The sequence below is a fragment of the Homo sapiens genome, chromosome 6 (assembly GCF_000001405.40).
Source record: "Homo sapiens chromosome 6, GRCh38.p14 Primary Assembly".
Taxonomy (NCBI): domain Eukaryota; kingdom Metazoa; phylum Chordata; class Mammalia; order Primates; family Hominidae; genus Homo; species Homo sapiens.
The window spans coordinates 116,855,387-116,999,565 of NC_000006.12; the positions used below are offsets into that span (position 1 = coordinate 116,855,387).

The following is a 144,179-nucleotide window of genomic DNA, read 5'->3' on the forward strand; positions in this document are numbered from 1 at the left end:
GGAATGAGATCATGTTCTTTGCAGGGATGCAGATGAAGCTGGAAGCCATCACCCTCAGCAAACTCACGCAGGAACAGAAAACCAAATACCACATGTTCTCACTTATAAGTGGGAGCTGAATGATTAGAACGCATGGACACACGGCATGAAACAACACACTGGGGCCTGTCAGAGGGTACGGGGAAGGAGGAGAGCACCAGGAAGAATAGCTAATGGATGCTGGGCTTAATCCATAGGTGATGGGATGATCTGTGCAGCAAACCACCATGGCACATGTTTACGTATGTAACAAACCTGCACATTCTACACATGGACCCCTGAACTTAAAATAAAAGTTGGGGCCGTGTGGTGGCTCATGCCTGTAATCCCAGCACTTTGGGAGGCCGAGGCAGGTGGATCACGACGTCAGGATATCGAGACCATCATGGCTAACATGTTGAAACCCCGTCTCTACTAAAAACACAAAAAAGTAGCCGGGTGTGGTGGCGGGCACCTGTAGTCTCAGCTACTCCGGAGGCTGAGGCAGGAGAGTGGCAGGAACCCGGAGGCGGAGCTTGCAGTGAGCCGAGATCGCGCCACTGCACTCCAGCCTGGGATACCCCGCAAGACTCTGTCTCAAAAAAAAAAAAAAAAAGTTGGAAAAAAAAAAGACGTGCTTGCTTCCCCTTTACCTTATGCCATGATTGTTAAGTTTCCTGAGGCCTCCCAGTCATGCTTCCTGTTAAGCCTGTAGAACTGTGAGTCAATTAAGGCTCTTCATAAATTACCCAGTCTCAGGTAGTTCTTTATAACAGTATGACAACAGACTAACATAGAACGTATTCCCATGTCCTTTTTCTGAAAATCTGTGTAAGAATGGTATTATTTCTTTCTGAAATATTTAATAGAAGTAACTAATGAAACCATTCAGACCTGATGTTTTCTTCATAGAAAAGTTTTGATTGTGATTTTAATTTTTAAATATAAAATAAGGCTATTTTTATTTTTGATTTTGTATCAAATCAGTGTTAATAAGTTATGTTTTGATGAAATTATTCATTTCATCCAGGTTTTTAAATTTATTAGGCAAAAGTTCTTCATAAATTGTCCTCATTCACCATTTCTTATATCTGGAATCTATAATGATATCCTCCTTTTATACTTGATATTAATGATTTATGTTTTAGCTTACTCATTAAAATAATTCTTGCCTTGCTAGAAGTTTATAAATTTTACTCTTTTCAGAGAACCACCATTTTGACTATTCTTTAATTTTTTATTGAAATGATTTTTTCTCTTCTCTTTGTTATGTTTTTCCTTTCACTTGCTTGGCTTTAATCTGCTTTTCTTTTGCTAATTTTTTTTTTATTATTATACTTTAAGTTCTGGGGTACATGTGCAGAACGTGCAGGTTTGTAACATAGGTATACACGTCCCATGGTGGTTTGCTGCACCCATCAACCTGTCATCTACATTAGGTATTTCTCCTAATTCTATCCCTCCCCTAGCCCCCAACCCACCGACAGGCCAGGGTGTGTAATGTTCCCCTTCCTGTGTCCATATGTTCTCATTGTTCAACTCCCACTTATGAGTGAGAACATGTGGTGTTTGGTTTTCTGTTCCAGTGTTTGTGAGAATGATGGTTTCCAGCTCCATCCAAGTCCCTGCAAAGGACATGAGCTCATCCTTTTTTACGGCTGCATAGTATTCCATGGTGTATATGTGTCACATTTTCTTTATCCAGTCTATCATTGATGGGCATTTTGATTGGTTCCAAGTCTTTGCTATTATGAACAGTGCTGCAATAAACCATATGTGTACATGTGTCTTTAGAGTAGAATAATTTATAATCCTTCGGGTGTATATCCAGTAATGGGATTGCTGGGTGAAATGGTATTTCTAGTTCTAGATCCTTGAGGAATCACCACACTGTCTTCCACAATGGTTGAACTAATTTACACTCCCACCAACAGTGTAAAAGCGTTCCTATTTCTCCACATCCTCCCCAGCATCTGTTGTTTCCTGACTTTTTAATGATCGCCATTCTAACTGGTGTGAGATGGTATCTCACTGTGGTTTTGATTTGCATTTCTTTAATGATCAGTGATGATGAGCTTTCTTTCATACGTTTGTTGGCTGTTTAAATGTTTTCTTTTGAGAAGTGTCTGTTCACTTCCTTCACCCACTTTTTGATGGGATTGTTTGTTTTTTCTTGTAAATTAGTTTAAATTCTTTGTAGATTCTGGATATAGGCCCTTTGTCAGACGGATAGATTGCAAAAATTTTCTCCCTTTCTGTAGGTTGCCTATTCACTCTGATGATAGTTTCTTTTGCTGTGCAGAAGCTCTTTAGTTTAATTAGATCCCACTTGTCAATTTTGGCTTATGTTGCCATTGCTTTTTGTGTTTTAGTCATGAAGTCTTTGCCCATGCCTATGTCCCAAATGGTTTTTCTGGTTTTAGGGTTTTTATGGTTTTTCTTATAGGGTTTTTATAGTTTTAGGTCTTACATTTAAGTCTTTAATCCATCTTGAGTTAATTTTTGCTAACTTCTTAAGATGGTAATTTAGAGCCCTGATTTTAAACTTTTTTTTCTTCACTAGTTTAATTACTTAAAGCTACAAATCTGCTTTTAAGTACTGCTTTAACTGAATACCTCTAATTTGGATCAAAATCAAATTTTAATAGAGTATGTTTTTATCATCATTCAGTTCAAAATATTTTTTCTTGCAATTATTTTCCTTTGACCCACATTAGAAGTATATTGTTTAATTATCAAATACATGATAATTTTCAAGATAACTTGCTGTTTTCAAATTTAAATTTAATTTCATTGAGAGAACATAATCTGTATGATTTCAGCCTTTTAAAATATACTGAGATTTGTTTCTTACTAGCTCAGCATATTTGATAAATATTCCATATGCACTTGAAAAGAGTGTGTTTGTAGTTGTTGGGTGTAGTGTTTGTAAACATCAATTAGGTCAAGTTGCCTAATAGTTTTGTTCAGACCATCTATATCTGTAATAACTTTTTGTCTTCTTATTCTTCCAACCATAAAGACATGAATGTCAAAATCTCTAACTCTGATGATTGATTTTCAGTTTTTTCCTTTAATTTTTAAAGTTTTTGCTTCATAAATTTTAAAGCTTTGTATTAGATGCATACATATTAAATCTTAAACAATTGACCTTTTGATCAATATAAAATGTCTCTCTTTATCTCTGATAATATTCCATCCTAAAGTCTCCTTTGTTTTAATCTAAAGCTCTTCACCTGCCTTATGATTTGTGTTTGCATGATATATATTTTAGTTTTCTTATTTATCCTGAGTTTTATAGCACTTCTTGAATTTGTGGTTTTATATCTTTTGTCACTGTTAGAAAGTACTCAAGCCATTATATTTTTAAGTATTACTTTTGATTTTTTTTCTCTTTCTTCCTCTTGGATAATAATATTTTTAACTATGTTCCCTAGATCTCTGTGATTGTCAATTTTATATGTCAACTTCACTGGGAGATACATGCTTAGATATTTGGTCAAACATTATTTTGGGTGTGTCTGAGAGGGTGTTTATAGATGAGACTAACATTTGAATTGGTAGACAGAGTAAAGTAGATTGCCCTCCCTAATGTGAGTAGCCCTTATCTATTCAGTTGAGGACCTGAGTAAAACAAAAAAGCTTAGCTTTTGAAAATAAGAGGGAACTCTTCCTGTTTGGCTTCCTTGAGCTGGAACATTGTGTTTTTTTCTTCCTATCTCAGATTCAAACTGAAACACTGGCTCTTTCTGAGTCTCAAGATTGCTAGCATTCGGTCCATAACTATACGCTTGGCTTTCCTGGTTCTCAGGCCTTTGGTCTTGGACTGGAATTACAATATAATCTTTCCTGGTTTACCAGCTTGTTGACTGCAGATCTTGAGACTTGTCAGCCTCCATAATTGTGTGAGCCCAGTCAATTTCTTTCTATATTTTTATATATCCCATTTGTCCTATCTTTCTGGAGAACACTAAGTCAATCTCAGCTTAATTCTTGTATTTTTGCCTTTCTTTTTGTCTCTCATTCAGTCTGGATATTTTTCTGACTTACCTTCCAGTTTACTAATTCTATCTTCAGCTGTGTCTCTTGTGGTTTACCTTCTAGTTCACTAATTCTATCTTCAGCTGTATTAAATTCTTAATTTCACTGATTGCATTTTTTATTTCTAGAATTTTTGCTTATTTCTTTTTTATAGAATAAATGTTACCAATCTTGCATTTTACTTATTAAGTATATTAAACATGGTAATTTTAAGTGTCTGGTAACTCTCTTTCTGCATCTTCTGTGAATTGTTTCAGTTGCCTTTGTTCTTGCGGTTTTTAAAATTATACTTTCTTATTTCCTTGTGGTATCCAGATTTATTTTGGTGGAATGCCAGTTATTGTATAAGAAAATTTTATTTTAGAAATAATTGAGGCCTAGGGTAATGTGTTCTTCCCCCAGAAGGGATTTAACTTTCTCTTTGGTAGTTGGATAGGAATAAATAGCAGCCATTCAAATAATTCAAATTTATGATCTGAGAGTATCTGAAATTGACCTTCAGTTTCTTCTGGGGCCAGTCAATTTTCAGTTTACCATTTCTTTAGGGGAAATGGGTCTTCTACTGTACCACAACAAGCCTCTTTCTCAGGAACTTCTTTCTTCAGTAGGATCTGAACTTTAGTTTGTGTTCACTGAGTTTTGTGATACTGTCAGTACATTATCCAGCTTCTCAGACTGTCAGGCATCTCTTCTTCAACCATTAGACATTCCTGGGGAAGAAGAAGCTCTGAAAGTTGAGCTTTCTTCTCTGGGTTGCTTCTTCCCTTGAATCTTATTCAAATTATCTTCACTATATTGTAAGGTCTCCAGTGTATTTAAAGAGATTTTTCTAAAGCTTTAAAAATTTTGTTTTGTCTTATTTTAGCTTTTCTACTTGTTCTCAGTGGAAAAAATGACCCAATTCATCATCCCTGGAATAAGTTCTTCCCATTTGATTTTTTAGTTTTTGGTGTAATTCTGTATTTCTTCACTTTAGTCTATTGTTATTCCTTTCACGAAGAGAATAGTTGGAAAATTTGATACTCAAAGAAGAATTATAGGACCCTCCCTCCCATTGCCTTACTCCCTGAATTAAGACATTTTCTTGGTGTGTACATTCTTATGCAAAAAAAGAAGAAAGAGAACTGTGGCTGTTCTTCGACTTTCATCCCCCATTTTTCTTATGTTCCTTTCTTCCTTGACAATACATAGTAAACTGAATAATTAATCCCAAGTAAGATAAACAGCTGATCTACCTAGTAAAGTATTAACAAAATACCTAAACTGTAGTCATAAATTTGTTTAACCATAAGGATTATGCAAAAGTGTATCAGAACCTTAATATAGTTGAAGAGTTATTCTCCTGAAAGGCTTTCAATCTAAAAGCCTGATATCCTGCAGGCCAGATTTATTTTTCTTGCCCTTTCTAAATAAGGAGAATATGCAACTGTTTGTAATGTTAAACCTCTATTAATTATCTCATTAAGGGCTTAGCAGCACCTTTTCTTAAAGCCTACTTTTCTAAATTTAAATTTCCTTACTTTACTGATATTTTTTTCCATAAGACCTTACAGCCAAGCACTATGGGGGATGCTATACATATTTTATATAATTTATTGTTCAAATCAGATATTATTATCATGATCCCTATTTTGTAGAAGAGAAAAATGAGGCTTAGAGAGGTTAAAACACGTCAACAAAGTCACATGAGTACTCAGTGGTAGATTGTGGATTATCATCCAGGTCTACCTGAAAACAAAAACCTTACCCTTAACTTTTATACTATATTGCTTTCACTTCATGGCTTAGTAGAGTGTATACTTCATTTGAGCAGGGCTGAGTAAATTAATTCTGTTGTAATAATAGCAAATGCACCTTAGTAGGTATATAGTATTTGGTAAAAACATACTGGTAGCTTTACTGACTAATATTTATTTTACGATTTTTGTTAAGATACTGGACTAATTTTTCTTGCTATCAAGAACCTGTCTATCAGAGACTAGTCAGAAAAATGAACCAATGCTAGGTAGGTTCAAAGAGGAAATTTAATATAGGGAATGAATTATAAAGATATTGGAAGAGTTAAAAAGCCAAATAGAATGGTAAATTAATTTAGAGATCAGCAACAGCAGGAAGCTGCTATTGTCTCCAGGGGTGGAAGAACTAAGGGGGGAGATGATGTTACACAGCCTAGAGCCATGCCATTCAGTGGAAGCTGGGCCCATGGAGAGGGGGCTGCCTGCCAGGAGCTGAATCCTGGGAGGAAATGCAGAAATGGCAGACACACTCCCTGAGGAAGAAAGGGTGTATACTCTGGCTTCTCTTTTCTCCGCTTGTGTTAGTTTCCCCTTGGTTAATTCTAGACAAGGTTTATCCTGTATTTACGTGCCCCTTTTCCTGTTGGTTTTTACATTTTCCATATGAGTATTTTACTCCTGGTTAGTTTCATTATCTTAATCCAAATATTCCCCAGTTCCTGAAATTGCCACACGCCCTAGTTTAAATGTTTAAATTTTGCATGCATTTAATGTGTGTAGTTGAATTAGTATATTATTTTTGTTTATATTAGTGAATCCTATTTAAAGGTTTGAATGAATGGTTTCCATTGGGAGCAATTTGTGTCACGATCAGTGGTACTTTTGGTTTTCATTATGATTGGGAGGAGAGATGCTATCAGTATTTAGTGGGTGGGACCAAGATGCTTAACATCCTATAAAGATATTCCACAAATGAATTTTGCATGACTTTTAAATACCCCACTATACATCAGGTAGGTGAAATAGCTGTGTATAATTCTATAAGCCTAGAAGCTATTTTACATATAAACACAAAGAAATTTTTGGTATGGTTATAATAACTTTTTTTTTTTTTTTGTATTTTTTAGTAGAGATGGGGTTTCACCATATTAGCCAGGAAGGTCTCAATCTCCTGACCTCGTGATCTGCCTGCCTCGGCCTCCCAAAGTGCTGGGATTACAGGCATGAACCACCGTCCCCAGCCCAATATATAATAACCTTTTTAGGAATGTGATACAGTTTGGATATTTGTCCCCGCCCAAACCTCATGTTGAATTGTAATTCCCAGTGCTGGAGGTGGGGGCCTGATGGGAGGTGTTTAGGTCATGAGGGTGGATCTCTCATAGCTTGGTGCTGTCTTTGCGATAGTAAATGAGTTCTCATGAGATCTGGCTGTTTAAAAGTCTGTGGTCATTCATTCCCTACTCTCTCTTGTTCCTGTTCTCACCATGTGATGAGCCTGCTCCTCCTTTACCTTCCACCATGATTGGAAGCTTCCTGAGACCTCCCCAGAAGCAGATGCTGCCATGCTTCCTATACGACCTGCAGAACCACGAGCCAATTAAATCTCTTTTCTTATAAATTACTCAATCTTAGGTATTTCTTCATAGCAGTGCAATAACAGATTAATACAGAATGCAACTACTATTTAAATTGAGGAAAGATTATATTTTATTTTAAATGTAACTTTACAAAGATTTGTTTACCATTTCAAGAAAATCATATTACCAATGGCAATACTTCTCATGCTTGAGTCTCAAAAAAACCCCAAAAACTTTACCAATATTAATATGCTTGTATAATGTATACATGCCTAAGCATGTATCCATTGAAATACATATTATTTATTATTAATTTTGTTGCTTATTACAGTCAGTGCATCACATTGATTAAAAACATATGTATGTCATCTATAAATTTCATTTTGGTGTAGTAAAGAGAGTATACGAAATTTGTTATAAAAAGGGGTATGTGGATATGAGTTGATAGGGATGAGAACCACTGGTCCAAGCAAGTAGGAGACAGAGACTTGGCCCATATATTGAGTGGGAAGTCTAACAAGGTTGGCATTATACTGGATAAGAACAGGAAACTTTAAATCAAGCAAGACTTGGTTTGGTTTTGTCTCTATTTCCTAACCATGGAAAATTGGGCAAGTTACTTAAATTTTTGGAGTATCAGTTTCTCCATCAGTAAAAAGGTCATATCCACGTCTACCTCATAGAATCAGTGAGAACAAAAAAATTGTAATATATAAAATACTTAACATAGTACCTAGCACATAATAAATGTTTCCTAGATGATATATTATTATTAAAACCTAATAGAGTCATTAATTCCTATATTGAATATTGAGCACCAGTTATGAGCAAAGTGTTACATACTATTAATGACATAGAAATTGATAAATGCTTTGCATTTATCCTTTCATTTCTGAAGAACTTACACCTCCATTCTAGCTGTTATAAGATTCAATGTGCTTTTATTCCACCATGTGTTTTTTCCAATTGTGATAAATTAGCCTTTTTTCAGTTTGTCTTGGTTATATCCTCTGGGTCTTGAATTTGCATTCAAATATATCAGATGCTTAGTTTTTGTTTATTCTATTTACTTTTCTCTCATTCTCCATATTCTCTTCAGCATTTCTTGTTTTCCTGCTGGAACACAGGACTACACACAGGTAAATACGAGTTTCCAGGTGTCTTTGGACATCATGAAGCCACTGTACAGAAGAGATTGCTTGTCTGGGTGAGATGAGTCAGCCTGCTTCCTCAGCAAGTCTGCATGTGTCCTTTCACTGCAAGTGTTAAAGTGTATCCCTGACAGGGAGAAAGAGCTTTACTTCCTCTGGGGTTTTCTACAAAGCTACCCACCCAGTGAGCATATCATGCCTGGGGTTTACTGAATGAAGCAATGAAGATATCATATCCTTCCATTCCCTGATCGAGTGATCTTGATAAAATATGGGAAAGTCATGAGTTTGAAAAGGGCATTTTACAATCATAACTCTAAAACTCAGAATTTTATTATATATGACATGGATTCATATTTCCACAAGCTTTCATGATCAGTAATTACTCTAGTTTAAACCATTTGGATTCATTCACATCAAGGTGGATGAGGAAATTATTGGAATTCTAACATACTCTTATTGTTGGCAGTACAGACTTACTTTTTATCTTCATAGGCTTGTAATTATCAATACACTGGAACAGGGTCAAAACAGAAATTATCCTTACCGTGATCATGACCCTACTAAAATCCTCATTTTTACCTTAATCACTTGCTGCATCAACCATTACAATTTCCTTATTTTGTATGATTTTCCTGAGTCCTTTTACATCTAGTAGTAAGTGAATGTTGAAGGCAGCTGGCAATTCATAGAGTATTTAATGGAAACTCATCATAGGAGAATTTTCAATTAGTTTAATTTTCCTTATGTGATCAACCAGTAAGTTATATAACCCTGATAATTTACATATTATCTCTAGAGGGACCAATTGACATATATCTCTCTCATGTGTTCCTTCAAAATTAACTCATGGTTATAAACAAATAATCAGCCACATATTTTATGTGATTTAAGTAATAAATCAGTAGTGATAACAGGTAAGCTTTAAGGATGAAGTGTTTCACCTCATAAAATTGAAGCTTAGTTTACATTTACTGCAAGTTTGTGAATAGACTTAATATGTACTTTGGTTTTACTTTTGATTTTATGTTTTCCTACTTGTCAGTGATTGAAGTTTCTGGAAATGTGAGTAAATAGAAATTACAAATAGATAAACCCCAAATGTGTAATCAAATGTAATTATTTGCTTCCCATGTTAGTGTAAATGTTATTACAGTTTACTTTTAGCTCTGCGTGCCATTTAATTTTTTTTAAAGTTGACATATGATTTTCAAAGTTATATATTTTCTGATTTATTTTGTAATAATTTGATGCATCCAATTAATACTGAAAGATATATTTCTAAAATTCATCATACTTTGAGTTATATATGGAAGCCCACATTTTTAGTTCTTCAGAATTTGGGATAATAATCAAGAAGCCTTTTTATTTGAAATATTAATTACTTGGTGATACGGTTTGGCTGTGTCCTCACCCAAATCTCATGTGGAATTGTTGTTCCCATAATCCCCACATGTCATGGGAGGGACCAGTGGGAGATGATTGAATCATGGGCAGTTACCCCCATGCTGTTCAGGTGACAGTGAATGAGTTCTCATGAGATCTGATGGTTTTATAAGGGGCTTTTCCCCCTTTGCTTGGCACTTCTGCTTCCTGCTGCCACATGAAGAAAGATGTGTTTGTTTCCCCTTCCACCATGACCATAAGTTTCCTGAGGCTTCTCCAGCTATGCTGAACTGTGAGTCAATTAAACCTCTTTTCTTAATAAATTATCCAGTCTTGGGTATGTCTTTATTAGCAGCGTGAAAACGGACTAATACACTTGGTACTTTTAGCGGTTTTGATTTTGTAAAATTTAGTGTCAAAGCCATCTTTTGACTTCTCTGTTTCTAATTGCCATCATCTTTATTTTATTTTATTTTACCTGGAATGCATGTTTGCTTATTTTTCTTCTTTCTTTCTTTCTTTCTTTTTCTTTCTTTCTTTTGACTTCTCTGTTTCTAATTGCCATCATCTTTATTTTATTTTATTTTATTTTACCTGGAATGCATGTTTGCTTTTCTTTCTTTCTTTCTTTCTTTCTTTCTTTCTTTCTTTCTTTCTTTCTTTCTTTCTTTCTTTCTTCTTTCTTTCTCTTTCTTTCTCTCTCTCTCTTTCTTTCTTTCTCTTTCTCTCTCTCTCTCTTTGTTTCTTTTGAGTCAGAGTCTTGCTCTGTTGCCCAGGCTGGAGTGCAGTGGCATGATTTCAGCTCACAGCTGCAACCTCCGCCTCCGGGGCCCAAGCAATTCTCCTACCTCAGTCTCCGAGCAGCTGGGATTACAGGCGCCCACCACAACACCGGGCTAATTTTTGTATTTTTAGTAGAGATAGGCTTTCACCATGTTGCCAAGGCTGGTCTTGCACTACTGAGCTCAAGTGATCTGCCTGCCTAGGCCTCCCAAAATGCTGGGATTACAGGTGTGAGCCACCGCGCCCAGCCTGCTTTTTTCTTTTTTTAATGTAAACATGATTAGCAAACAATTGTCATCTAAGGATAAATAAAAGTGGAATCTATCTATCACTGTTCTATTTATTTTGCACTTGTATTTTTTCTTATTTTATGTGGAGTCATCAAAATTGAAATTTCACTTCACAACATTGTAGATTGTTAACTGAAAAGACAATACAGGTGAATTGCATGTGCTTTCTGATACAGCAATCAAGAAAAAATTCTACATGCAATATCATATTCATTAAATCATGTTCACTAATTGACTGTGGAAATCAAAAAAACCTGTCTCATGTTCTTTAAAAGAAGCTGGAGAATGACTCAGCAACTTCCTGGTACTAGCCCCTCCACTCTACAAAGTAGAGAAAGTAAAACCAATGCCCAGGCAATTCTGAAAGCATTTAGTGATAAACACATTCACAGAGTGATGGATGTTGCCTGGTAAAATTTCCCAACAGGTGTCCCCAAGGGGATGGCGTTGATCCCCTTAGTCTCTTTCTGGCATACAAAGTATCTGGTGTACTTGCTTGTATTTGTGAACAGACTCATCTGCTTGTCCCAGTGTGCTGGATATAACATTGTCGTTTTCTACATGTTGTGAACTGAAACACCAGGGAAGTACTGATGAGACAACAGAGGAATTGTGATTACTGTCTCCTTCTTCAACCTGCTCCTCCTTACCCAACCCCCCAACTCTCTTCTTTACACTGCCCTTCTGAAGGAACCAATGCTAAATTATAATCTTGCCGAAGGCCAACTTTATTATGTCTCTTAAGATTTTAGACCATGGCTTAGGCTGGGATACATTCTCTTCCCTCACATATTCTAAAGGACAATTTTCCTTGTACAAATGTGAGAAATTTATAAAATATGATACTCTGTTGCTAATATTCATTTCACACATTTGATGAACTGCTTCTGAGGTGGGAACATGCATATTTCACAATGACTTCAGGTAATTCTGATGCAAATGGCTCAGCTTCAAAAAGCACTGCTCTAATCCTTGGGTTGGATATAGCCAACTGTCTCTTCTCTTGACCTAATGTTTACTTACTTATTGCGCTATTCTATTGTTATTTATCCTCTGCAGGCACCCAAAAGTAATGTTATGGAAAGAACAGCATTTACTCAGTTCTTCCATTGGATAAATAGTTCAGCAAAGATGATATATTGGGCTCAAAAGCTTTCAAACAGAGTGAGGAATGAGAAATAAATGCATTGTACACACAGTCTTGGAACCACAGCCTTGAGTTAATAGACATAGTTATCCATTCCACTCAGTGACACAGTACAAAACTAGTAATCTAAACAAAATTAATTTGTTTAGATTGAGGAAATTACGTGAGTTCTGAAAAGAGTTATTTATTTCAATATTGTATTTTAAAAGCAGTTTATTTCATCAAAATTGCTAATGATTATTAGACATTATTGTGGTATACTAACAAAGTGATTAAAATCAGCATATTCACATATAATTTTATAACATGCAAAAAAATTGGAAGGCTAAGAAAAAATAAAAGCTACAATCCTAAATATTAATGGAACAGGAATTCTAAGTAAAGGAGCCATTTAGAGTGTATTTTACAACTGAGCAATGACAGAGAAGTACACTGAGAAGAAAAACAGGTTTGGAGTCAGCTATTGATTACAAAAAATTAAGTACAAATTTGTGAAAAATCATGTGTGCTGCCCTAAATTTTAGATGATTTAATTGCTTTTGTGTTGCTCATGACAGTAGATAAAACATGCCTAAAAATTCACACTTATAAGACATTTAATTTTAATTATTTGCCCTGTTATAGGACTATTAGGACTGAAAAGCACTCTGATTTTGCCCATTCATCTCAAATGAGTGCTGATAAGACAATGAGCAGTTAATTTCCTTCATCTTGTAGACTACACATTACGTTTGGAAATTAAATGCTTGATAAGATGGCATATCTTGTTACATAATTTATTTTTTGAAATAATAGATACTTCAGCCCCAAAACTACTAGGAAAATGTGTGGTAAATAGAATATTTTAACTGAAAATTTCAAAAGTAAAGAAGAGTTTGCTTAGCCCTCAAACATGGTTAATTTATTAAAAGGGTTTAGGGTTCACACTTGGAATATCTGACTCTGTTTACACCTGCAGAGTGTGTCTTTTTGTAGACACTTCATTTCAAAGAAGCAGCTGCATAATTCCCTGGATTTGGGGGTAGAAGGAGAGATCTGCTTGCAAAAATTACATTCTACCTATGACCAGAAACTTTAGGAAGCTGTTTTAGAGTATAATATGGCACCCAAGTTATTTCTCCCCAAAATAGAACATGTGTATATGTCTGTATGCATGCATCCACTTGTGTGAGTTCTGTAAAAAGTAAAATAGAAAATAAAGTACATACAATTTACATATACACAGACTTATAAGGTAACGATTATTTTTCATTTGGTGTATTTGTGTATATTAGTGCATTTTATCTTTATATGATCCCTTTGAAGTAAGTTTTATTATTCAAAATCTCCCTCACCTTTGAGTTCCTCTGTTCCCTTTTAAAAAATTAAAAAGCAAACAAAAACGCCCTCAAAAGCAAAAAATAAAAAATTGCTTCACATTTACTCTTCAGCTTCTCTACTAGCTGTTACTTCATCATCTCTAAAGTTAAGTCAACTTTTTGTGACATGCAAAGCAAAAGCCAATATGTTACTGTATCAGTTAGTTTTTGCTGTGTAACAAATTGCTTCAAATTTTAGTGGCTTTAAACAATATTTATTAGGACACAATTCTATGGGTCACCAATTTAAGCCAGGTTTGGCCAAGCTGAGCTTCACCAAGGCTCACTCCTGAGGCTGTAGTCAACTAGCAGGTCAATTAGAAATTGGTTATTTAAAAATGGCTTTGCTTGCATCACATACATGTCTGGCAGTGGGGTCTTTCTGGCTAGCAGTTTTTAATAGCTAGCCAGACCAACTGGTTATCAGCTGAAATAATGGGCTTAACACATCTACAACAAGCTAGCCTGGTCTTAGCCTCCTGGTGATGGTCTCAAGGTATCCAGCATGAGCAAGAGGTGAAGCCTCAATGCATGAGTTCTTTCCAAGCCTCTGCTTGTGTGGTTGCTAATAGCCAAGTTCAGAGGCAAGATAGGTGGGTATTACCAAAAGCATGGATGGAAGATGCATGAATCATTAGGGACCAATACTATAACAATCTACAGCAATCACCCTGTGTATATCCTCAAAATGTTCTTGAATCAGTCCGTTCTTTTCTATCTTCACCGTCATAGCCTAATCCAAGTCTTCGTTTTATCACTTGGTCTTTCTAACTTTCCTCCTCCACAATCCACTTACTTTTTATTATATTTTTCTTCCTAGTACCCCTCAGTGATTTGTTATTGTCCGTTGTGATAAAGTTGTACACATTTCTTAGCTTGATCAAGCCCTCTCAAGATCTGACCTTAACTCATGGTCTTTCATGTCTCATGATGATCCTTTTCTCTAACTGGACCCAAATACCAACTCCTCCAACCAGCTGTACTCTTTATTGCCGCTGTGCCTCTGTACATTCTATTCCCTCTGTGTGGAATGTATTTTCCCCACAATTCCACCTGTGAATGCAAACAAATCCTTCAAGGCTGATTAAATGTTGCATTCTCCGTGAAGCCTTCTGCCTGCCCTTCATGGACCCTTGCTTCTGTATTCCTAGAGCATTTTGTACATACCACCATGTTGTATTCTAATATATCAGCCTCCTCCATTAGACTGAGTATTGAAAATGAAATAAAATGTCTTATTTATATTTGAATCACCAGGTCATGATAAATTATTTTTGGTTGATGAAAGTAAGGATGAAGGGTGCCACCAATTTCCATTCACTTTTGTAACAAATATTTAATAGGTATCCACTATGTCCCAGCTGCTGTTTAATATATACATTTAATATTAAATTTGAGTTGCAACTTATATTTTTGCCATTTACTATGTGTGCTTATTACAATAGTATGTAAGGAGCAGTTCTTAAATACACATAGAGCAATAAATTATTTACTTTTGTATACTGACTAATATAATCTATTTTCTTTCTTCACTATTGCAAACAAACGAGTAGTCTTACATTAATCTAAAAAAGAGCATTAGACTATCTTTTATTGGAAATGGAAAGAAATGTAAGTTGTTTGTATGTGAAGAACAAAGGTTCTTGAAGATACTGGATGTTAAGGCTTAACAAAATAACTTTCAATAAAAAATAGAGTAATTTACATTAATTTAACTAAAGAAGTGAACATTGAAATATTTTAAATGTATTTTCTCTACATTTTAACAGTAACATTATAATAAACATACATTTCCCAAGCTTTAACATATTTTATGATTATATTTGCATCCCTAGAATTATATAAATATCTTCTATTTACAAACAATCATAAGTTAACTTTTACTAACAATTAAAAAAAACTCAGCTTCAAAATTTTTATTTTGAAATAACTTTTTTAAAAAGAGAGTAATGTAACGTTCCCTTCCTGTGTCCAAGTATTCTCTGTTACCTGCATGTTGTGCACATGTACCCCAGAACTTAAAGTATAATAAAAAATATATATATATTTAAAAAAAGAGAGTAATGTAATAAGCTCCTTTACACTCTCTATCCTAACACTTTTACTTTTCAAAATCACATATCAAATAAGAAATGAGCCTATTTGAATCCGTCACTCATTAAGGTTTATTGTATGAAGAGGTACAAGGGAAGAAGAATATCTCATCACAGCCCTAAGGAAAATCGAAGGAAATGTTTACAAACCTAAACGGGTTTCAACAGCACACATTCTCATTAAAGACACTTCTGGTTCAGGGTTAAATTGCCAGCTCTGGGCCCCAATTCAAGCTGAAGTTCCTGTCTTGGGCTTAAAAGACATGTCTATCTTTAGAATGATGGAGATAGAAGAGATAGTTGTTCAGGAAATTGTCTGACAATTGTGATTGTCAGTGCTGATAGTGAGTTCTGGTATAAAGTCAAAACAACCAACTGAGAAATTAATTACATAGAAAGTACTTTTTATTTTTCTTGATACTTCCTAAAGATTGCAATCTAGGAAATAACTTTTTCTTTCCATGCAAGACCTCCCCATTTGTCGCCAGGCTATACTGATTCTTCCTTTCAATAACATTAGTACCTGTCACTCTCCCCATTTCCAACCACATACTACCTTTCTGACTCCGATCCCTGACCAACTGGGATTCCTTTCCTGGATTTTCCCCAAATTAATTTGTCTTTTACATTGGTATGCAGTTATGGAAAAAAGAATGGTTCTGCCCACACAGAAACTGGACCCATCAACTCGGTCTCCTAAATCATAACCAACTGAATATATTTTATTTACCTTTCTCTCTTTTTTAATTGACTCCCTCAATCCTCTCAGCCATTTATTGATCCTTCCTTTTCTTCATCTCTCCTCTTCATTTTCCATTTCCCCCGTTACTTCTCTATTATCCTACATGCAATAAGGAAAAACATATGGCACAACCAAGATTGAAGGAGGAGGAAATTAGACTTGAAGAAGGAATGCAGACCTAATCTGTTGATGTTTATATGATAACAGGAAAACTGATAGTTCATATTTTAAGAACAAGCCTGGAAAATTTGTCGAAATTTTATAAATTTCTTCCACAGCAAAGTTTTGGACTAAGTAGTAATTCTTACCTGGTAAGCAGATTCTTAATTTTTAAAAATAATCTGGTTGGGTGCAGTGGCCCACACCTGTAATCCCAGCACTTTGGGAGGCCGAGTGGGGGTGGATAACTTGAGGTCAGGAGGTCAAGACCAGCCTGGCCAACATGGTGAAACCCCATCTCTACTAAAAATACAAAATTAGCTGGGTGCAGTAGTGTGTGCCTGTAGTCTCAGCTACTCAGGAGGCTGAAGCAGGATAATTGCTTGAACCCGGGAAGCAGAGGTTGCAGTGAGCCGAGATCTCACCACTGCACTCCAGCTTGGGCAGCAGAGCAAGACTCCATTGCAAAAAAAATCTGGCCTTTCTTATTTAAAAAAAATTTACTTTATTGAGGCAAAATTCACACAGAAGTCATCATTATAACCGTCTTGAAGTGTACAGCTCAGTGGCTTCTAGTACAGTCATAATATTGTACAACCATCATCACTATCCAAAACATTTTTGTCATCCAAAAAAGAAACCCCATACACATTAGGGAGTCACATCTCATTTCCCCTACTTCTAACCCCTGGCAAACCCATTAATCTACTTTCTGTCTCTATGGATGTGCTTATCCTGGACATTACATGTAAATGGATCACACAATATGTAGCCTTTTATATCTGGCTTATTTCACTTGACATGATGTTTTTAAGGTTCATACATATTGAAGCATGTATCATTGCTTCACTGTTTTGTTTCGTTTTATTTTTTTGAAACAAAATCTTGCTCTGTTGCCCAGGCTAGAGTGCAGTGGCTGCGATCTCAGCTCAGCCACCTGAGTAGCTGGGATTACAGACATGCACCACCATGCCCAGCTAATTTTTGTATTTTTCAGTAGAGATGGGGTTTTGACATGTTGCCCGGGCTGGTCCCAAACTCCTGAGCTCAAGCAATCCGTCAGCCTCAGCTTCACTGTTTTTTAATGACTGCATAATATTCCCTTGTATGGATATACCACATTGCGTTTATGTATAGAACAGCTGATGAACATTTTGGTTGTGTTGACTTTTTAACTTTTATGCATAATGTTGCTATAAACATTTTTACACAAGCTTTGTGTATGAATTTATGTTTCAATTCTCTTGAGTATCTACCTAGGAACAGAATTACTGGATCATATGTTTAACTTTTTGAGGAACTGTGAAACTATTTTCCACAGTGGTGGTATCATTTTACATTCCTACCAGCAATGTATGAAGGTCCCAATTTCTCCACAACCTCATTATCATTTTTAAAAAATTATAGTGGGTGTGAAGTGATACCTTATTGTGGTTTTGATTTGCATTTTCCTAATGAAAATGATATTGAGCATTTTATGTGCTTATTAGCCATTTATATATCTTATCTGGAGAAATGTCTATTTAAATCTTTTACATGTTTTTAAATTGGGCTATTGTCTTTTGATTGTTGAGTTGTAAGAGTTCTTTATATATTCTGATGGACGATTTTAAAATATTTGTCCATTGTGTGTTGTCTTTTCATTTTCTTGATAGTGTTTTTTGATGCACGCATTTTGGTGGAGTTCAGTTTATCTACCTTTTTTCTTTTATTGCTTGTACTTTTTGTATCACATTCAATAAACCTTTGCCTAATCCCAGGTGATAAAGACTTAAGGCAAGGTTTTAGTCCAAGAGTTGTACAGTTTTAGCTCTTATATTTAGGTCTTTGAACCATTTTTATTTTTGTATATAGTGTGAAGTAGGGTTCCAAACTCATTCTTTTAGATGTGGTTATATAATTGAAAAGGCTATATATCTTTTTCCACTGAATGGTGTTAGTACCTTTATCAAAAAATGGTATTTATTGCTTCGTGTATTTTGGGGCTCTGCTGTTAGGTTCATAACCTCACTTTACTTTTATTTGAAAGAAACAAAATGAAATTCATTAACAGAAAGCAAAGTACTTGCCGTATTTATAAAATAATTTTGGTGAACAGAAAAACAAATTAGGAGAGACATGAACTTTCACAGAAGAAAATTTCATAGTATATGATCACTCCAGATAATACTATGCCCAGAAATAATCTAGGCAAGGAGATGTTCCTCAAAATTCTTCTGCAGTGAAAGAGAGAAATTTTTTTTCCTTGCTTATGTGAACTAAAAGAGATCTAAAGTTTCAGAATAAAAAGATTAGATATGTTTTATTGAAGGCTTACTCTGTTTCAGGCACTGGACTAGTTTCTTCTTTATAATGTTTCATTTGATGCTTATATCAACTCTATAATGTGATGTCTTATGTCAGCAGGACTTGAGTCAAGTATTTTTCTACAAAAGCAATTTAAAGAAAGTGTTGCCAGGAGAAACAGGAAAGGGAGTAGGGGTAGCAGGACAGAGGAGGGCAAGAAGCCAACACAGATGGGATTTTAGGAATGGTCTAGTGGGAGATGGTTTCAGTCCGATCCCATAGAGGAGCTCTGGTTGTAAGTTGTACCTCAGATTTATCCAACATGAGATCAAGGTTCTCAACCATCAGTCATTGGCTAAGTGCTACTCAGGGGCACCTAGGCTCTATCTGCCTATGGGCAATGGTGGTCTGGTAGCTAAGGGCAGTTCCTCCAAAGAAAAGTCCCAGGAGCTCTCAGGTGGTGGTCTTGGGGCTGGTATTGGAAACCAAAGGAGGCAAAAACAGGGTGAGGGGTGCTCAGAAAATGTGGAAGAAATCCAAGGGGATCTGAGCAGAACACCCACAAAATCTACTATAGATATGTACTATTTTTTTCCAATTTTGAGAGAAGGAAACAGGCACAGAAAGGTTAAATGCCCAGAAGCACAAAGAGAATGAGTGCAAATGTACCTGACTCCAAATTCCTTTTCCTTTCCCCTTTACTCTTGTGCCTCCAGTCATGAAGACCCTGTAATTTGGGAACTTCAAAGAATCTTCTTTCAGACATCATGTGTTTTTATTTTTTTCCTTAAAACAGAATAAACTTTTTCAGGTTTTTTTACTTACAGTCTGTTAAACTGTAAGCAGAAATTTTTACATTAGCGTATTCATGGGCATTTTTCCCCCTGGGAGACAGTTGATAGCTTACAAAAATTTCTTAAAGAGTATATAAAAAATAAACATCTTACAAATCACTATTTTAAAAGATCATTCTCCATTTTTACCTATTTTCCTGCCTAGAGCTGCTTTTCTAAAACACTAGTCTCATGAGCTCAGATTAGTTATAATAATTACAAATAGCAAATTTAGAATATTGACAGCTTTTCCCCTCCTCTGCTTTCACCACATACCATACGTTTGAGAAGAACTGGCATTTATTCTTCTTTAAACGTTTGGTATAAATCACTCATGAAGCTATCTCATCATGTGTTTTCTTTATGTTGGAAGTTTTTTTATTACTGATTAAATTTATTTACTTGCTATAGGCCTATTTAGACTTCCTATTTTTGAATAGAAGCACAAATAACTTTCACATTATTTTGTTAGGCAAACAGATTTACTTAAAATTAAGGCAAAAAGTTCACTTAGGGCCTTAACTGATCGTGGTTTTTGTTTCCAATGATCTGTTCAATTGGATAATTGCCAGATTTTCACGTAGTGTCTGTATGACTTACACACACACACACACACACACACACACAAACACATTATCATATGGTTAGTATTTTAAAAAAGAAATTCCAGTAATTTTCCTGAACATTTTTCTTCTTATCATTTCATATAAGTAGACACAGTTAATCACTGGGACTCCCTTTACAGAATGAATCTGAGGGTATCTCTGTAAAGAGGCAACATTCTAAACTTTAGTACTGTACATACAGCTAAGCCCTCTGGTCTGAGCAGGCTCTGAGGCTTTCGGAGGACTGGGTAGAGAAAACTGGCAAAGTTGTCCTGAAGCACTGGAGGGGTATACCCACTTTAGGAGTGTGGAGGGGTGGGTAGCCCCATCCTGGATCTAGCTGCTGGAGGTACCAGATAAGGTGAAAACCTTTGACAAAGAGTTGCTGCCTTTCCCAACAAGTGGTACTAAAAATGGGGAGATTCAAATCCACTCATAATTTTAGCTGCTTTTGCTGTATTACTTAGACTGTATCGCTCCTTCCCATAATTCACCCTTCAGCCACCCACCACCTTGGATCCCATTTTGTTTGTTCTATGTTAAATTTCAATGTAATGTAGTTTAATATTGTCAAAGTCGAAGGCTGATTTCTCTCTCTAATGCTGCAAGAGAAGATGACATGCTGTAGGTTGTGATGAGGCAATGTGATCCAAAGCAGAATCCTTGCTTTTGTTGGAGAGCACTGGACATATAAAGACACTGGGCGTATTTGTCAAAAGAACAGAAGGTGGAAGGAAAGGAAGATGATCTGGCAGTCAGGTAACACCAATCCCAAGTCTCCACTGACCGCTCCCGTCTAAAGAGAGCACAGATTATAGTTTGCCCCCATGAGATTGCCATTTTGGGTTGGAAGATGGTCGCAATTTCATTTTTCACTTAAGCAAACGTCCGTTGCCGTACTGCTAGGTATGAGATGAGTAATCGTCAGGGACGCGTTTAAATTACAAAATAATGGTAAATGGGAGAGAAAGAATCTTTTCTCGGGGTTGAGGCCAGATCCTCCAGGGCTGGGAGACCCAGGAGTGCGGGCCACTGTGCACCCTCGAGCAAAGCAGTGTGTGACGAGATGGGATCTTCCCTCAAATGCTGAGAAGAGCCCTCGCCAATCCCTCGGAAGGTTCCCAGAATAAAAAGCCCGGTCCCTGCTGTGCAAAGACTGAGCGGTACTCCGGTGTACTTTTTCCCTGTCCCAGGCGTGCAGAGTCCACGCCGCGCGGCCAGGTGCCCCAATAGTGTACCTGAAAGTAGGGATGGGGCCAGTTACAGCTGCACTTTCCCTGCAGAAGACAGTGAGCCTTCCCGGGATCTTTCTGGGAGCTCTGAGTGTGAAAACGGTCCTCCGGCCAGCGCAGGTTGAGAGAACGGGAAGGAGGGGGAAGCTGTGGGCGCCCAGGGCGTGACAGGCGCAGGTGAGAAAGTGAGTTTCGCGGGAGCATCTGCCGGGACCGCAGACAGGTGGAGAAACGCAGTCCCACCGCGGCCCACCGCGGCTCCCGGGCGGCCTGGGCTGTACCTGTGCGCGGCGTCCTTTCTGCGCTGAGCCAGGGCACCCCGGAGCCTGCGGCCTCCTTCCCCGCCCCTGCGGCCCCGGGTCCCAGCCCCGCCCCGCCCCGCCCCGGGCTGGGGCTCCGCTGGGGAACCGGCCGAGCGGCGCGCGCGGAGGTGTCCGGCGGCCAGGAGGATGGCCAAGGTCCCGGAGCTGGAAGACACCTTCCTGCAGGCGCAGCCTGCGCCCCAACTGTCCCCGGGGATCCAGGAAGACTGCTGTGTGCAGCTCCTGGGCAAGGGCTTGCTAGTCTATCCGGAAGAAACAGTGTACCTGGCGGCCGAAGGGCAGCCCGGGGGCGAGCAGGGCGGCGGGGAGAAAGGCGAAGACCCGGAGCTGCCGGGGGCAGTGAAATCAGGTGAGTGCTCTGCCGCATCCGGAGCTGGGAAGGGGACGGGGACGTATTCTAAGAAGGGCACCCAATAATAATAATGCATCCCGAACAAACATAAGGCAGATATAGAATGTTCTGTCCAAATCTTTGTATTTCCTCAGTAAAATGTCAAGTAGAGACCTGACATTTTGCATAGCCCCCCTTTCCTCCCCTCCGCCCCCACCCCAGTAGGCTACTCCTTTGAAGTTAAGGTACACTTAAAGGCGACTTAGTTGATTTTATATTCTATTTTTCTTTATCATCCCTTCAACTGGCAATCAGAAATGCACTTAAACAATGGTAACTTTTCCTCTGAAGAAGAGGACGCCGACAACCACGACAGCAAAACCAAAGCAGCGGATCAATACCTGTCTCAGAAGAAAACCATCACGCAGATTGTGAAGGATAAAAAGAAGCAGACACAGCTCACGCTGCAGTGGTGAGACTCGCCCGCAGGGTACACTGAAGCACCTGTTGACGTTTTAACAGCCAGCGTCTTCAGGATCTTTGATTTTCACAATTTACTTCTTCCTCAAACTTTTTGGGAAAGTTTAAAAAACCAATTAGAATTTAACCCAGAATTTTTTTCACTGAATTTTTAGTATAGAGACTTATACAAGTACTGGTGAAGGATTTGCAATACAAATGAAAACCACATTACGTTGTTCCTTATTGACTAAAACCATATTTTCTTCAAATGTAAGCATTAATGAACGTTTTTATGACTTACTGGCTTAATATGCAATCAGTTCAGTCCTTACATATTTGTTGTTTGATAGTTTTTGAGATTATAAAATATGATTCTTAAAAACAACTTAAAATGAGGAAGGATCTTAACACTGCCTTTATTCAAAAGAGGGCAAATTAAAAATAGTGTATACTCCATAAGATGAACTGTGTTTGAGGTAGAAGACATAGAAAAAATCGGTTAAGATATCTATACTAACTTAAATAGAAGTTCAACTATTTTTATACCATCTATCATATATGATTTATAATAATAAAATATTACAAATTGGATTTTGTGGAAAATCTTTTAAAACCAAGAATTTATCAGTAGGATTTCCACATAGAGTGAACATTTTGTAATATCTATCTAAAAGAAAGACGGCTCTAAAGTAAAAGCATTATATTAAACTTTCCTACGTAGTGGGAAGAAATAGGAGCATAAATTTCCTCACAAATTCCAAGTAAAAAACAAACTAATAAAAAGGACTATATATTTACTGATTAGTTACATAACCTAATTTTGTGTAAAGTATGATCTAAGGAGCCTTAGAAAAATACAAGATAAAGAACTAGTAAATTTTATTTTTATTATTTATTTAAATATTAAATTACAATTTACATATAGTAGTTTTTTGTGATTATATGCTTGAACCCTTTCAAAATATTTGAAATATAAGCCAAATATTCATCTAAAGTTGGAGTTTAACTATTGAAGTTGATGTCGTGGTTACTAGTTAAGAATATACTAGAGCAGTTAAGTAATTGAGTTAAATATCTGGGATATTTAGGATACAACTATTTGCAGCAGGATAACTGGGGCAAAAGTGTTTTGATTTCAGATATATTATTGAGCTGTTTCGAATGATTACTCCATTTTTTCCATTTAAATTGAGTGTGTGGAAATATATGTTTCTTTTATGAATAAATGTATACATAAATATATATAAGTTAAGATCAAAGAAAAAACTTGTACCCCAAATGAACATCATACTTATGTCTAGGATGATTTAATATTTTGAAGACAAAGACAATGCCGACTACAACAGTATCAAAATAGCAAGATGAAATGTGAACATTGTGTACATGTAATTAAAATATAATTTTTAAATAGATAAACTAGAACTGAAAATCAAAGTGAAAAAGCTGGCTGATTAATTCCAGTTTTCACTATCAACTAGTATGTCAACTGATTTTATGTACATATATTGATTTCATATTTTGAAACACTAGATCTTAGTTTTTGGTCTTTTTTTGTTCTTCATTAAAAAAATGAGTGATATTTTACCTGTTCAGGGAATACTTTCTTTAGCCTTTATCTTGTACACATTAGGATATTTTAAATCAAATCTTTGAAGGGTTTCATCCAATTTTAATCTGCAGACTCTATATTGCATCGTTTCTGCATTATAATAAATATTATCTTACTATACATAAAATTGGTATAAGTAAATTTTAGTCAAAATCACCTACTGAACTGTTAGGAAAACTGGGATTGGAATCTAAAAGTTTAATTTCTACATTGCTGTTTAGAAAGTTGTAACACAAATATGTATTTATTACATTTATATAAGTTATGCTTAGTTACAAATTAAATGGAATTACTTCAAATTTTCAAAGGTTATATAGTTATTTTTATAATATAAAGTTGAAGGTATATATGTTATGTTTGGAGATATCTATAGAGAATTACATTATCTTTTAAGTGTATAGGATGTTTTAGATAATTATAGTACTGATGACAGTAGTAAAAAGTATAGGAATAGAAATATATCAGTGTCATTTCAGACTTAAGTAAAATGAGTTTATCCTCATGTGTTTTGCAAATAAATGCATCATTGTCCTTCCCTAATTATTCAGGGCTGAGAAATAGGTTTTGAATGAAAGTGAGAGAATGTAAGCATTTGCCAACCTGAAGCTTGACAGCCCTTTAGTACTAAGAATGTTTTAAAAAATACCCATCATCTTCAATTTCACCATTCATATTTATATGTCACAGAGCAAATCATGATGAACCATGAGGTTTATATAGAAGACCTAATATTTGTGATGTGGACCAGGCATGGTTTTATGTTAGCCATGATATTTTAACTGTACTAGCAGATTTTTCACTGGGGTTTTGTACTTTTAACATTAATCCTTATAATTTGATTTTTAAAAAATATCCAGAATAAACGAAGTCTACTTATGTCTACTCATTACCTCATTTATAGAGTCCATATTCAAAATGGGTAATAAGTCAATGAGAAAGTTGAAGGAAAAGGAAATAAAATATTTGACCTAATTTTTGTTCCTTTTTCTTAGGCTTGAAGAGAATTACATTGTATGTGAAGGAGTTTGCTTACCACGGTGCATTCTTTATGCACACTACTTAGATTTCTGTAGGAAAGAGAAATTAGAGCCAGCCTGTGCGGCCACCTTTGGAAAGGTAAATGACACGTATTGGCTATAGTGACTTATAACTAAAGTCATGTCAGGCAGATAGCATGAAAATGAATTCATCTGTGCAAGTTCTCTTAGAGAATATTGAGACATTTGTTTTGCAGGCATAAATTGTCTTAAGGACTCTGTTTGGAATTGCTATATGTTTATAACTTGATTTTGAATATTAGAACCCTAACTATTAGAAGATCTAATGTGAATTTAAAGCAAGCTTTGTTTAAGCAGTAGCATTTGCCTTCAAAGAGGGATGCATTAAAGTGTATAGTATGGCCTGTGGTAAGAAGCAAAATTAAGTGGAGGTGACAAGTCTCTTGCTAATGCAATTAGTGGTTAGTGGTTATCCATACTATTTACCTAGTCCAAATATATGAGTTTTTAATAGGTTTTAAAATGTATTAAAATTTCTCCTAATTCTCCATTTCACTCTATGTTTACATTCCAAATCCCAAGATTTTATGATGGGATGGGTTAGAATTCTCTCATTTAAAAATATTTCTTTCTACCCAACCTGTGTGGTTAGGATGGGAATCTATATAACTGACATTATTATGCTTATATATAGAGAGAGAGACATCACTTTGAGAATCAATATGAATGTCTTAAGAAAGCCTTGTTCTTTAAGATTCATGTCATGCTGTGTTTGAGAACCTAGGATATCCCAGAAAAACTTTAGGAAGCTTGGGTCTCAAATATTGTATCTTACACAAATTGAAATCCAGATTCTAACCTGTAGAGGGACTCATTGTCCAGAAAATAATGAATACTACAGTCCAGCTTCTCATTTAAAAAATAATGTTATTTATTTCAAAAACCTATCTATTTACAGAGAGAGTGTGATATTATACATTGTAATCAGGTAACCTGGGTTCTAGCCTAGACTGGACTAATTTATTGTGAGACCTTCTGAAAAGCACTTAATCTCTTTAAAAATCTGTTTACTCATTCTATTAAATGAGGAGTTTGGATAAGACAACTTCTAATATCCATATTAACATTACCATTTTGTGAGTCTACCTTATGGGAATAATTCTTAACTGTTTGGCAGTCATGAAGCACCTTGAAAACCTGGTAAAACTGTAGAGCCAGCCTCCAAGAAATTAATACATACATAGTTTGCCATGGAGCTCTTTAAAGTTCATGTATGGATCTTCAAAGATTGAGGTTAAAATTGTTTTATGTAGAAGACTTTTTAAAAAATGTTTAATCAGATCCTAATTTTAGCAACTTTAGAGAAAGGAACATACAAAACAAAAAATTTATAACATTATAATGGAGATACAGTAAGGCAGAGAAAGTTTTATATGTCCTTTGGGGTTGGGAATAGATTTTTAATTGTGGGTAAATCTCTGTATGGAATTATATGAAGAGACCCAAATCTTCTCACTCCATACATAAATAAAGTAATAATTGCTTTGGTAGTACCATCAAGCAAAAGCAGATATTGGTATGATCTGCCTTAGAAATCAAGACAAGGTCAGTAGAGCACTTCAATCAAAAAAGTACCTCCCTGCCTCTGCTGATGTATTGCTTATCAATATGTGTAAGTTATTACTTTTTCCAGACTAAGTATTCACTCACAGTTCATTCAGAGTTCAACATTTACTTTCCCCAAGTAATTGGCTATGAGTGGCTTGCATTAGGACCATATACTTTCTAACGCCTAAAGTAATCATCTTTCTTTTTAGACAATTCGCCAGAAGTTTCCCCTCCTAACAACAAGGCGGCTTGGAACAAGAGGCCATTCAAAGTAAGATACCAGTGAACATATTCAGGTTCTGCTCTTGTGCATGAAGATTGACACAGATGTAAAATAAGTATTGTCTTTGTCAGTACAAAGAGAACCAGGTATTCTCTTGATGAAGCAGACTTTTATCAACTGTGAGAACTGAAAAAAAAAAAAAGATTTTAGAATAATGTTTAAAAAGCAAATTTTACATTTGAAAATAATAATGTATTATTATTTCTGCTGAAATAATTTAAATGAGTCATTTTCATAATCTTAAAGCTGTTACTGAAGGCACCAGTGTTATGAGGAGGAATGCAACGCTCCCAAAGAGCAAGGCCCAAACCAGGGGGTAAAGAGCTTTGAGTAGGAAGGAAGTGCCTTAGCATGCTTCAGGTTCTTCCTCTAGTTTTCTTTCTGAGACAATAATTTCTTGATATCTCCTTCTCTTCTCTTTAAGACAAATGACATGCACAGATGACCTGTTTGGTCATCTCTTAAGGTAAATATAAACATAAACTAAGCTGTCACACATTCCCCCTCTTTATGTCTTTAAATTTTCCTCTCTGTTGTGGCAGTCTCTGGAGAACTCCCAGGTACAGTTTCTCATTCAACAGCTATTTTCTATGCGTACTGTGTTTTCAGTTTCTCCTTTCCTTCTGCCTATGAGCATGTCCAGATCTCCTTTATGCTGAGAAAGAAAAAAGTTCCAACCTTCATGATTGCTCTAGTATTTCCCCCTTTGAGCTGTTGCTTCCCTTACCACTGATCACATCCCTCTGACCTAGTCCATTTCCTACCTGGGCAAAAATCCAATGGCTGGTTTTTACTGTTACTCATCTTCCTTGGCTCCTGCTTAGCATTTGAACCAACTGATAATGCCCTCTTAAAATAAATACAGAAAACTACCTCTATAGCTTCTCTGTCATAGTACTATCTAGGCCCTCTTCCCTCTTCTACCACTCCTTTTCTGGCTTGTCCACTGCCTCCTTCTGCCCTGACATCACATCCAGCACTGATCAATGAAAGTATAATGTGGCCACATATTTAATTCAAAAATTTCTGGAAGCCACGTTTAAAAAGTAAAAAGGAACAAGCGAAATTAATTTTAATGTTTTATGTAATCCAATTTATCCAAAACATTATTATCTCACTATGGAATCAATATAAAAATTATTAATCGGATATTTTACATTCTTCTTTTCATACTACGTTTTTGAAATCTAGTGTGTATTTTACACTTACATCACATCTCAGTTTAGACTAGCCACATTTCCTGTGCTTACCCCCACATATGGCCAGTGGCTTTATTGCTTTATTGGATAGCTCAGCTTTAGACACTTGCAAAAACATAGGTCCTACTTTTTGAATTCTTTTGAATATGACTCTCCTCATTGCTACTTTCATAGCCTGGCCTTGACTCTGTCTTTCTTGTCCATTCATGCAATTTTTCCAAACTGACCTTTTAAAGTTGAGATTCAATCATATCTCTTCCATGTTCAAAACCTCCACTGGCTCATAATTTCTACTATTAACAACAAACTTTCCTCAACTTGACATTCAAGGTCCATCATGATTTAGTCCAAGTTCATTTTACTATGTCACCTATTTCTTACTTTCTAGCATGTAGTCTATGTGCTCACCAAATAATTATCCCAGTAACCTTTGATTCACTCCAACTGCCAGTCTTCTGTTTAAGTTTATGCTGTCTTCCCCTGGAGAATGCCTTTTCCCATATATGTATGTTGAAATTTTACCCATTTGAAAGAATGTCTCTTGAACTTCTTCCTTTAGATCTTTTTTTAGTCCATTGATTTATTGTAGGTCCCTTCTCTGCACCCTGTGGCAGTTTGCTGGTACCTATCTTAATGTGAAATTAACTTATCTCCTCCTCTAAACAGATAATACATATTTTGAGGACAGAAACTTTGTCTCATTCACTTTTATATTCTTTCTGTTGGTCGATATATAATAGATTATCAATTAATACTTATTTAATTGATTGCAATTAATGTTAACATTATTGTGGCCTGGAAAGAATAAATAAAGTGCCAGATTCAAAAAGGCAAAATGGGTCCCTTCCTTCTAACCAAGTCAACTTTATTTCAAAGTTTGATCAGTTTAACTGACTGATTTCTACTGAATTTGATTCCTACTGAATTGTATTGGTTGAGGAAAGATCAGATAGTGTTTAAAGTAAATAGATAGGGGGAAAAGAGGCCGAGCAATGAAGAGAAACCCTCTTGACAGGATCTATAAGAGGGTGGGCTGGCAGGCTGCAGGGAAAGTCAATTAATCTTTGAAGGAGCCTTTAGGATTAGGGATGAATCATTAACCCTGTCCATTGTGTCACAGTGGGGCTCTAGTACTTAGGTTGATGTAACAACATGGGGTGACTTCGGGCAATTTATTTGAATCCAAGAGCCATAGATGTGCCCAACAGCAAGGCATTAACAATTTGAATTTTTTTCTGCTGTGCTGATATGCCATTTGATATTTGTGACGTGACTTTTTTGATATGTTTATATCATAGAGAAAAATTAATTTTCCATATTTAAACTACATATGGTAAAAATATAGCAAAATGTAGTTTGTATATCTTGTAAATAGTAATTTTTTTGACATAATTATTCTTAGCTAGGTATGTTTCTGCCTTTATTTCCAAGAAATATCCTTAGCTTTTATCTTGGAAGATAGAATATCAAAAGGCAGTATAGCCTAATGGTTAGGGACATAGGCTTTAAAGTTGGACAACTTTAAACATGAATCTGATGTTTCCATGTATAGCTGTGTGACACCAGCTTTCCAGCTAGTGATTTATTGTAAGGTTATTCAGCTTTTCACCAGTAAAGTGGGTATACAATATCTTATAGGATTGTTGTGAGAGTTAAATGAGATAAAGTATAGGAATGAATATAGTAGTGAATATGCTTTCAACCGCACTATCCTTAATAATAAAAAATTAATGACTCAATATAAAATATCTGCACTACAATTAGAAGTTATTTACTGAGTATTACACACACACACAGATGCATGCACTCATCTCTAATCCTTGCAATAATGATAGAAGATAGGAATTACTGTATTACAAATGAGGAAATTGCATTTCAAAGGTTATTGGCTTGCCCAAGGCCACATAGATAATACATAATAACAATGCTGGCATTTGAATCAAAGTATATCTGACTCTAAAGTTTATGTTTTATCTGCTAGTAAAAGTAGGGAAGCCTACTACTTTTTTTCCAATATCAATCGTATCAACAAATAATTATTCAATTGAATGTTTGATTTTTGACATATAAGTTTTATTAAGTTTTTTTTTAACAGATCTAACAGTTCTTAAACTTTATTAACATATTAGATTCTTCTTCAGAGAACAAACAACACTTTACCATGCCACAATTGTAAGGCATTTAATTTAGAGGTATTTGTGTTTTATATTAACAGCAAATTTGTAGCACAATTTTATTTTCTGCCTTTTAATTTTAGTCCTAAACATGTCTCTGTTATATATTATCTTTGCAAACATTTCTAATGGCTATTATTTCATAAACTTACATTTTATAAAAATATTTTTATGTTTCTATGGAAATATGAACAACTGAATGAAAGACAGAAATATAAAGTAAGTATACCTTAGAAAATCAGGGAATCATAATTTCTCCCAATTTTACTAGTAATTTTGCAAAACATTTTATTGTTATTGTAGTGTTTAATACAGTACTTTTAGCATAGTATTACTAAATATTTGTTGAATTATTTAAAAAATATAAATAAATGTGATATTTATTTTAACTTCCTTGGATTGCATACTAATACATACAAACATTGTGAAACTGTTCTGATGATGATTACTTAAAAAATGAGTTCTCAGTTTGGCCAAATTATTATAGGATAGCTAGAGTATGTCCAGTCATCTCACTGGGGACTATCAGAATTTATTTTAGATTATGATTGACTCAAAAGGTTCTCCTGTACTCTGGGCATGAGATAGCACCCTCTTTTTAAAAATTGTTCTTAGATGTCTTTGAGGTTCATGAAGCAATGTCACTCTCTAAATTTTACTGGTCCCTATATAAAACCCAAAGTTTGGAAAACACTAATCTATGTGACAAAGAGATGATTAGTAGGGCCTAAAAATCATGAATGAATGTGGTGTCTATTTTCAAGTTCTATTTTCCTAAGTTTTGAAATAACTGGCTGTTAATTACAGTAATGTCTTCACAGCTCTCACATTTGTGCATGTGCTACTTCTTTCCCTCACTGAAAAGTGAAAGATGAAAAAGTTTGACTGTATAAAATGAGCCCAAAATTTATTCAATTAAATGGAAGAGATAAAATATTTAAAACAGATATATTAAAACAAAAAAAAATAGGCTGGATGTGGTGGCTCACACCTGTAATCCCAGCACTTTGGGAGGCTGAGACAGGAGGATCAGGAGGTCAAGAGATTGAGACCATCCTGGCTAACATGGTGAAACCCTGTCTTTACTAAAAATACAAAAATTAGCTGGGCGTGGTGGTGCGCACCTGTAGTCCCAGCTACTCAGGAAGCTGAGGCAGGAGAATCACTTGAACCTGAGAGGCGGAGGTTGCAGTGAGCTGAGATCGCACCACTGCACTCCAGCCTGGCGACCGAGCGAGACTCCATCTCAAAACATAACAAAACAAAACAAAAATAAAAAAATAATAAAACAAAAAAATCTAAACAGACAGGATCACTGTGTAGGGCCAGATATCATCCACTGTCAAAATTAGGAACAATTAAAAATGGAGTAATTTGTTTTCAGTGGCAAGTTCAACATTCCACATCAAAGGCCACTGCTGCTGATGGTTATGGAAAAAAAAAATCTCTAAAGATGAACATGAGGGGTCAGGAAGCGTCACTCTAGGGCACCTAACAAGTGTGCTTTGGGGACAAAGCCAGTCAATTTGCAGGTCCATTAGCAGCTCAGCTCTCTATCCAGTTCCTTCACGCTTACCATCCCCTGCCAGCCAAGAAAACCAGCAACCCCAGCGGCAGACACTGTACATTCCCAATACCAAGATAAAAATTGACTTTACTTTCATGTTTCTTCTTTTCTTCCCTTTAGTTTTACTACCAATTCCAAAAGTATACACCTGGTTTTATTATCTGTGATATTTTTTAATTGAGGTTTTGAATAAATAAAAAATGAAACAAAGTTCTATAAGGATAATAATGAAGAATCATTCTTGCATATTTTATGGTTATGAATACATTGAGAATAATCAGTCCATTCCTACTGACATGGATGTACAAAGCGTGATGCTAAAGAGTTTTTGAGATGCAAAGAATTGTAAAACAGGGTACCTGCTGGCAAAGAACTTTCGCTACTCATCTTAATTATTTAATAAGCATTTTACTGAGGGTCCCGTTGCTAACTAGGCCCTCGGGTACAATGATAAGCAAAAACCTTGTATCCCACCCTTGCTCAGAATGGCTTGGCTAAGTAAAGGAGAACATAATTGAGCCCACAAATAGATTTTACACACATGGTAGACTGTTTGATTTTAAGTTACATTTTAATTTTTTGTAGACTTTGATCAGCCAAATCTTGGTTTTCAGACATGATGGACAAAAGCTATTATCTTATTTATTAGTAGTGATTTAGTGGGTTAATAAAACTGATACGGCAGCTGCTCTTATCATAGCAAGTTATTGCAAGTCCCTGAACAGCTTAATCCCATCATTTCCTTATCAGTTATCATTTGTGTAGTGTAAACTAACATCAGGGCTACTAGCTCAGTGGGAACATATGTTTCAGGAATTCTATATAAAGACTGAAATGGAAAAGAAGAAATATAGATGCAAGTACAAATTGTTCAGCAAATGAAGAAAAGTATTAGGCACAAAGTAAATATTTTAGTAGTAAAAAAAGAACAGCAATAATTTCATTTTTCATATTAAAAGTCTGTTATATTTTATAACATGTTCACATTAAAATGTGGTTACAAGCATTAATTATTCTTTTTTCATAAATTTTAAATCAGATCTGTCATTTGACATAAGATTGAGGAAAGTTGCTAATAAATGAACACAATTTTCTTAGATAATCATAGAAGCTGCTTTCATGACACATTTTCTTGAAGAGATTAGCTAATCATCCCCAGGATTTTCGAGCATTTATCATATATCTTCTTTAATAGAAATGGATAATAATCATATAGGGAGAAGGAACTGTGAAATGTTTGGGAATCTTTATTCAGAGTAACCTACAGGATAAGCATCAGGTAGTGTTATATAAATTTAAACAACTATTTCTTCCACAGTGAGACAAACATCACTTTTTATTTAACATACACCAGCATATCTTCTTGTTATATTACAGTATGCATGGTAAATACTCCCTAGCAAGATTTATTTTAGGGTCATCTATTAACCACAAAATAATGCTATAAAATATTGCAAGTGAGATGAAAAATTTATGTACACTTTGCATGAACTCTCTCTCCCCAGTTTTATGAGGTTTATCTTTAGTGACTAGGAGGACAGAAAGCTGCTCATTTATTATCTCTTCTCTGTTCTCAGAGACTCTAAATCACTCAGATGACAACATGTACCTAGTTAGACTAAAAGGAAGATTAAAGGGGAAAGGTTATTTTGTTGGCTCCAGAAGAAACTGGGTATGAAATGTGCTAAAGCATTACAGTGGTCATTGCAAAATACTGAGGTTTGTATTGCTAGCAACAGTCTTTCCACCAAAGTACACCAATTTCATGCCCTTTATATATATTGTTTACGTATGCAACTTTTGTTCAATCTCAGTGTTTTACTGATGACCTGGAAATGCAATGTCAGAAGGTGGTTATTGAAAACTATCAGCTTTAAGAAAATTTGTTTTATTGTTTTCTAAATTCCTAGAAGAACACATTGATTTAACCAGTAAATGTATGAGGATTTTTCTTCGTACTAATTTTTAATGAGGAATACAGTGAAGGGAAAGATAAAATTCTCATCCTCGAAATCTTAGGGTTTAGTATGGGAGGTAAGCCATGTATACAAATGCCAATGATACAAGGACAGAGCTGTATAGGGTAAATGACCAAGGGAGGAGTTCAGGGAGTTCAGGAGTTTTGCCTGAGATATCAGGCAAAGCTTCATGTGTTAAAATATGCCTTAAACTATGATTAAGAAATGAGGACCTGATGGAAGAAGGGTATTCCCAATGGAGAGTTCAAAAAACCAAAGGTACCACCGTGGCTATGGCAAGCTATTTATGAAGAGCAAGTCATCCTGATAGTAATAGTCAAGTTTCTACAGTACCTGTGATAGGGTTAAAGGAGTTAGTAGACTTCCTTACATCATGTTAGATAAGAGATTCTTTAATTTCTACCAAATTTTAAATTGTGGTGATATGTTTAAGTATATGATATTATATGAAATCTCTTAATTGGCAAATGTTTTTATGGTTTTGTGACACATTGTTATTTTTAATTTTTCAAGTTATTCATTCATTTATCTAATAAATGTTTATTAATTTCCTATTACAGGGAGCTTACATTCTGCGAGTTTATACATGAAATGTCAAATATGAAACATCCAGATCAGTGGTGTGGGTCTTAATAATTCATGTTAGTTATCTATGCTTACATTACTCCTGCCAAACAAGAATAAAGTGTGTGTGTGTGAATGCAGACATATTTGAACTGTATTTCACTAGAACTTTCTAATTGTAAATAAAATTGCAATACAAAAGAGAGATATCTTTTGCATCTTGAGTGTGGAGGCAATATGGTTTGTGGAATCATGGGTTTAAATTTTGCCTTCAAACCCATAACATTTTTAAACAAATCACATAATTTTTGAATGTCTGTTTTGGAATGGGGATAATGCTCTACTTGCCGGCTGCTGTGAAAATTTGAGATCATGTACACATACAATTCTTTGCATGTAATAGATGCTCAAAAATGGTAATTATTTCTATCATGACTCACTATCACCTGCTTCAATGGTAGCAAATATTAATTTGGTATTACAATTCTCTGTTTGCATTATTTGTTCCCTCACAAGACTGTTAACTCCTCCAGAGACTCTCCTCTACCTCTCTTTCAATCCTCAGCACATGGCACACAGTGAGCACTGAATACATGTAGGAAAAAAAAGAGTGTACTCTTTCACTGGTTCTCTATCTCCTGGCATGTATATAAGATTGTATGATAGAATATGCTCAGCTACATCAACATATCTAAAATCTAAGGCATTGCTAATAAGAAAAGTACATGCCATTTCTCTCTTGTAGAGCTGAGTGTAGCTGACCAAGTCATTTTCTTCAGGTGTCAGTTTGTGTATGGGTTTATAGTGTTATTTACATTTGACTTATACATAAAATACATACATTAATTAAAAAGCACGGTTTTTTGAGTATATATAAAATAGTTACTTTTGTATTTTGGATGTAGGTAGAGGCATTAAATATTTCTATTTGTAAAGATATTCTGTCCTAATGACTGGGGACAGGAATAAGGGGGCCAAATAATATAATCATTTATAACAATAAGAAACAAATAAATTGCATAATAAAACATTCTATCCTTAAAAGTCGTAAGAAAAAAGTTACACATCTGTATTAGTTAGGATTTATTTAGTCTTAAAATGTAGCAATTTTTTTAAAATGTGAATATCAAATGGTTTTAAAAACTGCAAGTAAAATGTACCTCAGTGCTGGTCAGTGTAGTCACTTTTCCATGACAGCAGGCATCAGAAGGCCATAGACTATGGAGGAATTTGGAAATATGGATATTCCTGATCAGATTTTCAATGTCTGTTTTGTTCATCATTGTACTGACAACTAGCACAGTGGTCAGGGCACAGTATCTGCTCTAATATTTTTTGAACTAATGGCCATCCCTTTGACTTGTCTTGTGATTTTTGTGTACCACCTGTGAAGACAGTGTAGTTTGTTCTCAATCTGCATGGCAAACCATTTTACCACGCTGAAAAGAGGATTAGAGTTGAGAAACAAGAAAATTGAAGTTATAATAAAAGAAGTTTATCAATTTTTAAGCCAACGTTTAACATGTATTTCTTTAGCAAGTGGCTAAAATGTAGTATTTAAACTATAAAGCTTATAGAACAAACAGCAAGCTTTGCAAAAAGAACATGAAATTACAACATCTTTCCATTCTAATGGATCTCTGTTTTCAAACATTATTTGATTTATTTCTTCTAATATGTAAACATTTCTTTTGGTATCTTAGTTCTAAAATCTAACAAATGAAATATTAGTAATTATTTCAGACTCTGGCTTATTAACTAATTCTACTAATATATGTGACTATCATCTAAATCTGCTAATGTTTTCACAGTTTTAAATATTTCTCTTACCTATATCTATTAATATAGCTCCTTTGGTAAAGTCTTTATGACTTAAGTAAGCTTCTTTCTTTTCGTTTCTAATTAGAGACATACTCAGTTTAGTATTTTGAAGTTTCCATTAAGTTTTCCATTTCCTTCATTTCTCCCTTTGTTCCATTATACCTTAGAGGTTCTTTTTTTAATCTACCATAGGATTTCTTTTTCTGTACTGTAAAAATGAGCAGTTATGATGGTCCTTTTTTCAGGTTAACAGACTATAATTGTACATTTACCAAAATTGAGGACTTGAAAACATCTTCCCAGTCTTCCAGAATCATAAAATATCTTCATTTACCTTGACCACCATATATTATTGTTTCCCAAATATGACAACTCTTTCTGAAAACATTAGTTATAATATTTGTTGCTGCTGTTGTTGTTTTGATGTTTAAAAATCCTTTTTCCTTCATCTCAAATGACCTTGAATCAGTAGAGGCAAGTTTGCTGCCACAGTCCTGCCCTTAGCACCTGAGAAGAGAGAAGCCATTTCTGGGCCTCCCACTTTGGGGGGCTCATTCTGGCTGTCATCCAGCTGCTGTCCTCCCATGAGGCAGGGAGTCCATAGCCTGAGTGAATGTGTCCATCCAAAAACCACATCCCACTTCTGGGTCCCTGGGGCCCTGGAATTCCCTGTTCAACTCCCCAGGCCCACTTCTTGGGCCTATATTGGGCATGTCCCAAGTCCATCCTCAGAAGGCCACATTGCTTCACTAGTGTTCATAACCCTAGACTGAGGTGTGGTCAGGGGGTAGCTGTTAGTAGGTGATGCAGATGCAGCTGGATCTTGGATGTGCAGTCCAGTTCCCTCACAGTGAACAAAGGAGCCAGAGCTGAAAAATGGGGTGAAAGTGGGTCTTTCCCCACCACCATGTTCCCATATGGAACTCCAGGAGTCTAAGAATGCTAAATTCATATTTACCTACTAGACCATTATGGAGGTAACTTGTCAATGTAAGAGGACAGGAATATTTTTGTTAGCTGTTCATTAGCTCGATTTATAGTTTTCAAATAGCTATTCATATGGTATGTAGGCTTCCATTTGTACTCCCGTCCTGGATCCTGAAAATGCTTAGGAGTGGAACTTCTTGGCCAAGTAGTTCTTTATTGCTGAGGCCAGAGATAGGGCCCTTGATGGATGAACGGAAGATTCATCCATTCAACCAGATGGATGAACTGAGGATTCAGATGGTGGCTCCTCAGTTTAAAGGATCCACTTTAAACTCAGATGGTGGTGCTCGGAAACAACGTTTTAAAATATAATTAGGCTGATGTCCACTGGAAATCCCCTCATTCTCTTTTTTACATTTCTTTCCTGATCCTAGATGAATGCAAATTGAAGGAGTTGGTAAACAGTAGGTAGTGGTGCTTTATGGGGGATGGATGGTGGAGAGTGGAGACTGACCACAGAAAGCAGATGCTAGAGGACTCTGACTATCCTCACTAAATGCCCACTATTCCACTAGCATGTGTATAATATTTGTAGTGTTTGTATATGGGTGTGTAATATGTCAAGAGTTTGTGACTTAGGAGAATAAGCCATAATTTGAGAATCAGTGAGTTGCTATACTTGTATTGTGTCTCATGATCCACTGGCATATTTAAAACAAATTATCTACAGCACTGTTACTTTCCACATGTCATTTTCATTGATTTGCAACATAGCCTTCTCCCCATTGTTGCATGAAATTTTGAAGTGAAAATAGTAGTGAATTGGACTTTTGATTCCTCGTGAGGAAAATAATGTGTAAAGGGTCACATGTTTCATACATATTCCCATGTGTGAGATTGGTCTTCCCTACACATATGGTAAAGAAAACCATAGCATTTTCTTGTCCAATTGACTAAATTCATGTTGAATCACCCAATTTGTAAATACATACAGTACATATACTTAGAGCCAAAGCCTACATTTATACATTATTGGGATTTGGAACCTAATGTTTTAGGGTATGTAAGAGGATTGTCAGTAGGTAATTCTCATTTTTCAAGCCTAGAGTCAGAAATAACAACAATAAGTAGGAGTAGTGACTATCAAAGAGGAATATAGCACATTAAGATGCTGCCTACCTGAAAAATGTCAGAAAAGAAAGGTCATCAGGGTTTGCAGTTCTTATTCATGGTTATGTCAGTTATACCTTAGTCTCTTTTTCCCCTCCAAAAATCTCCTTCACTAACACAGAGCTGGTTCCTGTCTTTGCTCTAGGTATCATTACTATGGGATTGGCATCAAAGAGAGCAGTGCATATTACCACTCCGTTTATTCTGGAAAGGGCTTGACAAGGTAGAGTTACACCATCTTCAAGACAAATTCTCTGTGTTTCTTTAAATATGCATGATACCTATTGAATAAAATGATTTCTTAATTTTGCTTATCAAGATGTTTCCATTTAAGCATCAGACCTTAATGTCCGCTTTGTATGGATGATTATATAATCTAGATTACTGGGAAAATTATATAACTTGTCATAATTAGTGAGAAATTAATTGTGAACTAGTGTTCCAGAGAGATGAAGAGGAGAAATCAAGGAAGCAGAATTGCTTTTAAATTAGTATTTACTAATAAAGCAAAGTCTATTTTCAGGTTGGATTCAATAAAACAAAGGCAGTAAATGTAAATGTAACTTTTTTCTGAGACAACCTGTTTTAAAGATCTATGTGCTTGACTAGTACCTTACCAAGATAGAAAGTTTATTGTAATAATCTCTAATCACATATACTTTGACCATCCTCTTACCTTATGAGGGTGAAATTACTGACCTGTTTGGGTTTCTATGAAAGGTAAAACATGAATGAAAATAAACAGCACATTGCTCTAAGCCACTGTTAACTATCATGGGGATATTAGTAAGTGAGGTTACATCTAATGAAACCAGTGATAACACATCATTCATTTTTTAAACTGAAACTCTGAATAATTAGATGTGTATCTGAGATTGCTTTATGGTACGATTTACCAAGAATTGCTCTTAGCTCTTAAAAGAAGAAATTATTTTTAAAAGTAAAGTATCTTGTGGAAAAAAAAAGTTTAGTCACTGAGTCATACTAAGATAAATTTAGATATTACAAGGAACATAAGGCTGCTTACTAGCCACCACCCCACTATAAAATGTAAATATAGGCTGGAACACACACAAATGTTTAATAGTGAGTGTCCTTTACTTGTCTCAAATCTCACCTGGCTTTTAAAAATATTATTCATTTACTTTTTTTCTAAAGAACTTATTTTGTTTTAGTAAGTTGAGAAAGATGCTTGATTTCTTTAAAAAAAGCAAATTTCTCCAGCTTATTTCTCTAATCATGGTATGAAATTACTGCTTCTTTAGGTTGTCTACATATCATTGAATGCTATAGCTGTAATTTTGTTTGAACTAATGGAAAATGTACTAATTTTTTAAGGTTTTCTGGAAGCAAGCTAAAGAATGAGGTAAGAATTATTTTCATCTCTATTTTACATCTGCTATAATATGTCTTACAAGCTGAGCAATACATGTTAATTATTCCCTTTGGCAAATGTAGAAATAAATGTTATTTATTAGGAATTCCTTGACGAAGGACTTCAGATACAGCTCAATTAGATTTGGGACAACAAATGAATCTTTGCATGGATCTACCAAACAACTTTCAGTTAACCTAGGAGAGATACATTTTTAGTTATCTTTACCTAATATCAGATACTTACAAGACTGTAAAAAAAACACTATCATTTATCCAAAAAGTTTCCACTTAAATATAAACAAAAAGCTTAAGCTGAGGATATGGAAAGAATTGGTCTTTGGACTGCACCCATTTAGACAAAACATTTATTAGTTATCAAGGAGCCCAAATGCTATGCTACACTATGGTTTGTTTTACTACTTTGTGTACACACACACACACACACACACACACACACACGTATACAATCTTTCTCCCTAGGCTTCCTCTCCACCCCCTCCTTCAAGAACAGACTTTATCTAAATGAGTTAGACTACCATTAGGGACTGCATGGGTAATTAGACACATGATAAGGCCTTCATTATTCTCAAGTTAACTAATCATTAAGAAGAGGTGCTGCCAAGCTAAGGGCACATGACAATGTGTTGTGTAGTAAATCTGGACCTGAGGTAAAGTGTAACTCCATTAGTTTGGTGAAATGATGCAAGCATATTTTAAGAAATAATATAAGGCCCCCAACCCACTAAATGGCCAATTTCTTTCCACCAGTGCTTTTAATACAGTTAATGGCTAATTACATAATATAAATCCTCCAGATTGCTCTTTTTATCAATGAAATAATAGCTCTTTATTAGATAAACAATTGTGAAACTGCAAAAATATTGACTTAGAGATACACTTTGGTTGAGTAAAGTTTATGTCAATAGGGAATTTACGTTATTTCTCTCAGGTGTTCTTTCTACTAGTTTGATGAGGCTGGTGGTACTAGCAAGCCCTCTGCCGATAAATGGCAAGCCTTGTTTCATGGAATAAAAGAAAAATATTTCTCAAGTCTACTTTTTCCTCCTTAGAAGAGGACACTGCAAATACTGTTGTAGATTTTGTTACTAAAATTAAAATATTCTGATTAAGCTCTATAGCCTAACCATTTTCTGTGGATACCTGAAGGCAATAATAGTGTACCATTACTTTGATGATTATAGAAATTAACACAACTAAGAGCTTTCTAAAGGCTCAGAACTACTCTAAATAAGTTTAAAATGATAATAAAATATTTTCATAACACAATTGAAATTTTTAAAAATTATTTTCTTTGGGAGGCTGAAAAATACAAAAAATTATTTGGGCATGGTGATGTATGCCTGTAATCCCAGCTACTCAAGGAGGCTGAGGCAGCAGAATCACTTGAGCCCTAGAGGCTCGGAGGTTGCAGTGAGCCATGATTGTGCCACTGTATTCTAGCCTAGGCAACAGTGTGAGACCCTATCTCAAAAAAAAAAAATTGTATTTAGGGCGACCAACCATCGTTGGTGTGCTCAGACATGACTTTCAGTGCAAATCTTCATATACGTCAGTTCATTTGAACATTCATAACTGTGAGGTATGGTGTCAGCATATTTACAGCTAAGAACAATGAGGCTGAGAGATGTATTTGCTTTTTTAAGAGGTCAGAGAAAGATTCTATTTTTTTAAAGCCATGGTCAAGATATTAATTAACAGATGTATTACATTACAGGTACTAGGAGACAAAATGGTGAATGAAGAGATTTGGTCCTGCCCTTCCAGAGCTTTACAGTATAGCAGGAAAGCATATCTTGAACAAGTAATTATAAGAAATTCTAGAGGGTGTCATGGGAGTAACTAGGTTTAGGGAGTTAAGGACATTTTACACAGGAAGTGATATTAAGGAAATAACTCAGAATATAGTGGTAGTTTGGAGGAGGAGTGGAGTAGGGGAAGAGGGAAGAAGAGTGGTTAAGACAGATGGAATAGCATAGGCCAGGGTTTCTCAGCCTCCATACTATGGAAATTGTGGTTCAGATAATAATGTTTATGGAAGATATCAAGTATATTGTAGGATGCTTAGTAGTATCACAGCATCTCTGGCCTCTACCCATTACATTCCAGTAGCAGACCCCCACCCCCTTGTCGTGACAACCAAAAACGTCTCTGACATTGCCAAATGTCAACTACTGGCATATGTGAAGGCAAGCAAGAGGTGTATCATGTTGTAGAAAAAATAAAAAAAATTCTGCTTAGCTATAGTGTAGAATGAGGTAGAGAGTAATATAATAGGTAGAGGCTGGATTGTTTGTAGTCTCATTAGGTTAAGAATTCTGTAATGGGAAGCCACTAAAGGGGAATTATGCATCAGACTTGGTGTTTTATAAAACTCATTCTGACCATGACATGGAGAATACATTAGAAGAGTGTAAGGCAGGAAGCCAGTAGATCCATTGGAGGCTATCTGGATAGTCTGTGTAAGAGAAGATCTGGACCAGAATAATAGCCCAAGGGATGGAGAGAAGTAACTGATTTTAGTTGGGAAATATTGAAGGAGAAGCAGGAAGAAAGAGTAAAAAGATAAGGGGTTTAATTTGGGACTTGTCATATTTGATGTGTTTGTGAAACATTTAACACAAATTTTAAGTGGGAAGTTGGATATATGTGATTGGAAAGGAGGACTTCAAGATTTAGTTTGATGGTGATTGAAGCCATGGTAATGGATAAAAATGCTTAGGGAAAAAATGAATGAGAAGACAAGAGGTTACCAAAAAAAAGTTGTGAAAAGTGAGAGAGGAAGAGTCGGTGAGATAACAGAGGAGAGTCTAGAGTGGTAGGAAGAGAAGGAGGAGAATACAGTGTCACAGGATTCAGGATGAAAAAATGCTCCCTACAGAAGGGAATGCTCAGATGGTGCTGAAAAGTCATCAAGATAAGGAGTGGAAAGGATCCATGGAATTAGTTAAGTGGAGATAACTAATGATTTCAGGGAGAGCCTTTCCAGTGGTGAGCTGGGGTTTGGTTTGTGAAATGAGTGGGAAGTAGCATTGAATGTAGAACATTTAGTCAAGTTCAGGGTGATAATTGGAAAGGACTTGGGATTTGGGATTTTTTGTTTTTGTTTTTGAGACAGGGTCTCACTCTGTCACCCAGGCTGGTGTGCAGTGGCACAATCTTGACTCACTGCAGCCTCAACCTCCTGGGCTCAAGTGATCCTCCCACCTCAGCTTCCCAAGTAGCTGGGACTACAGGCACACACCACCACACCCAGCTAATTTTTTGGAATTTAGTTTTGAAGGATGATTAGACTAATGTCTAATGCTAATAAAACAGGAACAGTAAAGAATGAAGACTGAAAATATTAAAGAAAGGAAAGTTGAGAGCACAAGGTCACTGAGGAGGTCAGTGTAGAGGAATTGGCCCTAGAGAGGAGGAGCAGTTCTTCCACTAAAACTGAAAAGAGAAAGGGTAAGTTCGGATGCAAGCAGATTTGTAGATTTTTGTGGCAGAAAGTTGAGGTAGCTTCTGTTTGGTAGTTTTGCATTTCTCTCAGGAATGGTAGTGTAGGTCATGTGCTGTGGCAAAAATCATGGAAAGAAAGTAGGAGTTTGAGGAACTTAAAAGAAAGTCCTAGCTATTCTCAACCAGGTTTTCTAGAGAGAATATAGCCCTAATGCCCTAAGACATCCACTGAATATAAGGAATAAACTCTGTCGTGCATGAGTGTTTAGAATGGTATTGATTAAGCACCATCCTTGAGAGAATTGAAAAATGGTTGTTCAAATCATTTTCTGTAGGACTTAATTTTCTCACAGATTTATTGAGATGGTAGCAACAGTCTTTGTGGAAGACAAGAAAGTTAGAAGATTGTAAAATTTAAATGGCATGAGCCAGAAGAAATGCAAAATATTCAGGAACAGTTATAATAAGAGAAGCATACTGCCTATTTGGAAAAAAAAAATACAGGCATAAAAGAAAACTACAAGTGAAATGACATACCATGTGCCTGGATAGGAATGCTAGATATTATAAATATTCCAATTCTTCCTAAATTAATTCAGACATTTTATATTATAATGAAAATTTGAGTGGGTAATTAATTTTTGGAGATGAATATGTTACGAGCTTAATCTAGAAGAATATACAGGAAGTAATAGTTAAGAGAAATGTAAACAAGAAGAGTAAAAAGGGGATTTGTCTGCCACATATCAAAATATTATGACATGATACTGAGTCAACTGTAGATAGAACAAATCTGCAGCAGAGTTTAGGTACCTGACAAAAGACCCTAGTATTTATAAGGTTTTAGTGTATGACCAAACAGAAATTACAACAAATGAAGGAAGAAAATATTTTTCTGTGTCCTTTTTGGAGAAAGGTGGAGTACTATATAAATAAAATTATTCAGGAGGTGTTAGAAACATTGACCATTTTGCAAAAAAATTTCTATACCTCACAACTTATGTGAATTTCATATAAACAATTAAATATAAAAATAATACTTAGGAGGAAATATATGTCTACCCCACTTCTGGAAGGAGTTATTCACTTTCTAAGCATAAAAGCAGTTTAAGACATTTCATAGGAAAAAGAAAAACACACACATTGGAAACTTCTTCATATCAAAAGCATCATATGCAAAATTTGAAGTCAAAGGAAAAACTGGGGGAAATATCTTCAGCAAACATGACAATAAAATTATATCCATAGTACATAAAAAATCCTATAAAAATATGAAGACCACAATAAGTAGTAGAAGATGCGAATAGATGATTCACAGTAGAAAGAAAAAGCTAATAAACGCATGAAGAAAGGAGTACCAAATAAACAAAAATTAAGATAACATTTTACAATATGAAACTATGAAATATTTAAAAATTATTGGGAAGTTGGTGAAGGTAGGATGAGATAAACTCTTTCATATCTTGCTGAAGGCAGAATGAATTTTTGGAAAATGTTTGGAAGATCTGCACCAAGTCTTTAAAGTATTTATATCCTTTCCTGCTAATTCTACTTTTGTATGGATTTTGTATGAATCTTTTCTTTTTTTTTGAGATGGAGTCTTGCTCTGTCACCCAGGTCGGAGTGCAGTGGCGTGATATGGCTCATTGCAACCTGCGTCTCCAGTGTTCAAGTGATTCTTCTGCCTCAGCTTCCCGAGTAGCTGGGATTACAGGCGTGCGCCGCCACACCTGGCTAATTTTTGTGTTTTTAGTAGAGTCGGGGTTTTGTCATGTTGGCCAGGTTGGTCTTGAACTCCTGACCTCAGGTGATCTGCCTACCTCAGCCTTCCAAAGTGTTGGGATGACAGGTGTGAGCCACCGTGCCCGGCCTTGAATCTATTTTTATTTCATAGTGAAATCTATTTTTATTTAAAAAAAATTTTTATTTCACTATGAAATAAAAATAGAAATAAAAATAAAATAGGTAAATTTCATAGTGAAATAAAATAGAAAATGCAGACAGAAAATTATGCACAAAATTTTTATTGATTACAGTGAGAAACTATATGTAACCTAAATGACTAATATCAAAGAAATGGTTACATAATTTATTGTACTTTTGTGTGGCTGAATATTATTTATTAAAAGGCTCTTTTAATGATATAGAGAAATGTTAATTATAAAAAAAGGACACAGAAGCAAATATATGTGAAATATGTAAAGCATAACTGGGTATTTACAAATTATATACAGTTGGTCCCTGGCTTAAAATGGTTTGACTTACAATTTTTCGACTTTGTGATGGTGTGAAAGGGATGCGCATTCAGTAGAAACTGTACTTCGAGTACCCATACAACCATTCCACTTCTCACTTTCAATACAGTATTTAATAAATTATGAGTTATTTAACACTTCATTATAAAATAAGCTTTGTGTTAGATGATTTTGCCCTACTGTAACCTAAGGTAAATGTTCCAAGCACGTTTAAGGTAGGCTAGGCTAAGTTATAATGTTCAGTAAGTTGGGTATATTAAACGCATTTTTGACTTACAATATTTTCCAATTGTAATGGTTTTATTGGGATGTAACCCCATTGTAAATTGAGAGGCACTGTATGACAGAGAATTAATATCTATTACTATGTTGTAAAATATTGTAGCTGCTAGCCACATGTGACTATTAATTAAGTAAAGTAAAAAATGCTCAGTCACGTTAGCTACATTTCAAGTGCTTACTGTATTGGACAGGAAAGATACAGAACATTTCCATAATAACAGAAAGCTCTATTGGACAGCACTGTTCTAGAATATGTATAGAATTCAAGTCAATAATGAAAAGACAACCCAACAGAATTATAGCAAAGTATATGAAGAGGCAATTAATTCAGGATAAACAAAGAATGACTAACAGTGCTAGTTGGCATTCTGGTTGACCAGTGTCCATAACGTATGTTGAATACCACCCCTTGCCAATAAAAAAGTGCTCAATCTAAATATTAATCAGGGAAATGAAAATTAAAACCCTAATGTGTGATTGTCTCACATATATTACATTAGCAATAACTAAAATGTCTAAAGACACACTGTTGACAGGAATATGGACCAAAGGAACTCTCAAATAGAGTAGAAGGGACAATATCTAGTGAAGTTGAAGATTTACACACTTTATGACTGCATTCCTAAAGAAACCTTCACATTGTGCACAAGGAGGTGTGTATGAGGATGTTCACTGCGACATGGTTTATAATTGCAGAATACTCGAAAATAATCAAAGTGTTCATTATGATATAATGGGAAATAAGTTTTTATACATTTATACAATGGAGTGCTATACTGCTTTGGGTATGAGCGAATGAATGATAGTTATAATAATCAAATTAGGGTCATCTCAAAAACCTAAAGTTGAGTGAAAAAAGCACATTGAAAATACAAGGATACATAGTGTATTATACCAGTTTTAAAGAACAGTATAATATTAAGAACATTTACATACTAGGTAAATTTTTTAATGTTTGAGTAGAAATGATCTAAACCAAGCCCAGAACACTATTTCTTGTGGGAGAAGAAGGGAATGAAATTAGGCAAGGCTGCTTTAGTATTGGAAATGTCTCATGTCTTAATCAGGATGGTAAGTGGGTATTTATTATTTTTTCTCTATATCTTTTAAAAAGTTTTAAATAGTTCAAAATATAAAAGCAAACAACAACAACAAAAAACAACAAAAACAAAATAAAAAACAGGAAAAAGATGGTAAGAGCGTTACTACTTAGTATTAATAATTGTTACTGTTTTAAAATTTTTATTCATAAATGGAGTGGTTTAAATTTCAGAAATGTCTTAGAGATTGTCTCAGAATCTGTTAATTCACAGGAATAAAACAAATGAACAAAACTTAATTATAATATTTTCTCCCCATCAAAGAAAGCTTTTCTTTTCCTGTGGGTCTTCTAATGTGGGCCAAATTTTTGTTTCAAGCAGCTAGTGAAGTTGACATTATTTCTTAGGGAATGGGTCCATTGATTTCATACATTTCTACCAGGAAGTTTCCTTGATAGCCTGAGTTTTCTTCTCCTTAACATCAACCGTTCACAGCCAGTTGAACAACTTTGTACCAAGATAAATATCAAATCCTCCCTCCTTGGTATATGCTTTTCAAATATTTGTAGACTGTTATCATACTCTCCTTTGTCATCACTTAGCCAAGCCATGCAGCTTAAGTCCTTTAATCTTTCCTCATAAATCAGACCCTCTTGCCTTCTAGTCATATTTGTTTCTTTTCTGTAGGGTCCTTCTTGTTTTCTTTTAGAAATACGATTCTTAATAGTTCACCCAAGAGTACCGAAGTTATCAATTGAGAAAGGAAAAAACAAAACAAACCCAGACCTCTGTAGCTGGCCTATGATCTGGCACCTCTTTTAGTACGATTGTAATAGCAAATATATTAGTGGAATTAGAATGAGCATATTTTACTATTTTAAAGATGATCACTCCTCTCTTTTTGTGTTACACTTACTGGATATTATTCGATTTATGCAATTTATATGATCTTTGTATCCAGTTGTTAACATCCAAAACAAAATTAATTTTAAGGTTTTTTGGGGCCCTTTTGCCCCTTCTTGATGTTGCACATATTGCTAGCTTTGATTACACAAAATTATTATTTACCAATATGAGAGTTTTTAAAAGTATTAGAATTAAAGTTACATACTTTATTTCTTAATATGTGTTTCTTTAGCATGCTAACATTTTTTATTGGGAAATGTGTTATTCACAGCACCCACCCAAACACACAAACACATGCATAGAATTTTTAAAATAATCATAATATGAAAACTCAAGCCCTTTCTCATAACTTAAAAGAGAGGAGTCCTCTGTGCACCCACTTCAATCACTTTTTCCTCCCTACTCATCAGAAGTTACCACTCTCCAGAATATGGTGTTACTGTTTGTTTTTCTGTAAAGTTTGCCACTTACAAATAGATCTCTCAACAACATATTGTTTATTATTTGCCCAGTTGTATCCTACATAAAAATAGGCTCCTTGTTTTCCCTGTGACTTTCTGTTTTCCTTCAATGCTAGGTTTTGTGATTCTTTAATGCTGATATATGAAGTTCTAATTTATTTGTACTGCTGTATAATATTCCATTGTAGGAAACTATCCCAATGCGTTTATTCATTCCATTGTGGATGGGAATTTTTTTTTTGCCTGAAAAACAATATTGACGCAAACAATTCTCCAGGTAGACATCTATAGGAGTTGAATTCCAGGTCCCAAGATATACTCATCTTTAACTTTACTAGTAAAGGTGAAATTATTTTCCAGAGTGGTTGTATCAACTTCTGTCTCTCCAGCTGTGTGTGATCATTACTTTTGTACCTTATTCTTATGCTTGGTATTAAATGACATTTTAGTTTTTGCCAGTCTTGTGGGTGTAAAATCATGTCTGTGTTTTTTATTTGGAAATTGTTTTTAACAACTGATGAGCTAGAATATATTTTTGGATTTTTATTGGTCGATTCTTTTCTGTGAAATGTTTGTTCAGATCATATCGTTTTTTATTTTGAAATTTTAATCTTAAGAGTTCTTTATATGTTCTGGATACTAATATCCTGTAAGTTATGTGTTGTAAATAACTTCTTCCTGTTAGTGGCATGACTCAATATTCTATTGTATCTTTTGATGAAGATTTTTATTTTATGGTTAGTACTTTTTATATCTTGTTTTTTAAAAATTTGTGTATATTCCAAGATTATAACAATATTCTCTATAAATTACTTTGAAAGCATAAAGTTGCTCTGAACATTTATTTCATTTGTAATTGGTTTTTGTTCATATTTTTATTGTGGTAAACTACATATAAAATATACTATCTCAGCCATTTTTGAGTGTACAGTTTTGTGGTATTAAGTACATTGGTATCATTGTGTAACCATCACCACCATCCACCTTCAGAACTCTTTCATCTTGCAAGACTGAAACTCTCTACTCATTGAACAATAACTCCCATCTTCCCTCTACCATGTCCCTGGCCACTACCATTCTACTTTCTGTCTCTATGATGTTTACTACTCTAGAATCCTCTTTAAGTAGAGCCATACAGTATTTGTCTTCTGGTGACTGACTTATTTCACTTACCATAATGTCCTCAAGGTTCATCCATGTTGTAGCATATGTCAGAACATCATTCCCTTTTAAGGATGAATGATATTTCATTGTATGTATATACAGTACCACATTTTGCTAATCCATTCATCTGTCGATGGACAAGTGGGTTGCTTCCACGTTTAAGCTACAGTGACTAATGCTGCTATGAATGTGGATGTACAAATATCTCTTTGAGATCCTGCTATAATTGTTTTGGGTATATACCCAGAAGCGGAATTACTGGGTCATATAATAATTCTATTTTTAATTTTTGGGGGAACTACCAAACTGTTTTACATAGCAGCTGTACTATTTTACATTCTCACCAACAATGCACAAGGATTCCAATTTTTTCACATCCTTGACAACACTTGTTATTTTTGCTGGCGTGTGTTTGTGTGTGTTTTTGTGTTTATAGTAGCCATCCCAGTGGGTGTGATGTGGTATCTCATTTAGGGTTTGATTTGCATTTCCCTAATGATTGTAACATTGAGCATATTTTAATGTATGTACTAGTCATTCATATATCTTCTCTAGAGAAGTGTATATCAAGTCCTTTGCCCATTATGAATCATTTTGTTTACTTTTATGTTGTTAAGTTTTAGGAGTTCTCAATATATTCTGTATATTAATCCCTTATGAAACATGATTTGCAAATATTTTCTCTCATTCCATACATTGCCTTTCTACTGTGATCATAGTGTCATGTACAGTTATATGCATAACTTTTATGAACAAAAGTGTTTCTTTTTTTTTTTTTTTGAGATGGAGTCTCACTCTGTCACCAGGCTGGAGTGCAGTGGTGCAGTCTCGGCTCACTGCAACCTCTGCCTCCCGTGTTCAAGCATTCTCCTGCCTCAGCCTCCCAAGGAGCTGGGACTGCAGGCGTGTGCCACCATGCCCAGCTAATTTTTGTATTTTTAGTAGAGACAGAGTTTCACCATGTTGGCCAGGATGTTCTCAATCTCTTGACCTCATGATCCACCCACCTCAGCCTCCCAAAGTGCTGGGATTATAAATAGTTCATGAAGAACTATTTTTTTTATGAAGTACAATTTGTGTAATTTTTGTTGTTACCTGTGTTTTAGTGTCCTATATAAAATTTTTTTTCCAAATCACATGTTTCCTTCTAAACATGTTTCCTGTTTCCTTCTAAAATTTTTATAGTTTTAGCTCCTACATTTAGATATTTGATTCATTTTTGGTTAATTTTTGTATATGATGTATGAGGTAAAGGTCTGACTTTATTCCTTTGAATGTGGACATCCAGTTTTCTGAGCACACTTTGTTGATAGAACTGTCCTTTCCCCATAGAATTGTCCTTTCCCCATAGAATGGTTTTGGCACCCCTATCAAAAATTATTTTACCATATATGTGAGGATTTGTTACTGGCCTCTCTGTTCTATTCCATTGGTTTATGTGTCTGTCTTCATGACAGTACCATATTGTTTTGATTACTGTAACTTTATAGTACGTTTGAAATCAGGAAGTCTTCTCTGACTTTGTTCTTCTTTTTCAAGATTTTTGGCTACCCAGGGTCCCTTGAGATTCCATAGATATTTTTAGGATGGATTTTTCTTTTTCTGAAAAAACTGTCACTAGGATTGCATTGAATCATTGAATCTATATCTCACTCTAGGCAGTATTGCTATCTTAAATATTAATTCTTCTAATCCATGAACATAGAATGTCTTTTTATTTATTTATGTATTCTTTAATTTCTTTCAGCTCTTTTATGTAGTTTGTATTGTACAAGTCTTTCACTTCCTTGGTTAAATTAGTTTTTAAGTATTTTATTCTTTTTGATGCTATTGTAGATGAAATTGTTTTCTTAATTTTCTTTTCAGGCTGTTCATTATTAGTGAATATAAATGCAACTAGTTTTTGCATGCTGACTTTGAATCCTGCTACTTTGTTGAATCCATTTATGAGTTGTGTGTGTGTGTGTGTGTGTGTAATTTTTAGGGGTTTCTACATATAAGATTATATCATCTGTGAACAGAGATTTTCTACTTCTTCCTTTTCAATTTGGATGCCTTGTGTTTTTTTGTTTTTTTTTTTTTGCCTAACTACTCTAGCTAAGACTTCTAGTACCATGTTGAGTAGAAGTGATGAAAGCAGACTTGCTTTGTTCCTGATCTTTGAGGAAAAGCTTTCAGTCTTTCACCATTACATATGATGTTTTCTATAGGTTTTTCATAAACAACTTTTATTATGTTGAGGTGGTTTTCCTATATGGCTGGTTTGTTGAGTATTGTTATCATGAAAGGATATGGAATTTTTTCAAATACTTTTTCTGTACCTAATGAGATTATCATTTTTTTATTCCATTAATGTGATGTAACACATTTATTGATTTTTATATATTGAACCATCCTTGCATTCCAGAAATAAATCTCACTTATTTATGGTGTGTAATCCTGTTAATATGCTGTGGAATTTGGCTTACTAATATTTTGTGGAGAGTTTTTGCATCAAAGTTCATAAGGGATATTGGTCTGCAGTTTTCTTGCCTTGCAATGTCTTTGTCAGGCTTTGGTATCAGGGCAATATTGGCCTCATAGAATAAGTTACAAAGTACTCCTTCCTCTTCAATTCCTTGGAAAACTTTGAGATGTATTGATATTAGTTCCTCTTTAAATGTTTGGTAGAATTCACTGCTGAAGCCAACTCTGGGGCTTTTCTTTGAGTGTGTTGGTTAACTACTACAAATTTGTAAATTTTCCAGTTTTCTGCTATTATTTATTTCCAAGTTCATCCCATGTTGGTTGAAGAAGGTACATTGTATGACATCTATCTTTTCGAATTCACTGAGACTTAGTTTGTGGCCTAACATATGGTCTATCCTGGAAGATGTCCCATGTGCTCTTGAAAATAATGTGTATTCTGTTGTTGTTGGGTAGATTATTCTGTATATGTTTGTTCAATATAGTTGGTTTATTATGCTGTCACATCCTCTATACTCTTACTTAACTTCTGTCTGTTTGTTCTGTCCGTTATTGAGAATGAGGTGTTAAAGTCTCCAACAATTATTGTAAAACTGTTCATTTCTCCCTTTAATTTTGTCAATTTTTCTTCATATATTTTGATTATCTGTTATTATCTGTTATCTGTACATACCTGTTATTAGGTACATGTACATAAAGGGTTATGATTATTAGATCTTTTTTGCCTAATCAAAATTTTGTTAATGTATAATATCCTTGTCTGTTACACACCTTTTAAAATTTAGAGTCTATTTTGTCTAACTTCATTCTGCCAATATCTGTCTTCCAATTGGAGAGATTGATTCATTTACATTTAAAGTAATTACCATTAATCAACTCCTCATTATCCTCCATTACCCACTACACTTTCTAGCATCTTGTAACCACTATTCTATTCTCTAAGTTCATGTGATCAAATTTTTTATCTCCCATATACGAGTGAGAACACGTGATATTTGTCTTTCTGTGCCTGGCTTATTTCACTTGCCATAATATTTTCCAGTTTCATCCATGTTGTTGCAATTGACTTTTAAATTGATCTTGTATTCAGCAACTTTGCTAAAAAAAACTTTATTGTTAACCATAATTTTTGTGTAATTTGTTTTAGTTTTTCAATGAAATCAATTACATCAGTAGCAAATAATGCTAATATTGTCTCTTCCTTTTCGGTACTTAATCTGTCATTACTTTTTCGAGTTCATTATTATTCTGGCTACAAACTCTGGTATAGTGTTGAGTAAAAAAGGTGAGAGCAGGCAAATTTACCTTGTTTGTGATTTTCAAGGGTATTTTACCACTAAGTAAGACATTTGCTGTGGGCTTCTGATAGATATTCTTTGTATAATGATTAAGTTTTCCTCTATTTCTAGCATACACACACACACACACACAGACACACACACACACACACACACACACAGAGGGATTGAGAGAGAGAGAGGCTAATGAATGGTAGTGGATTTTAAACAAACTTTTTCCTGCATCAGTTGAGATGATTATATAATATACAGCATTCTCCTCTGTTTGTTGTTAATATGATGAATTTAAACCTGAGTATGATTGTACTTATATACTACTGAATTTTGTTTAATATTTTGTTTAATACTGTCTTTAGTAATAAGTGAAATTGAAATATAATTTTTCTTTTTCTGTTCTTGTCTAGTTTTGACATATACGTTTTCAAGTGAATTGGGAAGTTATCCTTTTTTCTATTGTCAGAAAAAAATCTAGTAAGCTTAAAATTGTCTGTTTCCTGAATGCTTGATAAAAGGTCACCTGTTAAAATCTTTTGAGTCTGTTTTTTTCTTTGTAAAAGGATTTTTGATTACTAATTATATTTCTTTAGTGGAAATAAGAGTATTCCTTTATTCCTAACTGCGATTTAATATCATACTGTGTATTATCATTTTGGGAGTTTATATTTCTCTGTTTCTCTTTTCCTATATCACCAAATCACATATTGAGATGAATAAACATGACTTTCCACACAAGAGAAAAAATATATGAAAAGTGCAAACCTTTCTAAAATTAAGATTTAGGTAAATTTTTGTTATGCTTATCCAACAAATGTTAGTTTTCTGTTTTGTCATATAACTTCCTTCCTTTAAGGATTAAGTTATTTATTTTCTTGTTTCCTATATTATTTTTCCCTATTTATTGACAGTAACATTCCTTGACAGTGCAATGATAATTGGTGCTCATAAATGGAAAAGCCAAGCATTGAAAGTCTTTGAAGCATTTCTTAAATTAAGATAGATTAATAAATAGAGTGGATTGGGATTAACTATGCTATTATATCAGTTTATGATAATTATTAAATAATAGTTATTAATTAAAAAATTAAGAATATACTTGAAAAGAGATTAATAAAGTAAAAATTAAACATAATTTTTAAAAATGAATTTCTACTATATTTTAAATATAAAGCTCATTTAAATCTTTTTTTTTTTTTTTTTTTTTTTTTTTTTGAGACGGAGTCTTGCTCTGTCACCCAGGCTGGAGTGCAGTGGCACGATCTTGGCTCACTGCAAGCTCTGCCTCCAGCTTATTTAAATCTTAAATAAGTCAACAAGAAATCAGGGCTTCTAAAATATCTGGTGTTAAAGGACTCAAAAGTACTCCCAGTTCCCTTGGCTCTACCCTTATAAGTTCTAGAAAGACAGGATGGGAACCCAACCTGTCTATGACAGTAATTAAGTTTTTGTCTACTAAACATCTTCAATATGACAGAGATAAACAAAGAAGTGCAGTCTAGAAATAAATGTGAGAAAATTATGAGAAAGAACAAAATTTTGTCCTTGCCAGGGACACTTTATGTCCTTTATTATATTCATAATTTCATTATTTCCCCAAACTTTTGATTACAATCTGGTTTGTTAAAATTTTGTTTGGGGAGGAGGAACAATCAGTTATGGCCTGGGAGACTGATTTGCTGAGGCTCCAGTTCTGTCATGAATATGTGTTTGTTCTTCCTGTGTGGGTTTCCTGTAAGTATACCAGCACAGTAGCATTATAAGTTATTTGTCACTTTTCTAATTTTCTGAAAATAGCTCAAGTATGCTTTCTCCAAGAGATGTGAAAGAACAACACATGCCTGAATTTAGGGTAGAAGAAACTTACTGTGGGAGAGTCCAGTGCACTAGCTTGAGAATCAGAAGTTAGACTCCAATAAAAATTTTGCTAGTAATTACCTCTGAGACTGAATAAATTATTTTACGTTCAATCATCTCATTTACTTAATTTGTAAAAAGGAAGGTTGGATTTGACAATTCCTGATCCTCTTATAGTTAAAATAATTTCAGTAGTTTCAAAGGCAGATCTTCCTAAACTTATGCCATTAGCAAATGTGTACTTAAATTTCTAAAAGTTGTGAAAACTGACAAATATTCAAAACTAAAATTTGAAGTGATAGGAAAAATATTCTAACTATGAAACTATTGAAGGTTTGAAAACCATTTGGCTGACATGTCTCGTTTATTCAGTTACACAATCTAAACAGTCTACTCAAATCTCGTAAATTCTCATGGTTTGCAGGATGAAGAAGAATGAAATTTTATGGATTTGTATTTTACTAGAATAGTACTTTGGAAGCATATAGTTGATAATGATGTATTTGTTTTCATTTTTCTAAATTATAGGGTGGCTTCACTCGTAAATATTCGCTTAGCTCAAAAACTGGAACACTTCTTCCAGAATTCCCCAGCGCTCAACACCTTGTATACCAAGGATGCATTTCTAAGGACAAGGTATCAATTACAGATACTTCTCTATTGATTTTCTGATATGTTGGCTCCATATGTCAATTTGCTGGGAATTTCATGGTACTGCAGGAAGCAATCAGAAATCTGCATAATCAAACATAATTGACTGATTTATAGGAGAGGCAAACTTTTGTTAACATTGATTAACACTTCCAATTAATTATTTACCATCTCCATGATAGTGTGTAATCAGAAGGTGGTAAAATAAACCTTAAAAGACTAAACATTATTTTTTATTTAAAGCTCTATTGAAGAAGAAAATACTAGAATGTGGCTGTCACATACACTTTCTTCAGTTAAAAGTTTTATGTTTTCAATTATCTCCATTTTATTTCAGCAAATGGTCATCAAGCATTTCTCTAGGACAGAATCTGTCCCTAGCACTGAGGGACATGCTAGATGAATGCAAGAACTATGCTAGATGAGCATGAACTTTCCTTACTTCTAAAATTCTGTGTTCTCTTATATTTGCATTTTTTAAAGTTAAGAAAGAATCATTTTCATTGGGATTCAGTTTATAAATAATTCTCAATATGACTTTTCAATGTTTATGTAATAGCGTGTAAACTATATCTTCGATTTCTGTACTTCTAAAGTCATTTGTCGGGGATCTGTTGGCTGTTTAGTAGCAGAGACCATTATTAAATTAGAGCATAATTATTTCTACATTTTTGTTTCAACCAAAGTACATGTTTCATTAGCATTTGAAGAAGACATCTCTTACAGTATATTGAGTTAGTTCGTATTTCTGAGGTACAAAGATAGAGGAATATGATTAATGTCCAGATGCTTTACTTTAGTAATGGGCTTTTTGTAGAAATGAGGTAAAGATAGCACATTGATTTAAAAAAAATTTATTGGCATATAAGTAGAGATGCATAGTAACTTACAGGGCTCATTTTGATGACAGCCATACTCTGTTAGTTAAGAATAGGCAAAGTATTCTTTAGAAAGAATGAAAACATGTCTTTTGCAGCAACATGGATGCAGCTGGAGGCCATTAACATAAGCAAATTAATGCAGGAGAAGAAAACTAAATACTACATGTTCTCACTTATAAGTGAGAGCTAAACACTGGGTATTTCTAGTCATAAAATGGCAACAGTAGACACTGGAGACTACTGCTGGGGAAGGGGGAAGAGGGAAATGGGTTGAAAAACTAACTATTGGGTACTACGCTCAGTATCTGGGTAATTGGATCATTCGTATTCCAAACCTCAGCATCTCTTGGTATACTTACGTAACAAACATGCATATGTACCCTCTAAATCTAAAATACAAGTTGGAAAAAAAAAAGTAAAATATACCCTTAAAAAAAAGAAGAGGCAAATGAAGATAATTCTCAAATGCCAAATCCAAGGGAGTCTCTCAAACTATGTTCACTTCTGACTGTTCTCTCCCATTACATTTCTCAAGGTTATCACATAATTTTTACCTTATAGATGTAATGTGTGATATGATGACTTTATATTTGAGAATCCCCCAGTAAATGTTAACATGTGGCAGTTTGTGAGGATTCCTGTGGAAATCAGGAGGATCTCAGTCTTCTGAGGGAGGGTATTATTGGGTTACTTTTGTGGAGAGGATTGCTTCCATGCAAACTTATCATGAAGATGTTTATGGTGTAAATATACCTGGTGAGAGAGAGAGGGGGACCAAAAAGGCAAGCAACAAAGAAGAAAGGAGAGGTGAGAAACAGGCTCCAATAGTTTACCTCAATAGTTTGCTGGGAATTTCATGTTTCTCTGCTGGCCTCCAAGGAAGTTCATACCTGCCAATTTGAAAGACTGGTCTGTAGATCATTTCTCAGGTATCAAGGTGCTTTTATAACCCTTGGTTTCTAAGTTCATTCCCAGTGGACTCCATCATGAAAGCCAGGGACTGACACTCTTTTTTGAGGACAATTTAGCTCTGTCACCTTCCTTGCCATTAGCCAGGCTCCTCAGGTAACTTATCAGTTCCTAGAAAGTGCGGTGGGGCTAAAATCAAGCACTTAAGGTACCTGCTTCTTTTTCTTTTTTCTTTTGAGACAGACCCTCCCTCTGTTGCCCAGGCTGGAGTGCAGTGGCGCCATCTCGGCTCACGGCAACCTTTGCCTCCCTGGTTCAGTGATTCTCTTGCCTCAGCTTCTGTAGCTGGGATTACAAGTGCCTGCCGACATGCCTGGCTAACTTTTGTGTTTTTAGTAGAGACGGGATTTCCCTATGCTGGCCAGGCTTGTCTCGAACTCCTGACCTCAAGTAATCCACCTGCCTCAGCCTCCCAAAGCATTGAGATTACAGGCGTAAGCCACCGCGCCCAGCCAGCACTTGCTTCTTTAAGGCCGAAAGAATGGAAACTGCCCAGTGAAAAGCTGACCCCAGTGAGGGTACTGAGAAGCTGGGGGCCTGCTACTCATAGTGTCTCTCGAGGCAGTTGTCTCCCCCACCACGTGCTCACTGTCTTTAGTGGAGCTAAGCCTTGCCTCTGCTCCTGCCCACTCTAGTACAATGTCTATTCTCAGAAAATTGACTAAGATTATGTTTATAAAGAATGCAAAGTACACTGGAATTAAAATTCATTGCGCTAAGACTATGTAAGTATTAAATAAACAAATTAAGTATTATGCTAATTGTGAGTTTTAAAAATTTTGATGATTTGTATATAAAGCAATAAATTTTGTAACAAGTAGAAATACTTGTGAAGATAAAGGCTTACTTGTACTTTAATAGGTTTCAGGGCTCAAAGGATTAATTTTGAAAGAATTTATTGATATGGAATAGATGTACATATTTTGGGGGCACATGTGATAATATGCTTATATAATTTGTACGGATAAATCAGTGTAATTGGGTTACTGATCACCTTAAATATTTATCTTCTCTTTTTGCTAAAGACATTTGAATTGTTCTCTTCTAGCTACTTTGAATATGCAATAGATTATTGTAAGCTATAATCACCCTACAGATCTATCCAACACCAGATCTTATTTCTTCTATCAAATTGTGTATTTGTACCCATTAATCAACTTCTCATTATTTTCCTCTCCCCCTCCTCTTTCCGACCTCTGGTAACCACCAGTCTACTCGCTACCTTCATGAGATCCACTTGTTTAGGTCCCACATATGAGTGAGATCATGTGATATTTGTCTTTCTCTGCTTGGCTTATTCTACTTAACATAATGCCCTCCAGTTCCATCCATGTTGCTGCATATGACAGGGTTTTATTTTTTATGGATGAATAATATTCCCTTGTGTATATACCACATTTTCTTTATCCATTCATCCATTGATGAGCACTTAGGTTGATTCCATATGTTGGCTATTGTGAATAGTGCTGCCATAAACATGGGAGAGCAGATATCTCTCTTTGATATATTGATTTCCTTTTTCTGGATATATACAGAAAGGGTTAATTTTTGACAACAGTTATGACTTCCCTTCCATCTTTCGTGTGTTACTCATCCTCATTTTAAACATATGACTTGGAATAATCTGAAAATATAATAGCATTGCCTGAAATATAGAGCAATTCTCATTTGCATTGATGGTAACATATCCTGCTAGAGGTATTCTATAGTCAGCACAGCTCCTTCAGATGGATCAATAATGTTCATATCATGGTTCTACAGCTCTAAGCTAAACCACAAAGATATGTGTATTGGGTTGTGGGAATAAAGGGAAATGCAAAGGGTTAGGATAGGACACCTCCATCACCACCACCACTCTAGATGCTATTGGAATCAAAATAGCTGACATCCATCAGTTTCTTAATATGTACTATGGATTATTCCAAACACTTTATATTTGTTAATTCATTTAGTCTTCCTAGCAACCCTATTTTATAGCTACTGTTATTATCATGTCAATTTTAGATATGAGGAAATTAAAGCACATAAATATCAAGTAGTGTGCCTAATGTTACATAACTAGTAATAACTAGTAAGTGGCAAATTAGAGCTGCGATTGAAATCCAGGTAATCTGAAGGCAAAGCTCACACATTCAACCTCCAAACATTGCTTTTTTTCACGTAGAGTACATAACTGGCAACAGGTAGGGAAATTTCTAACATGTAAAATAAAAGTTTTAGTTTGAATGTTATTAAGTGGCCAGAATATTATCTAGTTCTAGCCTATTGCAAATTTTAGAATATATTTAAAACTTTTAAACTATGCTATGCAAATATCCATGGTAACTTGAAAAGAGAGACTTTTCATAATAGACATTCAATGTTTGAAACTTTTTTTTGGAAAATGCATCATTTGATATTATTACTAACTCTGGATAATGTTTAGTAAGGTCTTACTGGGTGCCAGGCACTGTTCCATATGTGTCACATCCTATTTTATTTGATTTTCTTAACACCATGTAAGTAATATGTTATTACTACCTACTTAAAAAGCTTGGGAGCTCAGAGACAAAGCCACTTTTGCAGTCATACCTGGTAAGTAGTGCAGTGAAGGTGGGCACCCAAGTTGAGCTGACTCCAGAGACAAAATTTGAAACCATTATGCCATACTGCTCCAAGCATCCACTTCATAAAACTGTGTGAAGATTTGATGTATTTTACTACTTTATGTTTATTTATCCAAATCTTTGTTACTACTTTTACTACTTTATGTTTATTTACCCAAAAATTAATTTTAAAAAATTTAAATTTAAATTAAAAATTAAATTTTAAAATTTAATATTTTAGTAGGCATAAAACTAGGATGTTACTTTGGTCCATAGTACTCTGAAAAATTACCTTTTTCATATTATACTGTAGTTGTCCATTTGTTTGCTTTTCTCCCTTCACAAGGCAGTAAGATCCTTGAAATAAGAATTTTGCCTTAATTTTTGAGTCCTCAACATTGAGCATACTGCTTGGTACGTAATAGGATCTTTTAAAAAATCTGTGTTGAACAAATTAACAAGAAAAGGCAGTGTTAAAAGGATGCTTTGGTTAAGCTTTTTCTTCCTTGAAATAGGTTGATACGCTCATAATGATGTACAAAACTCACTGCCAGTGTATCCTGGACAATGCAATTAATGGAAACTTTGAAGAGGTAAGAATGACAAAGAATGCTTTATTTGACCCTATTATATATACTTTCATGTTCTGTTCTTAATGAGTTCATGTTAAAGAAAAAAATCTTAACATACTTTTTACTCTGCAACTAGATCCAGCATTTTTTATTACACTTTTGGCAAGGAATGCCTGACCATCTCCTTCCCCTGCTCGAAAATCCTGTTATCATTGATATTTTCTGTGTTTGTGACTCAATTCTTTATAAGGTAAGCACTTTGGGATGTCTTAAACATGAGCCATTTATTTCTTTACGTAGCATTCTATCTAAATTCTTGCAATATATTTTCAGTAAATATGTTATTTATGGCTGGATATACACTGTCTTTTTTTTTGATGAGAAAGCAAGCAATTTAATAGTGCACGTTTAATAGTGTATGTGTTTTAATTGAAGTTTACATTAAGTAAAACAAACTCAATTTCTTTTTACAGCTAATAATGAGTCTATATGTGACACACTTATTAATATGTGAAAACTTAGTTAAATTTTATTAACTCTCTAAGGTGTTTTCAGATTAAAATAACACAGTGGATTTTTTTTCACAATGCCAGTGTTTTGGCAGAAAGCAGAATTAGGCACCCTTATGAGATTAATAACTTGAAAATCTCAAAAACCTCTAACTTTAATGCATTAATGTCTAATTCTCTTCTCAAACCAAATCAGAGTTCCTAAGTGTCTGCAGAAGGATCTCGAAGACATCCTAAATAAGGACAAACTGATTGTCCTTCTAGGCAAACATTTAATGGAAGACAGAAAGAGGCTAATTCTTGACAGTCTCTTCCCTGGTGGCTACAAGTTCTAAGCTGATGGATAAAACTATATTGCAATGTGGGTACTTTAAAGTGAGTTTGCCTACATTTGCTTTCTAACTTACCATAAGGAAAAACAAAAGCTTTCCTTTTAAAAAATAATCTGAGTTGGCAAGAAAACCCAAGCTGGACGCTGTTAAACATTTAGGAAATAAAATCCTTCTAAGTTAGTTGCCACTATCAGATTCTCAGCTTTGCAGAAAAGTAAAGCAAAAGCTATTTATAGATAAACTAAGTCCAGAAGCCCCTAAGCAGACCAAGAAGTAATGAGACAACTTGAATAAGAGAGTGCATATTTTTATCCTCTGTCCAGTACTTCCTCATCACAGGATAGGAGAAAGGAGGAATAAAGTACAATATATTTTCTGCCTTTAGTTCAAGTTCAAGTTGAAAAAATTTCAGAGGAGAGTAAGGATTGTCTTGTTTTTTTTTTTTTTTCTGGATTGAATATGAATGCCATTATTTAGAGAAAAACAGTTTAATTTGCATTAATTGTTTGTAATGCTTAACACTTGACAAGGCTCCCAAAAGGGGAGGGGAGGCAGCTCCGTGAGTGAGTATAAGAAAAGACCTGGGGCTCATGCACACAAATTTCCATCAGACCAAAGCTTTTTGGACTGTCATTCAGTTTGTCCAAGAAATACTTTTAAAACACACTTCTCCCTTTAAGTGATCTGTTTTTTTTAGTCTAGTATAAACATCCTGACTTTAAATATCTTTAAATGAACCTGGTTTCTCCTCCTCATGGTGGACCCAGAGAGGCACAGTGAGCTCTGTAAGTAGAACGGTGTAAGATGAGCTTCTACAAAAATCTTCCTCCCACCTCTAGAAAGTGGTCAGCTTTTCATCATAAAACGGTATATGATTACCATGGACCAATCCATTGGTAATTAACATACTGAGCATGTACATATACAGTGCTATCTCTTGTTTTTATTGTCATACACACTCACACACAACTCATACATACATTCATTTTGGAGATAAAATTATAACTTTGAGAAAGGAGTTAACATGTTATTCTCTAGGAAGCTAGGAATAAAAAGTAGTTGACCAATAATATGTCTTTCTATAGAAATACTAAGTAAAGATTTGTATTAACCTCTTTTGCTATGATTAAGGTTCTTACAGATGTACTCATTCCTGCAACAATGCAAGAAATGCCTGAAAGGTATGTTCAGTTAATAAAACATGAGCATTCCTAGTATAGGATTTAACTTTATACATTATATTAGAAGAAAACATTAGGTAGTAATTTATTCATTTATCAAGAAGACTATTTTCTACTTTTGTCCCTTTGTATTTGCTGGAAGAGATGTGTCTTATAGCTGGGCCTCAATAAACAAAATGGGTGAAACAATCCTTCAATCCCTTTAATTTGAGAGCGGCTAAAGTGAAAAATAGATTTAAGCACTGTTGATCTTCGAGAAATTTTTCAATGGAAACTAGCTGGAGTATGATAAAAAAGATAATTAATGGAAAATAACCACAAGAATAAAAACTATAGGAGAAATTATTGTATTTTATTATTAACTTTTGTCTTAATTACAAAATCAGAAAGTGGCATGATGAAATTACTGCCTTCTTTTAACAAAGGAATAAAATCTCAAATAGTTTATTGAAACAATACCAGAAGATTTTTCAAAAAAAAAAAACCTTTTCAATATAAGAACAATAGAATTCTGAAAAAAAAAAGCCAACTTTTTCTCTGAAAACAAAATCTAATGAAATGATAAAATTTATTTTAGTATTTTGGGGGTACAAATTCATATAGGACTGGACATAGTTGGTGCTCCAAAAATAGATGTTGCTTGGTAAAACAAATTTTACTTTTTATTTACCTTTTCCTCCAGATTATTTCATCTATATGATAGTTGGTATTAGCCTGATCAATAATGTCTTTTAATTATCAATTGTAGTCTTTAAATATCTATTCTGTACTCTGAATTGGGTACTTGAAGTGGAGTTTGAAGAGCTTGAGTGTTTTGACCAAGATGATAACAAAACATCTCATGTACCCCATAAATATATACACCTCCTATGCACCCACAAACATTTTAAAAATATAGCATAAGAAAAGATGATAAATGGCAGATCTAGGCTGTCTGACTTCAAAAGTACTGCTTATGAAACCATAGAATAATAGTATACCTCAATTAAAATATGATTGTTTAATGCATTTTTTAACAATGAAGCATTTAACACATAGCCTTCTTTGTAGCTTATTAGCAGACATAAGAAATTTTGCTAAAAATTGGGAACAGTGGGTTGTTTCATCCTTGGAAAACTTGCCAGAAGCTCTAACTGACAAGAAAATACCTATTGTGCGAAGATTTGTATCTTCTCTGAAACGACAAACATCTTTCTTACATCTTGCCCAGGTATGTTGGTTGCTAAGTCGAGAGCATTTGAGTCACCATATAAAAAATGAATCTTCTGAGAAGGACAGATTGAGGAACTTTCATAGATTGAAGGGAGCTAAGTAGACAACAACTAAATGCAACGTGAGACCCAGAAGTGAATGCTATGATAGAAAAAGCACATTAGTGGGAAAGCTGGTGAAATTTGAATTATGTCTGTAGTTAATAGTATTGTACCAATGTTAATTTCATAATTTGGGTAATATACAATAGTTACAGAAGATGATAAGAAGCTGGATGGAGAGTATATGGAAATATTCTGCACTATCTTTGCAACTTCTCTGTGATTGGAAATTTAAAAAACTTGAATGCAATTAAACATTTATTTGCCATGTGAATCTAATTGGTACAAATTAAGGTTGTGAGAAGTAAGCCTGTGTGATACTTAATATTGTGAAACCACAAACTCAACACATTTTAAACTGCCGACTAATCATGGCTCTTTTAAATAGAGCAAAAGTAATTCATAAGTTAAGAATGATGCATTTGTATATTGTTAAAATATATTTCTCTTTCCCCAAAATGATTATCTGCTTTATGAAGGTTTCTTGCCTTCTAAATTTTAAAAGACAAGCTTGAGATGATTTCAGATAGGAAATGTAACATTTAAAAATTCTTATTTTGTGATCATGGACAAAGAGAATCCATTTATATTTTCTTTTTCTATTTTTTATTATACTTTAAGTTTTAGGGTACATGTGCACATCGTGCAGGTTTGTTACATATGTATACATGTGCCCTGTTGGTGTGTTGCACCCATTAACTCATCATTTACATTAGGTGTATCTCCTATAATTTTCAGACTTTTAACAGAGATGATCATGAGTCTCAGCTACTGCTTTTGTCTTTAAAATAAGAAAAAAGTTATTTATGATACTTTTATCTCAAGGAACTATTTTTCTGATAGCTAAAAATTTCTTCTAGATACATTAGAAATGATATAGTGTAGTGTCTTCTTTACTTTCTCTATGCAGATTGCCAGACCAGCTCTCTTTGACCAGCATGTCGTTAATTCTATGGTGTCTGATATTGAAAGGGTTGATTTGAACAGCATTGGCTCTCAAGCCCTTCTTACCATTTCAGGCAGCACAGACACTGAATCTGGTATCTACACTGAACGTAAGTCCATTCTCTTTGTTTAGAACAAGGTTTTCTAAGCTCAGAAAATTGACATCTTGAGCTGGGTAACTCTGTTGGAGGAGCCTGTCCAGTGTGCTGTAGGATGTTTAGCAGCATCCTTGACCTTTACCCATTAGATGACAGTAGCAGCCTCCCCCAAGCTGAGACAACCAAAAATGTTTCCCCACATTGTCAAAGGTGTTCTGGGCTGAAAAATCACATCTGATTGAAAAAAAACCTGGTTTATAAAAATATTTTTAATTAAAAAAATTTATCTTCTAATAAAAAATAGTTATAATTACTCACCATGGAAAAGATAGAAAATATTGAGGAAAATAAAAGTCATCTGTAATTTCATTACCTAGAAATAAATGAAATGGAAATAATCTGAAAATAATCAAATTGTTTTGAGTTTTGTAAGTTTTCTTTCAGTTTTACATTACATGTATAGAAATTTACATGTGTTTTATAGTCTTGTCATCCTGTGGTGTGTGATAAATATCAAAATGGTATCTCAGCACAATACTGCTTTTCAAAGCAGACTCTCTACTCAGGTTTGGACCATCTGAGAGAGCTTACCAAGCCAATATGCATGGCTAGACAACTAGGCTTGAATTTCAAGGGATAACAGCCACTATTTTTTCCTCCCTCTGTCTTTGAAAAGACAAAACCTGCAGCCTCCTATACACTGGAGCACAAACTATGGACTGCTCTCTGGGGCCCAATCTCAACTCCACTTTTTATTTCCTAACATAAAATAGGATTACCTTTTGAGATTCAGTAAACCTTAAAACCTTTAATAAAAGGATAGTCTTAAACTGCCCTTTTAAATATTACATGATAAAACGTTATTCAGGTAAATGGCTCAATTCTGCTGAGAAGAAATTAACTTTTACTAAAGATAAAAGATATTTTGGAAAGCAGGAAATCACCAAGCTTAGGTTCATTCATTCACTTTTAACTAATCTGTTCCGTTTAATGAAAACACTAGACTCAAAATGAATATTTAACTACATAAACAACTTAATCTTCCCTAGTATGTGAATACACATATAAGATTTAAACCTATATTTCAATATATACCAAGATATATACACTTATTAAAATTTCGGGCACACTTCAAGAGGCTGAGGTGGGAAGATTGCTTGATCCCAGGAGTTCAAGGCCAGCCTGGGCAACACAGCAAGACCTTGCTCTATAATTTTTTTTTTTTTTTAATTTAGGCAGGCTTGTTGGTGCGTGCCTGGAGTCCCAACTGCTTGGGAGGCTGAGGCAGGAGGGTCACTTGAGCCCAGGAGTTTGAGGCTGCAGTAAGCCATGATCACGTCATTGCACTCCAGCCTGGGCAACAAAGCAAGATCCTGTCTCTCTCTCTCTCACACACACACCATTGAAGAGTACAGTACTAAGGATTTTTTTGTTACTGTTTTCAAGATATGATATTAATTCTTTTCACACATTTATCTGTCTTTCCCTTTCATGCTATCAAAGTATTGATGATTCCAAGTTTTAGGTTTTCTCTTGGATTCCAAGTAGAGTACAATATTCTGTTTTCTTTTCTTTCTTTTTTTTTTTTTTCCTGGGTAGATGACTCTATCACTGTGTTCCAAGAACTGAAGGATCTCCTTAAGAAGAATGCCACTGTGGAGGCTTTTATTGAATGGTTGGATACTGTGGTAGAACAGAGAGTTATTAAGGTACTTTTTAATGACAGATTCAGAAAATAAGTTCCTTGTAAAGAGTAAATGCTAAACTGGCTATAATTTTTTGTCTGGGGGGAGAGGGGTGGAAGGCTGTGTGTGTAAAGGCTTTGAAAAGCTTTTGATGCTCTACGAATAAGGCAGGCCAAATACTGAAATTAGGAATATGTCAAGATTTGAGAGCATTGGGCATGGATTCCATTATATTTCTCCTTTCTTGCCGAAAGACTACAAGATGCTCTGCCTTCCCTATCAGTCAATAACATTACAGCTGAGTAACATCAGTAGAGAAAGATAAACTTAGAAACTGGAATGATCTGGCCCGTTTCTAAAAAGCAAGATTTCATAAATGCTGATGGAAAACATGGTTCTAAGCATTTGCATTTCTGAATTCCAAAAGCTCAATATTTTGTGTTTTCTCTGTGGTTTCTTCACCTTCTTTGGTTAACCTAGTCACCCATTGTGAAACAAGCAATAAGAACAAATATATCCATCACTAGTTGGTGTTGGCCATTCCATATCAAGGAGACTAGTTATAGTTTGGAGACTTTTTTCCTTCTGTAAGGAAAATAGATTATCATTCAGTACCAAAGAAGTCAGAGTTAATCATTCACAAAAATATATAGCCCTTCCTTCACACCTCACCTTCTGTTCTTTTTAAAGCTCTGTCAAAGAAAAATTAAAAAATAAAAATATTTTGAAAATTATTTCATTTTGTTGTCTAATTCTATTAGGAAACAAAGCCATATTGAATAAAGACTTATTACCCTTAAAACATCAGCAAAGACAGGCTAACATTAAATTCCCTGGACAGATAGTTTTATTTGATGAAATAAATGCCATGCCATCTGTCCATTTGTTAGACAGTCTATTTACTTCTTGATCTAACACAGGATGCATGTAGTACTGAGAGGACGGATTTTATAGTTTCATTTTGTTCCTTTACTTTTAGACCAGCAAACAAAATGGAAGGTCATTAAAGAAGAGAGCTCAAGACTTTCTGTTAAAGTGGAGTTTTTTTGGTGCTCGAGTAATGCATAATCTCACCTTGAACAATGCATCCAGTTTTGGTAACATACGTGCATTATAAAACTGTTCTTACATGAATTATATAATTTGTTCCTCAGTCACAGTTCCTGTCAATTTTTAAACATGTTACATCATCACTTCTTAAACTGTATCTGAATATGGAGCTATGAGAAAATGGTATTTATGAGCCTGGGTTTTGGAGTCAGACCATAAGCAGGATTAAATCCTAACAATGATTGTCTCTGGCTATGGGCCAATCTGCTCATTGAAGAAGGGGAAGAATATTCTCTTCGAAGGGTTGTATAGGTACTTTGGTGAGATGATGTATATAAAAACAAATTGCCTAGCACTCAGGAAATGCTTAATGCATAGCAGCTATTATCATTACATTCCATCAGTGCTTGGATAAATTTTCTTTGTTAAACAAATGATAATTAAGACATTATTTTCCAAAGTTATTATTCATTGCAATACGGCAAATTTCTGCAGCTTTTCTGAGCACCCATATAACTGCACTCCAGGAATCAAAAAACAGCTTAGAAGACACACTGTCATGTTTCTGACCCATCTTTCCTGTTCTATATGACTTGGGAGACAAATAGGGTTAAGTTAGCTTTTTATAAAATTGAATGCCTTCTTTTTCCTTAGAATTCCTGAGACTCCTATTTTATAGTTATAATGTTAACTCATGAGTAGTAACTCTGCATTTGGTAGCTGCATTTCAGGAAATCTTCACATTATGAAAGAGATTACAATTAACTAAATTGTTTTTATTTAATGTTCTATAGAATTAAATAAAATCAGTGAATTTGTATTGAAGAATAAACAAAACACATTGTCTATTATTTGAAATAGACTTCCCATATTTAAAGTTTTATAAAATATACAGCATTGAAGCCTGGCCTTACTACGAAAAATACTTTTGTTGGAAAATCTATTGAATAGTTAAAAGAAGTTTTAGTTTTCCAGAACATATTTCACTTGAAAATTACTCTTTTAGTTTTTGCCAAATCTAAGAATATTTTGTTTCAGGCTAGAAAGATATCTCTTTACTTGACTTTTTTCAGACCATGTTGGCCATTGTCTAATTATTTAGTACAAAGTAAACAGAAATAGAGCAGAGTAGAGCTCATTCTCCCCAAGTTGAAGCTTATCACACTCCAATGTGTGCCCTCTTAAAGCATAAAGCATGTCTCACTTTCATCCGTATTTTCCTTTGATGTAATTAGTGGCCAAAGAGCTGGCAGGACAGTACACACAGTGAGCAGGGCAGGCAATACACAGAAAGATTAGAGATCCAAGTTAAGCATGTTGGTCTTAGCAGGTCATTTAAAGTCCAACAAGTATTTGTTTATTTCAGTTGCTCCTTGTAAAGTGTTGCGAGATGGTCACAAAGATAACTGACTTCTCTTTCCCTTTCCTTCTCTTTCTCTCCCCTTTTTACATTTCACACTGTCCTCTCCTCATTCTCCATCCATAAACAAGGTTCTTTTCATTTGATTCGAATGCTTCTCGATGAATACATTCTCCTGGCCATGGAGACCCAGTTTAATAATGACAAAGAGCAGGAGTTACAGAATTTATTGGACAAGTATATGAAGAATTCAGGTAACTTAAAATAACTGTTTTGTTTTGCATATTTCTTTGTTTTAATCTTAAGTTCAAGAATTTATAAGTTCAGATATTAAGTGGGTTTATCATAATCTCAGAGTTTTTCTCCAAACATGTCATTACTAATTCTCACCATACAGTCACACTATTGGAGCACTACTTTTCTTTCATTCATTGCTATGTAGTCAAAAGTACTTTACTGGAAACTCTGAAGTATACAAAATTGGTGATCTTAATTTCTGGGAATTAAGGTGAAGTTGGAGAAGTGACTATAATACAAAAAATAACTGTAATTCAAGACACATGTGGTATACTACATATGTAAGTGGTGTAAAAATAAGTTCTATAGGAGTTTAGAGAAGGAAGGAAACACATCTATTCAGGATAGGGCAACTTGCATTTTGAAGACTTCACTCCAAACTGGATTATTTAGTGCTCCTTATCTACATCCACATCCGCAAATATGCAGCTAAAAAAAACCTAGCATCACTGTCAAGAGCAAAGGTCTGCCAACCTCACTTCCCATGGGAAACATTGCTTAGTAGTTTCCAGATTAAATACTCAACAATGAAACATTTTCATTTTCTTTTTACTTGGGTTTATCTACGAGGAATGTGAGAAAAAATCTCAAATTTCCCATTTTAAAAACTCTTTCCAGATGCGAGTAAAGCTGCTTTCACTGCTTCTCCGAGTTCATGCTTTCTGGCCAACCGTAATAAAGGGAGCATGGTTTCCAGCGACGCTGTGAAGAATGAAAGCCACGTGGAGACAACCTATCTCCCTCTGCCATCCAGTCAACCTGGAGGCCTAGGCCCTGCTCTGCACCAGTTCCCTGCTGGGAACACAGACAACATGCCGCTCACAGGTACGCTAAAGAGAACTGCTTAGGCTCCAGCACATCTCAGAGAAGCCTGTTGCTTCATTTTTCTTAAAACTCATAACTTCCAGTCCAGGAATTCCAACAATAAAAAAGGATGATCTTAACTGAGTTTTAATAAAGATTTATAATATTTTTGTGATTTTCAGCAATGGTAATAATACTGTTATTAACACAGGTATCATGTCTTGACACACTCCATAAATTATATTAGAAGTATGAATAATTAGTTAATTTAGTGGAAGAAATAATTAGATGAGGTATACATAAAATTCTTAAGATGCTTTGAAGATCAAAAAAATGGGTTGCTTATTTCTGGATTTTGAGGAGACTTTATTTCTCCTCCCTTAAAAAGTAGTTTCGGGCTGGGTATGGTGGCTCATGCCTGTAATCTCAGCATTTTGGGAGGCCGAGGCGAGCAGAGCACCTGAGGTCAGGAGTTTGAGACCAGCCTGCCCAACATGGCAAAACCCCGTCTCTACTAAACATACAAAAAATTAGCCGGGCTTGGTGGCAGGCGCCTGTACTCTCTCTTGAACCCAGGAGGCGGACCTTGCAGTGAGCTGAGATCAGGCCATTACACTCCAGCTGGGTGACGAGAGTGAAGCTCCATATCAAAAAAGCAAACAAACAAACAAAAAAACTGGATTCGGCCATTTTAGGATAATCGTTACAATAATTCTCCCTTTTGGTCTAAGGTTCTCTTTGTGTCAACATGAATATTTGGTGGCTTGAACTAGCTACTCGGGAATATTTTAAATCTGCTTATTGCCTTGTGTCTTTTTTGAAATCTTTTTATATACATTACTTCATTTGATATACAGAATTTTAAACCTAGAAGAGCCTTATAGTTCAGGAGTCCATTTCTACCAATGGAACACTGGCGGCCCAGAGAGTTGGTGGCATTCATAAATCACATTACTTATAAGAGGTGTTTGCATGACATTTTGAATTGACTGCTTTGAAGCCATGGCCATTTTGACATTAGTGACTTTTTCTTTTTACCCTAAAAATCAAACAGTTTAACAATCAGCTAATTTTTTAATTATGGGGAAATATGAGCAGCAGACACACATGTCCTCCCCATGCTACCTGTGGAGAAACCATGAAGCCATCGCAGACTTTCCTCTGTAGTCACCAAATCCACGTCTCCACTGTTGTGATATATACATGTGTTGTGATTATATTTTTTAAATTCTGGATTTTTGGTGCTTTTCAGTTTAGTTATTTTTGGAGGGCAGGAATGAAGCAAGCTGGAAAACAATACATTAATAAATCTTTTGAATATTTTTTAAAGATGTGAGCTCATCTACTTTAATATGACACTAAAGGAATGTTCTGGTGATTTTTTCCAGGTCAAATGGAGCTTTCACAGATTGCTGGTCATCTGATGACACCACCCATTTCTCCAGCCATGGCAAGCCGAGGAAGTGTCATTAACCAAGGACCAATGGCAGGGAGGCCCCCAAGTGTGGGCCCAGTACTGTCAGCTCCATCACACTGCTCCACATACCCAGAGCCCATTTATCCCACTCTCCCTCAAGCCAATCATGACTTTTATAGCACCAGCTCTAACTACCAGACTGTGTTTAGGGCACAGCCCCACTCCACATCAGGACTCTATCCTCATCACACCGAGCATGGTCGATGCATGGCTTGGACTGAACAGCAGCTTTCAAGAGACTTCTTCAGTGGCAGCTGTGCGGGGTCTCCATATAACTCCCGGCCACCGTCTAGCTATGGCCCATCCCTGCAAGCCCAGGATTCACACAATATGCAGTTTTTAAATACAGGAAGCTTCAATTTCTTGAGCAACACAGGAGCTGCCAGCTGCCAAGGAGCAACACTGCCTCCTAATTCACCAAATGGTATTGATATTTAAAAGAATTTTTCTTGGTTTTTGAGATGGCAATGAGGCAAAATCAGACATTGCGTTCCACCTCTGCTGACTAGCATGTCCTTTCATTTAAGGCTTCCAAAGATCATGGAATCTTAGACATTTGGAGCTGATTTCTGTCACATACATATATATTTCCTAATTTTTGTGGCTTTCCTAAAGTTGCCCTTCTTCCTTTTTTTTTTTTTTTTTTTGAGACAAGGTCTTATGCTGTAGCCCAGGCTGGAGTGCTTGGCAGGATCATGATTCACTGCAGCCTCAAACCCCTAGCTCAAGCAATCCTCCTATCTCAGCTTCCCAAGTAGCTGGGACTACAGGCATGCATCACCATCCCTGTCTATATTTTAAATTTTTTCTAGAGACAAAGTCTCACTATGTTTGCCCAGGCTGGTCTCAAACTACCAACTTTAAGCAATCCTCTCTCCTTGGCTTCCCAAAATGCTGAGGTGCCTCCCAAAGGTGTGAGCCAACACCCCCGGCCTAAAGCTGTCCTCCTAAATACCGCATATGTTAAAAAAAAAAAAAAGATAGTTAAATCATATGTTTGAGACCTACCTTAATAGCCCCAAAGAAGAATGTTCTGTCTTTTGAAAACATTTTTAGTGGATAATATTTCTTCCTGATAACTAAAAGCAGATTTTAAAGATTGGGAACAAAACAGACCAATAAAAATAGGAAGTTAAGGGAATTAGAGAGACCTGTGACCTTGAGTCACCAAAATAGGCTTTGTGTGTAGGCTTCTTTGGTGTCTTTCTCCTAAGTGTAGGCCAGTCTTTGTCTTCCCTAAACATGCATCTATACATGAAAGTAGTATTTTTGTGACAGGCGATAGTGCTTTTTTTCCTTCAAAGGTAGATCTTGTTAATTTAGATAAGGGAAATCTGACAGAAGTGTAATCTGGTCTTAAAGTTAATACAATTCTTATGTCTTAAATTATGTATTATGCTATAATTATTGTATTAAATTATGTATGATGCTACAATTCTTATGTGTTAAAAAACACAAAAAACAGCACAGTAAACCTTATCCATGTACAAGCACAAATCCAGTTCTGTAGCATGTATAGATACACATGTAATACTTACAGTTTGATATCTTTAGGACGTCACCTCATTACTTTGTCACTTTTTTCCTTCCTGAAAGTTCTTTGTAGTAAGTTAACAGCAAATTCTCAACATTTTCTGTTACAGGATACTATGGAAGCAACATAAACTACCCAGAGTCTCACAGGCTCGGATCAATGGTGAATCAGCACGTTTCTGTCATCAGCAGCATTCGTTCACTGCCCCCCTACAGTGACATCCACGATCCACTTAACATTTTAGATGACAGTGGTAGAAAACAGACCAGCTCGTTTTACACAGACACATCATCTCCAGTTGCATGTCGAACTCCAGTCCTAGGTAAATTATTTTAGCAGTTCTTGAAAACATTTTAAGAAGTTGTTAACCTCAGGTATGCAACATTACTTGAGGGAGATATGCTGAGGTGAACTGAGCAAGCATGTTTCCACGGTTGATTTATTACCTTGGATCTAAAGTTATATTTTTTGTATCTGACTACACAGTTAGTAACAGTTTTTCATTTCTTATTCTGTATATCTCTATTATGCAACCTACTGCTAGATCTGTTACTTTTTACAAAAAAAATAGCTGGTATCTATTAAGTATGCAAAAGATTAATATGACCTGTCAAATGCAGTCTAAAACTGTAAGTTTTAAAAGGGCAGTAATAATATCCTTTTCTCACTCTTGATTAGTGTTGGACCCAGTTGTAGTGCCAAGAGATATCTTTAGGCCTCATGATCTCCATCAGTATCCAAAAATCACTCCAAGATTAAAAAAAACTGGTGTCCTGTGATGGGTGCTACTAGCATTTTCTCATTCTTATGTAAAATGTGATTCAACACCTCTGTAGAAAATGTTGCCATTTTTATTGCTCTCTAACATATCATGTAAGTAAAAATAAGAAAAACGTGTGCTTGCCGTGAAGCCTCCTGGAATCTTCTTCCAACCAGGTTACATTTCTTAATCCTCATCTATGAAGAAATTCTGCAATAATAATTAGTATGTTATTAGTAATAACATAGATTTAGTCACTATAGATTTAGTTTCTAAAAATACTAATAAGATTTCACAGGGCAAGTATATATTCACTAAGTATCAAAGCAGAGTGTTAATATTTATATGAGATGGTTAAAGTCTTCCAATGAGATTGATTTCAGACTAGCATAAGTAGAGGGCATTGACACGCAACCAGAGCATAAGGGAAAATGAAATCAATTTCATCTCTCCTCACTCAGTGTACCTTCCCAATAATTCAATAGGAAGTACTCCTTCTCTTCCTGTCACTGTCACACATGCTCCCTGAGCAGAATCTAGCAGCTCATCTTCTGCTATCTGCAAATGGTCATTGCTTCTAGGTTACTCTAATGAAGCAGAAAATTCCACTTCAGGAAGTTTTCTCACCATGAGACTAAAATGTACTGTGTTGCTATTGTTACTATTAGTTCTGTTTACCTGAAGAGATAGTGGAAGCTTTGACGAAACATAGGTTAAGAGTAGGGTGGAGTCTAAGCTTTAGTTTATCAGAGCTGGCTTACAAGTAGATTACAAAGTGTGCTGCAGGGTAAAATGAGGGGATAGAATAAGTGGATAAGTAGTGCAAGGAGAATTGAGTTCAACTATTTCTTAAGTATAAAGCCTGGTTCTTAGACAGAGAGCACGTCATGTCAGCAATAAGAAGGCAGCAACCATATATGAGAGAAATACAGGGCTAGTGAGCCAGTTAATGAATTTTATTGAGAACCGACTAGGAGCCAGACCCCATTCTAGATGTGAGGATATGGTGGTGATCAGGCCATAGTTCTTGCCTGTAAGAAGTTTACATTCTAGTAGAGGGACAGTAAGGCAATAAATACATGAGCAAATGCATTAAAAAGATAATGTCAAGTACTCTGAACCTGATTAAATAGAGTAAAATGACAGACAGTAAAGGAGGAGCTGCTTTCGGTAGGACAGCTGAGAAAGGAATCCTGAGGCAGAAACATTTGAGTTGAAAGCTGAGTGATGAGAAGGAGGCAAAGATGTGAAGATCTGAGGGAGGAGTTCCAGGCAGAAGAAACAGTGAATGCAGAACCGCTGAAATCAGAATAAATTTGAAAAAATCAATGGGCAGAGAGCAGGCCAGTGTGTCTTAAGCATGTTGAATGAAGGAGAGAGTAGAGCAAAATAAATAAAAAATCAGGGGCCCATCTACATAGGGTAAGATGCTTGGTTCATGTTCCAAGGGTATCGGAAGCCACTATGGCATTTGAGACGAGTGAAAGTTTGATCTACTCTTCAGCAATATCATTCTGGTTGCTCTCGGGAAGGTGAGTGGGTGAAACAAAGGTGGAGATCATGGGACCAGTCAGGAGGCTGCTGTGTTGGTCCAGGAGAGAAAAGATGGTGGTTTGAACTACAACCGTGAAAGTGCAGATGGAAAGAGGAGGTTGATTGGGGGATATATTTTGGCGGTAGCACTTAAGTTGAAATGGAGTTTTCTTTGTGAAATATGTAGAGGAAATAATTTCTGGGAGACTAGCAAGTGGGAACAAATGGAAGAAAAAATGATTGCTCTGGTAAACCATACAGACTCAAATTTAGAATAGGTATGTGTGCTAAGTGCAAAAATAAATACAGGGTATTAAAATGAGTGGCATTTGCAGAGAAAAGAAAATGTCAATCAATTTTCAATTGCTGATTATATTTTCCCTTACAGCTTCCAGTTTGCAAACCCCAATTCCTTCTTCCTCATCCCAATGTATGTATGGAACTTCCAACCAGTATCCAGCTCAAGAAACCCTGGACTCCCATGGAACAAGCAGTAGAGAAATGGTGTCCTCTTTACCACCTATCAACACTGTGTTCATGGGAACAGCAGCTGGAGGCACTTAAACCACCAATGTGGGAGGGGGTGCTAAAACTTTAAAAAAAATCTCTACTGTGCAAATATCATTATTCACTCAGACTTCCATAAGAGTAAATAAAAATGAATATGCAGTGGCTGACATTGTTTTAAAGTCACTGGTACTATGGACAACTCCATAGTGAATGGAGATACTTGCAGAGCTTGTCATGCACACTAAGAGTTTAAAATGTGAGCTCATTATTAATCATAGTTTCAAAATTATCAAATAAAACCAGTGAAGATCTGAAGATGCAAACATTTCAACTATGAAGATTTACATTTCACTTTCTAATTTATTAAACATCTGTGTGCCTTTTTATCTTTGGTTTCTTTTAAAAAGTATATTTAATGCCTTTACAATACCTTTAATTTATTAGGATCTCAGAATCATTGTTTACTATCCCTTATTTGACAAAAAGTCAAATGTGTATGTTCTACCTCCAACGGAAATGTTTACAAGGTCAAGACTTAATTCAATTCAGACAAGACCAAAGTTGCTTGACTTCAATTCCTGTGCATTAGTGTGATGATTTCTGTCACATAGCAGCATTCCGATTCTATGTAACTGAATGGAGATGATAAGTGCTTTCCCCTCTTTATTTAAAAAAGATTAAAAGGAATAAAAGAAATAATGTATGGAAATATTTTTAAAGGCTTGGTGCTCTTGGGGCTGGTACTGTTTCTGAAGAATGCTGGGGATTTACTCTTTAATCTCAGCTCCTTTGGAAATGAGATTAAGGAGTCAAGTAGTGTGGTTAAACACTATAATTTAAAAACATTTGCATATCATATCCATGCCTATACATATAAAGAAATTGTGAATTGTAGACTATTTGAACCTTTTCAGATTTAGAAGCAGTCTTTTACCAAGTACTTTCTTATACATTGAAAGTCAATGAGTGTTCAGGGATTAGCTAGATGCAAAGCCTAATTCAGAAGTGAAGGAATCATTACATATAAATTAATACAATTTGATAACACTATCTATCTTTCTACCTCTGTTTCTTTTTCTTTTCCATATGTCTTCACTGAAAGGTCTGTTGTAAAGTTCCTGGCCTGTGGTAGGAGACTTCCATAAACTTTACAGGCTTCTCCTATAGTCTTATGACAAGCCTCATATTATTTGTATTAAGGATTAGGTTACACTATAAACCCCAGGTACATCGTAAAAGGATCTATAAGACCCAGATACTCATTATACATCATGATGGAATTTGGTAAAACAAACTGTGGAATTTTTTTCAGCAAGCAATAAACAATTATCTGTGGACCTGTCAGAGTATTGCTACCATTTGCTTAGTTGTATGTTCAACAGTATGCAGTTTATAATTTAATTAATTGAACAGAAAAAGATTATAGCAGTAACAAATCACAAAGAATAGCAAATGTTCTATTCTTTGATCTAGAAATATTGTAGAAATACAGAGGAGAAAATTAATAAAGACTTGGAATTAAGTAGTAAACAAAACAGCTTTAAAAAGCGTTTGGCCATAAGTCTTGAAAGTTAACCAAAATTTTAATGTATACTAATTAAATACATGTTCAGCCTCTATGTGTCAGACACTTCATTATATAACAACATGGAAGATACAAAGATGGGAAAGACACTGTCATACCTTATACATTTTTGTGTAACAATGTAGGGGTAATGTGATAGAAAATAGAAGCTCCTAGAGGATTTTTGAGTAGAAAAGCAACGTGGGGAAAGTGATGTTTAGGGAATATCTAACACTAGTTGGAGAGAGGGGCTGAATTGGATAGCGGAGAAATTAGTCTGAAAAGGGGGCTATTTGGAGGTTGTTTCTCTCATCTAGATGTCCGGTGGATAAACACAGAGAATACTTGGAAGCAGAGGGAATGAGATCAGGGAGAGAGAAAGAAGCATCATTTCAAAAGAATGTATTTAAGGATTTTCTCTAACCCTGTTTGCAAAGGATTTCCCTACCCTATTTGTAAAGCATTGCAGTGTAAATAATTTGCCATATATTGATGCCCTTTTTGTAAACGAGAGAAAATGACCCAGAGCAGGGAGAAGCTTACAAGACATGTGAACAGCATCTCTGGGTCTCATTTGCACCTGGCTGATAACAAGGTGCTCAATCTTGACGTCAAGAGACAGATGACTAACTTGCTCTTTTTGCCAGACAGTGGGACTTGAGTTTATCTCTGTTAAATGCATAACAGTGTTTCTCCATGCAGGCACTATTGGCTTTCAGGCAGGACAGTTCTTTTATCTCACTGTTCTGCATATTGCACAAGATTTATATCCCTGGCTCTCAAACACTAAATCTCAATAGAACTCCCTTTCCCAGTCACTGTGACAACCAAAAACACCTCACATTTTTTCAAATGCCTCTGGAGAGGCAGTGCTAGTTCTCCTTGAATTAAAGGTGACAACATCTTTAATTTTACCTAGAAGGAGCATGAGACAATATAATACCTCTCTGCCCTTCAGTTACACTCATCATTTAAAAATGGTTTCCTTCATGGATCTAAGCCTGGGTGCTCAAGGCATTTTCTGATATTCTTGTTAATTTTAATAGGTTAAAGGATCTTGCCTAGCGTTTTAGTGTTTCTGTTTCCAAAAGCAAGTATATTATCCCTCAAGTAGTTTTTAGAAGTTGTGAAGTATCAATTATAAAGTGGCCTGTTTCAGCTAATGCTTATGTGAAATGCAAAATTAAGGTTAGAAATCAGAATTCAAAAAATGCTTGCTTTACAATTCAATTATTTTATTTTCTTTTTCAATTTTTAAACTTTTTGTAGAGATGGGGGTCTCTCTATGTTACCCAGATGGGTCCTGAACTTCTGGGCTCAAGTGATCCTCCTGCCTCACAAAGTGCTGGGATTACAGGCATAAGCCACCGTACCAGACCTATAACTCAGTCCTCGAGTAGTATTTTTCAAATGTTATGTTACGGTGTGGTGGCTGCTATAGATAAAAGACCTATTGACAAATGAATGCTCCAATTCACTCAGTAGATTTTTTTTTTTTTTTTAGACGGGGTCTCACTGTCTCCCAGCTCGAGTGCAGTGGGCGATCACAGCTCACTGCAGCCTAGGCTTTCTAGGCTCAAGTGATCCTCCCAAAACTCCTGAGTTCAAGTGACCCCCTGCCTCAGCCTCCTGAAGTTCTGGGATTACAGGAATGAGCCACTTCAATCCTGGCTTCAGTAAATTCTTAATAGAATTTAGAGACCAAGAACCTGTTTTACAACAACTTAAAACCCAGCTATGTCATTAACATAGAATCACATATCACAATGGACCTGGTTTATTTTCCTCTCTGCAGGTAGTGTTGCACTAAGAAAAATTAGAACTCTCATCAGTTATATGTTCCCAAGCATGCTTTCAGGTCAGAATATTTAAACAAAAATTTAAGCTAAATTCCCATTATAGTTGTAATGTAAAATCCTTTCTCTTTGTTCCCCTTTCAAAGAAGAATCCAGGAGACCCTCAAGGTCTAACATGCCCAGAGCCTATTTTGGAAATGGAGGGGGGATGATTATCACAACGCCGAAACAGGGAAGGCACACTGGCATTTAGTGCCAGGACCATGCATGTGAATGTCCTGCAATGTGTGGGTCAGATTTGCACAATGAGGAATTGTCTTACTTCAAAAGCCAATAATGCTTCTATAAGGAAATGAAGGCAGACCAGTAGGCTATGAGGTGGTTGCCACAAAGCTTTGCCCAATAATGACGCTTCATATTATCTAACATCTAACTAATCCAATCAGATAATCTCAGATGCTGGTGAGGTTGCAGAGAAATAGCAACACTTTTATATTGTTGGGAAATTAGTTCGACCATTGTGGAAGACAGTGTGGCAATTCCTCAGAGACTTAGAACCAGAAATACCATTTGAGCCAGCAATCCTATTACTGGGTATATACCCAAAGGAATATAAATCATTCTATTATAAAGATACATGCATATGTTCATTGCAACACTATTCACAATAGCAAAGACATGGAATCAACCCAAATGCCCATAAATGAAAGATTGGATAAAGAAAATGTGGTACATATACACCATGGAATACTGTGCAGCCATAAAAAGGAATGAGATCATATCCTTTGCAGGGACATGGATGAAGCTGGAAGCCATTATACTTAGCAAACTAATGCAGGAAGAGAAAACCAAACACTGCATGTTATCATGTATAAGTGGGAGCTGAACAATGAGAACACATGGACACAGGGAAGGGAACAACACTTTCTGGGGTCTGTTGGGGAAGGGCAAGGAGGGGAGAGCATTAGGGAAAAGAGCTAATGCATGCTGGGCTTAATACCTAGGTGATGGGTTGATAAGTGCAGCAAACAACCATGGCACATGTTTACCTATGTAACAAAACTGCACGTCCTGCAAATGTACCCTGGAACTTAAAAAAAAAATTATAAAAAAAACATCCTCAGGAACTGTGACTGCAAAACTCACACATAGCCTAGAGAAAAAAACAGGCAGAAGAGTAAGGCTGGGAGAGGGAGACAGAGAAAAGCAGAGGTAGAGAGAAGCTGAGTTGTGAGTAGGGCCCTGGGCAGCAATGGTTGGCCCCCTTTGGTTGGCCTCCTCTAATGGGACACTGAAATGACAGCTTCCCAGACCTGCAGTAGAAACCAGAGCTGCAGCTGTGCCATCTTGACCAATGATAAACAATGCCCAGTTCTCTTCTGCCCACTTACTTGAGTTTGCCCTTGGAAACTTAAATGGACGTGGTCTTTGTATAGTCACTCAAAGTACAGCTGCTTTAACTATACTACCAGGTATACTACAGTATGTTTCCTCTTCTGTAGAAAATTTTGATAAATAATACATTAGTGGTTCACTGATTTTATTTTTCAACAAATAAATCTCTTCTTATACAAATGCAGTCCATTAAAATAGGACAAAAAAATACTGTCAATTCTTGAAAGTCAGCCTAGGTAATGCATTTTCCTTCCTTACCCCTCCAAAAAGGAGACAAGAGAAGAGAGAGAGAGAGAGAGAGAGAGAGAGAGAGAGAGAGAGAGAGGAGGCAAGAGAAGGAGGGGAGGGGAATAAAAAGGAGGGGAGTGGAGGGGAGGGGGTAGGGGAGGAAAACCTTTGAGATACATCTTGTGAAACCCAAACCCGAAGTTCTAACTTTTTTAAAAAGCAGGACGCAAATGAGAGTGATATGTCTGAACTCCCTGGAAAGGAATATTACAGGGACTTCGGTTTCTTTATAACAGGGAGTGAAATTAATTGCCATACAAATGTTACAATAGCAGCTATGAGCTCTTGTAAGGCCTGGAGTAGTAAACTGTTCACGCTGTATTTTGAGGATGGATTTACAATCCAGGGTGAGATATAGAAATTTATACAAAAACCTTCCAGAAAAGTAAACAGTAGTGATTATGGCATACAGGACATTTTGTTCTTTGGGAAAGATAAGAAATGATGAATTTATATAAAAGGTTATTATACCATCTCATTCAATTATTGAATTTTAAATTAAATCCTTGAGTTTGTAAATGGCAGAGAACACAACCTGTCCATTTCAAAAGCACACTGATTAAATGAAAAGAAAATAAATTGTAGTTATTCCTTGATTATAGGCATTAGCAATGACTGGAAAAGATTGGTAGTTGTAAGCAGACTCTGAGGAATGATCTATTCACTAATTTTGAGACATTTAACCGTAAAATAAGGTCTCTGTGTTCTTACTGATAAAAGGCTTTAATTAGTTCTCTAATATCAAAACCTTATAAATACAGTTTGCTTTTCACTGATCTTGGCTATATAATACCATCATAGAAATGTTTTCTATTATAAAAACAATTTATTTTCCACAACAAGCAACATCAATTTTTACTTAGTTTTTTAAAGAATCTAATCCAGCTGGAGAGGTCTCTGATTTTTCCCAAATCTCTCTTTAAAAATCTATATTTTCAAAAATATTCATGCGAAGTTTATGAGGATAAAATTGACCCCTTGTTAGTTTGACCCTTTTACTTGTCATATGATGAGGTTGTAGTAGAAGACTCTGTCCATCCAATGACATGGGAAGCTTTGGACATATAAATGTAAAATAACTCTAGATTCTTGTTCCTATTAAAAACATTATCTCACTATTTACAAATATTTCATTTGATATCAATGTTTAAAATCTATCAGTTGCTTGAGTATCATTTTCTTTCTTTCTTTCTTTTTTTTTTTTTTTTTTTTTTTGAGATGGAGTCTCACTCTGTCGCCCAGGCTGGAGTGCAGTGGTGCGATCTCGGCTCACTGAAAGCTCCGCCTCCCGGGTTCACGCCATTCTCCTGCCTCAGCCTTCCGAGTAGCTGGGACTACAGGCGCCCGCCACCACGCCTGGCTAATTTTTTTGTATTTTTGGTAGGGATGACGGGGTTTTACCGTGTTAGCCAGGATGGTCTCGATCTCCTGACCTCGTGATCCGCCCGCCTCGGCCTCCCAAAGTGCTGGGATTACAGGCGTGAGCCACCGCGCCCGGCCTATTTTCTTTCTTTTTAAAAAACGGAATTAGGCTGGACACAGTGGCTCATGCCTGTAATCCTATCATATTGTGAGGCTGAGGCAGGAGGATTGCTTGATGCCCGGAGTTTGAGACCAGCGTGGGCAACATAGTGAGACCTTGTCTCTACAAAAAATAAAAAAAGTCAGCCACATGCATACCTGTAGTTGAGCTACTCAGGAGGATGAAGCAGGATGATCACTTGAGCCCAGGAGGTCAAGGCTGCAGTGAGCCAACATTATGCCACTGCACTCCAGCCTGGGTGACAGAGCAAGACCCCCTCTCAAAACTAGACAAATAGCCGGGTGTGGTGGTTCACACCTGTAATCCCAGCACTTTGGAAGGCTGAAGCAGGCGAATGAATCACTTGAAGTTAGGGGTTCAAGACCAGCCTGGCAAACACGGTGAAACATGGTCCCTACTAAAAATACAAAAATTAGCCGGCCCTGGTGGCGCCTGCAATCCCAGCTACTTGGGAGACTGAGGTGGGAGGATGGCTTCAGCCCAGGAGGCAGAGATTGCAGTGAGTCGGAATTGCACCACTTCACTCCAGCCTCGGCTTCAGAGTGAGACTGCCTCAAAAAATAATAAATAAATAACAGAATTAGAAAAGCCAATGCATGAATATTGTAATGAGATAACGTTGTAGTGATCTCAGGTTGGTTAAGTTTTAAGAAATGAATGTGTTGAAAGTTCCAAGAAATAGTCCCTTTTATCCCACATTTTAATGAATATGTCTGCTCACACTGGTGATAACAAGAACAGACAAGATTTCTTCCCTCATGAAGCTAATAGTTATGAGGGAGGGCAGACAATAATCTAAACATTTGCACAATTAATTACAATTAAGAAATAATTAATTGAAAATGTGAAAAGTGAAGGCTGCTGAGAGAAATGATAACAAGAGTTAGGCTCATGCAGGTGTGTGCAGGACAAGGTATAGGGCGGGGATAGCTGGTCAGGGAAGCTTCTTGGAAGAAGCAACGTCTAATCTGAGACCTGAAGCATGAGTAGGAAGTGGGTGGTGATGGGGAGAAACTTTCTGGTGGAGAAAGAGTGGTGGCGAGCAGCAGAACCGCTTGTTCAGGACAAGAATCCAACATGTGAGGAACTAAAGACTGGTCATCAAAGTTGAAAAGATGTGGCAGATCACAGAGAGCTAGGGAGAGCGGCCAGAACGAGTCGGGAGAGCGACTACTGAGGCTTTCAAACTGTAATGGTGATCTTAGCGATTTATTGTTAAATGTGAGAAACTTGTGTGATTGTGAAGATCTATAAAGAATTAGAAGAGGCTGGTAAGAATGCCTGAGATTTTTATAAACTGAAATGCTGAAACATTTTCATGATGAGAACAGCCTTGCTCTCCTAGATTTCACAGTTAAAAATTATTTAATAGGCTGTAAGTCCCTTTTATGTGTCCAAAGACAACACTTAATCAAGAAAATTAATCTCATGAGTTTTTTTGTGGAAGTTTCAAATTGGATCTCTTTTAAAAATGATTTCAGCCAATATAAACAAGTTTAGTAGAATTTTCTATTCTTTTCCCCTACAAACTTAATCCCAGACATCCTTTCTTGAAAAACACACTTAGATAACAAGAAGAGGAAAAAGTATGTGAATTCTTTTAAATGGTGTTTTCCTTTATTTCTGGCATGATTGATTTTAACCCTAAAATTGAAGAGAACTAAAGGTGAAGAGGTCGAAACCAAGATTTTTCAGTGTGATGTAGTGACTTGACCTCCTTTCTCAAAATAGATGTAGAGCCTCCAAGTAAGATTTGGGTGAGAAACACACTTACAAAAGTGAAAAATTAACTACCCAATATGATACCCGCTCTAAAGTAAAGAGAAACCATTGTTTTTATTAGTTAAAAACAAGGGTGGAGTTCTTATCAATCAATAGTCAGAATAAGGGTCAGAGATTTACAGCCTTCAAGCATCTTTAAACACACTGAGGCAAATATGAGCTTTGTGGGCAGTTTGTTAATCAAGCTTTGTCATTTGGCTTTGTGTACTTTAGCTTATTAATGCTTTACACATGACCTCTATGAAAAAATAAAACTTTTCATGTTTTTTCATATAATATTTTTATATTAAAAATGGCAACATTTCTTGCCTGTGAATTTCAGGGGTAATATATTTGTACTATCTGCTACCCCTGCCTGCTACACACATGCCGTTTTCCACGTGTTTCTTATTGTCTGGACCCCTGTACAATGTATTGTGCCCATTTTGACTTTCTACTCCCCAAAGGAAGACTCACCTAGAAGATGTGCCTGAAGGTGACACCTGATGTCAGCATTTTTACAGGAAGCGGGATATTCAGTTGTCTGGGGAATTTGAGACACTTGGACATCAAGCCAGCAGAACAAAGTCTTCCGGGGGAATATTGAACCTCGGATGAAAGATAACCCCTTAGCATATCAGTGGTTCTCTTACATACTGATGTTCCCCAGGGAGTATATGGGAACAGTGGCCAAGAACTAACTATTAATCCTAGAAACCAGAAAGAATTGCTTGTCTTTGGTCCATGCTTCAGTGCTAGATGGCTTGACCTAGTGAAAGTCCAGTATAGCTTTTCTTGGGCTCCTTGATTTGAGAGTCAGATGGGGGTGCAGCAGGCACTAAGATGTGTCAGGATGATGTAGGCAAGTCTCAAGCTTTCCCAGGAAAGACATCTCTTCAAGATTCCCGTACTCATCTCTGTGTCATAGCACTGAAGTGGCTATTCAAGTTTCTATTAAAATATAATATTAAAATATAAAGACAGAATTAGCTAAAATATGAGTTTAAGGTAGAGACCAAATATGTATAATTTTAAAACTCTTACCACAGAGTCAGATGGATCTGTGTTTTTAACCACATTATTTGTGTGATGATTTAGATAACTTCTCAGAGAACCATTTTTCTCATCTGTAAAATGGGTTTAATAATAGTACTTATCAAAGAAGGTTTTTGTGAGAATTAATTAAGCCATATAGCATGATGGTTCTTGACACGTTGTACAGGCTCAATAAATAGCAATGGTTGCTAATTATCATTATTATTCTTCAAATCCCATGAAATCAGTAGCAGTAGTAAAAGCAATGCAGACCGTTCTTTTATGTCTTTATGTGTAACATGAACTGCTCTATTGCTAGAGTTGTCTAGTAAGATAACGTAGGCCAGTGCCAATTAAATAAGAATTTATTATGTAAAAGTAAAGGGAAAAAAGCAAAATGTAGTAAATCATTAACTACTCCAATGTGGTTTCATAGAGGTGATACTCATGGGATAACAATATGGTCTGAATTGTTAGATATGAAAATAAGATTACAAGCAATATTTTAAAACAATTTGTTTTTATACATATATTACTGGTTTCATACAATCATACAAATTCTTTCTCTATTAATCAGTAATTCTACAGGAGAATTGTCAATGTTTATTTCAGTCTAATTGTATTTGTTTTCACAGACCTGCAATAAAGTCATAAAAACATGAAATTTGTCCGTGAAAATTTCTATTATAAAAAAGTATTTTTCATGGATTAATTTTTCTTCCTTAAAAGTCATTTAAATTAATAGTTCTACAAGCACATGTGATTAAATTTATAACAAAAAATTATTAATGAATTGGACATTTCTAATGTCTTCATAACTGCTTAGGGACAAGGTGCTTTCTGATCTCTTCCTTATTATTATAAGGAAGACCTTCACGCTAGTCAAAAGGCCAGTCTCCCAGGCCACTAAGCTGTACATCCAACTGTCAATTGAAAATCTCCCCCAAAATGTCCCCCAGGCCCGTGAAGTTCGGTGTGTACAGACTTGGAGCCATTTGCTTCATTCTTGTTGTATTCTGACCATGTATTTATCTCCTTGTTATAGTGCCACAAAAGCCAGAAACCTGGGAATTATCCTAAATGCTCCCTCATTGCCCCCTCTTCTGGTCAGTCTTTTCCTTCTAATTATCTTCTTGAGCCCTCTCATTCTCTTTATCTTCGTGTACAACCCAGTGCAAACTCTTCTTGTCAGGACTGTGATATTAGCCCAATTCAATCAGTTTCTCCATCGTATCTGGAGAGATCTTTCTTAAATACAAAATACACCTCTGCTCAAGATTCCTCACCTGCTCCTCTTTGACCTCGGAACGATGCCCACTCTCGTCTGTATGAGTCTAAGGTTTTTTCACTTTTCCTGCCTGGAGCTAGTATTGATCATTATAATGTATACACTTTTGAGGACTTCATCTGCAATTGGAAGGCTTATAGAATTTTTAGATGGCAAAAATAATCACCGTAGGTACTGGGATTTCCTTTGTGTTTTGTTGTCAGAGTAGAAAGTGTAGGAATATAATGATAAAGGATCAATAGAGATGAAATTGCTTATAAAAATCAATAGCTTTAATGGCTTTAAATATTTCAGGACATTAGCATTTGACACAAACAACATTGAAAGAAACCTTATTTAATGGACGTTTCTGGCTCAATTCTCAGTCTCTTTAATTTGTGACAAAGTGATATTGAAAAGCTGAGGAAATACCTTGATAGACCCCCATGACATAAAGGTATATCGAGACTTAATTGAGGCAAAGGCTGAGATAAGAAAATTAATACACAGGAATTTAATAAACTCTCTCTTCTGCCCCTCTTGTGCTTGGCTGATTTTTTAATCTTCCGGTATAGGTGTCTTGTTCCCAAAGAAGTCTCTCCTGAAACTCTAAACTCCAGGTTAGTGTTCCTCCCATAAGCTCCCATTAGGTCCTTCCCCAATATGGCACTTATGCTATGTTATTTTTCTGTATCCTGAACTAGACTATATACTCTGGGATGGCTGAGGCAATTTTCAGGTTTATTGATATAATCCTGCAATAAATACATGATTAATTAAAATTGCAAGAAAACACCATTAAACTCAGAATAAGAGTAGTCACCTTTGGGTTCATCACTCAAGATGCTGTGCACCAAATAACATCTTGAGGCCAGAGACAGTCTAGACAACAATCATTGTCATCTAATGGGACTAGAATTGCACAAAGTATAGAAACTTAACGGAGGCTGGACTTGCCATGGCATAATTACCAATCTAAAACTCCTTGGGGAAGAAAGTTGTGTTATATATGCACATAAATTTTGTCTACTTACTTTTTGTCTTTAGATTTGATTTTATTTTGAATCAACGGCAGGGTTGAAACACAAGGGGGTTCTAAGAACTAATGTCTAGTTATTTATTTTCATAGACTACGCTCTCAGCAAATATTGATTAATGCAGTAATTGATTGATTGATTGATTGGGGAGAACTGGAAGATGCCTTTGTAAGTCACGAAACCCAAGTGTACATCCTAAATAAATGATTGTACTTTTGCTCAAGGAGACAGATGATAGGATGTTCACTGTATTCTCAAAGCAAAAAATTAGAACATCTTAAATGACCATCAACGGATGGATTTTCAAAATGAGTAAGTGTTCATCCAATGGAATACTATACTTGAGGCAAAATTAATGAAATCTCTACATATTAGGAATAAATTTTGAAAAGATCATGTTGAGTGGAAGTCCAGTTCAAAAGATTAAAGTCCAGTATTTATATAAATTTAAAAATAAAACCATAAAATAAAACTATTGTTTATAAACATACATATGTGATGAAAATATAAATATGTGATTGGGAGGTATGTATAGTTATATGTATTATTTTCAGTACATGATTACCTTTGGGAAAGGAGGCAGGGGGATGAGATTGGATGAGGGTCCATTTGTATGTGAAAGACTTGGTTTCATTTTTAAAAAGATGCAAAGCAAATATAACAAAATGTTACATACTTGTTCAGGTACGATGATGGATACATTGATATCTATTATATTTTTCTGTGTACTTTTGGTAACTTAAAATATTTCATAATGATTTATTAAGGTAAAATAAAAATAAGCCATAAGAAAAGAGATCCTATTCAGTTTCAAAAATTCAAATATAATTTACCCATTGATATTAGTTGAACAGTACAGCAGTAAGTGGAGTAAAATATATGCTATTGAAGTTAAGGGGTTATTTAAGTCTCATTAGCAAACGTTTATATCTCCAGGGAGGCTAATTAGTCAGTAATAAATGTTTTGTTAGAGAAGATGGAGAAGACTGTTTTTCCTTTGACAAAATACATATTTTTTCTAACTATAATACAAAAGCAAAAGATGCTTAGAAATGCATAAACTGACCTCTCATAAGTAAAAACTATAAAACATAATTTTACACACATACACATATAAGCCTATGTGCACATATGATTTAACAACATGATTCTATGCATATTGGTTTACACTTATGTATTATATGTGAACCTTTTTTTCTATATTAACTAGCTTCCTTCGACAGAAAATTTTGGTAGCTGTGTAGAGTTTCTAAATATGGATATTTATAACTTACTTAACCAATTCCCTACTGTTGGATATTTAAGTGGTTTCTAGACTTAAAAATATATAAATGTAGTGATTTCCTGGTTCATTGGAAATAATATGGTTTAGAAGATCCTTCAATCCCCACATTTTATTTATTGAGCCCCAACATATAAATACACAGAGTTGATTTTTTTTAACATAAGGAGTCATCCAGGTGATGAGCTAAATTTTTTATGTATTTTCAGCATGTCTTATGTCCAGGAGACAAAACCAGTATAACACCCTGGCCACCTATTAGCATGTCTGGAAGTTGGCATCCCTAGGGTAGGACTACATCCCCACAGTGATTTTTATCTGCCTACTTTGGAGATAGGGAAAAGGGTTGCCACACTAAAACTGTTCAAAGTGAAATTCTTAGGGGATAATTAAATTGTTTAAATATTCTTAAATGGGAATTCTTTCCAAAATATTAATAATATTGATCAATGGATGTATTCCTCTAGTCCTTACAACAACTCTATTAATATATTTCTATTCATGATGAATGTCAGAAGAACCTGCTTTTTGATAGTTTTAGGGTAGACATAGCAAAATAACCTTGTTGGCCTAAATTCGCCGCCCCCCTCTCCAAAAAAAGACCTTTTGAAAGATGAACATCCATTTGCACTCAAATTAACTGTGGGCTTATCTTTGGAGACAGGTAGATGTGTGAGAATATGGCAACAGTCTAGGTAAGAGATGATGAACACAATGCACAATGGAGAACATGAGCAAGTAAAATTTAAGTGAGGGGAAATAGCATTAAGCAACCATGCTTAGTGAAATTCAGGCACTATGGAGGTCGTGATTTGATCCACTATCAAGGGCAATGTCACAATTCATTATTTCAAGTTCAGTTAATATTGATGAGGTATAAACACATGGCTTCCTCCCTTGAAATTATTTCTTCATGTAAACACACCTCTCAATAGCCTAGCAACTTGTCTGCCTTCTGCTTTCAAAGCTAGATTTATCATGCATTCCCTTAGATAAAAGGAATGGTTCAGACACATCTTCAACATCCCTTCCCAAGGTATAAAATCCAAATTTCTGCTCACGGTCAGTGCAAATAACCTCCAACAAGCAAATACTTTTCTGTTATATTAAGGAGAAAACCTACAGAAAAACCAACTTGAACTGGTTTTTCTGAGGCAGGTCTTGTGTTTGTGTTTGTTGGTGAAGTACAAATAACTCACGGGAGAAAACCCTATGCAACACATAAAATCTGTATGTATTACCTGGAATCCCTTAGGCTATTATAATTTTTATAATAGGTGAAGATGATACTGCAATACTGCAGGTAAAAGATGGTTAAGGCTTCAACTCTTGTGATGAATTTGATAGGTTTAAAATACTTAATAATTGAATGCTGGGGAGGGAAATGGTAGTAAGAGAGACAGGAAAGAAAAGAGCTGATCTGGAGACTAGGTATGTGGTGAGGCCGATAATTGAGTAAGAACTATAGGAAGTGTAGTCCTTCTGTCGGAGACATTCTGGTGAAGAGCGACGAGAGACATGATGATTTCACACAGTTTTGTGGTTTCTTTGAGGTCATGCCTGGACTGGCTTATTTCCAGTCTGGAACTCAGGGGAACTATAAAGGTTGAAAGTATGCACTTGATGGTCATTAAGATAAGGTGTTAGTTAAAACTGTAAGTAGTAAAGTTCTTTGCCTAGGGAGAGTACATAGACTGGCCAGAGCGGTGAACCAAAAGAAGATCCCTGAGAAACTTTTCTTTTTAAAGAGGAGACACAGAGAAGGCATCCTTATAGAGACTGAGGGCCAGAACTGGGAGAAGAAAAAGAGGACAGTTATAACTTGAAGTCAAGGATGTGGAGAGTTTCAAAAATATGTGCTTGTCAATAGTGGTAAACAAAACATAGATGCTCCATAAAAAGTTTGAAAAATATCTATTAGGCTTGGCAATATAAAGATTGATGGGCTTTGCTAGGGCAGTTTGAGCAAAAGCCAGTTTGTATGAGTTTAGATTACTCAATCCAAATGTATGCAAATTTAAATGTAAATAGGAAGTGAGAAAAGGTAGACAAATGAGTATAGAACACTCGTTAAAAACTTTTTCTGAACTTCTTGCACTTGAGAACATGGGCTACAGGGTTAAGAGAGGGATGTTTTATTTTGTTTTTTGACTGGAAGAAATTTAAGCATGCTTATGAACTACAGAGAAACAACTGGCAGAGGAAGGCATTGAAGGTATAAGAGAGACAGAGGTAGTGGATGGGGTGGCAGACAGGAAGCAGTATCTTTGGTTGCATCAGCAGGACTTGCTAATATTTTTCTTCTCACTGCCTTCCCATGGCACTCTCTATTCACATGCTATTCACCATCTATTCCATCAGATTCCTTGGTAGCATCTGCAACACTACTTATCCATTTATGAGCATTATTCTTCCAAGCCCTCCCTCAAAATCCTTGAAGAAGAAAAATGGGATAGCCTTGGTGATTGGTGAGTGAAAGCAGAATCTACACCAGAAGTATTTCTCTATTTGGTTGTGTGCTTTTTAATTGCTATATCGGCAATCAAGTGACCTAATCAGTTGTGTATCCCCCCTAATGATTTGGTATTCCTTGCCCAAAAGCAAGCCCTGTTATTAAAGTGAAACAGCCACAAAAATCTTCATAAGGTGGAGATTTCTACAAAATTCAAGTTATGCACACATCTCATAAAACTTTCTGACTGCCTGCATTGAATTAGGGTAGGATTAAGGCCACTGTACTATACACATGTATACAGAGAACACACAAAGATATATTACTTTTCTGGTGAAGCAGGAAGTTCTGATACAGCAATAAGGCACAGACACATTTAGGCTAGTCTAAAGGTAGATCTTAAATTTTTGGCTTTTTAATTACCTAGTGAAATGCACAGTAGGTGCATTTCCTCCATTGCTAACCCCCAGCCCACTTCTCAGATTCACTCATATACCCCCAGGAGTAACCTGGAGGACTGAGTGAGGTTTAGAAATGCATGAAGGTGTCCAGCTATTACATGATCATTTTTATAAGCTGAAAGTTTAGTGCTTTGTCATTTTAATTTCATTAATGTATGTGAAATTTAAAATGGTCACAATGTGAAAATTGCATGAAAGCAGCCTTGTCAGAAGGACACGTGACTTCCTTAGATTACTCAGTTCTAGCTTTTCCTCATTCTTCAAATAATCATACTTTCTATCAATGACCATCTCCTTTTTTTTCTTTTCCCATCTTTGCCTCTTGAAGTCTATGGCTGATATGACAATTCTTTATCCTCTGCCCCTACTCCATGGCCAACTATCACTACCTTTCAGCAGTCATTCTAGAAGCCTTTTCTGAAATGATCCATCAAAATACCAACCAACAAGTATTGCTAAGCACTAGGGACTATTATTCTGAGGGGTGGGAACATAGTTTATAGAGCCAACAGTCACTAGCAGCTTTGCTTCATTTTATTTTCTGGCACTTTTCTGTACAGAGAACGCTACTAACATTTAAAATCTGAGTTCTGAGCCTCAGAAACAGTGCAAAGAATGAGACATGGGCAAGAAAGGTGCTTGTACCATCAAAATGACCTGGAAGTTCATTGTTGTTTATAGTTTTTCACATCAGAAACTTGGATCTGATGTATTAACATCATTTGAATGACTTCTATTTGAAAAATAGGATTCGTAGAGACTCTAAGACACTATAAAAATTTTCTTCAAGTGCAGAAAGAAGCATATTAGTAGAGCAAACACCTATGGAAACCTGAAATGAATTTCCTCTCTTGTCATTTTTCTTCACAAATGAAGAACCTTTGTCCTGGAAACGATGATTAGCATATATCTACTGCAAAGTATATGTGCATGTTTTGGAGTTTCTTGGCATAAAATTGAGATTTGTGTCCTCTCTTAAAATTTAAAGAAGAAAAAGGAGAAATAAAATGACAAAAATAATGTAGTAGGACAAGAAAATAAAAAATAAAATAAGCAAACAAACAGCAAAAAGACACGCTATGGCTCTTTAGATGAAAAGAAATCAGCTAAGCACACATTTCCATTCACAGAATGGCAGTTTCTACACATGCATATTCAAAGCATCTTTAAATGTTCAGTTCCTATTGTAGCTACTCCATTTCTGTAGATTTTTTTTTCTTGATGGTGGCACAGATGGACTCACAATTGGAGAGAATGTAAAAAGATTCTATTTAGCAGGTGAACTAGGAAAGCTGACCTACCTTCCTCTGGCTTGGTTGATCATTACCTTTGATCAAATAAAAGACCACATGTTCCAGCTGCCCTTATGCCCTGCTTACTGCAGTGAGAGAAGGAAGGGAGAGAAAGACAGAAAAATAGAAAGAAGACTTAGACAAGATAGATATTATGTAAATTTGCATATCATCTGAAGGCAAGCATGTTTCATGTGTCCACATTCTTCATTAAAAAAACAATTAGATGAGTTGAAAACAGCTCACAATACATTTGTTTACTCTTACTGTAGAGTAAATGATAATCTCTTGTAACAAATTCAAACTTCTAAAATTAAAAATGTCATGCAATATGTTCATAGAAAAAAAAATCTGGATGCTAAGATAGGCATAAGGAAGAAGAGAGTGAGGGGTGAAAAGAATGGATGTAGAAAGAGAGCCAGAGAACAATTATTCTTCATGACTTCATATTGAAACCTTGAGGATTCAGATATGCAGAGATCCATACAACCACCTCTGCCATCTGGCCATGTGTAGTAATGATAGAATTCGTGGATTTCTTGATATACTTTGTGACTTTGGAAAATGCTATGCTTTAAGGAGCATTAGATACTCAACAATATCTTCTTGTTTTCCATTTGAGTTTACTACAATTGGTAGATATTTGGATTTAGACAAGATATTACTAAAAGGGAACATTCAAAAAATGAGGTTTTTGTTTTCCCAAAATGAATTTTAGAACTTAGTTCTCTTCTGAAACACACAGAAAGATACCTAAATGTGATAGAATATGAGGAGACAGATAACAAATTAGAATACATATCACATTTTTCTTAAAAATACTGTATGTAGTTTTTTTTCTTGTTATAAGTATAAATAAGAATATGTTGAGAGGGGTAATTTGGTATCAAATTGTTGATAATGATTTTCCAGGGTGGGAAAATTACAGGGAACTTTCTGTGTAATGATTTCCTGTAATCATTAAATTTTGTTGACTACTATTTTTAATTAGAAAAAAATCTAAAACATTTTGTCTTATAAGTTGTATTAGGAGTTGGTAATTAAAGTATAATTACAGTGGCTATCCTAGTCAATGCTGGATAATTTGCTAGTGACTAGGGGCTAATCTGCATTTTCTGGAGAATTCTGCTACTGAATAGGCCCTCTGAACTTGATGGCCTGTTTGAACTTGATGAATCACATTTGAGAACAGATCTAACCGAATACTTGCCTTGTTTTTAAGGAACTTCTTTGAATTATCCCATTTTATTGGTTTTACATCAAGCAGGAAATGATAGGCATATATTGAATGGTGACAGATATGCACTCAGTAAATTTAAGAGTTATTGTTGTAATTGTCCAAAGCAAAATGAAAGTCAAAATATAGTAGACTATTCGTACTTTTCCAAACCAGAATTAAAACCATAGCTGTTTAATTTGAACAAGAAAAGGGTTTTGGAGACTGTGTCTAATGAAGGTAAATAAATAAACTTGGAATGTGGGAAGCTCTCAAGTCTGAATGACAAAAGGAGTGTTTGGAAGGATGAAAGGTCATGAGAAGCCTGAAGACAGCCCTAGAATGATGTCACTCTGAGTATGAGATTGTCTGGGTCTCAAAGATAAGTATATCTTCTTTCAGTTTTTAAAGGAAAGTAAAGCTAAGTAAGAGATTTCATTTTATTCATTAACTTTTAAGAGACAAAGACTAAGATTTTCAAGTCGAAGCCTGAAAAAAATGTGACTGGACAGAGATGTCATTTTATTTGATGTTTCCAGGGCTGCTGAGACAGAGAGACTTGACCAGTGTGCAGTGTCCCGATAGAAACATGAGGATAAAACTCAAAGTGTATTCTTCTGACATCAACAAAGTCATTTGCTGAATTCTGATAGTATAATTTCAAATTGTAAAGAGAAGAACTTTGTACCTCATGGTAACCTGAAACCATATGTATCTAGTAGTAAAGATTACTTTAAGCTAAATTTGTTAAAATGGAATTTAATGGCCATAGGTATTCACAAAAGTGAAATCAGAATCTCTTCCTAAGTCACAGGGATAACAAGATCAAAATGTGTTTTTAAGATTTGTATCGCATCCTTGAAAGTTAACAGTGTGATTATATTATTGCTGCTCACTTTCAAAAGCTGAAAGTGTTCTGGGGGAAAGTGGAGAATATTTGGCTGCTGCAATGCATCATTAGTCTCTCCAGCTACACCTAAAAAAATGAATCAATAAGACTTTCACATCATACACAATTGTTACTTAGCTGTTGCTGATAAATTTCGTCTTTCTCAGGGAGATTTTGTAACTTGGATAAATAGATGCCTGTCATTCATTCCACAGTTGCCTCATTTCTGTGACTTCTTGAAAGAAGCATATCCCATGTATACACTGAGATAACTTTCAGTGTATACATGGCTAGACGATAGCATTTCTTTAGCATGGTATTGTCTGTAATCTGCTGTCTCCATGAAGAGCATCTGCAACTGGCTTTGTCAAACAGTCAGACTGACATCAAAGCTGGGGCCTTTGTGAGCCAGCAGACTGGCAAGATGAGCACAGCCAGAGGAGAACAATCGGTGGCTGAGGCACAGATGATGGGTTCCCGTGCTTTCTCTCACATCTGATTTACTTCATCTTATCAATGCTGATAAGAGCAAGAAAACTATCTGAACTGGACAAAGGCAAATAATAGAATATTATTAATGCATTCACATAAACATCTAAAAGAATACTTAGAACTTTGTGAGCAATATCAGGTTGATCTTTTAACTATGAATTGTGTTGGCCACAGTTTTTCCTCTTGAGGGATTTTAAGACTTTTCCACCTCCCATGTCACTGATTATGGACTGTGAAGTAGGATTTTTAAAATTATTATTTTAGTAGAGTCGGGGTCTTACTATGTTACTCAAGCTGGTCTTGAACTCCTGGACTCAAGCAACCTTCTTGACTTAGCCTTCCCAGTAGCTAGGATTACAGGCATGAGCCACAGCACCCAGCAGAATTCTTTATTGTATAGAATGCGTAGGCAGTGAATAGGAATACCTACATTGCCAAAATAATTTTCATTTCTTTGGAATTCTTTTTCTCATGTTAGCTTTAGTTCCTTTTCAAACATACATATTTTACATTTTTCATGATTTTCTATAAATTTGCTATCAATTAGGATAGTTATATATCCTAATTTGCCCCTAATTTGTGAGTTTATATGATGCTTTTTATACAGAATTTTTATAAACACTTATAAATGCATTGTATTAAAAATAAAATTATATATATATAGTTTTCTTAAACATAAATAGGACAAAATTTTATGAAGTTTTTGTTTGTCTTTTCATATCAATTTAATAAGAACCACTGCATACATATTCTGTCACATCCATGGTTTCAGGATAACATACATCACTGATGCAACTCAACTGCATGCATACATTTTTAGTAATTTGTATGTGCCCAGCAGTGTGCTTTTAAAGGTAAATTACTCCTCATCTTCCATCACAGGATAAAAGTGATTGTTTACCTATTGGTTTCCTGGCATAAACATGGTTTTAATAATAGTTTCTATTAATATGGTCATAGTAACTCCATAAAAAAAAATAAAAAACCCTTGAGTTTGTCAGAGGATCAGTAAGCTCACAGGAGACACTGGATGCTTTTAACTACTTTTTTTTTTTGAGACGGAGTCTCCCTCTGTCACCCGGGCTGGAGTGCTGTGGTGGGATTTCGGCTCACTGCAACCTCTGCCTCCCAGGTTCAAGTGATTCTCCAGCCTCAGCTTCCCCAGTAGCTGGGACTACAAGCACGTGCCACCATGCCTGGCTAATTTTTGTATTTTTAGTAGAGAGTAATTTTTGTAATTTTAGTAGTACAAAAAAACTTTGTATTTTTCACCATGTCAGTCAGGCTGGTCTCGAACTCCTGATCTCAGGTGATCTGCCTACCTTGGCCTCCCAAAGTGCTGGGATTACAGGCCTGAGCCACCATGCCTGGCCCCTTTTAACTATTTCTGTACCTTCATAACATCAATTAGCAACTCTCATCTCTTGAATTCCAATATACAATAAGCAGTCATCACATATTATAGCACTCTTTTAATAAATAATACATCTACATGTGTCTGCTATGTGCCAGGCACTGTGCTAAGTGTGTTATACACATGAGTAAACCTTCCCATCAGCCTTATGAGGTAAGTGCTATTGCTATCTCCATTTTACAGATGACAAAACTGTGTACGGAAGACAGGCAGGTTTCCCCAGACTCTATAGCTAGTAGGTAGTGGAAGCTAGAAGTTAAAGCTAGGCACCTTGAATAAAGGTTTCATTCTGAGCTATGACAATTCTGCCTTAGATGGACACTGTGGTCTCTCTACTCCTCACTCCCATCACATCCCTATCCAAGATTTATGGTCAGTTATTGTTGGCTTGGCACGAGCTATTTCAGAGGACTCTCTCAATTTCACCTTTGGCTCAAAGTCTTCAAATTATTTTTTAAAAAGGGAAGGAAGGAAGAAGGAAAACACAGAAAGAAAGAAAGAGAAAGGAAGAAAGGAAAAGTCTTAACTAATAATGAATTCTGTGATAGCTGGCAATTATTTCCCAGTTTTTTTTCCTCTCCCTGAATAGACATAATATGACAGATGTCAGCCAAAGAGAATGAGGAAGTTGATTTAAGTCCACTATTAAACCACATATTCACTTATTTTTTATTGAGGAACTACATTGGATTTAAAGGTAAAATGCCTCAAGAATTTGTTTTCAGATAGAGCAACTGATTGTAATAGAAGTAAAAATTTTATTATACTTCTTAACTGTACCAGGTACTTTAATACATTATCTCATAAAGACCACACAGCAACCCTGTTATGGAAGTAATTTTATTTTCACTACCTTATAGATGACGGGACCCCAGCTTATGAAGATTAAGTGACTCCCCCAAGTCCATGAACTAAAAAGTGGCAGGGCCATGACTTGGGCCCTGGCATGACTCCAAAGTTTATATTATCAAACTCTTTTTGCTGCATCTCCCAAATGGCAAAAGGTGCAATTTATGGTAGTTCAGACATTCTCAGGTCCACAGCGTGGGGATGGGGGATGGGACTGATTCTATGCCCTTTAAGAAGGTTTAACAGGTGCAAATTTGGCAACTCTTCTGCCTCTTCTTTCTGGGAATGAAAGACAGGGCCTACAGTTTTTACATTAATGCAAGTCAATATATTTCATAAGCCACTTATTTAAAAAATATTTTACCTTTCCCTGAATATTCTACTTGTGCTCTGTGAGCCCTCTCTATGATACCCACTATAGTACTCTTAGATTCCTGACAATATCATGACAAGTTAGCATGAAAAGTTTCCAATACTATGTGTCATATTAAAACTTGTCTTTTTAAAAAATAAATTCTAAAAATTGTGGGTACATACTAGGTGTATGTATTTATGGAGAACATGAGATATTTTGATATAGGCATGCAATGCATAGTAATCACATTATGGAAATGGAGTATCCACCCCCTCAAGCATTTATCCTCCATGTTATAAACCATCCAATTATACTCTTTATTTTTAAATGTACAATTAAACTATCTTGACTATAGTCTCTCTGTTGTGCTATCAAATACTGGGTCGTATTAATTCTTTCAAACTATTTTTTTGTACCCATTAACCATCTCCACCTCCCCTTCACCACTCCCCACTACCCTTCCCAGCCTCTGGTAACCCTCCTTCTACTCCCTATCTCCATGAGTTCAGTTGTATAATAAAAACCCGTCTTTACCCAGTGCTGACTAAAGAGACCTCTGCTAGGCAGTGTCTGGGAAATAATGTTCTTTTTAAAAAAAGATGGGTGAAGAGAGGACCTATCCTTCCCTTCCTTCCTTGTTGGTATGTTTGATGTCAGGACACACCACATGGGACTGCTGCAGCTATTTTGGGACCATGAAGAAGAGGCCAAGAGAACTCTAGAAAAGGCAACCCAGTTATCTAGCTGCATTGAACTTCTGAACCAGCCTGGGATGCACATTTCCAGTCTTCCTGTTATGTAAGCAGTAAAATATCCGTTTTGACCAAAACACACACACAAAAACCAAAACTTGCCTTTAACATCACATTCATTCTCTAATCCATTAATAATAACTCTCCATGTACGAGAGGAAACAAAACACCTTTGAAAAACAGCAGCAGGTAAGAAGATACTTTCACCTCCATTTATTTTGAATTCTATGACAGTCTTTCTTTTCCATCTCTCAGAGATAAATTTTTTCCTTTTTTTTTTTTAACTGATATGTTAAGCAAATCAATGCCCTAAAATCAGAACTCTGACGTTTAAGGAAAAAAAAAAAGCCCTGTAGTTTTTTTTTTCTGTACTTTGAGGGGAAAAATAGTTTACCTTCTCACTACAACAGATGGTTTTAAATGCAGTGATTACAAAATTCTGAAGGTAAAATGGTTTAATTACAAAGTCAATACCGCCTCTAACCTGGGCTGAGTCTTTAGCGTAAAAACAACAGACGGAGCAGTGCAAACGCTGGGACAATGTTTAACCAGAACTTTGCATAGCTACTGCAGTAGGGCTTTCCATGGGGCTTTAGTAAACCACAGAGCTCACGATTCTGGGTTTCTATTCATTGAATTACCTTAAGGTGAAGAATCATAAATGTGTGTATATATTTCACTATGCAATATACGCATGCACACACGCAAGTCTGATGGGGTCTACTCCTGGAACCTGAACCCCAATAGTATGAGATGGGGTTCAATTTCAGCAAAAATGAGTGATAAGAAAAAATTAAGGATACACAGAAAAAGGAGTTTGCCACAGGGATAAATTTTCGGTTCATTTAAAAAGGACATTATTCTGAAATTATATGTTAGTAAACTTGATTTCTAAACATTAAATTGTCAGTTTTTGCTTAAAATCCAAAGGAAAATTAATGACATAGTAGAAAATGATTCAATTGCTAGATGTTTGTAAAGATGTTTTAAAAACACACAAGAAAGCTAAGTTTGCTTTTTAAATAAAAAATTATCATCTTTTTCTAAATAGAAAGATGGGTGGATACAAAAATTATTCGTGGATTAAACCCTAATTCTTATTAAACTTGTAATACTGAAAAATCACTTTGAGTGCCTCTTGAAAACTTCCCTACATGCTGAATTACAATATACTTTTATATCAAATAACTCGGTTAGTGATTTCTTTTTTCATTTTATCCATTAATTAGAATGAGAACCATTCATGAAAACTGATGTAAAAGAAAAGTGCACGCGTTCTCCCTAAGGTGGCATATTCTTGCCTCACATCCACTAAGTATTTAATACAGGCCATTACAAGATAGTTTGGGTCATTGGACTAAGCAGATGTGGGAGGTACTAAATAGTTAAGTAAAATAAACATTTCGGATGGTCTTATCTCGGAGTCTTCTGATCTTAATAAATGTCACCAGAATAATCTAAAACGACTCTTTAGCAACTCTGCAGGGAATTAAAATCAGAAACATTTTGCGATTTCTAATCTGTTTAGGTTGCTCTGAAAGGAAAAATGCCTCATTCCAGCAGGCAGTGTATGGAATTATATTCAACAAAACTTGGAAAGGTTGGTGTTGAGGTTAAAATGTGAAGAAAAGTAAAAAGAAATAAATAGTGCATTCTAAAAATAAAATAAAAATGCCTTAAAAAGTGCAATTTTTAAAACATTACATTAAGGCAAAGTAAGTCAACTGAATCATAATGACCACACCTTAATATGTCTTTTGGAGAAGTGTTAAAATTTAATCGCCCAAATTCTTAGTTATAGGACATAGCTAACTGCTTGCCTAATTTCATTCTCTGCTACATGTTTTCTAAAAAGTCCTGAAGCAAAGGATGAACAATCTTAGCTTTTAAAACTCACTTAGAATTAAGGAATTCTTTGGTATTTCTCAGTGAGAAATTCTTGAAAACCATTCATTTGAAATTCATTTAATTACTCTTTCGTTTCCCACTCTCACGCCCCACTTAATAGGCAACCATTCTAATGTATTTAATGTACAGCTTTTTACATTTTGCACTGAATTAGAAATAGAGACAATTCTAGGTATACACCTAGAATTGAGTGCATAGAATTCACTGAGTGTATACCTAGGATAAGTAGGTATTCGTGAAAATTCACAGAGTGTATACCTAGGATAAGTAGGTATACTGTGCAACTAGTCCCAAGATCAAGAGGCAGATATTGCCAACACCCCACAAATTTTTTGTGTGTCCCTTTCAAGTCACTATCAGCTCAGAGAAACCACTATCCTGACTTTTGGCAGAGGTGATTGACTTTACTTATTTAGTACATTATATCAACGGGACCATACCATTTGCACTCTTATATGTCTGGCTTCCTTAGCTCAACATTGTGTTTTTAAGATACATCCATGTTTTTGTGTTCAGCTGGAGATTGTTCTTTCTTACTGCTGTATAATATCTCACTTTGTGAATATACCACTATTTATTGCCCTTAATTTTTGATAAACACATGACCATATTTCTGTCAGGCATATGCCTGGGAATGGCGAAGTTAAGTTATAATGTGTACAATATGTTCACCCTTAGTTAATATGGCCAAAGCTGGATGACAAACTGAATGTTTGTGCTGAGCCCTTTGTTTCTATGTTCTTATAGAAGATGAATTCTCATTTGGTATACACACAACTTTACATATATTAATGGTTTTATGTTATTCATCTCGTTCTGCTTTCCATGTTTTTTTCATTCAGGATTATAGATTTAAGATCCATGCACGTGGCTATGTGAACATCAAGTCTGTGACTTATAATTGCACATCATTATAGAATGAATAGTGACATTTTTGAAATAATGTTTTGAAATAATGTAATGTTTAACGACAGAGGAATGGTTTCATTCAACAACAAATTACTATAGGCCCATTTAAAACAAGTTTTTAAAGACTTTATGAAAATAATATTTTGGAAAAAGAAGGACGTAAAACTGTTTACAAAGTATAATCTAAATTTTATTTTTAAATGTATAATCTGCAAGGGAATATACCAAATATAAGTAATATGTACTATAGTATAAGATTTGTGGTGCTTTTTTCTTCTTTATGTTTTTGATATTTTCCAAGGATATTATGATCAAGAAAAGCTAAACAACAAAAAGGTAACCTATGAACTACAAAACAGAGTACTGTCTTTACATGAGCTAATATGTGTTATAAAACATTCTTTTAAATATTTTTATCATGTGTTTTCCCACTGTTTCACATCACTTTTTTCATAGTCATTATTTGCACTTTGTGTTAAGTCATTAGTTTCGTCTCTCAAATACAACCTTGTTTTAATGTCTTCACCTTTCTTCTACTTTAGTCTCTTCAATTTTGCCTCATTATTCATTATAGAGGCCTGCTAGAAGTCAGCACGTCCCTCTCTTCTCAATGGAGCAGCTCTCTCTCCCCTCAAAGCTAACAGTTGATATTTTTCATATTGTTGAGTGTTATGGAAAACCCACATCCTGTAATTGTGTGTTAAGATGCCTTTCCTCTTCTCAAGTTCATTTCTTAATTACCTGAATTATTATATCTAACCCACATTGATTATACTATAAGTGGTAATTGTTAACATTACTAAGTAGAAATAGGATCTCACATTAAATAGAGCTTTTCTGTGATTTTAATCTTTGTTAGGGCAAAAACGTTTGTTCCTCAATTTTGCTTCTCCTTTAACCTGTTCTTTGTCCTTGACTACAAACAGAAATGGAAGTGGGCATTCCCTCAAGCAAGACCCAAACCCAACCCTTCGAATGAGAGCACATTTTTTTTTACAGTTTAGAAAGGAAAGTAGAAAGGAGAGATCATCTCATTCTAATGACGAAGGCTGAGTGACCTTTCCAACCTTTCATAACTGGATAAAGCCTCATCAGAAATAACTGGAGGTAGTATCTTGACTTCTTTTCCAATGCTTTTCAACCACCATATACTCTTCCATCTCAATGTAACCTTAGAGATGAAACTATTCCTTCTCTGGTTGTTGTTGACATCTAACTTAAAGTGTGTTATTATAGGAGATCCACATGCTATTCTTATGTTTATTTCTCAATTAACCAAATTATAATATGTAACCTACAATCAGAATACCTTCAATCATAGAACAGATTAATATTTGTCAAATGGGAATGCATAAGCAGGGCTGCATCATGACTTTCACTGGCCCCAGGCACTTTTTGCTGTATGGGTTCCTTCCACCATATAAAAATATTAAAAATTTGTAAAGTTTTACAATTTAGTAGGATGGAGAAAAGCAATAAAGAAAATGAAATGGGGAGGGTGATGAGAACTATGACAACAACTATCTGGCCACGTAGCTGGCTGGGTAGGAGGCTCCTCTCCTGGCTGGTCCACATTTATTCACTACCTCCCTTGTTTCATCCCCTTGGAGTTGCTCTAGGGAGCCCTTAGAAGACCACTACCACCACGCTCCCAAACTATCCTGCCTGCTTACCTCTCTCTCTCACAGAACATTTTCTGTCATGCAGCTTGTCCTCTCAGTCCCCTATTCTCTGTTATGAAGCAACCCAGAGGGTGGATCATCATATAAATAAATGTCCCAATGTGTTCACTGGAGAACGTGCTGCTCCAAGTGGGAGTCACCTCTTCATTCTTTTTCCCATTATAGTGAAAAACATGCCCCGATGTTTACTGATGGCCTGATGTTTACAAGGTGGTCATCTGACTTGATGAACTGACTTGCAGAATTAGAAACTCTGGACAGAAAGCATGGTCTCTTACTGGCAGGCCAGCACCCTTTTCACAGCCAGCCTCCTCTGCATCCAAGCCTAAAACATCACTGCATAGCATCTCTGTATTCCTGTTCTATGGAAAAATAATTTCAAAGCAGTACGCAATCCAAGGGTAAATAAAGCAGAAAATCCATACATATTTAAGCCTTTTCTTGGTTAACGACTTTTACTAATGATGGCAACAAAATTATTGAAGCCTGCAATAAGCCATCCAGTGGTCAAATAGGTCACCTTATGACTAGTATTAAGATTTAAATATCCTTTAAAATTAAACAGTTTGGGGTTATTAATGTTTCCTTTCCTCTCAAAATTTTTGTGTTGAGGGGAGGTATGGGAGGAAATGTATTAGCAACAGTAGGATGTGAAGAATAACTCTAAGTACATTAAACATCTGTTGATGGAGCCATTAGCACAGGTTGTAGATACCGCCACCTGGCCTTTATTCCATTTTGCTCGAACTTTAGTACCTGAAAATATACTGTAGTAATTTTGTTCCACTTCTTTTAAATCTTTTACTACTGCATTAAGTGGAACATAAGCACTAATTAGTTCTCACTGAGACAAAAAGACCTGCTTATGGCAAAAATCAAAAGCCAATAAGAAAGTGGCAAGGGTTAAAGCATCACTTAGCATCTTGAGCTGGTGGTGTTACTGCCTGTATGAGAGGAAGTCCTTAAAACAGCAAATGGAGGTGAAAGCAGCTGTAGTTTATATAATCATGTTATTCAGTGAGAGAATTTCAGCTCCTTCCTCTATCATTTCTATAGGTTATTTTTAAGTGTAAGATTAGATTTTTCATGGTCAAGGCACTAAATAAAATAGGATCTTCAAAAAATAAGTCTCCATATTCCCCAAATGCTAAGCCTAAACTGTTTTTTTTTTTTTTTTTTTTTTAGGAAAGTCATGTGAACAAGTGCTTGTTCTGAATTTTCATCAGATTTACAAAGCTCAATTAAAGGCATTAAGCCTTCTCCTGAAAGGACGATTGACTTTCTTGATTTATAGCCCATTCATTCAGTCTTCTATAAAACATGGTCCCCAAGCTACAGAAGCACTGTGTCTGACTCAATCACAAAATCAGGCTTCCCTGTGTGCTGGCACATGGGCTCCTTCTATATTAACGTTTTCTTCACATACAAAGAGATTCATCAAGTTTTGCCGAGATGCTCTAAGAGAACTAAGCAATCAGAGTTTCATTTTTCAACTCCTCTATGAAGTGTCCCCATTTCCAGCTTGGCCATTTGAGATTTGAGGCTTCAATCTATTAATGTTAATGTCATGAATGGATGAGTTCCATAGTTCCACACACCGTAGATCTGCAGTGTTCCTTGAAATTGTTCTTAGCTCTAAATAATGTTATCTCTCTGTTCTTTATGTAGATACACTATATTATCCATTAGATGCTGTGGAACTCTGTGGCTGGACATCAGTCCCAATATCATGGCTAAAAAGATGTATCTTGGACCTAGGTTTGATGTAGTTGCCCTGGGTTACCAATTATAATTATATCAAAGGCATCTGCTTTCCATTCTTAACTGCAAATTGATGGAGTGAGTTGTGATAACATTTAAGTTTCACGTATTCTTTGACAATTCAATCTAGTTACTGTATTCACTTTCATACAATTTGTATTGAATAACTTGTATTGAACAACTTGTGCTTTAGTTTCCTTCTCTTCAAAATGATGAAAATGATTCCTGGGCTATATATTTAATGGATTACAGATATAAAATGAAAACACACATGTATCTTGAAGCATGGATGTAAAGAATAGCTGTTGATAGCATAACATTGTTTCTGACCTTTTCTTCTCCTTCCCATCCCCAGTGTCACTCTTCTAGTTTAGAAACTTTGTATGCCTTACCTATTACTTCAGTGTAGTCATTCTGGAAAAAAAACAACTTTCCTTCTTCTGGCTGAAATACTACTGATTCCTGAAGACTCAACTGACCTACTTTTTTCTCCCTAGAGACTTCCCAGTTCTTTCAGGCCTTTTCTCACAGAATTAATTGCTTACTTACCATGTCTTATGTAGCATTGTTGGTTTTGTTTTTTTGTTTGTTTGCTTGTTTTTTGAGACAGGGTCCCCTCTGTCACCCAGGCTGGAATGTGCAGTGGAAATCATAGCTCACTGCAGCCTTGAACTCCTGGGCTCACACAAACCTCCCACCTCAGCCTCCCAAGTAGCTGGGACTGCAGATGCACCACCATGCCTGGGTAATGATTTTTTTAAAATAACATTTGGTGGAGATGGAGTTATCACTATGTTGCCCAGGCTGGTCTTGAATTTTTAGCCTCAAGCAATCGTCCTACCTTGGCCTCCCAAATTGCTGGGATACAGGTGTGAGCCACCACATATGACCCATTGTTGGCTTTTGGTCAGTCTATTTCTTCAATTAAGTTGTAAGTCCTTTGAGGGAAGAAATCCTGGTTTGGTCACATTTTCATCCCCTAAAGTACCCAGCACAGTGTCTTAAGTCTTCTTGGATTGAACGGAATTGAACTGAATAAGGCTAATGAAGAAACCTGGCAATGAACTTTCTATTAATACCAAAGTAAAATTATTGATCTATTGCCAAATTCAGTGGCCAGTTCTTTTTATCTTCATATTTAGGACGTCTTGCAGCATTTGACACAGCAGATAACTCTCCTTCTTGAAGCACTTTTCCTGTAGGTTTTTGAGACATGACACTCTCCTTTTTTTCCTCCCATTTTACTGACTACTCCTTAATCTTATATTCTGACTCCACTTCCTCTGCTTACCTGCAAATGCTAAAATATCCCAGGCCTCTGTCTTTAACCCCCAACCCATTGATATAGTTTGGAGGTTTGTCCCCTTCAAATCTGATGTTACAATGTAATCCAACATTTCAATATCAATGTTGAAGGTGGGGCCCAGTGGGGAGGTGATAGGGTCATGGGGGCAGATCCCTCATAAGCGGCTTGGTACCCTTCCCTTTGTGATGAGTGGGTTCTTGCTTGGTTAGTTCATAGGAGCGCTGGTTGTTTAGAAGAAGCCGGCATGTCTCTTGCTCCCTCTCTCACCATGTGACACCCTGCTCCCCCTTCACCATTTTCCATGAATAAAAGCTTCCTAAGGCCTCACAAGAAGCCAAGCAGATGTTGGTGCCGTGCTTGTACAGCCTGCAGAAACATAAGCCAAATAAACCTCTGTTCTTAATAAATTCCCCAGCCTCAAGTATTCCTTTATAGTAAGACAAAATAAACTAACACACCCAAAAACTAACTCTTCCTACATAATATCATCTTGTCTGCTGGCATTAAATACCACTGATATGCCACCAATCCCATGTTTGTATCTCCAGCTCAAAGTGCTCCCCTGAATTCTGGGCTCATATATCCATTTGCCTTTAGATTTCCACCCATATATCCATTTACCTTTCAGGATGACCAATTTTCAACTTGAATTTAACATGTCTAATGTAAAATTTTAGATTTCCTTCTATTCCTTCCCAAATCTGGATACTCTCCCAATTTTCTCAGCAAATTGATAAAGTCAAATATCTAGAAGTCATTTTCCATTTCTCCCAATCCCTTGTATTCTGAACTCTGCCTGAAAAATGTATCTCACATCTGACCTCTTCTCTCCATCTCCACTACTACAATGCTAGTCAAAGCTGCCATCGCTTCTGGCCTAGACCGAGTGGTCTTCGAGATTCCAGCCTTTCTCCCACAGCCTTTTCTCCACACTGCTATCAAATGAAACTATTGAAGAGCATAAGTCCAATAATGTCAGTTAAACTCTTCCAAAGCCTTCCCATTGGATTAGAATATAATCTAAATTTTCTTCCCATATCGTGCAAGGCTCTGGGTTCTGCCTGAGTCTCCCAGTTTGTCTCCTGCACATTCTTTCTCATACATTCCACCCCTGCAGGGCACTCTCAAGGGCTTCTCCCTTTGCTGCCTAAACACTCTTCCCTCCTCATCCTTTAGATCTCAGCTCAATGTCCCTCTTCAAGAGGGCCTTCCCTTACTGCTCCAGCTAAGGTAGTCTTGCCTCTTACCCTATGACCCTCTGTTCCATTATTTTATTGTATTATTTGAAATTATAGCTGTCAGAAAGTATTCATTTATTTTTACATTTAGTGTCTGCCTCCTCCAACCCCTCTTTGAATCAGATACTTTTCATATTCATTGTATGTGACTATCATTTAGGACAATCCCTGGCCAATAGTAGGTACTCAACAAATACCTGTTGCATGAATTGATTTTCTACCTTATTCATTTAACAATCACTGAGAATGATTTACGTATAGGCTATGTATATGTGCTTATTATATAACCTGATAAAATATGGTTTCTATTTTCAGGGCATTCACAATGTAGCAGAGGAGACAGCAAAATAAACAGAAGTAGAGCACAGTGGGCTGTCCTTGTTGAGGAGCATGCAGGAGCTATGGGCAGCATGTAGCTGGGACATGAAACATAGACCTGGGTTGGATATAGGAAGTTTGGGAAAAGGCTTTCTGAAAGGGGGTGTCTATTAATGCCAAAACAAATTACTACAAATTAAGCACCTTAAAACAACATCCATTTATTATCTCATAGGTCCGCTGGTCAGAACTCCCTCTGGGCTCAGCTGATTCTCAGCTTAGAGTCTCATGGGTCAAAATCAAGATATCAGCAACACAGTGTTCCTTTCTGGGCTCTGGGTTTAAATTACATTTAAGCTCATTCAGAGTGTTGGCAGAGTTCAGTTTCTTGCCATTGTAGGACTGAGGTTCTCATTCCTTGCTGGCTGTCATCCAGAGGCTGATCTTTATTGCTAGAGACTACTCACATTTTTTTTGTCCTGCTTTCCATGTAGCTTTCCAGGAATGGGGGATAAATTCTCTCTCGTGCTTCAAGTTTCTGCAACTTCCCCTTCTGCCTCATGTCTTTTCTGCCTCTGGTCAGAGAAACTTCTCTGCTTTTAAGAGTCCATGCAGTTTACATTGGGCCCACCTGGAAAATCTGGGATAATTTTCCCATTGTATGGTCTATGATGTAAATTGTATCTGTAAAGTCCCTTTTATCAAGTAACATAAGATATTCACAGGTTCCAGGGATTAGAACATGGACATCTTGAGAGAATGTTTTTCTACCTACCATAGAAAAGATACCTCACCTAGGTCTTTCAGATTAATTAGGAGTTAACTAGGCAAGAAATGTGAAAAAGAATATTCCAGGAAATAGGAAAAACCAGAGAATCATAAAATCCTTGCCAGTCTTTCCACATGGATGTCTGTGTATGTGGAAAGGGTGTGGGGCCAGGTCTAAGGGTTGTAAGATGAACAGAAGCCAGATGTTGAAGGACCTTGTGCACCGCAGGGAGGAGTTTGGAATTCATTGTGAAGTCAACTGAGAGTCATCCCATAGGCTGGGAGCTCATGATAGGATTGTGGAGAATAGCAACCCAGGTAGGGCAGGGTTTGCTGCAAGAGCAGAGGAACTTGTACCTAGGACTGTCTGAATACTTCTGTGATCCAACAAGTGAAAAACTCGAAGCAGCAGATTGTGCAAAAACCTGTGTAAGATGCTCCAGATAGGCTGGGAAGACTCAGGTGCCATGATTTCCTACTTCCTACCAGGACCACGAAAGGATCCCCAACCCCAAATTATCTTACTTGTTGATGTCTGAAGATCTTAATTTAGTTTTAATATTCAAAATTCTCCGAGATAGAGATCAGTGTTCACTAAATACATCCTTCTTTTCTAAAAAATATGCTTTCCCTCCCATCATGGTTCAGCTTATTAAATTGGTAATTCATTCAACAAAAAATACATTGAAGGACTAGTTTAAGTAGTGTGGAGCAGCCATTCACACATATGAATTAGTATTACCACATTTATATCTTCATGGTCTTCATTTTTCTACCCTCTCTAAGGACAGATAAAGCTTTGTCAGTTTTGATCTTGCTCTTAAGACTGGCTTTTATGAATCACCCACTGGCTAATATCTTTCAGTGTTTTATATTGCTGCTTTTTTCAAACTTGTAATTTCAGACATGGTTTCAAGTTTCAGCAAGTTTTTTATTACATATATATGTATATATAAATACATTTGTACATAAAATATTTACATATGCACATACATAAAATATATTATACATATATGTAAGCATACATATACATATGTACTATAATGACATCTATTTTTTATAAATATCTTTGAAAGATAATAGAAAATTATTCTAAAACCTGTCCACTTCCTAGTCAAGATTGTCTGATTCAATTTTCTTTTCTTTTTTTTTTTTGAGACGGGGTCTCGCTCTGTCTCCCAGGCTGGAGTGTAGTGGCGCGATGTCGGCTCACTGCAAGCTCTGCCTCCTGGGTTCACGCCATTCTCCTGCCTCAGCCTCCCGAGTAGCTGGGACTACAGGCGCCTGTCACCACGCCCGGCTAATTTTTTGTATTTTTAGTAGAGACGGGGTTTCACCGTGTTAGCCAGGATGGTCTTCATTTCCTGACCTCGTGATTCTCCCACCTCGGCCTCCCAAAGTGCTGGGATTTACAGGCGTGAGCCACCACGCCCGGCCGTCTGATTCAATTTTCTTAAATGTTGATTACATTCGGTGTGAGGACACGCCCCGCTCAAGAACCCACACCCCAACAGTCACCATCACTGCATGTTTCTAATAGACACTTGGTTTTAGCAAAACAAAACCATCTGTCACGTTAAATTAAATGTTAATATGAATGGGTTGGTTTTTTAGTTCAGTTTATACAAAAATTGAAATTTCATTTTGTTTAATAAGGTTTGTATCTAGTTTTGTGGCCCTATGTATATAAGTAACATTATTTTAAGATCAAGTTCATACTGGGGGGGAGTTCTTGACAATATTTTTTATTCCTAATTTAAGTTTCAGAAACGCATCTCTATTGTTTTAATTATTTGCTTGCTACCCTTCACAAGACAGGTGGTTATATTCCAGTGATATAATTGAGGGGAAGGCGGGGGAAAAGTGGGGTTACTTAGAGAACTATAGTATCAAAACATCTCTGAATTTGAAGGAAAGAGAGATTATGTAGTTTCACAGGGTCTCTATTCTGAAAATTTCTATACTACAAGCATGCATATTTCTCTTTATTGCATTACACATTAATTGCATTCTATATAGAAATTAAGACGCATTATAATAATTTTTCTTTACAATGAAAAATCAATACCTGATTTTCTGTTGAAGTTCTTGTGTAAAGTAGAACTTTAAGAATAAAAAAAAAACCTGTTAAATCCAACTCCATCCCACATACATCTATATTAACAGATTTAAAACGACAACAACAAAGCCTGGAGAACTTGAATGGCTTATCATACAACTTGTTGGTAGCTTAATCAGAACCTACCTTTTCTATATCTTAGACTCAGACTGAGACAGGCCTGCTTATGACCTGTGCCTAGGGCACTTTACACTTCTCCTTCATCAACTCAGAGTCACTAAAATGACCAGTATTTGCCTTCCCCCACTGGACTCAGAGCTCTGTCAAGACAGGAACCTCTTATGCCGGATTCCTGATGTAGCCCAGTGTTGAGCACATATTTGGTGAGTAAGAGAGTGGGTACAGGGAAGGGCAAAGAAATGAAATGAATACAAGGAAGGAAGGAAGGAAGGAAGGAAGGAGGGAAGGAAGGGAGGGAGGGAAGGAAGGGAGGGAGGGAGGGAAGAAACAACGGAGAGATAGGGCAGGTCTGTAAACCTCGAATCTACTCTTTCTACTATAGCATGCTCCATGCAAAACCTTAAATCTACTGCTTTTTTTGGGATTTTCACTTGAGATTATAATGCTGTCATACCCAAAGGGCCATAAGAATTGAAGCTAGTTTAACATGATACCATAACTGAAGAAAACTTTATGAAGGTAAGACTATGCATATTTCACTAAAACTATATATCTAAGCCAAGCACAATGCCTAGCATGTAGCATGTGCTGAAAACATATTTATTGGATAAGTGTATACAGGCATTTTGAGAAGACGAGGGAAAAGTGTCACAGCCCACTCATACAAATCTGTGACGTCTTCAGCCAAGCAATTCATTTGTTTAGAAAATGAATCACAAGAAAATCAAACACATCCTCAGCAAATGGATTACAGGAAAACTATCTTTAATCCAATATTGCAAGATTAAAATTTACATTTATAAAGGATAATACAAATAGAGGGAAATAGAACGTGAATAAAATGAAATTAAATGCCTTAGTAAAACACTACAGAAAGAAACCTGTTTCCTCTAAAATAAAGATTGGACAGTTGGTAAACTCAAAAGGTACAATGATCTCTCCCAACTGAACCAAGTACAGAGAAACTGCCCTAAGAATGAATGACCACTCTTAACCACCTGTATTGCAGAAAATCATATGCAGATGTTGCAAACTAAGCAAGAGCAATGAAAAAAAAATCAGTGGGAAGAGCAAGCAATGGGTGAGTCTGGGGAAGCAGTCAGGGAATGTTGTGGTGGGTTAGTGGTAGGATGAAAGATCTCAGTTATGGTAGCATGGAGTGGCAAAGAGAGAGTCCAGGCTTTGCAGCTGAATAGATTTGGATGGAACATTTCCCATCTATGTGATTTTGGATAAATTATCTTCTTTGAGCTTTAGTTTTTTTATGCACAAATTGAGGACTATGATAATTGCATTAGAGTTATTATATAAATAGTTGCTGACTATTTACATAGTCATATGTATTGCATATGACTAATGCAGTAAGCACTCATCAACGGTATTTTATTATTATCATTATTATTTTACTATTACTATTTTTCTATTATTTTTATTATTATTTTACTATTATGATTATGATTGCCTCAGCATCAGGGATCTTTGAACATAAAGGGGAAAAATGGTAGCACTATTTCACTTTGATATTTCTAGCAAGCTCCTAGGTGATGCTGATGGGGCTAATCCATGGACCACACTTTGAAAAGCCAGGTTGAGCCCTTTTGGAATCTCTGGCCGTCCTCCATAACCACAGTTCAACAAGATCTCCAAGTGAGTCCTATGTAAACCAAAGTGTAAGAAGCACTAATGTAGGGTACAGATCTTCTGATGCAAGAATTCTTTCTACAAGAGAGACTGTGAGGACAAGTTTACTTTGTGCTAAACAATAACAATTATGTTAATGGAGGTACATCGTTTTGAGTTTTCTTCTCCTTGTGTCCTGCAGGAAGAAGGATCAGTTGAGGAGGCAGCTGATGTTACAGAAGAGCTGACCCTCACTCACTGTCACTGAGGCAGCTAAGCTTGACTCCCTTGCTTTTTATAGAATGAGGATTTGAAAACAGCTGGGCTGCTGTGTTCTTAGAGTGTTACTAGCTAGGCCAAAGTGGATCAGCTGTTACTAGGGTCCCTTTAAGCCTTTCTTGTTGTGGCTTGGTTCATTTTCAAAGGCAGCAAGTAGAAAAGGTGCCTAGTGCTTCTCCCTGTCCAATGCAGCTAATTGCCCCTCAGTTCTGAGCAAAAGGCATCCCTTGTGCTTTGATGCCTGAATGTATGGGAAGGTGCAACTGGTTTACTTGTCTGGGGCCTCTCTGGGAGAGATTTGTAGTCCCAAATTTATCATGGGGGTATGTAAAGGGACATGGGTTGGAAACAGCAGAGACTATTTTCCCGTCTGAATCTCTGTCCTTAATCGAAAGTAGAATGGTTTCTACCTCACTGTTGGTCAGGCTTTGAGGAAACAGAAATGGAGAAGTGGGAAAAGCTATGGGAGAATTAAATAAGGGGAGAAAATTCAAAGGAATTTTCTAGCTCCGAAGAGAAATTTAGACCACAAAAAGGAGAATCTTGGATTCATGCCCCCTGGCTGCATATTATCAGAATAATCTTTGTATTACAGTGGGGTAAGAACGAAACAGGTCTGCTATAGATACTCACTTATCAATCAGGAGTCAGAGTCTATAAAATAGAGGTGAAGTAAGAAACAGGTTAATAAGAGAACAGTATATCTACAATCTGTCTGGTTCAAATAGCCTCATCCTCTTTTGAGAAGCCAAATCTACGCTCACTACTCCCCCTGCTGGATCTACAAGAGTAGATTCCCAGATTCATAAACTGCAAATCATTCATTTAACCTGCTCTCTATGAATTAAGCACTTGCACTGAAGTACGCAATGCCATTTTGATGGAATGGGGAGAACAAGGCCAACTCTTATATTTCTGACTGTTTATATTGCTAGATAAAAAAGAAAATCCAGCATAACTTATTTTCCATAGGAAAGAAAAATAAAAGCAAAAGGTCCCAGCTGTAGACACCTTGATAGCATTGATATGTAAGTATTCCTAGAAATAATGAATAAGTATTCTGCATGTACTACAGCAGCAAGACTTGCGCAACTTCTCCTCCCCTTTCTCTTTCTGTAAATCTCACAGCAAGGACAGTGAGTGCTTCCTTCTTTCTCATTGCAAATGGAAATGCTCTCGGCATGCTGGCTTCAATGGCAAGTATTGCATTATTTTAAAAACTTTCAGAGAAAAACAGTAAGAATGATTGAACAGCTCACCACGGGCAGGTAAAATCTATTAAAAGCATTTTTATTCTTTATTTCTAAAATAGTTTGTCATAAACATCCCTCCTTAATTCCTCTTTCCATCTTAATCAGGAAGCTTTTATCATGGGATCATTTTAAAAATTTTATTGTGGATAATTTCAAACCTATACAAAAGTGAAAAAGATAGTACCACCCTCCACACACTCATCCACCCAGCTTCAACAGTTATTGACACAGGTCCAATCCTCAGTGTCTAACTTTCTCCTGTAGCATTATTTTCAAGTATATATCACACATATTATTTCATTAATAAATGTTCTAGTATGTATTCTAAAACATACTAGACTATTATTCATTAATTATATACAGATTAATATATATTTATATATACTGTTATTATATATTTATATATTTATATTAATATATAATATATATTTTATATTAATATATTATATTAATTAATATATAATATCTATTATATATAGTTCACTATATAGAATGAACATAACTATAATATTATTACTAGACTTAAAATTAACATTTCTTAATATAGAATATCCAGTAAGTGTTCAAATTCTAATGCCCTATGAATCATTGATTTTTCATAATTTGTTTGAATTAATTTCAAAGTAAGGTTCACAAATTGTGCCTCATTGATATGTATTTTAAGACATTTTAATCTACACATTTCTTCTCCAACTCTCTTTTCTTTGCAATTATTTTTGAGGAAGCCAGATTGTTTGTCCCATAGAATTTCCTTCTTCTGGATTTTACTGATTGCACCTCTGTATATTTTAATAAGTTTTTTTTTGTCCTCTGTATATTGGTATTTGAGCCTAGAGGCTTGCCAAATAGGTTGAATTTTTTAAGCAAGATTACTTTATAGGTAGTGGTGTGTTCGTCTATCAAGAGGTATCAAGAGTCTGATGATTACTCCTTTGTCCTGTTAGCAGCTGTTGATGCTCAATGCCTAAACAATTAATTCATTCATTGTGGGTTGGAAGATAATGATAGTAATGATATGCTAATTCAATAATTTCTTATGTACTTAATAACTGGACTATTCTACAGAAAAATACTTATGTTTGGTTACCCAGTGATATAGTTTGTGTAGGAAAGACAAGTTACTAATTTTTACCTTCTATTTACTAATTATCAAAATAATGAGGTGGTTCCCTAAAACCCTCCAAAAGTGACTAATTAATTTTGTTTCTAATCATGTGTCTTTAAATGACCTTTAAGGTCAGTTTTGGAATAGTTGGGTTTTGACACAATTCACAGGTTTCTACCAATTAATTATAAATTTGCTTTTCCATTATTCTTATTCCATTTTTTTCCCTTTTTTACAGTGATATGTATTTTCAACCTTTCATTTGGATAGGTATCTTTTTTCCTTCAGTGGGAAGTTACCTGTTCCTTCTCCCAAAGCCTTAAATATTTATTTCTATTTTTTCTCTCTCTCACCCAGTCTCAAACATAAACCTACTCATTCATGCATTCATTCATTTATTTGTTCATCCATTAAACAATGCCTGTGAGTGCTAACTATGTGCCAGGCATTGTCCTGAAACAGACAAAAATTCCTTTATTATTAAAATTATATTGCAATGGGGAGGACAGGAAACATACACAAGATAAAAAAGACCTCCCACTCCTGTTTTTAATGCCATCCTCCCATTTTTGTTCCCCTTTCTTCCCAACAGCATTGTCATCAGTTTTAAAGCCTTCTGAATTATAATAATGAATGAAGCTATTTTTTTTTGTTTGGAAGTTGGCAAGAAGTTGAGATGCAGGGGAATTGGAAGGAAAAGTTTTTTGTTTTTTTTTCTGCAGTTGTGAATGTATAATACTGTGTTTCTTTATGTCGGTATGTTTATACCTAGTTGTGCCTATGTAATAACTTGGCCAATGGCTAATCAGGGAGTTTGGGGGGTCAGAAGCCAGGTCCCTGAAAATGGTATTGCAGAACAGAAAGAGACCGGTGATCACTGGTGTGCTAGATACTCTGGGGACTGGGATACAATTTTTTTGGTATTGTTAATACTTTGTTTCTCTGCCTAAACTAGCATTTCTTAAAATGATGCATATTTGAATTTCCAGGAAAGCATAAGAACTACTAATGCCCAGGACGTAGATGAATACATCAGAGTTTCTGGGGGATGGGAATGGAGACTGTTCTAAAAGGTCCCCAGGTGATTCTAATGTGTAACCAGAAATGAAAATGTGAGGCTAAACTTTCTGTTAAGTAATGACCAAATAAAGCAAGTTCTTCAATACTGTCATTAGAGGGCAGCACTGCCCCAAAAATTCAAAAATCTGACCTGTCATCCATGTCTCATTGCACTAGTTTGATAGACATTTTTTTGCATTTTAAATTAAATATCCTACTTTTATAAAACTGTACTTGGGTTCCAGAATTATCTAAGCTTTAATTGTACTTTATAATTCTATTAATTTTAAAGTAATAAAAATTTAAACTTTTAAAGTAGTTCTGATTATAACAGCAATTTCAACAAATTCAGGTCATTTCAAACTACATTAAAATTTATTTCAGTATTTATTTTAACTGATACATATCATTGCACATATTTATGGAGTACAGTATGATGTTTTGATACATGTATATATTGTGTAATGGTCAAATCAGGGTTTTCAGCATACTCATATATTTATCATTTTTGTGTGGTTAGAATATTTGAATTCATCTCTTATAGCTATTTTGAAATACAAAATATTTAACTACATTATTTTAAGCCAACATTATTTGAAACTACAGACGAACAACTCCAAAAACATTACCATAATAAATAACATTTCATTTTTGATGAAAATTGGGAGAAATATTTCAAGATTTGGCAAATAGTATTAATTTTTTAAAAAATAACATGAGTTGTCAGCATGATTGATTTCCAATCCTAGAGGTTCAAAGTGTACAAAGTTGGACAAGATCAGGAAATAATAGAAAGGAATGTATTTCATAAGCCTGTGTCAGTGTCTGAGAATAATTTGAAGATGTTTGCTGTACTGATTAGATTCGGCAGATGGGAGAATTCTTGAGTCAATAACCCAGCCTGATTTTATACAAAGATTCTCACTTCCTGAAAACTTATGAAAGGACATTATATATTTTTAAAGGCTTTACCTCCAGTCTGCATTATATATGAGTGGGGTTCCTATCATAAGATGGCAGAGAATGTAGTTGATCTAATAAAGATTAGGTTGAAAAAGTGATTATTCCCTAAACCTTTTCAGGGTGGAGAGAGTATGGGTGTCAACTTGGTGGAGTGCTGTTTGAGAAGTAGCATTAGGTTTACTTAAACATGGATTTTATGGCACCATATGGATCAAATCTTTCTTCCGTCTACTTTCACTTGTTGTCAATACATACGTTTAAAAAGTAAGAACTCTTCTAAGAACTGAAAAGTCCCACAACAGAAGTCTATTTATCAAGGGCCTCATTTTACAATGAAACTTATCTGTCTCGTTGTTCTGAGTACTGTAAAAATCTAGTTATTTAAAGAATCAATGCAGCAAACCCAGAAATAGTAACTTTTTTATATTCATATATGTATAGTCATTTGGATATAGAAACCAACTTTATACACACACGTAAACATACACACATACCCTCACCAATGGACTTTGGGCTTTAATAACATGATGTTTCTATTAAAATTTAAGTTCCATCCACACACTATGCCAAAAAGTCTCATTAATGTAAAAATGATCATTCAACAACATAGCCTCAAAATTCACAAACACTGCAGCTTTTTACTCCAGAGGTCCTTATATAGATGGGCAAGACTTCTCTTCACTGCAGATATTCCACTGCATCCTTGTAAGACTTGAACTAGACATATATAAGATTATAAACTAGTTATACCCACATTTATGTAGTAGAAATTTGTTTAAAGCACAGTGAGAAAGGCAGCAAAGACCAAAGACACCTCCCCTCTTATAAATAATATTTCTCTTCTTAGGTAAAATAGATTTGTACCTGATCTTTCTAGCGAAAATACTTTTCATCTCTAAAGATGCCAAACTGCCTGTGTTGTGCTCATTCTTCAGCGTGTATGAATGAAAACAAGATAAAACATGGTGTTAACAGATAGCAGAAGAGCCTTGCTCGTAATGGTGCAAGGACAATGAGCATTCCTAATCCCATGCTTGGAACACTCTGCTGCCCCCACATCTGCTGGTCTCCTTTCCTATAGTCATGGGAGCTATTTGGCCATTTTGCTTAAGCGCACACAAGTCAACTGATTCCCCAGTCCCTTTGCCACAGGCCTGCAAGCGTAGGATGGAAAACAATTTCAACATTCGCTGCTTGGACTGCCGCCCTTAGAAGCACATTTGTTGTTCATACATGGTCTTTTGGCTGCCTTCTTTCCCAGCCATCTGTTAAAGGAGACATTGTGCCTGCTCTGATGGGATGGTGCCACTATTTCTAAGAGACTCACAAAGTGTATGTGTCTTAACTACCTGGGCTTTACAAATTTCAAAGCACATTTACTGATTGGTATTGAATTTTAAAAGCAATGCATAATATTTGTTGGTTTGAAAAAATCATTATTAAAGACTATTTCTTAAAGCAGTTTTAGGTTAGCAGTAAATTGTGAGGAAGGTTCCCAGATATGCCAAATATCCCTTCCCCTACACATACATTTTAAAACTCTGTAGAGCTGAGAAATAAGTAAGGGCTACATTCTGTGTCCAGATAACTTGTGAAATTCCCAAAAGAACTATCCAGATCTCCTTTTAGTGGGGGCAGACAATGATATTGAATGCTGCTTTTTCCATGATTGAATGCAGGATATAAATACAGCTGTATGCATCACTGCTTTCTCCTTTCATGTGACCAGCTCTGAGAAAACAGTGACTATACACCTGTTATCCTCTTATCCTCAGGGCTACACATGTCTCATCAATTCACAGAGCTCGTTTATACACTCGGAATAGTTGATTTGTGTATCATTGATTATGCTTCAGTCCATGAGAGCCAAATTTTCATTGGCAAGCCATATTAGCACTGAGAGTTCATGTATGTGGTAATAGATTTGCTCTATGACATTCCCAAGGACTGGGATTGCCTTTCCAAAGACGGTTGGGTTGAGCTTTTTGTAGCTTTCAGCTTGTACATTTTTGAAGTTTGCCATTTCCCTTTTCAAGTTTCCGATGTGCTTTTCCCCAGATTCCTAAGCATTCCCAGGCAGAGTCTGAGCCTGTCCCCAGGTCTCTGTCAGGTTTCATCTTTCCACTGGATAGGTCATCATGTTTTGCAGCCAGCTTGTGTATCCTTCTGCACTTGGCTGATGACCATTTCACATATTGACATCTGGATCGGAAAGCAAAGCTAATTTGGGAAGCAAGACTAACAAAGCCAGCCAAATACCACCTGAATGAACTCTAGCACTGACTCAAACAATAAAAATTGTTATTGTGTGTGATTACCACCAAATTTTATCATTTCTAAGTCTTGTTCCTCCAAAATTCCAGTTAAAGTAATAATTTCTTAACTGAGACTAACACATTAAAAGAATAATCTAAAACCATGTATTTTTTTGGTAAAGGATTACCAAATTTATAGTATTGTGTTCATGCTCAGGACTAGATGATTATTATTTATCTTATATAGAAAGTAGAATCTATCATCTTTTTAACAAACAGATGTGGTAGGTGATGAAGATACATTATCTCACTTCATCCAGGGGGATTTTGTTCAGGTGATGGGTAGCTGTAAGTGAAGTGGTTGCATATTGTGTGAAGAGCAGTCCTCATGCAGAGTGCCAGGCTAGGCAGGGAAGATCTAGAAGAGGAGTAACTGGGTGGAAAGGGCAAACAGCAGAGGGAAGTTCTCATGAGCTGAACAGTGGTAATGGGATAGCAAGCAGTGAAATGAGCTCACTGACCAGTTCAGGAGAGTGTAATAGGCGCCTTGTAACTGAGGATGAGCAATCTGATCTCAGAGCCCCATGCAACAGGAAGCTATGACTGGTTCTGTGTACTGGGCTAGGGTGTGGTAATCGAGACTACTTATGATCTGTTTGTGTTCCCCCCAAACTAATATGTTAAAGCCCAATCCCCAGTGTAACGGTATTAAGAAGTGGGGCCTAATCAGGTAATTAGGTCACAAAGAGAGAGCCCTCATGAATGAAATTAATTCCCTTGTAAAAGAGCCCCCAGAGAGGTCACTGTAACTTTTTACCATAACTTCACATGTCCCTTCTGCCATGTGAAGTTACAGTGAAAAGACTGCCATTTATGAATCAGGAAATGGGTCCTCACCAGACACGGAGTCTGCCAGTGCCTTTATCTTGGACTTACCAGTATCCAGAACTGTGAGGAGTGTTTGTTGTTTCTAATCCACCCAGTTTACGGCATTTTGTTATAGCAGTTTGAATGGATTAAGACACGAATTAAGGCTTAGGCTGAATGTAGCCTAAAAAATTACATCACAGTGGGACAGAGCCTAGGAAGGCTTACGGCTGATTGCAAACCTGAGGTGTTCTAGCCTACAAATGGGTAGTTAACTGCCTCTGACAGTGAGCTCTGAGAGAGAAGCACCATGTATATCTTTCTTGTACATCATTACGTTTCCAGGGTTGAACACAGAACCTAGCACAGTCATATACTGCATAGTGATGTTTTGGTGAACTATGGACCACATAAACAAAGGACTATGGACCACATAACATGATAAAAAAGCTGAAAAATTGCTATTGCTTAGTGATGTTGTAGCCATTGTAATATCATAGTACAATGCATCACTCACACGTTTATGGTGATGCTGGTGTAAATAAACTTCCTGTGCTGACTTTTTAATAGTTATTTTACAGTGTACCCCTATTTATTAAAAAAAAAAGTTAATTGTAAAACAGCCTCAGGCAGGTCCTTCAGGAGATATTCCAGAAGGCATAATTGTCTCAGGAGATGACAGCTCTAGGCATGTTTTTGTCCTTGAAGATCTTCCAGAGGGACAGGATGTGGAGGTGGAAGACAATAATATTGATTATCCTGACCCTGTGTAGGCCTAGGCTAATGTATGTGTGTGTGCCTTAGTTTTAACAAAAAAAGTTTAGAAAGTTAAAAAAAATTAATAAAAAACTTATAAAGTTATAAAGAAAGGAAATGTGTGTTTTAAGCTAAATGTTATTACAAAAAAGTCAAAAAGGTAAATTGAAAAGTTTATAAAGTAAAAGTCACAGTAAGCTAAGGCATATTTATTATTATTTTTTAAATCTAGTGTAGCCTAAGCAGACAATGTTTATAAAGTCTACAATGATGTACAATAATGTCTTTCACATTCACTCACCTCTCACTCACTGACTCATTCAAAGCAACTTCCAGTCCTGCAAGCTTCATTCATGGAAAGTGGCCTATACAGGTGTTCCTTTTTCATCTTTTAAGGTAAGATAATTTTACCGTACCTTTTCTATGTTTAGTTATGTTTAGGTACACAAATACTTCCCATTGTGTTACACTTGTCTACAGTATTTGGTACAGTAACATGCTGTACAGATTTGTAGCCTAGGAGCAACATGCTATGTAGCCTCGGTGTGTAGTAGGCTATAGTATCTAGGTTTGCATTAGTGCATTCTATGATGTTTGCAAAATGATGAAATTGCCTAATGATGCATTTCTTCTGAGAAATGCATATCCCCATTGCTAATCAGCTCATGACTGTATATAGTAGGTGCTCCATCAATATGGTTGAACAAGTGAGGGAGTAAGAGAAAAGAGTTTTGTGTGATGGTTTGAAGAAAAGAACACTAAGAATTGCAATGGAATGGCTTTTTTTGTGTGAATGGCAGTTATTATTCCAAAAGTCCTTGGGTTAGGACCAGAGGTAAATTTGCCACAGCTTCAAAAACTTAAACTTCAGGGACCCTTGCTTGCACAGTCACTCGTTAGGATCGTGGTAGTGACTTGCTAATGAGTACATGTGTCTTCTGTTCTTGTAAAATTAATAGAAAAGAAAGACATTTTAACAACAATCGATAAGACTACTGTCTTTTTCCACTCTTAATTTGTCTGGCTCATGAATACCTTCAAGTCGTAGTATTGAAGTAGCTGGGATCCTTTTTTGAATCTGCCTACAAGGAAGTTACATTGAGGCTATATTTAGTTTTGGTTTAGCGATTTTCAGTAATTTTTTAAGTGTAGTTAAGTTAGAGGGATACTCATGCCCACAGTTACAATTCACCTAGTGTTGTGACAGAAAAGGCCAGGAGCAGAGGAACTCTCAGACAAAACCACCTACTTCCAGAGACAATGTTAAGTGTCTTACTGTGCTAGTACCCAAAGAATGTGTGGCAGAGGTGAAACAAGTTTTGAATTGTTTAGAGCTAAAATCTAGTTCCGTGAAATTGTTTTTCTCTTATATCATGTGTAGATTTAGAAGCCAGGTTGACAGTTCTCACTAACACCTAATCAAAGTGAATTTATTCCCCTTGAGAATGTACTCAGTAATGCAGTATAGAACATTGCAAATTCCAATTCACTACATGGTTTTTGTTTTTTTTTTTTCTTTAAGAGACAAGAACTGGGCACAGTGGCTCATGTCTTAATCCCAGCACTTTGGGAGGCTAAGGCAGGAAGATTGCTTGAGGCCAGGGGTTCGAGACCACCCTAGGTAACACAGGGAGACCCTGTCTCAAAACAAGGAGAGAGACAGGGTCTTGCCTTGTTGCCCAGGCTGGATTGTAGTAGCGTAATCATGGCTCACTGCATCCTCAGCCTCCAAAATGACGCAATTCTCCTCGCTCAGCCTCCTGAGTAGCTGAGACTACAGCGAGTGCCACCATGCCCAAAGAATTTTTTTAAATTTTTGTAGAGACCAGCAGTTTGAGACTAGCCTATGCTGCCTAGGCTGGTCTCAAACTCCTGGCCTTAAGCAATCCTCCTACCTCAGCCTTCCAAAGTGCCGGGATTACAGGCATGAGCCACCACACCCAACCCATATTTTTTTCCTTTTTGACAAAAGTTTTATAAAATATAATTTATCAGGAGTTTTATATCACTAGGTCATAACCTTTTGCCAAGTTACAAATAGGAATATGACTGTACATTAAGTCACATATTTTATGCATCCCAATTATTGACATTAAAAAACAAATTTATATAATTCATGGTAGAAGAGAGAATTACCTTTCTACCATGTCTATAAAATATTTTTAGAATTACTGTAATATAATTAGGTGATAAAAATATGCAGACAAAAATGTAGGAAAGAAGGTATATTAAGTTATATCAGGCAACATACTAAAAATTGTATGTTGTTTTTCTTGGCTTTTATAGTATTTGTGATATGTGTCAGCTTTTAGAACTTATAATGGTTAGAATTGCTTTTTTCATGTTGCATATTTGTTTAATTTTATATTCATAATTTTCTATTCTTTCTCTCTTAAGAGCCCCTCTCCCTAAATTATATAAACTTCGGGATCCATAAAATCTAATTAAAACAGAGGTGGTGAAACTGACATGGAGAGTTTCAAAGAAAGATAAAGAGAAATGTTTCCATGTATGAGAATAGAAATAATCAGTTCAAGATATTGGATGAGCATATTTAGGAGTAGAATGTAGCAGAGAGATTGAGGACAGACCGTGTAAAATTGTGTCTCATTTGCATGCAGGGGAGCCATGACATTGAGGGATTTAAAAAATTAAATTGAATAGATTATAGTGACATTAGTAGAAAGAAATACTGGTAGATACAGACACAAGTCCGAACCTGAAAGACTTCTATTTCCAGTGGACATTAGCAAGATGTAATCCTAAAGGTGAGATTATCAAGGTAGAATGTAAAAGTAAATTCCTGGAAGCTGGGATAGGAAAAAATAATACTGAAAAGAGCTACAGAATATATAAATGAGTTATACATACATTATCTGCTGATAAGGCACTTTAAAGTGAAAGTAATTTTTTTCTTTAACATTTGTTAATATCAGTACTACTAACCTCCATAATATAATAATAATAATAATAATAATAATAATAATAATAAAATCTATTCAGAGGATTTTTTAGGACTCAGATATACATTGAAAGTGCTTAGCATAGTGTCTGGCCTAGAATAAATGCAAAAATTATACATTTCAACTATGTATTATTAAAGTAAAAATGAAACCAGTTGAAGTCTGTAAGACATAAAGAAAAAAACTTCATGATAGAGCAGGCTTAGTGGATGTTTACAACCTCATTGGTTATAAATCACCATGCAAGGTAAATATGTGAACATGTATTTAATATTTTATCACTATGAAAAGGTTCATCCTCAAGGAAAGTTTTAAGAGACTGGAAGGAATACAAATTTAATAAAAGAATTGGCTTAATTGTATTACCTGTTTGAAACAGCAAAGCTTTATATCCACTAATAAGATACCACTTAGTGGCATATGATAAAGCTCAAGGAAATTTCACAAAGCCTAGACTGATCTTCCTGATCTTTTTCACTCCTAGACAGTATCTTAAATATATCAAGGACAAACCGTGATACACAGACTATAGAATGGCCATAGAAAACCTCATACACACAGACAACTTACAAAAGCTTCCCAACATGTCTTTTCAATATGCTAAAGTTACAGTTAACAGAGTCTGCAGAGAGGTAGTTTCCAGTTTTTCTTCATCCTGGTTTTTCATATCAGAAAATCTGAAATATAAGAGAGCTCTAAGACAATCTCTAATACCTTAAGAACTAGATAACCAGGCAGCATTACCAAGTTTTTATGGCTTAATTATAACTGTTTCTCATAAACTTTATTTCCAGCCCCTAATTCAACTGAAGGAATCTCCATATTTATCTTTTATCATGTGGCTTTAAATTTCCTGCTGAAATAATATTTTATTTAGAGTTGCAATACATCAAGAGACACCTACAGATTTGAAGAAAATGCAAATTGAAATGACAGTGAGATGTCCTGCACACCTATTAAAATGGCTAATACTAAAAAGAATGACCTAGGAATTATTGGAGAGAATGTGAAACAATTGGAAACCTCATACATTGCTGGTGGGAATACAAAATGATATAATCAGTTTGGAAAAGAGTCTCAATTTTTAAAAAAGTTGAACAATCACCTACTATATGCCCCAGCCTATCCACTTCTAAGTATTCATCCAAGAGAAATGAAAACTTATGACCATATGAAGGCTTGTATGACACAAATATCTATAGCAGTTTTATTTGTTAAAAATTGCTAATTTATTTGCCAAAAATTAAAAACTACCCAAATGTTTTTGTATTTTTAGTAGAGACAGGGTTTCACCGTGTTAGCCAAGCTGGTCTCGAACTCCTGACCTCGTGATCCGCCTGTGTGTGGTGGCATGCGCCTGTAGTCCCAGCTACTCAGGAGGCTGAGGCAGGAGAATCACTTGAACCTGGGAGGCGGAGGTTGCAGTGAACCAAGATCTTGCCACTGCACTCCAGTCTGGGCGACAAGGTGAGACTCCATCTCAAAAACAAAAAACAAAAAACAAAACAAAACAAAACAAAAAACTACCCAAATGTCCATCAACAGGTGAATGGATACTTCTCCACACAAAAAAGTGAACTCTTCATACACACAATATGAATAAATCTTGAAATAATTATACTGAGTGAAAGAAGTCATGCAATAAAGAATACTTATCATAGTTATTTTATTTATATAAAATTCTTAAAAATATGGACTAATCTACTGTAATAAAAACCAAATCAATTGTTGCACGGGGATGAGGGGATAGGGAGGAGCAGGAGAAAGAAATTACAAAGGTGTGAAGAACATGTTGGGGATAATAGACATGTTCATTATCTTGATTTTGATGGTAGCTTCGTGAATATATGCATATATCAAAGCCTATCAAATTGTATACTTTAAATATATGCAACTTATTGAGTGTCAATTATAACTCACCAAAGCTGTTAAAAATAATTAAATAAAATTAAATATTCATTATTAAATATCAACCAGAAATGGATGAGACTTTCTATTTAAAATCACTCCAGAAAATTACCGTCTGAAAGGGACATTCCTAAATAACATTTCTAAATTATAAAGTGGAGCTTAAAAGCCTTATTAAAACATTTTTTGTTTTAAACAGTAACTGAAAATCATGAGATGAGCAATGTTAAACAACAAAATTACAACATAGCCTTTGAAAACAGAAATAATAGAAAGAAAAACAATGTAACAATGTGTCATGTTTTTGAGTATAGAAATTAAAATGTTTTGGGCTTTCAAAGAAAGAAAGGACAGATTTTTCAAACTTGTGTAAAATTAACTTGATAATGATAATGTGATAGCAAAGCATTTTATGAGAATCAAAGGGAGTAAAATATAATTTTCTTAGGGCTTCATTTGCTCGTCTTTGCCTTGTTTCTTAAGATAAAAGCTGAGGTCATTTATGTAAGACCTTTCCTTTTTACTAATACAGGTTTTTAGTACTTTATAATTTCTTCTAAATACTATCTTAAATGTATCCCACAAATTTTGATGTGCTGTGTTTTTATTTTCATTAAATTCAAAATACTTTTTAATTTCTCTCTTTTTTTTTTGAAAAACATCTGGGTTGTCTAGAAGCATGTTATTTAGTCTCTAAGCATTTGAAGATTTTTCCAGATATAATTCTATTGTTGATTTTTAAAATTTATTTTCACTGTAATTAGGAAACATACTTTGTGTGACTTGACTCCTTTTAAATTTATTGAGACTGGTTTTATGGCCCAATAAAATATGATCTCTCCTGATAAATTTCATGTAAACATTTTTAAAAGCTTTGTGCCCTGCTATTTTTGTGTGGATTGTTCTATAAATGTTCATTAGGTCAAGTAGATTGAAAGTGTTGTTCAGGTTTTATATTCTTTATAGTGATATCAATTATATTAATTATTGAGAGATAATTGCTTAAATCTTCAACAATTGTGGGTTTATCTGCCTCTCCTTGCAGTTATGTCAGTATTTGCTTTATGTGTTTTAAATCTCTGTTCAAAAGTACATCAGCAATTAGATTTGTTATGTTCTTTTATTGAATCTTTATGAAATGACTTCCTTTATCTCTGATAACATTCTTTTGCTCAGAAATCTACTTCATCTCATATTAATGGGGCCATTCCAGCTCTTTTTTTTTTTAGAATAGTATATCTTCTTCCATCCTTTTACTTTAATATATTTGTCTCTTAATTTTTAAATTATATTTCTTATAAATATGTATAGTTGAACTTGCTTTTTTATCTAATATTTACAAAAGCAAAGCATGGAATCAATGTAAGTGCCCATCAGTGGTAGGCTGGATAAAGAAAATGTGGTACATATACATGATGGAATACTATTCAGCCATAAAAAGAATGATATCATATTCTTTGCAGCAACAAAGATGGAACTGGAGGCCATTATCCTAAGCTAACTAACACCGGGGCAGAAAACCAAATCTGCATGTTCTCACTATAAGTGAGAGCTTAACATTGTACACATGGACACAAAGAAGAGAACCACAGATACTAGGGTCTATTTGAGGGTGGAGAATGGGAGAAGGGGCAAGATCAAAAAACTACCTTTCAGATACTATGCCCGTTACCTGTACACCAAAACTCACAACACACGTTACCTATGCAACAAACCTTGCACATGTACCCCTGACACTAAAAGTTATAAAAAATACATGTCAATCACATCTAAAAAATGAAAAATAAATAAATAAAATTGCCAGCACATAAAAAAATCTTTGCCATTTAACTGGAGTGTTTGGATCATTTACATTTAATGCGATTATTGTTATAGTAGGGTTTAACTCTACAATCTTGCTGTTTTCTGTTTATATCATTTTTGTTTTTCCTTCCTTTTATGCCTCTTTTGTATAAATTCATTATTTTTGTGATTCCATTTTATCTCCCCTTTTTAGATTATTAGTTATGAGTCTTTGTCATGCTATTTTAGTAGCAATTTTGGGGGTGTATAGTATACATATTTAACTTATCACAGTCTTTCTTCAATATTATACCTGTTCGTATATGGCATAAGAACCTTACAACAGTGTACTGTTGTTTCTTTCCACTCAACCTTTGTGGTACTTTTGTCATACATTTTATTTCTTTGTATATACTAAACTCCATATATATTGTTATTTATTTTTTATTGTAAACATTCATCACCTTTTAAAGAAAATTAAGAAAAAAGTCTCTCTTTTTACCCACGTAGTTACCTTTTTCTCGTGCTCTTCATTCATTTACATAGATGTAAGAGTCCCTTTATTATGAATTTTCTTCTTCTTAAAATATTTTAATATTTTTTGTAATGCATATCTGCTGATGATTTCTCTCTCAGCTTTTGTAGGTTGATATGGTTTGGCTATTTCCCCACCCAAATTTCATCTTGAATTCCCACATGTTGTGGGAGGGACCAACCCCATGGGATTTAATTGAATCATGGGGTCAGGTCTTTCCCAAGCTGTTCTGGTGATAGTGAATAAGTCTCATAAAATCTGATGGTTTTATAAAGGGGATTTCCCTGCATAAACTCTCTTCTCTTGTGTACCACCATGTGAGGCATGTCTTTCACCTTCTGCTGTGATCATGAGGCCTCCCAAGCCATGTGAAACTGTGAATCCATTAAATCTCTTTCTTTTGTAAATTTCCCAGTCTTGAGTATGTCTTTATCAGCAGCATGAAAACAGACTAATACATAGGTCATATAGTCTTATTTTACCTTCAATTCTGAAAAATATTTTCACTGGGTGAGGAATTCTAGGCTGACAATTTTTTTTGTTTGTTTCAATTCTGTAGAAAACTGCTCCAGAAGAGTACTTCTAGAATGAGATAGTAAAGACCCCTGAAACCCACTCTTTCATAAAATCAATGATATCACTAGCATAAGAAATATAAGAATAAAAATTTCAGAACACTGAAAATTAACCAAAAACTTGCATTAATCTGAGGAGTGCTTATTCAAGGAATAAGACTGAATATCTGGGAAAACTGCAAGCTTTGTGGTAATTTAATTTGCCACATCCTCATCCTCCTCTAATAAGTTCTTTGGAAGCCTTGAAAATCACCAGCAATGTAATCATGGTAACCATGAAAACCAGCAATTTATTAGCCACTGTAGGGGATGGAATGAGTTTGGAGTTCTAAAAAGCTGCCCTATTGCCACAGGATTGTCATTATCTGATAGTTCCCTGAATACTTCCACTCACAGAACATGTTTTTATTTTATCTGACTTTAAGATCCTTCAGTGTGAACATATTTTTCCATGGGCTACTTGTCAGAAGCAACTAGCAACAACTGTTGAATATTGTAGCTATCTCAAGTGGTGATAATAGTTAGGGCAAACAATTTAGCCAAAGAGCTGTAGCAGCTATACTAATACCAGACAAAACAGACTTTAGGAATTGTTACTAAAGAAAAAGAAAGACATTTTGTAATGATAAAAGGGTCAATCCATCAAGGAAGCATAACAGTTATTAACAAATATGCACCTAACACTAGGGCTTGGAAAAGGAAGCAAAAAAGCAGACAGAATTGAAAAGAGAAACAATTCAATGACAATTGTTAGGTACTTCATTACTCTAGTTTCAATAATCAATAGCACAACTAGACAGAAGATCAACAAAGAATTAAAAGATTTGATTACAACTATAAACCAACTAGACCTACATACATCTATATAACATACATCTATATAACACTTCAACCAACAATAGTAGAATATTTATGCTTCTCAAGTGTACATGCAATGTTCTCTAAAATAGAACATATGTTAGTCCATAAAACAGCCTCAGTAAATTTAAAAGGACTGAAATAATTCAAAGTATGTTCTATGACCACAATTAAATGAAATTAGAAATCTTACTTTAAAACTGGGTCAGACTTAAATGTAATAACTAAAGCTGTACAAGTCTTAGATGAAAACATAGTTGTAAATGACCATTATCATGTATACGGCAATGTTTTCTTAGAAATGACCAAAAGCCATGAGTGACAAAGGAAAAAATACATACATTAAACTTAAAATATATCAAGTTTAAATTAATTAAAAAACTTTGGTGCTCCAAAAGATAATATGAAAGTCCATACACAAACTATAAAATGGGAGAAAATGTTTGCAAATAATACATCTGAGAAAGAACTTGTATCCAGAATATACACAGAACTTTCAAAACTCAACAACAGAAAGACAATCCAATGTTAAAATGTGCAAAGTATTTGAATAGACATGTCTCCAAAGAAGATATTCAAGAGGCCAATATACACAGGAAAAAATTATCAAAATCATCTGTCATTAGGGAAATGCAACTCAAAACCACAACAAAGTATTGTTTTCTATAGATTAGGAGGGCTATAATCAGTAAGATGAACAATAACAAATGTTGATGACGATGTGGAGAAACTGGAACCTTCATATATTGCTGGTGGGGATGCAAAATTATGTAGCTTCTGTGAGAAACAGTTTGGAAATTTCTCAAAAGTTTAAACAGAGTTACTATTATGGCCAAGAAATTATACTCTTAGTTCTTTACCCAAGAGAAATTAAAATATATACTACACCACACAAAAAGTTGTGCACAGATATAATTATTCATAATAGCCAAAAAGTGGAAACAAGTCAAATATCTGTCAACTGATGAATGAATAAACAAAATGTAGCATATCAATATAATGAAATATTTAGCCATAAGAAGGAATAAAGTACTAATACAGGCTATAAAATACATGAACCATGGAAACATTATGGCGAGTGAAAGAAGCCAGACATAAAAGATAACATATTGCATGATTTCATTCATATGACATTTTAAAAATAGGTGAATCCATAGAGAAAGGAAGATTAGTAGTTGCCAGGGCCAGGGTTGGGAAATGAGGACTGACTGCTAATAGGAACAGGGCTTCTTTTGGGGATAAAGTGTTCTGGAATTAAATAGTGGTTATAGTTGCACAGATTGTGAATATACTAAAAATTATTGAACTGTACAATTTTAAAAGGTGAATTTTATGGTATATGAATTATAACATGATTTTTTAAAAGATTCTATAAAAAAGGTTGCTACACTGTTTTCTAGTTTGCATTATTTCTGACCAGAAGTCTGCTGTCGTCTTATTTTGGTTCTTCCAAGTACAATGTGTCTTTGTGTTCCTCTGGCTGATTTTAAGATTGCCGCCTTTTCCCTGGTGTTATGCAAGTTCATTGTTATGTACTTTGGTCTAACTCTTTCAGGTTTCTTGTGCTTACACTTTATTGAGATTCTTGAATCTGTGAGTTTATTGCTTTTATTGTGAACTCTGGAAACTTTTATGTACTATTTGTTCAAAACTTTTTTTTTCTGTGCCTCTCCCTAACATTTTGGGCATGTTGATTACATATGTGTATGAGGCTGTTGGAAGTTTCCCCAAAGCTCACTGAAGCTGTAGGGAATTTTTCCCCCCTTTTATTCATTCTTTTTTCTGTTTTTAAATTTATTAATCTTCTGCTGTGTCTAATCTGCTATTCATTTAATCCAGTGTATTTTTCATTTCAGCTACTGTAGTTTCCATTTTAGAAGTTCAAATTTGTCTTTAAAAAAAAAAACCTTTCATGCTCTCCTTAACATGCTCATGCTTTCCTCTTCCTTCTTGAATATCTGAACTATGTTAATGCTAACCATTCTGGTGTCCTTATTTACTAATTCTACCATGTGTGACCTTTCTGGATTTATTTATTGATTGGCTTTTCTTAATTTATGGGTCTTATTTCCTATTTCTTTGCATGCTGATATTTTATATTGGATACTAGGTGTGAATTTCATCTTGTTAAATGTTGGATATTTTTATATTTTGTATTCCTTTAAATATATTTCATTCCAATTCTGATACGCAGTTAGGTGACCTGGAAACCATTTGTCCTTTTTAAGCTTTGCTTTTAAGCCTTGTTAAACAGAATTAGAGCAGCCTGTAGACTCAAGCTAATTTTTCTATATTACTGAGACAATGCCGTTCAGAGTACTCTACCCAATATTACATACATTACATGGTTTCTGCTCTCTGTCTATTGTAGCATATGCTATTCCCAGTGAGAGCTCTTAGGGTTGTTCCGCCTGCTCCTTTGGGGTTTTTTCCTCCAAGCTTCAGGTAATTTCCTTTCAAGCATGTGCTAATCAGTACCCAGGCATCCGTAGTGTGGAGGTAAGATGTTCTACTCAACTCCTGGGGTCCCTCTCTGGGCAGCTGTCTCCTCTCCAGTATTTTGTCCTGCAAACTCTAACTACCTTGGTATCCTTGAGCTCCCAGCTGTATCTGTTTGACTCTGGAAAACTATCAGAACTTGCCTGGGTTCCTCCACAAGGTGGCCTGAAAACTCTCCAGGCATTAAGTTGGATTATTGTAGGATATCTAGTTTGTTTCTCATCTCTCAAGAATTGCTGCCCTCTACTTCCTGCTGTCCAGTGTCTGAAAACAATTGTTTTCTATATTTTATCTGCTTTCTAGTGGCTTAAGGTAGGAAGTTAAGTCCAGTCCCTGTTACTCTATCTTGGCCCAGAGTGGAGATCAGGTTATGTATTTTTTATATTCCCAAATTTATTTCACTCTGAGTATAGGAAGTTATAACATTAAATTGTCTCCCAACTATTCCTGGGAGTTTCTCAGGTGATTCCTCTCCTATGCTTCAGAACACATTTCTCAGGTTATTCATTCATTTATTTATTCATATAATAGGTATTTATCGAGTGCTTATGATATCCAGGCACTGTTATAGGTGCTTGGGATACAATGAAAGACAAGAAAGACAAGCTTTCTGCTTCTGACAGTTTACATTTTGTTGGGGACAGCCAAACTGAACAAGCAAATATCAGAAAGCAGCAAATGCCACGTAGAAAACAAGTCAGATGCTGTAATAGAGAGTGAATAGAGGGAAGGATGGTAATTAACCTTAGGAGTTACCGAGAAGGTGACACTTGATCTGAGACCTGAATGATAAGAAAGTATCACCAATAAAAAATTGGGGAAAGAGAATTCCAAGAAGAGGAACTAGCAAACACAAAAGTCTTAAAAGAAAATGAGGGATAGAAAGAACAGCGTGGTCCAAATTTAGAGAATGATGATGAAAGTAGGAGGAGATAGGAGAGAAAGGCATGGACTTGTATTCTCAGTGTAAAGACAACGTGAGTGAGACATGCACCAGCTACTGCTTATTCCTACCAATACTGGTCTCTGTTCTCCCTTGTAGGCCTAGCCAATTCTGTTCTGCATTTAATCCTACCCCTGAACAAATGCTAATTACTCTAAACCAATCATGGTAATCCCTATGTATCTGGCTAGTGACTGGTTTTGAAAAAGGTGAGCGACAGAGACCTGGAAAATGAGACCTGAGAGGCAGTTTTTTAAGGAAAGATTCCCTTATTTATGAAAAGAGACCCACAGAAGGAGGTGGCCTCTGCTCTTTCATTAGACCAATGATTATCAACTGGGGACAAATTTGTACCCCAGGAGATATTTGGCAGTATTTGGAGATGTTTTTGTTTGTCACATCTGGGAGTATGTTACTGGTATCTACTAAGTACAGGCTAGGATTACTGCTAACCATTTTACAATGCATAGGACAGCCCACATAGCAAGGCAAGGAGTTATCCAACCCCAAATATCAATATTTCTAAGGTTAAGAAAGCCTACACTAGACACTCTTGGGTCTAAATGTGATTGCTACAACTGTTGTGGCCATCTTGCAACCAGGAATATTAGCTGATATGCTAAAGATGAAAAAGTGAAAAATAGAAAGACCCTAGGGATGTGATGTCTTTCAGCTGCTAAATAAACCAACTTATAACCATATCAGAACTTCTTGTTGTATGAACTATTACCTATGCTTATAGTTTGGACTATTTTGAGTTAAGCAGTTCCATATGGGAATCTAGAGTCCACAGGAGAGATGACATATTATTTGGGAGTCACCAACAAATAAATGAAACTTGAAGCCTTGGGACTGGAAGAGGGCATGGGTAGAGAACCAACATCAGGTAATGCCAACATTTATAGACTGGGTTGAGTCAGCACAGAAGACTAGGAGTCAGGAACAGCTAATAATAATATCTAATGCTTTTTATAGTGATTACTCCATGCCAAGCATTTTTCTAAATTCTTTGTAAATATTAACTCATTTAATCCTTATAAAAACTTTATGAGGTAGGGTTACTATTATCATCCCATTTTACATACAAGGAAAGTGAGTCATAGCTCAATTAAAGCCAATTTTTCCAAGGTTACAAAATTAGTAAATGTATAAGTTGGGATTCAAATCCAGGCAGTCTGGCACTATTGCTTCAATGTGTCCCCTCCTAAATTCAGATGTTCCCAATGAGATAGCATTAGGAGGTAGGGACTTTAAGTGGCGATTAGACTATGAGTGCTCCTCCCTGGTGTACGGGATTAGGTACCCTTATAAAAGGACTTGATGGAGGGCTTTTGTCCCTTCTTGCCCTTTTGCCTTCTGCCATAGGAGGATATAGTGTTCTTCCCCTCCAGAGGACTCTGCATTCAGGGAACCACCTTGGAAGCAGAGGGAAGGATGCTAATTCAGGTTAGGAGTCACTGAGGAGGTGACACTTGATCTGAGGCCTGAATGACAAGAAAGTACGACCAATAAAAATGGAGGAAAGAGAATTCCAAGAAGAGGAATTAGCAAACACAAAAGTCTTAAAATGGAAATGGAAAATGTGTATTTGAAGGATAGAAAGAACAGTGTAGCCAGAATATAGAGAATAATGATGAAACTAGGAAGAGATAGAAAGTGGTAGGAGGTGAGGGAACCTCACTTAAGGGAACCCTCACTCGATAATGAACCTGCCAGTCTTAATTTAAAACTTCTCAGCCTCCAGAACTATGAAAATTAAATTTTTGGTTTTTTAAAATAAACTAAACAGTCTCAAATATTTTCTTACAGCAGCACACATAGACTATGAAAGGCACCAAAGTCTAAACTATCTTGTTATACAACATTTCTAGCATCAGAAACGTGGTTTCATAGATGGTAAGAAAGGTAAGTGCTTAAGAAAAGAGGAAATAGTCAGCTGTGTTGAATGCTATTAATAAATCAACTAAGAGGGCAGAGAGATGTCAGTTGGATTTGGCAACATGAAGAACATTGATGACCTTGACATGAGCAGTTTTCAGTTCCTTAGATAAAAAATAAGCTTATACATGTGGATTCAGAAGTGAATAGGGGATGAGAATTCTAGATTTAAAGTTTAGAATTTTATTTAATTGTTATCTGTTTAATTGTTGTGTGAAAATATAGGAATGAAAGAATATTGTAGACTTTAAGTAACTAAGACCTAAAATACATAATATAGACAAGACAATTATGGTCAAATTAGCCAGACATGAATTAGAATACTTCATTTGTAACTTGAAATAATTATAAAATAGGTATGTGATTGATTTTGCCACCTGCCAAACATTATCAATGAATTTTTCATTTCATTTCTTCTCTAAATATTCTTTTCTCTTATTTTTACCCTCTCATTTTGCATGCTTTGAAGTAGAGACCTGTGCCTCCAGAAGGAGCACAATCATGTCTATCAAATTATGGCCTTGACTATCACTGAGGCATTGAATTCCACAAGTATGTGCCTCTTAACCTCTAATGAGCAGCAGGTTACTGTAATTCTGTGTGTGAATTTCTGGGACAGACATTACAGGCGTTTCTCTCATTGTGATAAATATCTAGGGAATCTCGCTGCAATGTTGGCATAGTAAATCTTAAATTTGAGTATATCCTAGCATCAAATTATGGTGTACTACACAGGTGATAAAAACAAACTAGACGAACATTTTTGTTTGCATCTACTGGCTTTAAGAGGCTATCTTATGGTACCAATGTGTTCTTTAGAGAATTGGCTGGTCATGTAATATTCTTCTATATCTCTATAATTAAAGTGGTTTGTAGCTCAAACTCTTAAGCTGGACTTTAAGCAAAATGGCCATGAAATGCCACTCTTAGTAATAATAAAATGATTTTTAGGGATTAAAAAGAATGATCCAAATTGGGATACATAAAGAAAGCATATTGTCTTGATTATTATTTAATCTGAATATTTTCTCTATGGATACAGTCATGGCCATAATTCCACAGAAGTAGCATTGTGATATGGTGTCAACTGTGTATTAAAACCTGTGTTCACAGAGGTGAAATTATTATATTTCTATATTTTAAAAAGTCATTATCAAACATCAAGCTGTTGACTATTCCTTTGCTAGGTTCATTTTAATAATCACAGAGAAAGAAAACACTAGGTTGCTAATATAGAGCCCAGAAGAAATGTTTGCAACTAACTAGTGGCACAATTTTAGCTAGTTATTTAACCCATATGAGTCTCGATTTTCTTATGTGTAAACTGGGAACAGTAGTGTCTATTTGGCATGTAATAAGTTATCAGTAAATGTTATCTAATTCCAACTCTAGTGGGCTGGTAGCATCATATTTATGTACAAAAGTCAGGACATGATCAATGTGATGATTCCCATGATTCAAATGGAATATGACAATCAGGGTAATTGTGGCCTAGGAAACCATTAAACATACAGAAGATACTCATTTATTCAGATGTCAATGCAAATCTAGCCCTAAATTAAAGAGGCCGTATTAGATAACTTATCAGAGACATTCATCCTCCAAACTGAAACAAAAGATAAACATCTATGTTTTGCCTAAACAAATAGAAAGAATCTAACTGTGATGCAAATTGGGATAAAACTGTAGAACTTGCCTGATCATTTTAGTTCTGGAGTGTCCCTCACATCAGTCAACATGGCATGACTCCTTGGCTTTGATTTTTGGCACTAATTGTGATCTTTAAAAAAAAACTCATAAATTCATTTGATTGAGTTTCTGTGGCACAGATCAAGTTTGTACTGGTAGAGCCAAGTCATGAACTTTCCCTCTGCTTTTCCTTGGCTCACTCTCCAAAGTTCTTGCTGCTCTTCCTGCAAAGGACAGTGACTTGCTTGGCTGCCAGCTGCCATGCAGCAAGTCTGGACTCAGATTTTTGTCTCTAACAAAACCAATGAAAGTCTGCATTCAGGTTTTGTCTGTAACAAAACCAATGTTTGGAAATGAAGACACTCAGTTTATCAATCTCTTAGTTGACAGAAAACAACTGGTTTGACTAATGTTTTCATTTCATTAGCAGGTGATTAATGCCCTGAATATAATACATATTGAGGTTTAATAGAAAGAATACAGGCTTAGGGATCAGAAAGACTGGGCCTAAAGTCAAGACTTTAAAGCACCTCTTTGATTTTTAGGTTCTTTATGTATAGAATGGTTGTAATCAAGCCTGTGCCATAACATTTTGGTGAGGAATAAATGAGGTAGCATAGTGTAAACTGCTTGGGTTTAAGGAAAGGTAACTAAAAGTGGTATGAAAGAGGAGAAGAGAATGGGAAAGGAGGCCCAGTTAGGTGATAATAGTAATATATAGGTAAGAAATGATAAGCATGTAACAATAGTAGTGGTGAGAGATTAAACACACACACACAAACACACAATGCTTCTGGGATCTATTTTAGATGAAGGAGTAGATGTAGCTGGAGGGTAACAGAGATAAAATGTAAGACTGTGGGAGAAGCAGACCTTCAAGGAACCAAGATGGCTCTAGTTTTGCACATGTCAAGTTTAAGATGCCCACTGGACATCCAAGCAGAGTTCAGGGAAGGGGTGCAGGCTGAAAATGCAAACACAAGAATCATCAACATATGGATGATATTTAAAGCCATGAGGCCAAATGAGATCACCAAAGAAACACACGCAGAAGGAAAAGAGCAGAAGATCAAGGGTTGAGCATTGAATGGAGCCTTGAGAACAACAATGTCCAGAGGTGAGACTGATGAGGATGTGCCAGAAGAGGAGATCAACTAAGATGATCTTCTTTTCTGAATTCATTTACATTTTCAATATGTTTGAACACCTTTGTGATTTTCCATAGTAAATAGGAATTTTCTTAACATTCTTCCAGAAAAATCTAGAAAAGGAATAGTTGTTATAAATTATAATGTTATAAATCCAAGGTGTAAAGAATACATGTGTAATAAAGCTGCACGTTCTGCACATGTATCTTGTTTTTTTACAAGAAATAAAAATAAAAGAAATTCATTGATTTTAGACTTTTAAATATGTATGCAATTTCTATAAACATAAAGGGAATATTAAAAAAATACATGTGTACATGTGATTTCATAATATTCCAATTTGTTTCCGTTTGTGTAAAAGGTTTAATTTATACTGTAGTTCAAAGGTACAAAGAATAAATCCTCAACATGTGTTTTCATTTCATATCTCAGTTTCTGTACCCTTTTATTTACAGCAAAAGATAAATGAAGGCAAAAAGTTCACCTCAGAATTTGTCCTCCATGGTAGCTTAAAAACACAAAGGTTTGAACTAGTGTTTTGAAAGACAGGTTCTGTTTCAACAATTTCCATTTTTCTAAGAATGATCATTCAAAAAATCATATGGTGTACAAGGAAGACTTTATGTAAGATGTTATTCTGTAGCAGGGTTTTGGCTTTCTCCTTTTTGATTCCCTTATTGTCAGCTATTCATAACACAAATGCTTTTGTCCTTTTCTCCCTCTCCCTGCCACAATAGACCAAGTAATTAACCAAGTGAAGAGGCTGTCAATTAAACACTGATACTAATCTAGGCATAAAAGGTTCTTTAGGGAACATTGGTTTTGAACATATTTTCAGCATTATCAGCATTGATTTTATTCAATCCAATTCTCATACAATCGAGTGCTCCAAATATTTACATGCCATCCAGGCAACACTTGCAACATGGATGACCCACAATGTAGAAACAGCGTTCACAAAGAATGTACGGAGAATAAGCTCTCTATTGTGCCTCCAAGGCCTGTTTTCCCGGGAATAGATGTTCCATCATTAATTAATGTCCCACATCTTTAATGATAAGATTGTCAAGGACAATTAGGGAAATGATTACAAGTGTCCTTGGCAACTGGAATGCCCCGCAGATTTTAGCTTACTTTCCCTAAGTGTTGCTGAAACGTCATTTCTTTGAAGTGTGAAGACTTAACCATACCTTGCATTGGTGGCATTGTGTTCAAATGTTATGCAAAAAGAAGACATGTTTTTAGCCTGATTTCTTTGGCACAAATAAGATATTTAAAAATAATTATATTGTTGTGTCATTGCTTTAGCAATTAACTCTCTGGTAGTAAATTCACTATCTAATAGTAAATTTTCTTGGGAATTAGTAGGGTTTATTATTACCTGTCTTGCTAATCTATTTGATAAATTTATATAAACATGCTATTCCTTAAAATAAATCCATTTTTAGCTATCACTAGCTATCAATGATTTTTCTCCTATCTCTTACTTTCACTTCGGTCTGTTGATACATTTATCCAAAGATACAGCTTTGTCTAAGCAGTCCCTGTAAGACATTTGGGCTTCAAGAATAGCCTCCTTCTCCAAACCATTGTCAAAAACTATGGAGAGTCTGCACTGTTACTCTATATTCAGGCTAATGAGTTGGCCTGCCACAGCCTCATCGATGCTGGCAGAAGACATGAGCCCTGGGTCAGTACTCAGAACTTTATTCCTCAAGGCACGGCAAACAGCAGGAGTATCACGTTCGTCGCCATTCTTCTTGCCTCTCAAGTCCCACAGGGGTAACAAAACAGGCCCAAGTGGATGCTGCACATACAGAGAATCACAGCTGAAGAAGCTTAAGTTTAGAGAACTCTGATCTTTTATAATAGGCAGTAAGCAAACCTGTGTGACCTTTGCTCCAGAGAAGGAAATTATCTTTAACATGCTGGACAGGAAGCAAACCGGCTTGCTGCTTCAGTGGAAGACACTCTATTATCTAAGGCTGTTTGCTATACGAACATCCTTGTGAAGATAAAGGTAAGGAGTGTCTCTGTTTGGAGGACATGCAGAAACATGAGAGACCCATGGAGAGTTGTCTCCCAAATCCTTTTTCTAGAAGTAAGACATTAATCATGAAAGAATGTTGAGATGTTTCAACTATAATTACCTTTGGAAGGAGGAGTTCAAACTACGCATGTCCCATCCCCCTAACATTTTAATAACCCATTTTAATAACCTTTCCCAACCCACTCCTAGCCCTTTCCCCAAGCATATTATTTCCTTCCTGATAGTAAAATACCTGTGACACTTTCAATGTTTTTTCTTTTGTACTAGCCACAGACATATGAGTCAAGTCTAATGCTCAATCCCATAAAATTATGGCAATGCATATCAATAGTTTATTTACGTCTTCCTTTTTTCTTAGCCCCGATTTTTAATTTACTTTTTATAATATATTGCACATGTTCTGTATTATAAACTGCTTTAAATTATTTTGGGAAAGAAGCTGCTATATATATTTTAAATAAATGCCAAATAATGAAAAGATTGGATAGGCCAAAATAGTTGACTACATAAAAAAGTTTCAAAAACAGATAAATCACAACTAATCTCTCTAGAGGCAGTACAAAGCATTTTTTCATATTTATTCATTACATAGTTATTTGCCACACTTCTTTAAAATATTGGAAAGGTAAGAATAGACAACATCATAACAACGCATATAATTTAAAATTTCATATTATTTACTGGTAATAATAGCAATGTGTTTATTATATTTAAAAATATGAGAAATTTAAAGAAGAAAAATTAAATTATCCACAGCACCCCACCAGCCAGATATAAAACAAGGCTAACTTTTAAATGTAGTTCCATGCAATTTTTATATATAAATATATACATTACATAATCAAAATTGTGTATGTACAGATTACTTACTGTTTTTTTGTTTTGTGAGGGTATTCAAACTATGCTGATATTATTTAAAAATGTAAGTTTTGAAATGGCCTCATTTTTTTTCATCATATGGCCAAACTATAATTTACTAAATATTTTCCTATGGTTTACTATTTGTTTATAATTTTCCCAGTAAAAATTCTGTAGCATATTACCTTATACACAAATAGTTGTCCACATTTGTGATTATTTTCTTGGGACAGAGTGATGGTTAATTTTAGGTGTCAACTTGACTGAATTAAGGGATACCCAGAGAGTTGGTAAAGTAGCACTAATTGTCAATTCTTGCATTAAGTATCCTCAACGCTTCAGTAGGCACTGAGCCCATCCCCCTCTGCTGAAAGGGGAAACCAGGTGGTTTGGCATTTGATTAGAACATTAAGCCTGTCGCAGGTGTGTCTCTGAAGGCATTTCTGGAGGAGATTTCTGGAGGAGATTGGTATGTGAGTCAGTGGACTGAGCTGGGGAAGATTTGCCCACAACGTGGGTGGGCACCATCCAGTCAGCTGGGGTCCTGGATGGAACAAAAAGGTGGAGGAAGGGAGAATTCTCGCTCTCTAGAGTCGGGACACTCTTCTTCTCCTGTCTTTTGATATTAGAACTCCAGGTTCTTCTTTGGGTTTTACACTCTGGGACTCACATTAGTGGCCCCCAAGGGCTCTCAGACCTTGGGCCTCAGACTGACAGTTATACCAATGGCTTCCCTGGTTCTGAGGCGTTTGGACTTAGAGTAAGACATGCACTGGCTTCCCTGGTTCTCCAGCTTGCAGACAGCTTATCACGGGACTTCTCAGGCTCCATAATCAAATGAGCCAATTTCCCTAATAAATAGTTTCTCCTCTCTCTGTCTCTGTCTCTCTCTCTCTCTCTCTCTCTCTCTCTCGTGAAAGGAAAATAAAATCTAGGGACCCCGATTCACTATGCTAAAAGAAAAAAAATTAAGCCGAAAGCTGAGTCATGCAAGAAACTGCTAATCGGGAATTCTCTTGTTCCTAAGCTACAGATAAAACCTGCAGATAAAAGGCCAGATACCTCCACAGGTACTACTCTATCTTCACCTTATCTTATGTGAAGTGCTGGTTTACTGACCACGAGATGAATACATAATTGAATCTTTCCGTACTTGCTCATTTTCTCTTGTAACATGTGGATTCAGTAATATGACCATCACCTACCTCCCTCTTTCCCCTCCAGCCTTCTTTTCTCCTTTTAAATAATGAAGCCCTCAAAATTATCACTGGAGAAAGGCAAACACCACAGATTGTTTCTGTGATTTCTGTGTTCCTTTATCCAGGCATGTCCTTAAACCTTGGCAAAATGAACTTCTAAATTGATTGAGACCTGTCTCAGACACTTTTTGGTTTACACTACATTTATCTATCTATCTGTCTATCTATCTATCTATCTCTCTATCTTACTGGTTGTGTCTCTGGAGAACCCTGACTAAAATACACTCCTAGAAATGCAATAACTAGGTCAAATAACTAGGTTTAGACCTTTGAGGCACATTGGCAAGCTACTTTCTAGAAAAGTTGAATCAATTTACAATTCTGCCAACCACAAATAAGAGTGCCTGTTTTACCACAACCTGACCAGCATTGAGAATTATTTTTTATCTTGGATTAATAAATTAAAAATAAAATGTCAATGTTTTAATCATGTTTCTTTGTTATGAATGGGATTATTTTCAAATGCATTTTTTGGTCCTCTGTGGTGAACCATTTCATTGTCAATTTAGCCCCTTTGTTTTCCTATAAAGAATCATGGTTTTCTTATTGATTATATGAGATTATTATTCTTAAGCACATTTTGACTGTTACAGTTATGATTAACACTTCTTTTTAAAACAAAGTTTTCATTTTCTTTTGAAGTTTAATTTTTATGCTCAGAAATATGAGATGTATGCAGTCAAATATCTTACTACTTGTTTCATCGCTTTTATGATTTTAAATTTCTTGTCAATTCTGAAATCCCTTAAGTATTTTCCAGTATACTCTTCTAGTTTTGTGGGAGTTTTATAGTTAAATCTTTAATGCGTCCTAGGGCTAGACTCCAAAATGTTAAAACAGCAATGAATTATTTAACCAAACTCCCGGAACAGTACAGTAGAACCCAGCACTGGGAGGGCTGCAAAAAACTAATTGGGAATTCAAGTTCCTTTTTGCCCAGCACTGACTTCCACAGATATGAGCTTGACTTCTCCAGCTAGACCCTCGTCTGTCTCTGATGTTTAAGCATTATATCATCTAGAGTTTAAAAACTGCATTTGGTGGTAGGGCAGCACATGTGAACTGTGGTTTGGCCAAACATTCTCTAGTTATGTATCTAAATTTTGTCTTCTAACCATGTTTTCAGCCCCACTCCCAGTCTTCAACTTACACATAGCTAGAGGGACTGTCCCCTTACCCTCTCTTAGAGACAGCTCCTCCCCACCATGTTCTTTACTGAGGAATCTGCATCATGAGTAGTAGACTTCTCTACTAAATTTCTTATAGGTAGGTTGTGAGGACACTGCATTAGCACGCCTACTGTTGACTCCAGAGCCAAACTGGCTGGGCTTGAATTACATTTCCCTAATGCTGGAACTGTGTAAACTTGGGCAAGTACATTGATCTTTCATCTGATTATTGAGAGTTCTTCTGCAATGGGAATTCCACAAGGGAGACAAATATCACATGTCCTAGATCCATCCAAAGAGGTTCATCCACGAAACTTTTCACTAGACCGCCTTGTCACCAATCTGCAGATCCCGCTGTTGCCATAAATCTTCCTTATAATGCATCTAAATCATTAGCTATTGCTCATTAATTCGTATAGATTTGTACTTTAGTCCAATTTTCCTTCCAGAAAAGTGAATACCCAGATATACAGTCATCTTCCAAAGTACCTAGGCTTGTGTGTGTTGGGGTGG

The 144,179-nt window shown here is 35.6% G+C and overlaps 1 protein-coding gene across 3 annotated transcripts, besides 11 other annotated features; it reads left to right on the forward strand.

Annotated features, from left to right (window-relative positions):
* Window positions 20,907–21,866: an enhancer, noted in NCBI's record as "H3K4me1 hESC enhancer chr6:117197456-117198415 (GRCh37/hg19 assembly coordinates)". NCBI's record gives its function as "activates a minimal SCP1, AML or CMV promoter by ChIP-STARR-seq in primed H9 embryonic stem cells {active_cell/tissue: H9 hESC(primed)}" and the evidence as "EXISTENCE:reporter gene assay evidence [ECO:0000049][PMID:30033119]".
* Window positions 20,907–22,121: a biological region, named in NCBI's record as "RFX6 promoter region". NCBI's record gives its function as "regulatory_interactions: LOC128667231 | RFX6".
* Window positions 21,329–22,121: a promoter, noted in NCBI's record as "fragment used in RFX6 promoter constructs". NCBI's record gives its function as "drives transcription of RFX6 by reporter assays in VCaP prostate cancer cells {active_cell/tissue: VCaP}" and the evidence as "EXISTENCE:reporter gene assay evidence [ECO:0000049][PMID:24390282]".
* RFX6 (regulatory factor X6) lies at window positions 21,856–76,775 on the forward strand. 3 transcript variants are annotated; one of them, NM_173560.4, is made up of 19 exons: window positions 21,856–22,112; window positions 22,410–22,566; window positions 25,158–25,281; window positions 26,981–27,042; window positions 38,601–38,678; window positions 39,794–39,821; window positions 55,549–55,656; window positions 60,622–60,699; window positions 60,815–60,928; window positions 62,651–62,700; window positions 63,751–63,910; window positions 64,924–65,068; window positions 66,656–66,765; window positions 67,721–67,838; window positions 69,283–69,405; window positions 70,067–70,273; window positions 71,641–72,153; window positions 73,373–73,585; window positions 75,945–76,775. In NM_173560.4, exons 1-19 carry the CDS (start codon window positions 21,890–21,892, stop codon window positions 76,118–76,120), a joined length of 2,787 nt encoding a protein of 928 aa, NP_775831.2. In that variant the 5' UTR covers window positions 21,856–21,889; the 3' UTR covers window positions 76,121–76,775. The 3 variants fall into 3 exon arrangements, with proteins under 3 accessions (NP_775831.2, XP_011533891.1, XP_016865966.1); XM_011535589.2 differs by lacking the exon at window positions 55,549–55,656; XM_017010477.2 differs by lacking the exons at window positions 21,856–22,112; window positions 22,410–22,566 and adding an exon at window positions 22,577–22,826.
* Window positions 21,867–22,825: an enhancer, noted in NCBI's record as "NANOG-H3K4me1 hESC enhancer chr6:117198416-117199374 (GRCh37/hg19 assembly coordinates)". NCBI's record gives its function as "activates a minimal SCP1, AML or CMV promoter by ChIP-STARR-seq in naive H9 embryonic stem cells {active_cell/tissue: H9 hESC(naive)}" and the evidence as "EXISTENCE:reporter gene assay evidence [ECO:0000049][PMID:30033119]".
* Window positions 33,053–33,954: an enhancer, noted in NCBI's record as "fragment used in the 900 bp pGL3 reporter construct". NCBI's record gives its function as "activates an RFX6 promoter with higher activity for the rs339331 T allele by reporter assays in VCaP prostate cancer cells {active_cell/tissue: VCaP}" and the evidence as "EXISTENCE:reporter gene assay evidence [ECO:0000049][PMID:24390282]".
* Window positions 33,203–33,806: an enhancer, noted in NCBI's record as "fragment used in the 600 bp pGL3 reporter construct". NCBI's record gives its function as "activates an RFX6 or SV40 promoter with higher activity for the rs339331 T allele by reporter assays in LNCaP and VCaP prostate cancer cells {active_cell/tissue: LNCaP | VCaP}" and the evidence as "EXISTENCE:reporter gene assay evidence [ECO:0000049][PMID:24390282]".
* Window positions 33,493–33,516: a protein binding site, noted in NCBI's record as "HOXB13snpC/T oligo used in EMSAs". NCBI's record gives its function as "binds HOXB13 with higher affinity for the rs339331 T allele in COS-1 kidney fibroblasts and 22Rv1, LNCaP and VCaP prostate cancer cells {active_cell/tissue: 22Rv1 | COS-1 | LNCaP | VCaP}" and the evidence as "EXISTENCE:chromatin immunoprecipitation evidence [ECO:0000226][PMID:24390282, PMID:26398868]" and "EXISTENCE:protein binding evidence [ECO:0000024][PMID:24390282, PMID:26398868]".
* Window positions 33,499–33,512: a transcriptional cis regulatory region, noted in NCBI's record as "range of bases deleted from various clones in the variable length NHEJ-induced deleted region from TALEN-mediated genome editing". NCBI's record gives its function as "positively regulates RFX6 gene expression in 22Rv1 and LNCaP prostate cancer cells {active_cell/tissue: 22Rv1 | LNCaP}" and the evidence as "EXISTENCE:mutant phenotype evidence [ECO:0000015][PMID:26398868]".
* Window positions 33,500–33,508: a transcriptional cis regulatory region, noted in NCBI's record as "HOXB13 binding site bases deleted in the 600 bp enhancer Mut construct". NCBI's record gives its function as "important for activity of the RFX6 600 bp allelic enhancer in VCaP prostate cancer cells {active_cell/tissue: VCaP}" and the evidence as "EXISTENCE:reporter gene assay evidence [ECO:0000049][PMID:24390282]".
* Window position 33,503: a transcriptional cis regulatory region, noted in NCBI's record as "rs339331 prostate cancer risk SNP that exhibits higher RFX6 enhancer activity and increased HOXB13 binding for the T allele than for the C allele". NCBI's record gives its function as "positively regulates RFX6 gene expression with skewed activity for the T allele in 22Rv1, LNCaP and VCaP prostate cancer cells {active_cell/tissue: 22Rv1 | LNCaP | VCaP}" and the evidence as "EXISTENCE:mutant phenotype evidence [ECO:0000015][PMID:26398868]", "EXISTENCE:natural variation mutant evidence [ECO:0001103][PMID:24390282, PMID:26398868]" and "EXISTENCE:reporter gene assay evidence [ECO:0000049][PMID:24390282]".
* Window positions 69,598–70,797: an enhancer, noted in NCBI's record as "BRD4-independent group 4 enhancer chr6:117246147-117247346 (GRCh37/hg19 assembly coordinates)". NCBI's record gives its function as "activates an origin of replication core promoter dependent on BRD2, P300/CBP, MED14 and CDK7 cofactors, and independent of BRD4, by STARR-seq in HCT116 cells {active_cell/tissue: HCT116}" and the evidence as "EXISTENCE:reporter gene assay evidence [ECO:0000049][PMID:35650434]".

What these genes read in the sequence shown, in the direction of transcription:
- RFX6 (NM_173560.4), top strand. Translation starts at nt 21,890, where the DNA reads ATGGCCAAGGTCCCGGAGCTGGAAGACACCTTCCTGCAGGCGCAGCCT. An exon ending in ATGCAAGAAATGCCTGAAAG is followed by an intron (nt 62,701 to 63,750) that starts GTATGTTCAGTT and finishes CCTTCTTTGTAG; the next exon opens with CTTATTAGCAGACATAAGAA. An exon ending in GCCTCCTAATTCACCAAATG is followed by an intron (nt 72,154 to 73,372) that starts GTATTGATATTT and finishes TTTCTGTTACAG; the next exon opens with GATACTATGGAAGCAACATA.